The sequence below is a fragment of the Dipodomys spectabilis genome, unplaced genomic scaffold (assembly GCF_019054845.1).
Source record: "Dipodomys spectabilis isolate Male_0828 unplaced genomic scaffold, ASM1905484v1 ptg000240l, whole genome shotgun sequence".
NCBI lineage: Eukaryota > Metazoa > Chordata > Mammalia > Rodentia > Heteromyidae > Dipodomys > Dipodomys spectabilis.
This window is the reverse complement of record NW_024870917.1, coordinates 79,419-219,244: the sequence shown is the minus strand read 5'-3', so window position 1 is coordinate 219,244 and position 139,826 is coordinate 79,419. Positions and strand designations below refer to the sequence as shown.

At 56.3% G+C, this 139,826-nt stretch overlaps 3 protein-coding genes across 4 annotated transcripts in view; 1 reads left to right on the top strand and 2 right to left on the bottom strand.

The window, feature by feature from the left end:
* Positions 1 to 1,110, bottom strand: part of Pard6b (par-6 family cell polarity regulator beta) — an 18,598-nt gene extending 17,488 nt beyond the window's left edge. Inside the window, exon 1 of the mRNA XM_042699298.1 lies at positions 1,008 to 1,110. Within this exon, the coding sequence (XP_042555232.1) occupies positions 1,008 to 1,073 (66 nt within the window). The 5' untranslated portion in view covers positions 1,074 to 1,110. The remainder of the gene's footprint in view (positions 1 to 1,007) is intronic.
* Positions 1,111 to 43,436: 42,326 nt separating this feature from the next.
* On the top strand, positions 43,437 to 88,372 carry Ripor3 (RIPOR family member 3). Its single transcript, XM_042699314.1, is given in 22 exon segments — positions 43,437 to 43,499; positions 46,099 to 46,222; positions 51,003 to 51,149; positions 51,254 to 51,332; positions 52,005 to 52,028; positions 52,522 to 52,575; positions 53,592 to 53,741; positions 53,848 to 53,911; positions 54,149 to 54,192; positions 76,089 to 76,214; positions 76,324 to 76,469; positions 77,278 to 77,407; positions 77,685 to 78,227; positions 82,729 to 82,894; positions 83,036 to 83,169; positions 83,834 to 83,969; positions 84,114 to 84,281; positions 84,711 to 84,872; positions 85,114 to 85,316; positions 86,031 to 86,114; positions 86,962 to 87,052; positions 87,297 to 88,372. Coding segments are annotated over 21 exon segments (2,868 nt in total). The 5' UTR covers positions 43,437 to 43,499; positions 46,099 to 46,106; the 3' UTR covers positions 87,398 to 88,372.
* Positions 88,373 to 89,371: 999 nt separating this feature from the next.
* On the bottom strand, positions 89,372 to 137,454 carry Ptpn1 (protein tyrosine phosphatase non-receptor type 1). 2 transcript variants are annotated; one of them, XM_042699266.1, is made up of 10 exons: positions 137,249 to 137,454; positions 103,672 to 103,762; positions 100,831 to 100,931; positions 98,760 to 98,858; positions 96,251 to 96,388; positions 93,526 to 93,735; positions 93,052 to 93,213; positions 92,685 to 92,899; positions 91,701 to 91,935; positions 89,372 to 91,662 (listed from the first exon to the last, which is right to left on the bottom strand). In XM_042699266.1, the coding sequence occupies exons 1-9, from the start codon at positions 137,309 to 137,311 to the stop codon at positions 91,704 to 91,706; spliced, it is 1,311 nt and encodes a 436-aa protein (XP_042555200.1). In that variant the 5' UTR covers positions 137,312 to 137,454; the 3' UTR covers positions 89,372 to 91,662; positions 91,701 to 91,703. The 2 variants fall into 2 exon arrangements, with proteins under 2 accessions (XP_042555200.1, XP_042555199.1); XM_042699265.1 differs by having other exon boundaries at positions 89,372 to 91,935.
* Positions 137,455 to 139,826: the final 2,372 nt, after the last annotated feature.

Here is a 139,826-nt window from a genome sequence, read left to right as displayed (position 1 = left end):
GTGCTGGGCTACAGGTGGGCACCACCATACCCTGCTTCTGATGCTCAATGTTTTTAAATATCTCTCGCACACACACACAAATCACTTTAGGAATGACAGCTTCTTGGTTAGAGAAACATGCAGAACTTTGCTATCAACCCTAGACAATAACACTATTTTCTCCACCGGCTCTCGGCAGCTTTCCAGGCGATCCTCCAGTCACTCCTCGGTCCCGTCCTGCACCTTCCCAGTTACTTCTCATCAGTGAGCCTCATTATTTCTAAAGTTGATACGATTTTACATTTCTCCTCCCCTGTGGTCCGGCCTTCTCAAGTCTATCTTCAACGTTCCCAGGGCCTGGGCAGTGTCTTCTGATTCCCGTTCTGGAAGGTCTCCTCTCCGCGTTACACTGGGAGAAGCCTCCAGTGCAAGGCTTCGTCGTCTCTCCGCAGCGGCGGACCTGGGCCCGCCAGGGCAACCGCCCCCCCCACCCGGTTCGACTCCGGAGAAGCTTGCAGAAAGTGCTCCTCGCTCCCGTGGCCGCGACCACCTTCGGGAAGAGCTGGGAGGCGTCCCCGGACCGACCCCCGCGCGGCCCCGCGCCCCGGAACTCCGAGCACCCCGAAGTCATCGCCCCCCGGCCGGCCGGCCGCGGGACGCGCGGGCCTCCGGCGGCTCCCCACGGTAAGCCGAGCGCGCTCGCCTTGGAGACGGCGCGCACCCCGAAGTTGGAGCCGGGCGCAGCCCCGGCGGGAGGCAAAGGTAACTTGTAGCCGAGCGCCGAGCTCGGGTGGCGCCCCGCGGCCGGCGGGGAGATCCCCAGGCTTCCGTGCCGCCTCCCGCGGGCGCACTGGGCGCCGGCTCCGCCCCTGAAGCCCGAGCGCGGTCGATCGCTGCGGTGGGTCGGGGTCACCCGGCAGGCGCCCCCGCCGCCCGATCCGGTAAATTCCTCCCGGGACCCCCCGCCCGGCCCGGCCCGGCCCGCGGCGGGCGGCGCCCGCGGCCTCCCCGCCCGCCCGGCCGCGCACCTTGCTCTTCACCTCCATGGTGCCCAGGCAGCCGCTGCTCGCTCCGTGCCGGTGGCCGCGGTTCATGCTGAGCGCGGGGCCGGGCCGCCCCTCCGGAGCGCGGGGCGCGGGCGCGGGCTCGGGGCGCGCCGGGGCCCGGCGCCTCGTCACCGGCACCTGCAGAGGGGCGGCCGCGGCCCGGGCGTCCGCGCAGCGCTGCGCGTGGCCAGCTTCTCCCGCGGCGGGACCGGCGGTCAGACTGGACTGGCGGCGCGACCGGCGGAGTCGCGATTCCCTTCTACTCTCGGGGCCCCGGGGGCGGCGGCGACCGCGGTGGGTGGAGAGGGCGGAGCGGAGGCCACAGGCGCCGCCGCGGCCTCGCTCTCGGCCGCCTCGGGCGCGCCCCCCCCACTCGCCCGCGCGCCCGCGCGCGCGCGAACCCAGGCCGGGCCAGCGCTTGGGCGCGTGCGCGCGCTCACCTGCAACCCCTGAGCAGCCCCGGCCGCTCGCGCTCCGCCCACACCCAATAGGAAGCGCGCACCTGCGCCCGCAGCGCCAACCAATCCTTACACGTCTTGCGTGATGGATGGGCGGGCCGCTTTCGCATAGGCCACGCCCACTAGCACTCGATTGGTGCTGAATTAAGAGGGAGGGGCGGATCACCTGAAGCTTGTGGGCCTTCCGAACTCAGCAGGAGAGCGGAAGGGCGCATGCGCCAGCCTTGGAGTTCCGCCCCGGGAAGGCGGTACGGGGAGGCCTGCCGGAAGCGCGAGCGCACCTGGAGAGAGGCTCGGCCCTGGGGTGCTTTCTGCGCACGCGCGGCACGCCTGGAGCCGTGCCCGACCCGAGGCTCGCTGAGCTTGGCGCGCGCGGGTCTCACGCCCGCTCCGAGGAGGTGCGCGCCCCCGTCCCGCGCGCCCCCGCCCGGCCCAGCCGCGGCGCGCTCCGCGGCCGCTCTTCAGGCTGGGATACCGGCTTTCCCGCCCCTGCGCGGAGAGCCTCGGGCTCGCGCGCGGGCGGGTCGTGTCCGGGGTCCCCGCACCCTCCCCAGGCCGGCCGGCAGGGCGGCGGCCCGAGGCCTCGCCGCGGCGCCACGCCGCCCGGGCCGTGGGCACCGCCGGCCGCCCGCCAGGCTCCTCCGCGCCCTTCAGATTCCTGTCGGACCTGCGTCTTCTCTCCGCGCCGGCCACTCCTGGCCTCTGGTTTGTGTTGGTGACCAGCGTGGCCCTGGCGACGGACGACAGCGAGCCGCCGGGCCGGGAGGCCGCGGCCCGGCCGTGCCCACCGGGGAGCCGGGGCGGGGCCCGGGCCGCCGGCGCCCCACCTCCCGCTGGCCCGCCCCGGAAGCCCCCCCAGGCCGCGGTCACCCCCGCTCTGCTCCCCCGGGCCGTGTGTGGTGCGGGCCCGTCTCTCGGCGGCCCTCGGTTGTCTTTGGGGGTTACCTTTGCCCCCTAGGTTCAAAGGTGAGAGGCCCACCCGCCCCTCCCCCTGGCGGATTCAGTGTGACATCTTCGTGGGCGACTCTAAGGTTTTTCCTGGCTGTTTGGGGGTGGCTGAATAATGAGTACCTTCCCGCCCCCCTGCAGAAAGTACCTGTGTGATTCAAGCTCAGGTGGAAATGCGCGGGGGCTGGCGGGGTAGCTGCAGGCCTGGTGGGTGGGTGCCGCCGTGCAGGCTTATCTGGCACTGTAGGAGCATTTATTTTTATTTTTTTTGCCAGTCCTGGGACTTCAACTCAGGGCCTAGGTGCTGTCCCTGAGCTGCTTTTGCTCAAGGCTAGCGCTCTACCACTTGAGCCACAGCGCCACTTCCGGCTTTTTCTGCTTGTGTGGTGCTGAGGAATCCAACCCAGGGCTTCATGCATGCAAGTTGAGCATTCTACCACTCAGCCACATTCCCAGCCCCTCCAAGTATTTTTTTTTATGTATGTTCTATCAATACTGATCCAATTAGAATTGGAACCAAGACAAGTTTCAAACAGTACCCATCTGCTAGGGACTGGTAGCTCACACCTGTAATCCTAGCTACTTAGCCAAGATCTGAAGAACACAATTCAAAAGCTGCCCAGGCAGACAAAACCTTGAGTCTTACCTCCAGCTTTCCAGCAAAGATCCTGAAATTGAGTGCCAGCCTTGAGCAAAATGCTAAGGGAGAGCACCAGGGCCCTGAATTCGAGCCTCAAGTACCGGCATCAAAATAAATAGATATAGAAATAAAACAACACACATCAGAACAACAATGTCACTGTATATCATCTCCATTCTGGAAAAGTCTGTCATGTTCTTGTGAGACAAGACAGCTGAGACAAAATGACGGCTTAGTGGTATGTGATCAGATTGGCCTCAGGAGCTCCATGAGAAGATCTCTGGGGTTCTCAGCGGTGCCCCAATCTGCACTGATAAACTTGTCACTACCTGGAGGAACCTCCAGTGTCCATCTTCTTTACACTCCACCTGGTTGGCAGGCCTCTTCTCGTCCCAGGCGGGAAAGGGGGGGGGGGGGGGCAGGTCGCCGGGTGGCTGAGCTTTGAGCTTTACAGCTGTGACTGTTATCCACACTCATGTATCAGGTCTCTGAAAGAGGAAGTTCAGGGGTGCCAACGCACCTGCGTGGGCCCTGCATTCCTGGAGGTGTCCTCACATCCTCCCTGCCCTCCCCTTCTTGGGGTGTGGCACCCCTAGTCATAGATTTTCCTTTCCAGAAGAGAGGGGCAGCCCAGAGCTTCCTGGATCTGGTAACACAGACCTGGCGACGTCACTCGGCGCCTGGGTAGTGTACAGGAGGAATGTGGGGAATGACTTGAGGTTGATAAAGGTGTGTGGAGGAGGGAGGGTTCTCCTCCATTCCTGGAGCGGAGTGGCCCAGGGAGACTATTCTCCAAGCTTGATTTCTTGAGAAACATGAAACCTAGACAAACATCATAAAGAGACTTCTGCTTCTGTCTCTTCAGGTGTTTTTGTTTTTTTGTAATTTTAATAGAGTCTTACTCTGTAGCCTACCCTGGCTTCAAACTTACAATTCTGCCTCTGCCTCCCAAGTGCAGGATTACAAGTATGCACACAACACCCAGCCTTGTTTCTTCTGCTTAAAGCCTGACTGACCCTCACCTCATTTCTCTCCATCATCCTTCTTTCCCCACCCCCAAATCCTCTAGCCAAAGCTGCTCAAGACCTACATGTGGACAAGAAAGCTGGTCCCATGGCCTGTGAGAATTAATACCCAGTGGCTTAGAGAGATAAGAAAGGAGACTATCTGACCAGCTGTGTAAATTATAGGTTCCCCAAATCATCAGTCAGGAGCGAGCTATGGGGGAGTGGGGTATAGTACCATAGTCTCACACCCACACACATTGGGCCTCTGACCTTCTCTGCCCTCTGGGAGAAGTTAATGAGGGTTATGCTTTTGCATAACTTTCTGTCTAAGTTCTACAAACAGCTGTTAGCTTCCTTTGAAATCTACCTTATGTGGTGGAGTTTGTAATTTTCCACAATGGGTGGTTTTAATTCACATTTTGTTTAATGATAACTCTGTCTTTCCTTCTTCCTCCAACTCACAGAGAAGGAAAAGAGGTGGCAGAGGTCATAATTTTTTTTTTTCCGGGGAATTTCTCTTGCCAGCTCTTTTTCTTCTTGGTTGCTCAAGTTCTGGTTTTGGTGGAGCTGGTTAATAATTCTTTGAAAAAGGGCTGAAGTGTATGTTTAGGAATCCCAGGCTACTCAGTGAAGCATTTTAAGTCCTTTAGCAGAGGCCAAATTAAATCACGTGGTCTGCTTTCTGGTTAATGGCTTATGAGGCTTTACCCGTTTGTGTGGGGGCTGGGGAAAAAGGCACACTGCTAGAGAAACAGAAATATTTCGGGTAGCATCTAAGGAGCTTCATGCCCATTTAGGTAAAATTTAAAAAAAAACCTTCGAGAGAGGCAGAATGGGCCAGGCATCATGCCTAACTCTTAGCTTTGGCTTGGTGCTAACCTGGCCCTCTCTTGGACTCAGTTTCTCCATCTGTAAAGGCAGGCATGGGATGAGGTCATCTTCCCCCTCCCCGCTTCCAGTGCTCAGCAGTCCCCGGCTCCCAGGGGATCATGGGGGATGAGCTTGTTTCAGCCTCCACCGGATGACCATAAACTGTGGATCCAGGAGCACACAGACAGGCTGCGGTCACCTGCCTAAACGCTCCATCCCAGGAGGTAGTAATGAAGATGAGGATGGCTGCTATTTCCAAGAGACAGCAGGAGCCAGGACCTGGGCTAAGTGCTTTTCCATGGATGAACTTAGCTTTGTTTTAAGTTGCATGGAAAAGCAATGAATCTTGTAACATCAGAAGGGGCTGGTGATTGGAGCTGATAGCTGTTGATTGCAGTTCTCTCTCGCTGGGAGACTAACCCTGTTTTCTTAAGCATGCAGCCTACCCCCCCCCCCCCAGCTGTCCTCCTACATGAAAGAGGTCTCCCTAAGTGCCTAGAAATCCCTTGAGCTGGGGGTGGGGTGGGGCTCAATGGTAGATCAGGACCCTGGGTTCCATCCCCAGTACAACAACAAAAATCTCCCAAACTCAGGACTTGAGCTAAATACCTAACAGTAGACATTCATCTGCCACTCCTATGTGACCTCAGTCAAGTTCTTAACTTCTCTGAGTCTCTGTTAACTCATCTGTACCATGAGACTAATAGGAGCAATACTTGCCTTAATTCATGTACAAAGCCCTGAGGAGGGAGCCCAGCATTGAGTAAGAGCCCCATAAATATTACTCTCAACTGTCATTATTGCTCTCTAATTGTTACCTACTACATAATACCTTCACATAGCTCACTAGTTTATCAATTATTAAGTGCACATGGTTCACTAGTGTATCAATTATTTATTAAGTGCCAAATGTGTCAGCATGTAAATTGAGCTCCTAAGGGAAGAGGAAAGGAAAGAAGCTGATTCCTGCCATCCAGGTCCGCCCAGCGCCCCGCATTGTCCACACACGGGTTGTCCACAGACACTGTGAACAGCCACAGCCAGCAGACCAGCAGAGCACCTGCCCCCACCACACCCCTAAGAGGGAACTACCCAGCGTCTCTAAAAAGGGTGGCTCATCCAGGGTCACCTCTGATCCTATCACCAGCTAGCTGTGGAACCCAGTCTATCTTCATCTCTTTTCTCTCCCCAGGGAGCTTGCGCTAGTGGCTCACGCTTGTAATCCTAGCTACTCAGGAGGCTGAGATCTGAGGATCTCAATTCAATGTCAGCCCAGGCAGAAAAGCCCATGAGACACTTATTTCAGTTAACCATCAAAAAGCCAGAAGTGGAACTATGGTTCAAGTGGTAGAGCACCAGCCTTGAGCCACAAAGCTCAGGGACAATGCCCAGGTCTTGGATTCAAGCCCCAGAACTAGCATTAAAAAAAAGCAGAAAATAGGTATGGTGGCCCACATTGGTCATCCTACCACTGGAGAGACTGAGGCAGGGGATTGACAGTTCAGGGCCAGCCTGCACTACGTAAGACCTGGTTAAAAAAAAAAAAGCCAGATGCCGGTGACTCAGGCCTGTAATCCTAGCTACTCAAAGACTGAGATCGGAGGATCAAGGTTCGAAGCCAGGCCAGGCAGAAAAGTCCACGAGTCTCTTATCTCCAATAAACAACTCAGAAAAAGCCAGAAGTGATGTGGCTTAAGTGGTAGAGCACTAGCCTTGAGCACCAAGAGACTTGGAGACAGAGCTGAGGCCCTGAGTTCAAGCCCCAGGATTGGCAAGAAAAAAAAAGGGATGGCAAGAGTCTGGCATGGTATACCCGTAATCCACCTAGCCTCTGTGGAGACTAGGTGCAGAGAAGGTGGGAAGCAGATCCGAAGGCCCTCAAAGACATGTGCCATATTAATAATACTGAAGTGTGTGTGTAAGATGAGTGTGTGTGTGTGTGTGTGTGTGTATGTGTGTGTAAGCTACTTGCTACTTGAAAGGCTGGGGTTAGAGGATTGCTTGAGCTCAGGTGTTTGGTACAATGGGGGTGGGGGGACATTGTCTCAAAATATAGAAGATAGGTAGATATAGCTAGATAGCTAGATAGATAGAAAGGCAGGCAGGCAGGCAGGCAGACAGTCTGGGAGGGCGGAGGTGGGGCAGTGAGCCCGTTTCTCCAGGCTCTGAGGCAGGGGAAGGCTGGTAGGAGAATGAAGGAGATAAAGTACTCAGGGCCGGTGCCTGGCACGGAGACAGGCTTTCAAGGAAGACCCCAGCTGCTATTTGAAGCTGTTACTCAGCCAAGGCCTGTGCAGAGGCCAGGTAGGAGCTGGAGGGGAGGGCTAACTAGTGAGGGTGTGGGGATGGGAGGGCAGGGGTGGAGTGGGGGTGGGGAGGTCCCTGGCTGGGGCCATTTGAATAGGAAGCAGTGGAGCTGGGGGCAGGCATTCCAGGGAGGGGGAAGGGAGGGGCAGGGGTGGAGGGGAGGAGAGCTGGGGTGGATCTGGGCCTGGTCAGTGCACAGAGTGGGAGCCTCTGTGGAGACTAGGTGCAGAGAAGGTGGGAAGCAGATCCGAAGGTCCTCAAAGACATGTGCCAAATTAATACTGAAGTGTGTGTGTGTGTGTGTGTTTGTAAGACCAAATCTGTGTTCCAATAAGGTCCACTGAGGAGGAGGCAGGCACTGGGCAGCTAATTAATGAAACTTGCAGGGCGGTTTGATTAAATGGCTACATGAGCATGGTGGCTGCCAAAATGGACAGATAGCGGGAGGAATCGGCCCGGGCAGATGTGTGGATGGCCAGTTGTGTGCCAGCCTGGGCCGGCTGCTTGGCCACCCGGGAAAGAAAACTGTTCTCCTAAGAGAGGGCACTGATGGCCAGGTGATCTGAAGAGCCTCCATCTTTAAGGCAGGTGTGTACACACACAAGCACATGCATGTGTGGCAGTGGGGGAGGGTGTGTATCTTCCCAGGCAGACAGTAGAGCCAAGCTTCCAGGCTGGGGAGAATGTTGGTGTCTAAGGAATCAAAGCAAAGCCCAGGGACTGAGTACTTCCTTAGCTGGGCTGGGCCCTCATTGGAGATCTGCACCGTAAAAAAGCAAAAAGAAAACGAAAGCTTGGGCCTGGAGTGGTTTGTTGTTGTTGCCTTGGTTATCTTATTTGTTTCTTCTTTTTGTTGGCAGTTCCTGGGGTTTGTCACCAGGCCTCCCGCTTACTGGGTGAAGGCTCTACCACTGAGCCTCATTCTTCGCCGAGGGCCCCGAGTTCTGAGCGAGGAAGGCAGGCCTCTGCTGGTGGGATTAATGGGCCGAGCGAGGTCGGCAGGATGGGGGTCTGGACTTCTCCCGAGGTGAGCCCGGCACCGGCTCAGCATACACAGAATCACTTTAAGGCCCATGGCATCTGAACCTAGAAGATGAGAGGGACAAGCAGGTGACCCAGGAAGGACACTGGCCAGGACAGAGATCTGCTCAGAGGAAAAGCAAGCTGGAGGCCAGCGGGCAGGCACCCCAGGGGGACTTTGGAGAGCTGGGAACTTTGAGAAATGGCACGGGGACCCAGAGGTTTTCAGCCTCTTTCAGATTTTATCTTAAGGCCAGAGTGTCACCGGGAAAGAATTATTATTAAAGTCCTTATTAAAATGGATGCCTATTTTTTTTCTTTGGGGGTGGGATGGGAGTTGGTCTGGGCCTTGAACTCAGGGCCTGGGTGCTGTCCCTGAGCTGATTTTGCTCAAGGCTAGTGCTCTACCACTTGAGCCACGAAATGCATAGCTTTTGTACCATTCTGAGGCTGGGGCCATCTGCCTGCAAGCTGGTGGCTTCCAAAACAGAAATGTGTTCTGACGTTCCGCAGCCAAGAGGCTGCTATCAGGGTGTTGGCCGGGTTGGGCCTTCCAGGGAAGGGTTGCCCAGGGCCCCTCCCAGCTTCCCCTAGTGACCAGCAAGCCCTGGCATTCCTTGGCTTATGGCTGTGGGGCCTCTCCTCTGTGGCCTCTCCTCCCTCTCCTCCAGCCTCCCCTCGCTTTCTGACGTCCGTGTACTTCTGCACCTGTTTACATAAGGACAGTCATGATTGGATTTAGGGCTTGCCTTAATGATCTAATCAGAATGTGATTATAGCTTGGAGCAGCCCCGAGAGGTGAAGAGGTCCACACCTCCTTTTAGGGAAGCAATTTCCGATCCACCACTAGGACATTTTTTTTTGGGGGGGTCCGGTTGTGGGGCCTGAACTTTGGGCCTGGGCGCTGTCCCTCAGCTCTTCAGCTCAAGGCGAGGGCTCTACCACTTGAGCCACAGCGCCACTTCCGGCTTTTTTTCTTTTCGCTTATATGGTACTGAGGAATCAAACCCAGGGCCTCAGGCGTGCAAGGCAAGCACTCTACTACTGAGCCACCTTCCCAGCCCCCTTTTTAGGACCTTTTTAAAAAATAAAAATGTAACAATAATCACAAGCATTCCATCTCCACAACTACATGGTATCAACACACAGCCTCTTCTTAGGAGGAGGAGGCAGGAAGGCTAGAAGAGGTAAAGGCCTGAAGCTCAGAGGAGGCTGAAGAGGGGGACAGCACAGTAGAAAGTTGGGAGGCAGAGGCTCAGGAGGACTCCCATCCTGGTCTGCCTCTGGTGAAGCAAGCTGGCTTCCTCCACTCAGTTTTCTTATCTGTAAAATGGGACCAGGAGAAGAACTCACTCTTTGGGCTCATCTTGAGGACATAATGAGATACTTGTAAAGTGTTTTGTCACAGTACCTAGGTCAGACAGTAAGCTCTCAAAAAATTGTCACTGGGCTGGCGTGCGGCTTGATGCCCGAGCACTTGCCTAGCTCATGGAGACCTGGGTTTGACTCTCAGCATGGCAGAAAAGAGTAATGGTTATAGTTGGTGCTGTTCAACTGGTAAGAGACAGAACATGGTCAGATAAGAAGCCTTAGAGGAGGGGCTGGGAAGGTGGCTCAATGGTAGAGGGCTTGCCTTGCATGCATGAGGCCCTGGGTTCGATTCCTCAGCACCACAAAAGGAAAAAGCCGGAAGTGGCGCTGTGGCTCAAGTGGTAGAGCGCTAGCCTTGAGCTGAAGAGCTGAGGAACAGCGCCCTCAGGGCCCATGACTGGACCCCCCCCCAAAAAAAAAAGAAGAAGCCTGAGAGGAGAGGAGAGGAGAGGTGCTACTTCTAGAAGTTTCTGGTTTTATTGTTGTTGTTGTTTTGTCAGTTATGGGGCTTGAACTCTGGGCCTGGGCACTGTCCTGAGCTCTTCAGCTCAAGGCTCAGCTCTTCAGCTCTACCACTTGAGCCACAGCACCATTTCTGGTTTTCTGATGGTTTATTGGAGCAAAGAGGGTCACGGCCTTTCCTGCCTAGGCTGGCTCTGAACCATGATCCTCAGATCTCAGCCTCCTGAGTAGCTAGGGTTACAGGCGTGAGCAACTGGCACCGAGCTTATTGTTGAGTTTTTTTTTTTGGTCTTTTTTTTTTTTAATTTAATTTTATTTTATTTGTGAACATACTGTACAGAGGGGTTACAATTACATGGGCAGGATAATGCATACATTTCTTACCAAGCATTGCAGCCTCCTCCTTTGGTTTACCCTTCACATCCCTTCCCAGCCTCCCCCCTCCCCCCCAATCCCAATCCTTCTCCTCCCCCCCCCCCCCCCCCACGTTGTAAAGCTCGTTTTGGACATGACAACTTGTACTTCTCATTGTTGCAACAGGTCCACCTGTATTCTTAAACAACTGGTTTTTCCCCATCTCCTCCACAAGTTATACTGACATCAAATATAGAGAAAGCAGGGGTTATACTGTGGGGGAGGGACATACAAAGCAACAAAGAGATAATCTTATAAATGCGTTAGAAACACATGCATGAAAGAAAAAAACATTAAAATACATATCTAAGTGTTCATTTTCCTGACATCACATTATCTGACCTTTTCCGCTTGACTCATACATATACTAGATATTACAAATATAAGGGAAACCATGGGACCTATGTTTCTTTGGGCCTGGCTTACTTCACTTAATATAATTTTTTCCAAGTCTTTCCATTTCCTAACAAATGGGGCAATGTCATTCTTTCTGATGGAGGCATAGAATTCCATTGTGTATATATACCACATTTTCTTGATCCATTCATCTACTGAGGGGCATCTGGGTTGGTTCCATATCTTAGCTATGGTAAATAATGCTGCAATAAACATAGTTGTGCTGGTAGCTTTAGTGTGGTCTTGTTTGTAAACATTTGGGTAAATGCCCAAAAGTGGGATTGCTGGGTCATAGGGGAGCTCTATGTGGAGTCTTTTGAGGAACCTCCATACTTTCTAAAGTGGTTGAACAAGTTTACATTCCCACCAACAATGAAGTAAGGTTCCTTTCTGTCCACATCCCCTCCAGCATCTGTTGTTGTTAGAGTTTATTGTTGAGTTTTGAGATAGGGTCTCCCTGTGTAGCTCAGAGCTGACCTCAAATTTGAGATCCTTCTCCCTCAGTCTCCTGAGGGCTGGGATGACAGGCATGCCACACCACACCTGGCCTTTTTTTTTTTTTTTCATCATCCCACTTTAACTTTTAAATTTCCCATCTAAAAATTGAAGATGAGAATGAAAAGGGGAAGAGAAACACAAGCACAATAACCTGTTCCACAACCCCATCAGAGACACTTACAGGCTCTGGTGAAGCATCAGCAATGGGTCAGCTAGGATCAAAGGCATTGCGAAGCGCTGTGCTGTGGCTCAACACCTGTAATCTCAACTATCCAAGGGCAGAAAAGTCTTCGAGATTCCATCTCCAGTTAACCAGCAAAAAGCCAGACCAGAAATCTTGTTAAAGTGGTAGAACACCAGCGGCCTTGAGCTCAAGCCCCAGTTTGAGCATAACAACAACAAAAGGGGGCTGGGAAAGTGGCTCAGTATTAGAGCGCTTGACTTGCATGCATGAGGCCCTGGGTTCAATTCCTCAGCACCACATAAGCAGAAAAAGCTGGAAGTAGCACTGTGGCTCAAGTGGTAGAGCGCTAGCCTTGAGCTGAAGAGCTCAGGGACAGTGCCCTGGTCCAGAGTTCAGGCCCCATGACCGACAACAACGGCAACAACAGAAGGCCCAGTGCAGGTTCTACACAGTGGGTGTGGAGGCCAGGAATGGTGAGGGTAGAGGCTGGCCGGATGTAGGGGCTGTCCTGAAGCTGTGCACTCTCCTCCCCTCCTCCTGTCTTCAGCTCTCCTCGTCAGTTCACCTTGGGAGTTCCTAGATTTTGTCCTCAGCATCTCTGGGAAACCCCAGGCCCTGGCAAACCCTGGTTCATCTTCTCCAAAGCCTGTGGTCATAGGACCATTCCCCCCTTGGCTCCCAGATCTGGCAGTGCCAGACGGAGATGCTGGTTTGATTGGCTTGTCCAGCCTCACTCAAGTGGGCCCAGGTGTGGTCTGAGCTCTGGGCCATAGCCCTCACCCTTCCTTCGGCCTCTTTGGGGCCAGGTAGCATTCATTGCAGGACTTAATTGGGGCCCTTCCTCTGTGATTTTTGGCTTATGTGGTGCTGAGGAATCGAACCCAAGGCCTCATGCATGCAAGGCAAGCGCTCTACCACTGAGCCACCTTCCCAGCCCTCTGTGATTTTTGTAAGCAAGAGCAGAAGGTGTACCTGTCCTCCTTCAGCTCTGGGAAAGGGAGTCAAGTTGCAGAGCTTGCTGGCTTCTAGAGACTTCTAGAAAAACAACACCTACCATCTGGGGATCTGCTTTACAGCCCAACTACCAATCAGAATTGCTCCTGGGTTGTTGTTTTTTGTTTGTTTGCTTTTGCTGGTACTGAGGCTTGAACTCAGGGCCTGGCCACTTTGCCTTAGTTTTTTCACTCATGGCTAGTACCCTGCTACTTGAGCTACAGCTCTACTTCTGGGCGTGCCTGTGTGTGTGTGTGTCTGTGTGTGTATGTCTGTGTCTGTGTGTCTGTGTGTCTGTGTGTGTATGTGTGTGTGTCTGTGTGTGCGGTTAATTGGAGGTAAGAGTCTCATGGACTTTCTTGCCTAGCTTGGCTTTGAACTACAATCCTCAGATCTCAGCCTCCTGAGTACCTAGGACTCCAGGTGTGAGCCACTGGTGCCTGGCTCTGGGACTTCTCTATTTTTATTTTTTAAAGGAAAGCTTCCCAAATAAAACTAAGCTGAGACAACTCAGCTAACCCTCTGTTAACAAAACAGAGGCCCAGGGATGGGAGGAGAGTGTAGACATTTAGTGAAATCTTGTTTTCCTCAGGTGACATTTAAGAAGTGAACATATTTGTGAAAGAATTTCAAGGAATGCCAAGTTTATGTAAAATGAACCCAGTGACAACAGTCTTGAGAACAATGGAGCCAGCACTGGTGGCTCTCACTTGTAATCCTAGCTCCTCAGGAGGCTAAGATTTGAGGATCTCGGTATGAAGCCAGCTGGGCAGGAAAATCTGTGAGAAAATGCTTATCTCCCCTTAACCACCAAAAAGCTGGGAGTGGAGTTGTAGCTCAAGTGGTAGAGCGCCAGCCTACCTTGGGAAAAGCCAAGGGACAGTATGAGGCCTTGAGTTCAAGCCCTGGTACTGGCACTTGCCCCTCACCCAAAATAAACAAATAAAAGCACAACAAAGCCAGCAGTAGATGATGCTCAAGACTTGATGATCATGGGGCTGGGAAGTGTCTCAGTGGTAGAGTGCTTGCTTTGCATGCATGAGGCCCTGGGTTCGATTCCTCAGTACCACATAAGCAGAAAAAGCCGGAAGTGGCGCTGTGGCTCAAGTGGTAGAGTGCTAGCCTTGAGCTCAAGAGCTGAGGGACAGTGCCAAGCCCCAGGGCCAACCGAAAAAAAAAAAAAAAAGAAGCCAGGACCCCCAGACAGGAGGTAGCAGCAGGCACCCCCACTGTGGAGCCTGGTCCTGATGGGGTGCAGAGGGGGGTGGAGCCCTCAGCCCTGGGCTCTAGCCTCTGTGAGCCTTTCCCTCAGCTGCACTTCTACCACAGGGGTAGGGCCAACTAAGCAGCCTGGGACTGGCCAGGATCCTTTTGGGTTTTCCTTTGGTCTGATTAGAAAATGACCCTTCCTAACGCTGGTCTGGATTGGCTGGTGCCAGCCTGAGCTGCGTGTTTAGCTCATGTAATCCTGTGTAATCCCTCAGCCTTCCATTACCAATGTGCAATCATTTCCTTTTATTCTTAAATTGACTTACTTTCTAAATTTTAATTTATGTTTCTGCATATGTGGCACTGAGGAATCGAACCCAGGGCCTCATGCATGCCAGGCAAGCACTCTACCGCTGAGCCACCTTCCCAGCCCCTTAACCATTTTCTTAATTCCAGACCCACTTGATTCTGGAAAGGGCCTGGGGAATTTTTGAGATGGAACCTGGTATGTCAGGCAGCCTTCTTCACTGGAGAGGGAGCTTTTTCCCCAAGCAGGCAAACAAGGGCTGAAGAGGAGGGAGGAGGGAGGGAGGGAGGGAGGAGGGAGCGTCTAGCCAGCCTAGAGGCCTCAAGGCTGCCCCAAGGACCGACCTTTTGAGTCCTCAGTGAATCTGGCTCACCTCTCACTTTCCTCGCCCTGAGTCAGAAGTGTTCAAAAGCTCCACTAGTCACAGCCGACCTTAAAATAGACTCCCATGGCCGGCTCCTTCCGTTCCCCGGGGCTGAGGAGGGCGCTCACCTAGACTCCCATGGCCGGCTCCTTCTGTTCCCCGGGGCTGAGGAGGGCGCTCACCTTGGCCTCTGGCGACTCTTCCTATCAGTAGCACTCCAGTGTTTTGTTCTCTTCCTGAGTCAGTGCCGGGCTTGTCCTCAGGGCCCTCGCTCTCACTTCGCTTTTTCTCTCAAGACTAGCACTTGACCCCTTGAGCCACAGCTCCACTTCTGGCTTTTTGGTGGTTCGTTCGAGATCAGAGTCTCTTAGAATCATCTGCTGGAGCTGGCTTTGACCTCAGTTTCCCGAATAGCTAGGATTACAGGTATGAGGCACAGACCCCAGCTGAAGTTTTCTTTCTGTTGCATTATCCAGTTCATTCATTCCTTTAGTGACTGATTCATTCATTCACGGAGCTTCGGAGAAGCTCCCTTCCCACCGTTTGAACGGCTCATGTGCTCTGCATGTTCTTTTTTTTTTTTTTTTTTTTTTGTCGGTCATGGGGCTTGAACTCTGGGCCTGGGCGCTGTCCCTCAGCTCTTCAGCTCAAGGCGAGCGCTCTACCACTGAGCTGCAGCGCCACTTCCAGCTTTTTCTGCTTATGTGGTGCTGAGGAATCGAATCCAGAGCCTCATGCATGCAAGGCAAGCACTCTACCACTGAGCCATCTTCCCAGCCCCATTTAAAGCAATTTTTTCTTGTATAAGAAACTTATTTTTTAGTGTTGAAGATGGAACCAAGGGCCTTTTTTTTTTCTCTCCTTCCCTCCTTCCTTCCTGCCTCTTTCTTTCTTTCTTTCTTTCTTTCTTTCTTTCTTTCTTTCTTTCTGCCAGTCCTGGGGCTTGAACTCAGGGCCTGGGTACTAACCCTCAGCTTCTTTTTGCTCAGGGCTAGCATACTACCACTTGAGCCACAACACCACTTCTGGCTTTTTCTGTTTATGTGATACTGTGAGGATTTAAACCCAGGGCTTCATGCATGCTAGGCAAGCACTCTACCACTGAGCCACCTTCCCAGCCAGAACCCAGGGCCTTGTGCATGCCAGGCAAGCGACCTGCCTCTGAGTTATATACCAGCCCTCAATTCTTTTTTTTTTTTTTTTTTGTCCGGTTGTGGGGCCTGAACTCTGGGCCTGGCACTGTCCCTCAGCCCTTCAGCTCAAGGCTAGTGCTCTACCACTTGAGCCACAGCGCTACTTCCGGCTTTTTTCTTTTTGCTTATGTGGTGCTGAGGAATCGAACCCAGGGCCTCAGGCATGCAAGGCAAGCAATCTACCACTGAGCCACCTTCCCAGCCCCCAGCCCTCAATTCTTGGAGACAGCACTTTGCTAGGAAATTCAGACTGGACTTGAACTCTCCATCCTCCTGCCTCAGCCTCCAGAGCTCTGAGAGCTCACCACATCCAATGTATATACAAATAAACTCTTTTGCATGTGTGGGGGGAGGGGGTACCCTTCACTCTTCCTCTATGTCTTGCTTATTTGTTTGTTTGTTTAGGCAATATGAGGATTTAAACTCAGGACCTTGCATTTGCTAGGTGCTTTACCACTTGAACCATGCCTCTGGCCCTCTTCAAGGTCTTTCATTTCACATATACAAACAGCAATGGATTCATATCATGTGTAATTTTTTTTGACAAGTCTTCTTTTTGGGTAGTAATGTTTTTGTTGTTGTCGTTTTGGACAATCATGGGGCTTGAACTCAGGTCCTGGGTGCAGACCCTGAGCTCTTTTACTCAAGGCTAGCACTCCACCACTTTTAGCCTTAGTGCCATTTCCAGTGTTTTGGTGGTTAATTGGACATTAGAATCTCATAGCCTTTCCTGCCTGGACTAGCTTTGAACCCTGATCCTCAGATCTCATCCTCCTAAGTAGCTAGGCATGAACCACCAGTGTCCAGCTTTTGGTAGTAATGCTGTTTGAACTCAGGGCCTGGTGCATGGTATGCAGGTTCTTTACCACTGAGTTGCGCCCCTCACTGGTCTTTCTTATTACACTTAGCAGTATTTCATGGTGATGCTTGCTCTTTTTCCTGGCTAGTTTTCTGAGGGAAAGGTGTATCATCATCAGGCAGTCCTGGGTGGTGGGCAGTGGGGTTCTTTTTTTTTGGGGGGGGGGTCCAGTCATGGGGCCTGAACTCTGGGCCTGGGCGCTGTCCCTCAGCTCTTCAGCTCAAGGCTAGCACTCTACCACTTGAGCCACAGCGCCACTTCCGGCTTTTTTCTTATGTGGTGCTGAGGAATCGAACCCAGGGCCTCGAGCATGCAAGGCAAGTGCTCTACCACTGAGCCACTTTCCCAGCCCCAGTGGGGTTCTTATTACTTCTAGCGCTGCAGTGATCATCCTGTGTGTGATCAGGGTACGTATGTGTATGTATCTCTAGGACAGACTTCAAGAAGTCAGTGAGTGTGCATCTTCTCAATTGTATATGTCTCTCCAGGTTAGCCTCTTGAGAGACAACAGTTATCATCAGTAGATTTGTAGTTGTTCTTCTTTCGTCTTGAGAAAGAGCCTCATAAGTAGCCCAGGCTGATCTCAGATTCACTATGTAACCTGGACTGGCCTCCAACTTCCTTCCTCTTACCTCAGCCTCTAAATGCTGGGAGCACGGACATGAAGCCCACCTTCTGATTTCCAGTGTTTTATCAACCTTGTGTGTGTGTGTGTGTGTGTGTGTGTGTGTGTGTGTGTGTGTGTGTGGCTTGAAGTAGCTGTGTCGACATCAAGTGTAAACTGTCCATCAGATTGTGTCCCAAGTCCCACGCCGTGTCGCTTTGCCTCTCGGTGGGGTGAGTACTATGTGAGGTGTGAGCTCTGACCTTAGCTTTGCTTTGATGCTGAGATTTGGGGTTAGGCATTCAGCCTCTGGGCTTCAGTTTCCCCATCCTAGAAACTGTAATGGTGCCCAGAGCAGAGGTGAAGAGAGGCCCTGCTGTGGAGGAGGGCTGGTCTTTCCCCTTCCTCTTTCTCTGTGGATCTGGGGGTGGGGGATGGGGAGATGTTTGCTGTGGGCCCAACAGGGGGCGCTGTCTGAGCTGGATGCAGGCGTCAGGAGCGAGTGGTACTGATTCATCCCCAGATTCCTTGGGGTGGAATTTCTCTTATCACGGCTTCAGATAAAGTTGTTGCACATGAGGTCACTTGGGGACAAGTGTCCACAGTCCCAAATTCCCCAGCCAGGCCCACACCATCATGGCCCGCAACACCGGCCCCAGGGGTGGGGGGGGCGGGCTTCTGACTTTGTAGTGCCTCCCCCCCAGACCATCCAGGTGACAGCTTTAGTTGGGACCATCTCCCTCAGTCTTGTTCTAGACTCCCCTAGCCATCCCTCTCAATACCCGACACCCCCCTTTCCCTGCACTCACTCAGCAGCACCCCTGGGTGGGACTTGGGAGCTCCCACAATGGCTAGCCCCAGCCCCCATGGGTCCCGCCGTGTGCCCCAACCCTTGACCTCTGCTGCTTGTGCACTGTGTGTGTGTGTGTGTGTGTGTGTGTGTGTGTGTGAACCTTCGCAGCCTAATGTCCCCAGCTGGGAGGTCTTGGGGGGCAGATGCTATTATTAGGCCCCCTCAGAGGAGGAAACCCAGGGCCAGCACTGCTCAAGGCCACTTATCCGGGAGTGGTGGCCGTCCCAGCATCCCCTGGGGAGATGTTTGAAGTGTTGCATGGAATTTTGTCCAAGTATGAGGCTGGCTTCTCTTTCAGAAAGCTCAGTGGAGCCGGGAGCCATCTTCTTGCTCTGCATTACATGTTTCCACCCCTGGGACTGTCACTAACAAGTTTCCCCCTGGGAGGAACGGGGGAGGGACCTCTGGTGGCACAGGTCGGAGGCCATGTGGCTGCGCATGCCGCCCCGAGCGCTGACCCCGCCCGCCCGCCACAGCTGCCTTATAACAAGGGGGAGGCGCAGCTCTTCACCCCTGACTTTGCTCTGAGCAACAAATACCAAAGCCAGACACTCTTTGTTGAATGGTTATTTCACTGTGTTTGCATTCCAGTTGTGAAGAAATCATCATTTCTTTTCTGAAGTGCATGAAAAGCATGTACTCGGGGCTGGGGTGTAGCTCAGTGACAAAGTCGTGCCCAGAGAATGCAGCGTCCTGGTGTGATGCCCAGGCCACAAAAGAAAAAGGCACTCAAATCCAGGTGTAGGCCATGCCTGGAAACCTAGCATTTGGGAGGCCCAGGCAGGAGGAGGAGATGTTGAGGACACCCAGGCTCCGGACCGCAGGGGTCACGGGTCTGTCCCAAGACCAAAGCCAGTGTCAAACTTTGACGTTCCAATGGAACGCTTGAAACAAACCCCTAGGGGCCGCTGGGTTCCAGAAGAGAAAGCACGAGTTTATTGACCATGAAATGAAGTCTCTCCCTGCAAGAAGTGTCCGGGACTCCGTGAGGTCTCTTCTGCCAAACAGATCTGCGAGGACAGAGAGCTATAACTTCACATCTGGTCCTTCCTCCTGCCCCCGCCACACTCCAGGCCCACAGTGGGCTGGGGGGCTCCGTTCCCACCCCAAGCTTCCAGAGCCCTCCAGGGTAGCGCTCTTATCTTATCAAACCTCAGTGGACCCAGGCACTTATCTCCAAGTGCCCTCCTCCCAAATTCCTCTTCCACCCCAGGGCAAGCCCTGGCTGCACCTCTGCTTGCCTTTGTGGTAACCCATCCCCAGCCCAGTCTCCACAGTGGCCCTTCTAAAGGAAATCCTACTGTACCACCCAGGGCCTACAACCATCACTGGCTCCCCAGGAGTGTGACATTGAAGATTAAACGTTACTGATGGGTCAGACCAGGCCGCATGGCCCTGCCATCTCTGCAGAGACAGCTTTGTTTCCTGAGAGAGAATTCACCTAACACACATTTACTTTTTTTTTTTTTTTTTTTAGAGACAGGGTCTGGTTGGAATTTGAGTTTTTCCTGCTTTGGCCTACTGAGTGAAGGATTACAGGCATGCACCAACGCACCCAGCTACACAGTATAATACTCAGTAGCCTTTCCTTTTCCTTCCTTCTTTCTTTCTTTCTTCCTTCCTTCCTTTCTCTTTCTCTCTTTCTTTCTCTCCTTTTTTTGTCAGTGGTAGGGCTTGAACTCAGGGCCTGGGCACTGTCTCTCTGTTTTGCTCAAGGTTAGCACTCTACCACTTGGAGTCACAGCTCCACTTCCAATTTTCTGGTGATTAATTGGAGATAAGAATCTCACAGCCAGGCGCTGGTGACTCATGCCTGTCATCCTAGCTACTCAGGAGGCTGAGATTTGAGGATCGCGGTTCAAAGCCAGCCCGGGCAGGAAAGACCGTGAAACTCCTATCTCCAATAAAACCACCAGAAAACCGGAAGTGGCGCTGTAGCTCAAGTGGTAGAGCGCTTGCCTTGAGCTGAAGAGCTGAGGGACAGGGCCCAGGCCCAGAGTTCAAGCCCCACTACCGACCAAAAAAAAAACAAAAAACAAAGAATCTCACAAATTTTCTTGCCTGGGCTGGCTTTGAACTACAATCCTCAGATTTCAGCCTCTTGAGCAGCTAGGATTATAGGTGTGAGCCAGTGGCACCTAGAATTTTTTTTTTTTGGGGGGGGGTCCAGTCCTGGGGCCTGAACTCTGGGCCTGGGCGCTGTCCCTCAGCCCTTCAGCTCAAGGCTAGCGCTCTACCACTTGATCCACAGCACCACTTCTGGCTTTTTATCTTTTTGCTTATGTGGTGCTGAGGAATCGAACCCAGGACCTCAGGCATGCAAGACAAGTACTCTACCACTGAGCCACATTCCCAGCTAGAATTTTTTTTTTTAAAGGAGGGGATTGCAGGCATGCCCCAGGAGACCTGGCTTGTCCTCATGTTTCTGCACCAACTTGCGTTTTCATTTCCTTTGGGCACGTGCATGGGTGCTACGCCCATCCATCCCCACCAGCAGCGCCAGAGCCATCCTCCCAGGGACTTCACGCCGCAGCGCACAGCTGGGCCCCTGCCCTTCCAGCCTCTGTGCATTCTCACGCAGGCCTGCTTGCTCCTCTCTGCTCGCAAAGAGGGGACTGACTTGATGATCCTGTGGGTCCTGAAATGTATAAATCCTGTAACCGTCCTACCTCTAAGGTCAAAGCAGGAATGTGTCATTCTCAAGTCAAACAACAGAGAAGGATGACTAGAAGGTTGGTGATATTTGAACACTAGGAGTCCTAACAAGGGAGTCAGATGATGAGCTCACAGATACAACCACCACACAGTGGCAGCTAGGACCGCCACACAGGTGACAGGCACAACCACCACTCAGGGCCAGGCATAATTGCCACACAGGTGACCGTTACAGCCACCCAGCAGGGGACAGGTACAGTCACCATGCAGGTGACAGCTATAGGTGAGGGCTTCACATGTTGTGTAGCCGCCCGGGTGCTATTAGGTTGCTCTACGAATAGCAGACAGCACAGCACGCGTGTCTGAGTGTGTGTTCACATGCACGTGTGCTCTGCTACTAGCCTTGAACTCAAGGCCTTGAGCTCTTGCTTAGCTTTTTTGGCTCTTCACCAAGTGAGCCGTGTCCCCACTTCCGGCTTTTTACAGGGTAATTAGAGGTAAGAGTCTCAGACTTTTCTGCCCAGGCTGGTCTCTCGAACCACCATGCTCAGGTCTGACTGGCTAGGATTGCAGGCAGAGTCACGGGCGCTGGCCAGCCTAGAACCCCCCCCTCCCCTCACTTTGCCCTCTCTGCCAGGCCTCTCCTCTGTGACTCACCGCTCGGGGCCTGTAGCGTGGTCACGTGGCAGTGTGGCCTGCGGTTGTCCGCACAGCCCTGGCGGCACCTTACGGCCTTCCACCCCATTGAGGAGCCCCTGCCTTTCTGCTTTCTGCTCCAGCGTCCGAGCCCCATGGGTCTCGGGCTGGGAGGGCTGGATGTGTGACATACCTGTCATTTCACTCCCAGCCCTGCACCTGTGGCCTCCTATGCAAACATTGTCTGAATGAGGGATCTTATCGGAGCGCCATCTCCTTTCCCTTCTCGGGGAGTAGAAGTCAGGGCCACCCCGCCATGGAGCCCACCCTGCCCCACGGAAGGCGTTCCTCTTCGTCCTCCCTGTGGCCTGGGCGCTCCTAGAGGACAATTCCTCATCCGGGGTGGGGGAGGGGGGAGGGTCCCCAGTGCCAGGGCAGGTCTGTCTCATTGGTGAAGAACAATGGTCAAACACAGAAGGAAACTGGTGGCTCACACCTGTCAGCTACTCAGGAGGCTGAGATCTGAGGATTGCAGTTCGAAGCCAGCCTAAGCAGGAAAATCTGTAAGATGCTTACCTCCAACTAACCACAAAAGCCAGAAGTGGAGCTGTGGCTCAAGTGGTAACATACCACCCTTGAGTGAAAAAGCTAAGGGATAGCACCCAGGCCCTGAGTTCAAGTCCTAGTACAGGCACCAAAAAACAAAACGACAACAACAAAACCCAGCATGAATGAATAATAGCAAAATGGCAGTGAGACCATATGTCCCAGGAGTGAGCTCAGGACAGACAGGACACACTTGGCTGGCAGGGGACACCATTCTCGCCGGAGGGGTGGCACCCGGGTTCTCATGGCTGTGAGGCCCTGGCAAGTCATGGCGTCCACTGTGCTAACCATGACTTCTGCTTTGCTTTGCTGTGGGGGAACCATGCCAGAGCGTATGGCTTAAGGCAAGCGGCCGGGGCCCCTCGGGGTGCTGTGTGCCAGCGTCGGTGTCGTTTGCAAGGCTCCTGCGACTCTCCACCCTCACTGCGCGGCCTGGCCTCACAGCTGCCCTCCGCAGCTCTTCCTCTCTGAGTGCTCTGGCGCAGCTTCTACCTGAGTGATTCCAGGAGGCTTGAAAATAAAGGCAGAAAGTGGAAGCTGAGGCCCAGGCTCCAAAGCTGAGTCCCCGCTGCCCCTCCTGACTCCCACACCCCACTCTCTGGGGGTGGGAGGTCACGTTCAGCCCTGTGGGAAGGCCAGGATGAATGGTGTGGCAGAGGGAGCCACAGCTCCACTTCCAGCTTGTGTTTGTTAATTGGGGATAGAGACTCATGGGTTTTTCTGCCCAGGCTGCTGTTGGACTCCAATCCTCCGATCTCAGCCACCTGAATGGCTAGGATTACAGGTGTAAGCTCCTGGGGCTGGCTTATTTTTTTGCCAGTCCTCCTGGGGCTTGAACTCAGGGAGTGGGCACTGTCCCTGAGCTTCTTCTACTCAGGACTAGCGTTCTATCACTTGAGCCACAGTGTCACTTCTAGCTTTTTCTGTGTATGTGGTACTAAGGAATTGAACCCAGGGCTTCATGCATGCTAGGCAAGCGCTCTACCACTGAGCCACCTTCCCAGCCCAGGCTTCTTTTATGGCTACTTATCTTGTTTCTCTCCCAACTCGCCTGCAAGGGGCACTTGGGGCAGTTGTGTAGGTCTGACCTCGAGGCACCTGAGATGGTTCCGGCTGTGGTTCTTGAGCAGGACTGGTCGCGTGAAAGCCTGGGCTCTGTCCGGGCCTGGGGATGCATTCCTGTCATCCCAGCACTCCAGGGACTGAGGGGGGAGGATTGTGAATTCAAAGCCAGCCTGGGCTGCATAGCAAGATCCTGTCTCAGTAGAAAAACAAGGGCAGAGCGCATGCGTGGAGTGGGAGAGCGTGTGTCTAGCCCACCAGACCCTGGGTGTCGGGAAGAAAATGAAAAATTGGTCAGTGTCCGTTCTACCCCGTAGAACCTGGGAGAGAACTTTCACCTTCCTGTGCCTCAGTTTCTCCCTCATTTCATGAGGGCGCCTAATGCCTAGAGGGATTGGGAGGATGTAGGGGGTGCTGTTAATACAACCACCTCGAGCACCTGCACCTGTAAATGTCAGGGACTAAATGGAGCAGGCACAGAGTGAGGAAAGCTGGGAGTGTTTGTGTCACTAATCTTCCAGGTTTCTCTGCAGGGTGCATGTGAAGTAGCCTAAGGTAGCCTAAGGAAGAATCTTCTAGAACATCGTCCTGAGCAGCGCTGGTGTAAAACCTCCTACACACACTGGATCTCATTCTAGCTCTAGGATGAGGGATTTGTACTTTTCTTTTTTCTTGTTTTTGTCGGTCATGGGGCTTGAACTCTGGGCCTAGGTGCTGTCCCTCAGCTCCTCAGCTCAAGGCCAGCAGGCTACCATGTGAGCCACAGCACCCCTTCCGGTTTTCTGGTGCTTCACTGGAGATAAGAGTCTCACGGACCTTCCTTCCCGGTCTGGCTTTGAACCACGATCCTCAGATCTCAGCCTCCTGAGTAGCTAGGATGACAGGCGTGAGCCACAGGCACTGGCCTATTTGTACTTTTAATATAAATTATAAAGCTAAAGACATGCAGGTTTGTTTCCCCCAAAGCAAATTCCGACCAGCTTCAAACCCAGCCAAGCCAAATAAATTGTGCACTACAGCACACTGTGATGGGTGTCGTGCAAACCCTGGGTTGTGCAGACAGCTTTGAAGCCCCCCCCACCCCGCGCCTCCCCCCCAGGAGCGCTCACAGCACCTGGCTTCACTTTAGGCTGTGCATATTTGCAGCGTTTACTAGAAATTTGTGGCACAGAAAGGCATGGCATGTGTGCGTGCGCGTGTGTGCACACGTGCGTGTGTGCACAGTGTGCACACATGCAGAAGGCGCTCATCACACTGGGTAGGAGACATGGTTGGGGGTGTGGTCACAAAGCAAGAAATAAAGCAGAAACCCTGAACTCAAGGGGAAATCTGGGAATTCCTCAGCTGGAGTGGGAGTCATTTGGGGAATGCGAGGATTGCTTTGATTCTGGTCTTTGCAAGGAAATGACAGTCACCGCAGGGGGGGAGGGGGGTTAGGGGGAGGGGGGGGCAGGGTCCTCCGGGACATGCTCTGGGCACTCACGTGTGTGAGCTGTTTACTTTCATGGACTTGCTCACTGCAGCACGTGACCCTGCGGGGGTGAGGGGTGCAGGCATCTCGGGGGGCAGGCCTGGGCTTGCTAAGCCCCCACCCCCGTGCTGATAAGACTCCAGGGTTCCAGGATTTCATTCCTCTGTAGAACCAACATTTGTTTATGGGTCCTGGCCAGAGGCTCTGGCCTAGCACAGGTTTCCCTCCTCTACACCCCCTGTCCCGTGCCTGGACCCCTGGTGTGGGGGGGAGAGGGGTCTGGAAGCAGACTTCAGCTTGTGAGAAGATGCGTGGGGATGGTGGGTTGGGACACTATCTCCAGGACTCTTCTTTTTTTTTGTTTTTTGCCAGTCATGGGGCCTGAACTCTGGGTCTGGGCCCTGTCCCTCAGCTCTTCAGCTCAGGGCTAGTGCTCTACCACTGGAGCCACAGCGCCACTTCCGGCTTTTTCTGTTTATGTGGTGCTGAGGAATCGAACCCAGGGCCTCATGCTTGCAAGGCATGCACTCTACCGCTGAGCCACCTTCCCAGCCCCTCTCCAGGACTCTTCTGTGTGAATCAGACACAGGACTTTCAGGACCCACTCTGCCCCTCCCCGCTCCTCCAGCGCCATCTTGTCCTCTGTCTGGATGGCAGAACTCCTGGTAGAGTGGGTGTGGTGCTGAGGGACCTGAGAGGTCCCAAGGGCTCTCCCAGGTGGCCCTGCTACTTGCTAGGGTCCAGATACAGACATATCGGTGACAACTTTGGCTTATGGGGGCCATTCACTTATATATATATAGCGCCAGTACTGGAGCTTGAACTCAGGGCCTGGGCGCTGTCCCTGAGCTTTTTTGCTCCAGGTGAGCGTTCTACCATTTTGAACTACAGCTTCACTTTTGGTTTTCCTGTGGATCATTGGAGACAAGAGTCTCACTGACTTTCCTGCTCTGGCTGGCTTTGAACCGTGATCCTCAGCATTCAGCCTCCTGAGTAACCTGAGCCACGGCACCCAGCTGCCACCCACCACCCACGTGCTTCCCATTGGCGTGGGCTGGCTCGCTTCTCCCCAGCTTCTTCACTGAGGTAAACGTCAAGCCTCGGGGAATGTCAAATGAATATACAAAAATCCTCCACACCTGGATGCCCCTAGGGCTGCCACATGGCCTTCCTGCCCTGCTCTCCTTGTAGGCATTTGTGCATGGGTTTTTCTGGGCTCACTTTAAATCTATGTAAATAAGGCAGGAGTGAGGCTTAGTGGTCGAGTGCTTGGCCAGCATGTGCTCACCTGGCTCCATCTCAGAAACACAAAGTAAATACATAATTAATTAATTAATTTTTTGTCGGTCGTGGGGTCTGAACTCTGGGCCTGGGCGCTGTCCCTCAGCTCTTCAGCCTCAAGGCTAGCGCTCTACCACTTGAGCCACAGCGCCACTTCCGGCTTGTTTCTTTTTGTTTATGTGGTGCTGAGGAATCGAACCCAGGGCCTCATGCATGCAAGGCAAGCGCTCTATCACTGAGCCACCTTCCCAGCCCTCCCATTTAAAAATGTTAAGAAACTGAAAATAGCCAGGCACTGGTGGTTCATGCCTGTAATCCTAGCTACTCAGGAGACTGAAATCTAAGGATCACAGTTCAAAGCCAGCCTGGGCAGGAAAGTCTATGAGACTCTTATCTCCAATAAACCACTCAGAAAACCAGAAGTGGTGCTGTGGCTCAAGTGGTAGAGCACTCACCTTGAGCTGAAGAGCTGAGGGACAGTGCCCAGGCCCAGAGCTCCAAGCCCCACGACTGACCAAAAAAAAAAAAAAGAAAGAAAGAAAAAGAAATTAAAAACAGTAATGGAGGGGCTGGGAAGGTGGCTCAGTGGTAGAGCGCTTGCCTTGCATGCCTGAGGTCCTGGGTTCGATTCCTCAGCACCACATAAGTAAAAAGAAAAAAGCCAGAAGTGGCGTTGTGGCTCAAGTGGTAGAGCACTAGCCTGAGCTGAAGAGCTGAGGGACAGCGCCCAGGCCCAGAGTTCAGGCCCCAGAACCAGACCCCCCCCCAAAAAAAAAACCAAACCAGTAATGGAACGCTGGTGGCTTGTGGTGGTAATCCTAGCTACTGAGGAGGCTGAGATCTGAGGATAGGGGTTTGAAGCCAGCCAGGGCAGTAAAGTCTGAGAGACTCTTCTCTCCAATTAACTAGCAAAAAGCTGGAAGTAGAGGTGTAATTCAATTGGTAGAGCACCAACCTTGAGGAAGAAAGCTAAGCAAGAACATGGAGCTGGTGAGTTAAGGCCTGTGAGTTCAAGCCCTAGAACCAGCACAAAAACAAAAGAAGGAAGGAAGGAAGGAAGAAAGAAAAGAAGAAATAGGAGAGCGAGCGTCCCTCCCAAACCCTGCTCCCTGTGGCAGGAGGCTGGCCAGACGCTGTTGGCAGTGGACAGCAGGTGGCCGGAGCCTGGGGCCGCCGAAGCCAGCGCTAGGCAGATGTTAAGGATTGACCAGCCCCGTGTGTGGTGACCCAGCCCCTCTAGAAAGTGCCAGGTAGAATGACTTCTGCCCTGGAAGGCTCAGGGCCCTGGCACCACCATGCATGCCCCCTGCCTTCGTGTGGCCGCCACCCCTGGCAGCCCCCTGTGACCAGCCCTGTGGCCTAGCTCTGTGCGTCCTTGTGTGGATGGGGGACCCAGAGTCTCACAGGCTGGACTTCCCTGTGCCCTGGGGTGGGGCGGGGCAGCCCCTGCAGGGCTCCGGCCACCCTGGCTGGTTGCAGGACAGGACAGCACAGCGCCCCCTGGAGGATTTCCAGGGCAGCACCTCAGCTGGACCCAGGGCTGGAGGCACAAACTGGCCTTTCAACAGCCGGGGCCTGACCTTGGAGCCTGTCTGCATGCAAATGTCCTGTGTGTGTTACACGCTGGAGCGGATGGTGTGGCCTGAGACTGCATCATGGCTGTGAGCTTAGTGCTTTCCCATGTGTGTGCCGCCCACCCCTCCACCAGGGTGACCTGCCTCTCTCCCGCCCTCCGTGGCTGGCTCTCGACAGCTCACCGTGGCTCACCTGGGGGCGGGGGACGGTCACAGCCAGAGTTTCTGGTTCATTCTAAGGGCTTCGGTGGGTTTCTGACCTCTCTTGGTGGGCTTCTCTGAATCCATTGAAGGAGGAGACTAAGAGCCTGGCACAAAGGGTGCAGTGTGCTCCCAGAGAAGAACGCTGGCAGGCAGGCCATAGACAGAGCCCTGGAATCCCAGAAATGCAGCTGGGGCAGGTAAGGGGGCAGCCCCAGCCCTGGCCCAGCCCCAACTGTCAGCCTGGTGGTTGGTGTATACCTTCTTTCTGGCTTTCCACGTGTTCCATCTTGGATTTCGTGTGTGTGTGTGTGTGTGTGTGTGTGTGTGTGTGACATACTTAGGAGTATCTTGGCCAGGTGCAGTGGTTCACACCTGTAGTCCCAGCTACTTGAGAGATGGATACAGGGATGGATATTGAGCCTAGGACTTTGGGGCCAGCTTGGCCTACATAGCAAAACCCTGTCTCTAAAAATAAAATATTAGTATAGAATAGTATTAAGCACAGGGTCATAGCAAATGTATGATTCTTTTTTTTTTTTTTTGGTCGGCCATGGGGCTTGAACTCTGGGCCTGGGCGCTGTCCCTCAGCTCTTCAGCTCAAGGTGAGCGCTCTACCATTTGAGCTACAGCGCCACTTCCGGTTTTCTGGTGGTTTATTGGAGATAGGAGTCTCACGGTCTCTCGTGCCCGGGCTGGCTTTGAACTGAGATCCTCAGATCTCAGCCTCCTGAGTAGCTAGGATGACAGGCGTGAGCCACCAGCGCCCGGCTGTATGAGTCTTTTTGCTCACTGTTGATTAGAAATTTGTTAGCCAGGCACTGGAGGCTCACATCTGTAAACCTCGTTGCTCAGAAGGCTGAGATCTGAGGATCGCAATTTGAAGCCAGTAGGACCCTGAGATAATGAGGGGGTTTAAAAAATACAGTCACCGTGGGCGTCAGTGGCTCACGCCTGTTATCCCAGCTACTCCTCAAGAGGCTGAGATGTGAGGATCACAGTCTGAAGGAAAGTCCCAGGGGCTCTTATCTCTGATTAACCAGCAAAAGCCCAAAGTGGAGCTGTGGCTCAAGTGGTAGAGCCCCAGCCCTGAGTGAAAAAGCTGAGCGTGAGGCCCTGAGTTCAAGTGGCAGCAGTGGCACACACAGTCAAGAGGCCTGACCAGCCTCTGGAAGGAGTGGAGCTGTGGAGGAGAGGAGGTGGAGGGAGGTTCAGGGTAGGCTCCAGTGAAGGAGGAGGAGCAGGGGTGGGGCCTGGGGGGAGGGGGTCTAGGGGAGCAGGCCTGTTCTGAGAAAGCAGGGGTGTTCTGGGGAGCAGGTGTTCTGGGGAGCAGGGGGTTCTGGGGAAGCAGGGGGTTCTGGGGGAGCAGGGTGTTCTGGGGAGCAGGTGTTCTTCAGGAGCAGAGGTTCTAGGGAGCAGAGGTGTTCTGGGGGAGCAGGGGTTCTAGGGGCAGGGGTTCTGGGGAGCAGGGGGTTCTGGGGAAGCAGGGGGTTCTGGGGGAGCAGAGGTGTTCTGGGGAGCAGGGTGTTCTGGGGAGCAGGTGTTCTTCAGGAGCAGAGGTTCTAGGGAGCAGAGGTGTTCTGGGGGAGCAGGGGGGTTCTGGGGGAGCAGGGGGTTCAGGGAGCAGGGGTTCTGGGGGCAGTGGCTCTGGTGGGCAGGGATTTGGGAGACAAGGGGTTCTGGGGGGCAGTGGTTCTGGTGGGCAGGGGTTTGGGAGACAAGGGGTTCTGGGGGGCAGGGGCTCTGGTGGGCAGGAGGTTTGGGGGGCAGGGGTTCTGGGGGGCAAGGGTGGGGGGACAGGGGCTCTGGGGGATGGGGGGCAGGGGGTAGGGGAGCAGGGGCCCTAGGGGACAGGAGGTTCGGGGTTCAGGGGGCAGAGGTAGGGGCAGGGGTGGGGTGCAGGGGTGGGTGCAGGGGTGCAGGGGTGGGGTGCAGGGGTGGGGGGCAGGGGTGGGGGTAGGGGTGGGAGGCAGGGGGGCAGGGGTGGGGTGCAGGGTTGGGAGTGTAGGGGGTGCAGGGGTGGGGGTGTAGAGGGTGCAGGGGTGGGGGGTAGGGGTGGGATGCAGGGTGCAGGGGTGGGGTGCAGGGTGCAGGGGTGGGGGTGCAGGAGGTGCAGGGGTGGGGTGCAGGGGTTGGGGTGCAGGGGGTGCAGGGGTGGGGGTAGGGGTGGGGTGCAAAGGGCAGGGGTGGGGTGCAGGGGGTTCAGGGGTGGGGGTAGGGGTGGGGTGCAGGGGGCAGGGGTGGGGTGCAGGGGTGGGGGTGTAGGGGGTGCAGGGGGTGCAGGGATGGGGGGCAGGGGTGGGAGTAGGGGTGGGGGTAGGGGTGGGGGAACAGGGGGCAGGGGTGGGGGGGTGTAGAGGGTTGCAGGGGGTGCAGGGGTGGGGTGTAGGGGTGTAGGGGGTGCAGGGGTGGGGGGCAGGGGTGGGGTCCAGGGGTGGGGTGTAGGGGTGGGGTGCAGGGGGGCAGGGGTGGGGTGTAGGGGTGGGGTGCAGGGGTAGGGGTGCAGGGGGGCAGGGGTGGGGTGTAGGGGGTGCAGGGGTGGGGGGCAGGGATGGGGTTCAGGGGTGGGGTGTAGGGGTGGGGTGCAGGGGTAGGGGTGCAGGGGGGCAGGGGTGGGGTGTAGGGGGGCAGGGGTGGGGTTCAGGGGTGGGGTGTAGGGGTGGGGGGCAGGGGGGCCGTCCGCTCGTGATTAGCGCAGCCGCCCCGAGGGAGCGGCCAGGCCGAGGCTGACGGCGGCCGACGGCGCTCAGCCCCGAGGCCGGGCGCGGGCCCAGGGCGGGAGGCGGGGCCGGGGCGGCTCAGGCTGCGGCGCGGTGGCCGCGACCCGCAATCGGCGGGTCCAGAGCCGGGCGGCATCCGGGGCGGGTGGCCGGCCCCGCCGGCTTCCGGGAGCCCGGGCCCTGCGGCCGCCTGCGCCCCGCCGCGGGCGATAAGGCGGCGGCGCTGTCGGAGCCGCGGGCGGGAGGAGGCTCTGCCGGCGCCGCGTCTGGCCGCCGGGGGCCGGGCCGCCAGGGCCGGAGCCGCTGCGTCCGTCCGGGCCCGAGCAGCCGGCCGGCCGGGAATCCACCTTCGCCGGGTGAGTGCTTGAGGTCGGGGGTCCTGCTGAGTCTGGGACACGAGTGTGTGCACCATGTGAGTGCTGGTGTGCATCGCCGGGTGTGCACCGTGAGTGCTGGTGTGCATCGCCGGCTGTGCACTGTGAGTGCTGGTGTGCATCGCCGGGTGTGCACCGTGTGAGTGCTGGTGTGCATCGCCGGGTGTGCACCGTGAGTGCTGGTGTGCATCACCGTGTGTGCACTGTGAGTGCTGGTGTGCATCGCCGGGTGTGCACGGTGTGTGCTTGTGTGCACTGCCAGGTGTGCGTCATGCATCTTGTGTGTGTGTGCCATGTGGGCACTGTGTGTGCTCATGTGCATTACATGTGCACACACATGTGCACCATGTGGGTCCGTGTGTGTGCAGGGGTCTGTCCCTCTGCACATTCCACTGGGAGCTCCCAGCAGGCGCGGCCAGGTGGCGTGGCACACTCTTGCTGTGTGTCCTAGCCAGCTGGTCTCCCTCTCTGAGTTTCTGTGTATCCCCAAACTGCTGAGATGGGGGATTTTGTTGTTGTTGTTGTCGTTTTTCTTTTTGAGACAGGGTCTTCACAGCTGGGGCTGGCCTGGGACGTCTCCTGAGTGCCGGGATTTACCAGGCCCAACTTAACTAGGTGGTGTGTGTGTGTGTGTGTGTGTGTGTGTGTGTGTGTGTGTGTGTGTGTGTGACACACACACCTGTACTGGGAATTGAACTCAGGGCTTCGTGCTCTTGCTTGCTTTTTCTCCGAAGGCTGGCTCTCTACCGCATGCACCCTGGCTCCGCTTCTGGTGTTTTGGTGGTTACTTGGAGTGTGAGCCTGTAAGCTTTTGTGTTCAAGCCATGATCTTCAGGTCTCAGCCTTCTGGGAAGTGAGGATTGCAGGTGTGTGCCACTGATGCCTGGCATTCCAGATGATTTTAGCTGCGCTGTGCATCTGCTCTGTGCAGGCAGACATGGTGTTGGGTGTTTGGTTTTTGTTGTTTTTGTTTGTTTCTGTTTTTATTTTTTATTTTTGTTGGTCGTGGAGCTTGAACTCTGGGCCTGGGCGCTGTCCCTCAGCTCTTCAGCTCAAGGCAAGTGCTCTACCACTTGAGCCACAGCACCACTTCTGGTTTTCTGGGTGGTTCATTGGAGAAGAGAGTCTCATGAACTTTCTTGCCCGGGCTGGCTTTGAACCTCGATCCTCAGAGCTCCACCTCCTGAGTAGCTGGGCTGGCAGGCGTGAGCCGCCTGCGCCCGGCTCATCTGTGGCTCTGTTGGGTGTTTTTGAAGCCCAGCTCAGGGAAGCCGGCGGCCCGCTGTGGCGTGGGCTTTGTCACAGAACTCACCGCCCACCCACGAGTCTGTTCTGTGCTCCTGGCCCTGAGGTTGTTCCAGGGTGAAGGTGCGGTGGACGGGGCGCGGGTGGCGGGCAGGAGACGGCAGGGGCAGCAGCTGCCCGTCAGGCTGGTGTGACCGCGAGGCGGGGGGGGGGGGGCACAGTCCCCAGCAGGCTTTGTTCCCATCTTGTGTTGTGCTGTTGTTTCGAATCATTCCTGGCCTGCTCAGCCCCACTGGACGCAACCCAACTGTGAGACACGCACAGCGCTGTCCCCACGCCTGCTGTGGGTGACGTGGGCGCCACCCCACCCAGGACACCCTGGGCAGCCGCTGCAGGGCTGGGGGGGGCGAGGAGCCAGGCGCCCGCCCAGAGGGGGCAGCCCCCCCCCCCCCCCCCCCCCGCAGCCAGATGTGGAGGCCGGCAGCCAGATGTGGCCGTCTGTCACTTCCCGTGGAAAGTTCCGCCCTCAGCAGCTCCAGAGAGACCCAGGCCTCCCTCCTCTTCCGGGATTGGCTCAGAACACCCCCGCCCCCGTCCACCCCTCCTCCCCTCATCCCCCCACACCCCCCTCCCCCGTGCACCCCCCTCCACCCCAGCCCCTGTGTGGTCCCAAGGCCCCTGCTCAGCGGCCCTGGGTGGGGAAGGCCTAGCCCAGCTCCCGCCCGCGTTTTCCCTCCTTCCTGCCTCAGTTTCCTCTCATGTTTAAGGCAACTTTGTAACTCTGGGGTTTGATGACTCTGGTTGAAGAGAACTTCTGCTCAAAACTAGAGGGGTGGGCAGTGCCCAGGAATTCTTCAGGCTGGTTGGGGCGCTGGGGTGCTGGGGCGCAGGTGGGCTTGGGGCTGAGGCTGCTGCTGGTGGTGGCAGGCCACCCGTGTCAGGAGGAGGGGGACAGTGAAGCACGGGGGTCCCACACCTCGGCTCCGTGGGAGGAGCCTGACCCGGATGTATGCTGGACGCAGCACCCCACTTGCTTTGGGGATACCACGTGCACACAGGGCCCAGTTCTTTCTCAGGAGCTCCTGGGGTGTCTCATGTGCACCCACACACTGGTCTGCCCTGTCCCCCCCTCCAACCCCCCCCCCAGCATCTGAGCTCCATGCCGGGGACTTGGAAGGCTGAGCTCCGCCTCTGAACCCCCCTGCTGCCACCTGCCTCAGTGTCCCCTGGGCTGCTGGGGGTGGGGGGGGCACTCACAGGATGGAGGTTGTTGGGCTGCGCGATTTGGACGGGGGTGGATTGTTCCATTGATTTGAGAAAGGGAGCGAGGAAGAGTTCCTGGCGGAGAGCAAGTGTAAAACCCCAGGGTGCGTTCCCGCCTCAGGTGAATTGTGGCTGTCCTCAGCTGGAGTGAAGGTGCAGCCCGCGTGCCCTCCCCTTACTCCCTAAGGGACCCCGGCCAACATCCCTTCACTGAGCCACAGGGTGGCCACACAGGCAGGTGCTGGGCCAAAAGTCCCCAAAAATATTCTGTGCAAGGAGCTGATCTAGGAAGCCTACCAGCAAAAGGGCAGTGCAATGTTATTATTATTATTATTATTATTAGTGTGCTCTGGACTAGCACTGAACCACTTGATCTATGTCTCTAGCACAGCTTTTGGTTGGTTATTTTGGAGATGGAGTCTTGAGGACTTTTCTGCCTGGGGTTAGCCTCAAACCATGATCCTCTAGTCCTCAGCCTCCTAAGCAGTTAGGATTGTAGGCTTAGGCTATCAGCACACAACTCTTATGTATTTAAGACATGACCTTGCTGTGTAGCCTAGGCTGGTCTCAAACTTGAGTTCCTCAGACCTCAGCCTCTAGAGTGTTGCGATTACAGCCATATACCACCAGGCCAGGCTACATAAATGGTCTTATTTGTAAAATACACATCCTTTACCTGGATACGATGTGCTATACACCCACCAAGGGAACTCGGACCCCCGGAGCAGCTGCACTCAGGGCCTTGGGCCTCGGTCCCTGTACTTCCTGCCTTCACTTCAACTGGACAGGTGGCCAAATGCCCCTGTGCTCAAGCGGAAGTGGAGATGTGCACCATGCCCGTGTCCACTGTGTCGTGTCCACGGCCGCGTCCCAGGAGCGGCGGCTGCCTGTCTCTCCACCCGTCTGGGTCTTGCTGTGTGATTCCTCCTCCAGCCCCAGGGAAGTTCCCACAGTTGTCTATCTGGGGCTCCCCTTGGAGCCCAGAGTCCGTGGCTGGTGGAGCAGGAGAGGAAAACGTTCCTGGCGCCCAGTTCCGCCCTGTGCGCATCTGGGCAGCCGAGGAGCTGACGGGCGGTGCGGGGAGGCCGGGCCTCCTCTCTCTCTGTCTCCCTCCCAGTCCTGGGGCTTGGACCCAAGACTTGGGCACAGTCCCTTAACTTTTCCACTCAAGCCCGGCACACTACCCTTTGAACCACAGCTCCACTTCTGGGTTTTTGGTGGTTAATGGGATAGAAACGTCTCACGGACTTTTCTGCCCAGGCTGGCTTTGAACGGCGATCCTCAGATCTCCGCCTCTTGAGTAGCCAGGATGACAGGCGTGAGCCCCAGGCTAAGCCTTTCTAAGCCTTTCTCCGGGTTCCCCCCCTGGACGTGTCCCTGGGGTGCGCTGCCTGGGGAAAGCCTCCCTGGAGCCGAGGAAGGGCGGGGGGGGGGGGGTCCGCATCCACGGGACCCAGCCAGCGTGGACAAACCTTGGCAGCCCCTACCCAGCGCCAGTGGGGCCTAGGAGAGGACTGGTGCCGGGCAACAGGAAGCCCGGTGTCCACTGGGGCGAATGTCCAGTCGGCCATCGACCTCTGACCGTCAGTGACTGCCCGGTTGAGCCGTGAACAGCACAGACTGCCCTTGGGGTCCCCATTTCCCAGGTGTGGTGCCCGGAACTGTCGTTCTCGACCATGACACTTTCTTCCCACCAGCTCAGCGTAGGGAGAAAGGAGTGCCGCCCTGCCCCCACCACCCCATCACCGGATGCGGTGACGCAAAGGCCCTGGGGCTGGCTTTCCTCGCCCAGCCTCCTGCAGGGCCAGGAGTGGTGGCCTGCCACGGGCTATCCCTGTGCTCTAGATGGAGGCTACAGGAGCTTCTGCTACCGGAGCCTTTGTTCCTAGGCCTCAGTTTCCCTGTGTGTAAGGGATGGGCGTGGTTTCTAGGCCACCACGGGGATGCAGGGATTAAGTGAGTCCTAGCCTTGCCCTTCAGGCTCCGCAGCGGCTGTTGGTTTTCATTCATCCACCAGGGACCCAGTCCCCGCGGCCCTGCCCGGGGGACGGTTCCAATCTTCACAAATGAGGCTGCGCCGAGCAGGCGCTCAGGTGCGGGCCCCGAGCCCCACGGCCGCCCTGGCCTGGGCGGATGGGATCCCTGGCCCGGCGCAGGGATGGCCTGCGGAGGAGGCTGAGAGCTGAGGGCTGAGGTTTGAGGCCAGCTGGGGCAGTAAAGTCCATGAGATATCCCAGCTCCAAAAGAAGCCGCAACACCTGGGCTGGTGGAGCAGGCCACGCGTGGGGGCCTGCATGCAGACATGGACGCCGGCAGAACCGAACAAGGAAAACGGGAGCCCTGCTTTCCTGAGATTCAGCAACATCCTCAACAGGTGGTGGCGAATTGGGTGTTTTTGTCGGTCCCGGGACTTGAACTCTGGGCCTGGGCGCTGTCCCTCAGCTCTTCAGCTCAAGGCGAGTGCTCTACCACTTGAGCCACAGCGCCACTTCCGGCTTTCTCTGCTTATGTGGTGCTGAGGAATCGAACCCAGGGCCTCATGCATGCAAGGCAAGCGCTCAACCACTGAGCCACCTTCCCAGGCTTCCTTCCCTCCCTCCCTCCCTCCCTCCCTCTCTCTCTCTCTCTTTCTCTCTCTCTTTCTTTCTCTCTATCTCTTTCTTTCTCTCTCTCTCTCTCTCTTTCTTTTCGAGACAAGGTCTGTTTATGAAGCCTCAGCTGGCCTCAGACTCAGGATCCTCCTGCCCTTTGTTGCAGGGATTACAGGCATGTGCTCTGATCCTGGTCCAGTTGCTGGCTCATCGTTGGTGTTAACTGCAAATCTTTCCGCGCCGTGCGTGTGTGGTTGGTGCTCAGTCAGGGGATGGATGGACAGGGCTGGGCATACCACGATGGAGCTGGCGTGGGGGGCAGGGGGGACCCCTGTCTTGCAGTGTTGGCCGCTGGGCACTACAGGAAGGGTGGAGGGGTGGGTCGTTTGTGGCTTGCGTGGCTGACTTCAGTGAGGCGTGGAGCGGGCGCTGGCGCCGCATCGCATGCCCAGCAGGAGCCAGGCTGGCCGCCCCACTCGGCCCCCTGGCCCCCTGGGCCCCGCCCCAGCAGGAACCAGATGGCATCCTGTCTGGCCGTCGCCCGTGCACGCTGTGATGGGGCAGGGTGAAGAACCTCGGACGAACAGCCGCTTCCTGCCAGACCCTGGGACCCCGCAGGGCGGCGGGGAAGCTTCCAGGCTCTGCGCTTGGCCTCCTCCTCTCTCACCCGCCTCAGCAGCAGTGCTGGAGACTCAGAGCAGAGAGCAGGTCACCAAATTCCCACAGTGCACTCGGGGTAACCCCAGAAGCAGCCCCCCCGCATGCTTTTATTTTAGGAGGCTGTTCCTGGCCTTGAATTCACAGCCTAGGTGCTGTCCCTCAGCTCTTCAGCTCAAGGCCAGTGCTCTACCACTTGAACCACGGCACCACGTCCAGTTTTCTGGTGGTTTATTGGAGATAAGAGTCTCATGGTGGGTTGGGAAGGTGGCTCAGTGGTAGAGCGCTTGGCTTGCATGCATGAGGTCCTGGGTTCGATTCCTCAGCACCACATAAGCAAAAAGAAAAAAGCCGGAAGTGGCGCTGTGGCTCAAGTGGTAGAGCGCTCGCCTTGAGCTGAAGAGCTGAGGGACAGCGCCCAGGCCCAGAGTTCAGGCCCCATGATCAGAAAAAAAAAAGGAAGAAAGAAAAAAAAAAGAGTCTCATGGACTTTCTGCCTGGGCTGGCTTTGAACTGTGATCCTCAGATCTCAGCCTCCTGAGTAGCTAGCAGGACAGGTGTGAGCCACCGGGGGCCCCACTTTGCTTTGTTTTTTGGGTGCTGGATTGCACCCCGGGGCCTCGTGCGTGCTAGGCCTGGGCTCCCCCCGAGCTGCGCCCCAGGCCCCAGGGAAGGCATGCATGACTGTCCCCCCCTTTCCTCTGTGGGGCCTCTGGCCTCATCTGATGACCAGAGCAGCTGCGCGGGCCTGGGACAGGCTGCGGCCTGCCCTCCTCCGCGCACGCGCACTCAGCCTCCAGAGCCTCCGAGGGAACGGAGCGGCAAATGCACGCACATCACTGATGACAGAGCCATCTGGAGCAGGAGAGGCGGGGCAGACAGCCCCCCACGCAGAGCCCCCCACGCAGAGCTCCAGGGGAGGGATGTGGGGGTGGGGCCCACACGGGGCCCCAAGCCCAGCACCTCCACTTCCTGAGACCTTTCGCCCCAGCGAGACTCAGTTTCCCCAGCCTGTCCTGGGAGGACGGTTCATCCTGTTGTCTGACCACAGATGAGCTTCCTGAGACTCAGAGAAACAGAAGCCATGTCCCTGCCCCTGCCCAGCCTCCCCACTGAAGGTCCATCCCCCCCCCCCCCAGGCTCCTGGCCTGCCCTTGGGCCTTGACCTTCAGAAAGGTCAGCCAGGAGTGCTACTGAGGCTCTGCCTGGACACAGGCCCCGCCCACCCCATGCTCTTTCCAGAAAGGAGGAACTTGTCTCTGGGGAGGTTGCAGGGACGCTGCTTGGGACCTCAGCTCTCCCGAGCTTTGGGTCCTGTGGCTCAGACATCTATTCCAACAAGTTCAGGTTGGAAAGGGATGCTGTAGAGCTATACTGACTTTTTTGGTTCTTTTTTTTGCTATTAAAGAAAATTTAAACCCAGAAAACCCACTGTAGTTCACTGGAAGAAAGATTCCGTTCATGTAACTAAAGGCGGGGTGGGTGTCAGGTAAAGGTTGATCCAGCTAATTGACTCTTCTTGGGATCTAGAGTCCCAGTGAAGGATTTAGCTTCTTCTACACATATCCGTGGACCCCTAGAATGGCCACTCAGACCCCAGATGTTGAGCCTTCCAGTTCTAGCATACACGCCAAGTGAATCCCCCGGGACCTTGCAATCTGCATTCCTGACGGAGGGAAGTCCCTCCTCTCCTGGGCTGGTGGTTCGGTCACCGCTGGCCAGGTCTGCGGGTCACCTGCCACAGGGGCCTGGCGCCAGGGGGAGTGTGCGGCTCAGCCAGCCAGTCCCCGGCAGCCAGTCCCCGGCAGCCCTGTAATTTCCCCTGGGCCTGGAGACCACCCAAAGAAGCTTGTTCTGTGTCTAATTTGGGGACAACTGCAGGTCTGGCTCTGGATCATCTTTGAGAGGGTGTGTTTCCGGGTCACTCCTTTCAGACTTGGGGTCCAGGAAGCGGCTGTCATCAGTGTGGCTGAGAAATCGGTGGACAGCATGTGTCCAGTGTCAACGGGGAGCTCAGACCTGCCAGCAGTGGCCCGGGCGGTGAACCCTGCCTTCTTGCGTGGCGCACACCAGGAACTCGTTTGGTAAACACTGTGCTCACCTGTGTCATCATCTGGGCTGGAAGAACTTGTTTGGCCAAAATTAGAACAAGAAGGTCAGAGGATAAATTTAGAGCTGACCTCTGGGCCTGCAGGGCGAGGGTTCCACTTGGCACCGCACGCTGCTTCGCCCTCCTGCCACCTTGAACCGGGGCCACAGAACTTCACAGCCCACCGTCGAAAGCCCGCTCTGCCCCGCGCGGTGCTACTCTCTCGAGAGTTTGACCTCTCTGAGCTCCAGCTTATTATCTTCCAAGGAGGGGGGAGAGGGCTGTAGTAATAACATCCACCCAATGGAGAGGTCCTCACCATTAAGATTTGGGGGGGGGCTGGGAAGGTGGCTCAGTGGTAGAGCGCTTGCCTTGCATGCATGAGGCCCTGAGTTCGATTCCTAAGCACCACATAAGCAGAAAAAGCCAGAAGTTGCACTGTGGCTCAAGTGGTAGAGCGCTAGCCTTGAGCTGAAGGGCTGAAGGACAGCGCCTAGGCCCAGAGTTCAGGCCCCACGACCAGCAAAAAAAAAAAAAAAAAAAAAATTTGGGTGGGGATGGTATTGGGGTTTGAACACAGGACCTTATGTTCAGTAGGCAGGTGCTCTACCACTTGGGCCATGTCCCCAGCCCTTTCTTGCCTTTTTTTCCCCCCTGAAAAGTCTCATGTTTTTGCCTGGGGCCAGCCTCACCCTTTGGTACTTCTTTCTTTCTAGCTTTTTTTTTTTTTTTTGTCAGTTGTGGGGCTTGAACTCTGGGCCTGGGCGCTGTCCCTCAGCTCTTCAGCTCAAAGTGAGTGCTCTACCACTTGAGCCACAGTGCCACTTCCAGTTTTCTGGTGGTTCATTGGAGATGAGAGTTTCATGGGTGTTCCTGCTTGGGCTGGTTTTGAACCGCGATCCTCAGATCTCAGCCTCCTGCGTAGCTAGGATTACAGGCATGAGCCGGCTTTGGTATTTCTTAACAGTTCTACATAGCTGGGACCACAGGCACGTGACCATGTCCAGCTTACTGATTGAGCTGAGATCTCAATTGTGTTTTTGCCTGCTGGCCTCAAACTTTGATCCTCCCACTCTTTGCCTCCTGAGCAGAGAGGTTTACAGGTGTGTGCCATTGCACTTGGCAAGATCTCTCTCTCTCTCTCTCTCTCTCTCCTCTTCCTCCTCCTCTTCCTCCTCCTTCTTTTTCTTTTCAATATGTAGCCCAAGCTGACCTCCAGCTTGTGAACCTCTTGCCTCAAATTCAGGAGTCCTGGGATTTCGGGCTCCTGGATGGCTGGCCCTGATTGTTTTTTACTTTCTTATTTTGTCTGTAAGAGACAGGCAAAAAGCAATGCATTAGGGAGGAAAGACAGGCAAGCAGCAATGGCATCTCTGGAGATGAACACGCAGGTTTTGTGGTTGTACCACAGAGATAGTGCTGGTCCGCTTTCTCCGTGGCTGGCAGGCAGTGTGTCTGGCTGTGTCTTTGGCTGATTGCTGTCTAATGGGAATATGGGCTGTGGAGCCAGACGCGTGCACGCACACGCACACTCACACAGATCGGAGAGACAAAGCCAGCAGTAGCCAAAACACTGCTGGATCCCTGCAGACGGCTCATGGGCGCCGCTTTCCAAAGAGCGAAGTTCAGGGAAGTAAATATTTTTCCTGTAGGAGAGCTTAAAACCCCCAATTCAGTCCAGACCCGCTCGGCGCGGCCGGCGTCAGCTGCCCATCTTGATGCACTTAGGGTTGCTGGGGAGCGTGGGCGTGGCGTGTGTGTGTGTGTGTGTGTGCGTGTGTGTGTGTGTGTGTGTGTGTGTGTGTGTGGCTGTTTCTCCACACTTGGCTGGGGGCCCGGGGCCTGGGCCCAGAGCAAGACGAGGAGCTTGTGCCTGAGGGTTGCTTTCCCCAAACTGTCTGAGTCCCCCAAGACATTTGGTGATCTTTGTCTAATAATCTCCACCACTTCATTACACGGAAAAGCACCAGGAATGGAGAAGCCAGCCTTCCCCCACCACAGGTTCAGCAATGCCTGGTGGAGAAAATCTGCAGGAAAGCCTTAGGGTTGGAGCCGGGCGCTGGTGCTCAGGCCTGTAATCCCAGCTACTCAGGAGCTGAGGATCATGGTTCAAAGGCAGCCCAGCCTGGAAAGTCCGTGAGATTCTTTTCTCCAATAAACCACCAAAGATGCTGGGAGTGGAGCTGTGGCTCCAGTGGTAGAGCACCAGGCTAGAGCTGCGGGTATCGGCCCAAAGTTCATCTGCTGCCCGGGACCCCTGTGTGGGGGGTGGAGGATGTCTGGCTGGGGCCTCTGGGTGGTGACCCGGTTTGAGGGAGGGTGGAGGCCGCCTGAAGGACTCTCTGTCACACAGGTCTCACGCATACGCCCTGGAGCGGGCCTTCCCAGGCTGACCGTGCTGACCTGACTCTGACCTTCCAGCCCCAGGACAGTGGGAAACAAGCACCAGCTGCTCACAGGCCACCCGGCTCAGAGCAGCACCGGCTGAGGACCGGGTGGTGGTGTGGGAGGCTGGCGGGCAAGGGGTTGGGGTGTGGAGGCTGTGGGTGGGAGGCCTGGGTGCGGAGGCTGTTGGGGCTGGAAGTCTGTGGTTCTCTATCCCCATTTCCTGGTGACGGGAGCAGAGCTCGGCTCAGCCTGCGTCTGGCCGTCAGCCGGCCGGGGCTAGGGGCCCAGAGGCTCCGCTCCGCGTCCAAGGCTCTCGGCGTCCATGGTAGCCCCTGCCTCTGTTAGAGATCTCCGGCCTCATTACCGTGCTTAGAACGGGAGCTGTTGGCCTCCAGCCTGCATGGCCCCGGGGAGCCCTTCCCTAAGAGCCCGCCACGCAAGTGGGGAGCCGTGACTACAGGAATCACCACCAGGCCTGGTTTGTTTGTCTACCTCACGAAGCAAGAAAGACAGGCTTAGGATCGGAGCCCAGTGGGCCGCGTGGTGGCCTGCGGGACGCACTTGGAGCTGCCACTGTGACCCCTTAACATGAGCCTAAGATCCAGTGCTTATCTCTGTCTTTCTGGGAGCCACCTGCTCCAGCGCTTTGATTCATAAGAATGGTGTGGGGAGCTCTCAGCCCTGCAAACCCATCTGCGGTGCTCGGGAGATGAAAGCTGGTGGCAGGCACGTCCCGGTGTCTGCCCAGAATGCCTGGCCACACGCTGGAGATGCCAGGCCTGCCTCCCAGACCCGCTGTTTATTTCGGGGTACTTGGGAAGCACAGTCCCTGGGGCCTGGCTCAGGTGGAGAAGGGAGCCCCCCCTCTTGGCTGGGCTGGTGGGGCTGGTAGAGCAGGGCTGCCGTACTGCGAGCGGCCAGCAGGGGTCTCCCAGTAGCAATGGGAAGCGGGGCTGGAGTGCGTTGCAGTGGACCCTTTGGGTTCCAGAAGGTTCTATATACAGAGTCCTTGGGAAGGAGTTGTGCTCTCCTTAGGACATGCGATCACCGCCAGACGGGTGATCCAGTCCTGGGGATGGGACAGGAAGGGACCCCTGCGGCCCCCACCGACGGGGCCCGGGCTCTGGAGCAGTCTCTGTGTACATACGGGCACCGGGAGGAAAGGGAAAACTGGGGCCGGCTTCTCTCTTCAGTAAACTGTTTACCTCGGGGCCAGAGCGCTTCCGGATGCAGCCGCCACGTGCGGCAGGCCCCTGAGGGCTGGGGGGCTGGACCTGCTGGAGTCGGTGGCACACACGTCCTGGTGGCACACGTGTCTGTATGTCCTGCTGACACACATGTCTGTATGTCCTGGTGGCACACATGTCTGTATGTCCTGCTGGCACGCATGTCTATGTCCTGCTGGCACGCATGTCCTGGTGGCACCCACGCCCTGGCAGACGGGTTGCATTCCTAGCACCCACCTTCCCAGCTTGGGTGCAGTGTCCTGGGGCCCACGATGCTGTCTGGGGACAGTGCTGGGCAGGCCGCGGGCAGGGTACGTCCTCCCGTCCTCCTGTCTCAGCTGAGGCTGCACATGCCAGGGCTGTGTGTGGGGAAACTCCCGAGTCTCCTCCACCCCGTGGCTGCGGGGCAGCGTTCCCCGGACAGTGGCTGAGTTTGTAGACTTCAACCCGCGGTGCTGGGGTTTGAACTCAGGGCCTCATGTTTGCCAGGCAGGTGCTCCAGTCCTCTTGGTTTTATGTTTTCAGTTGGGTCTTCCCGTTTGCCTGGGGCTGGTTCCAGCCGATCATCCTGGGGCAGCTGGGATTACAGGGTGCGCCACCACACCCCTCCCTCCTCTGCCCCCTTCAGTTTGTGGCAGGACAAGCCGCTTCCCCAGGGGCTGAAGTCACCTGCTGGGCCGGGGCCTGGCCTCTCCCACAGGGACCTCACCCCCCCCCCCAGCCGACAGCTTCCCTAGCAGCAGGAGGGAGGCACCACACGGGAGAGACACCCCAGCATTCATTCCCCCTCAGCCCACATCATTCATTCCCGCTCAGCCCACATCATTCACCTGCTCATCCCATGGTGGCAAATGGTGGACAGGGTGGAGACAGCCAGCCCTGGAGAGGAGTTTCTGGGCTGGAGGCTCCTGGTGCCAGGTCCAAGGGCAGGGCTTCAGCAGGGCCCACGGGGGACCCCAGCAGGGGTGAGGGCAGCGGAGGTTGGGGGGAGGGGGCAAAGGGGGAAGGGGGCAGGGGAGGGCAGCACGCCCCATCTAGCTGCTGGTAAAATGCAGATTTCTTCCCTTCAGTCCCCCTCAGGTACAGACAGGCTAGTTCTAGAACCTTCTGCCAGGGACGCCTGTTTCTCTTCTAAACACTCCCGTGTCCCGCCTGGGCTATTTTGCCATTTCCTTTCTTCCTCAACCGCAGCAGTTATTTTGGCGGCTGGGGTGAGCGCCCGAGGCCGTGGCTGGGGTGAGCGCCCGAGGCCGTGGCTGGGGTGAGCGCCCGAGGCCGTGGCCGGCGCTGGCCGAGGGGCTCGGGCGGCCGCGCCCGCAGCCCACGCGCTAAATTTAGCCGATCCCTCCACGCGAGGGGAAATTGCAGGTTCCCTGTGGGCGGCGGCTGCGACAGCCCAGATTGCAGGGCGGGGGCCGAGGCCAGAGCCAGGCGGCCGCCGGGGCGCCAGGCACGGAGCGGCATCCTGCTCCCCGCAGGTTTGTGAACCCCGGGATGCCCTGTCCTGCTCTGCCCCCAGCGCCCTGGGCACCGCCCGAGGGTCCCCTGCCGAGTTGCTGTCCTCACAAGAAACCCTCAGGTCGCACGGACACGCGGGCCCTCTGCTGACCCCTTGGGGTCCGGCCCGGAGCCAGCCGGCTCCTGATGGGGACAGGGCTGCCAGTGCGGCCCCCAGGGACCTGATGCCCTGCGTCCAGTTTCGTGAGTTCCCCCCCCCCCCCCGCAAGCCTGCTGCAGTCTTGGGCCCCTGCACCTGGGTGGGTGCCCAGAACGCCTGGGGAGAGGTGGGTACAGCCCAGCTGTATTCGAGCCCAGCTGGGTTCGAGCCCCAGCTCTGGCCTCTCAGTGACCTTGGAAGAGCCACCTGGCCTCTGCCGCGGCGCGTGCGTGCGTGTGTGTGTGTGTGTTGGTTGTGGGGCTTGAACTCTGGGCCTGGGCGCTGTCCCTCAGCTCTTCAGCTCAAGGCGAGCGCTCTACCAGTTGAGCTACAGCGCCACTTCCGGTTTTCTGGTGGTTTATTGGAGATAGGAGTCTCACAGACTTTCCTGCCCAGGCTGGCTTTGAACCGCGATCCTCAGCCTCCTGAGTAGCTGGGATGACCAGCGTGAGCTATGTGCACCCGGCTTAGCGGCTTAGCCTCTGTTTCTTTATCTGGGGATGGGGCACAGACACAGCCTGGCTCCGGTGGGGGGAGCAGGGGACCCCCATCCCTCGTCCCGCCCCCCAACTGTTGCTTGGCAGGCTCTGCCCCGCCCCCTCATTTGCATGTGGCCACTTCCTCTGCGTGGGGAGCGGGTGGTTGTCCCCCAAACCCAGTGGAGAGGCTTCTTCCCCCATATGGCTGCGATCCTTCCAGCAGGCCTGGGTCTGCCGCAGCCCTGGCTCCCAGCACTGTGGCTCCTGGGCGCCCAGCGGATGTCCATGTCCGGGGCAGGAACGGGGGGGGGGGTGCTGGAGCCCTGGCAGACACCTCTGGCTCCTCTGCCCTCCCCCAGCAGCCTCAGAGGGACCAGGACCCCAGGGGAGGTGGGGACCCTGGGGCATGGTAGGGTGGCCAACTCAACGGCTGCCCTGGACCTAGCGCTGGACAGCCCCGCCCAGCCCCCCTCCTGCCACCCCCACCCCAACCCCTCCCATTCCCTCCTGCTCCCCCACCCCCCCAAACCCTCAGGCTCCCTCCCACCCCTTCCCACTTCCCTCCAGGCCCCTCTGATTCCCTCCCCTCCCTCCTGCCCCCACCCCTACCCCCTGTTACCCCTCACCCCAGCCCCTTCCTGCCCCCTCCAGACCTTCCCAGTCCCCCAACCCCTCCCACCCCACCCCAGCCCCCACCCTGCCACCCCACCCCCTACAGCCCCGCTCATCCAGGTGCTAAAACCCTGAGGCTGGGCTCTGCTGAGCAGGGTGGCTGCCAGGGGTCTGGGTCCTCGGTGGCTGGCACCACACCGGGGACACCAGACGACACCAGACAGAGAAGGCAGTGCCGAGGCTGGCACCGGGTGCACCAGCCCCACGCCCGCTCTGCGGCCTCCCCGGGGCCCTGGGCAGATCCCGGTGCCTCTTCAAGCCTCAGTTTCCCCATCTGTGGAGTGAGGTCATCGGCAGCTCCTGCTGGAGGCGGCGTGACCTCGAGGGAGCTGATGTGGGGGGCCACACAGACCCGGCTCATTAGTGGGGTAACCCACGCCTCCCCTCCCCCGCGCCCCGCCTGCCGGGGCTCAGCGCACCCCTCCTTCCCGGGCCAGGCTCCGTGCTGCCCAGCCAGCTCCAGCCAGCTCCCGCGCGTCCTTGCACACCCAGGGCCTCGGTGCCTTGTGTCCTGGCCGCCTGTGGCCTCCAGAGGAGGCTTTTCTGAGTCCTCAGATGGCCACGGGGACCATGGAGGCCCGGAGCCATCCAGGGCCCGGCCGGGATGAGCCCCGCTCCGCTCTGCCGTCCTCCCTCTCGTTCCTCTCTAAGCTCCGTGCAGGGCCTGTGGCTGGTGGGGGGGACGGGATGGGGTGGAGGGGGGGGCGGCCCTGGGAGGCGTGTGGCAGATTGCTGAGGTGCAGTTGGCTCTGAGCCCCAGCAGGGGGCAGCACTGAGCACCGGGCCACTGCCCCAGCGCGGAGACAGCAGGAGGGGGGTCCGCTGAGGGCCGGCGGCCCGGGGCAGGGCTGTCCCAGAACCCGGAGGGGAGGGCTGAGTCTGTGGCTGTGGACGTGGTTGTGGCCGCAGCAGGCTGCTGCTGCTGCTGCTGCTGCTGCTGCTGCTGCTGCTGCTGCTGCTGCTGCTTGTGGGTCTGGTCTGGGCATTTCCCACCTGGAGATGGTTTGGAAAAAGGTGGCCAGGGTTTGGGTCAAAGATGGGACCCACGGCCTTGGTGCTGTGATGCCAGCCGCCCGTGAGCTGGGTTCGCCAGCCATAGCCACTCAGGCCCCTGGGGACAGTGATGCCTGACCGGCCCTGGAGCCGCAGCTCCTTTGGGCCTCTGGGCCTTTGCAGGTGCTGCTCCCACCGCCCCTCCCCTTCCCACCCCTCCTTGGTCCTTTGTCCCGTCCCCGCTGGCCGCAGGCTGACCCTCTCCTTCCCTTGCAGGTGCCAGCATGTCGGTGAGGCTGCGGTTCCTGTCGCCCGGGGACTCGGGGACGGTGGTCTACGGCACCGTGAGCCGCAGCTGCTCCTTTGCCGGCTTCGGTGGCACCCAGAGTCGGAGGAGCTCGTGAGTGTTGTGGGCCGGGGCGGGAGTGGGGCCATCGGGCAAGGGTTCGGGTCCTCAGTGCTGCGGTCACCTTAGGACTGGCTCAGGGAGGGCGTGCGTGCACGTGTGTGTGTGTGGGGGGGTGTGTATGCATACGCACACACCGTGACAAATATAATTTCCTAGAGACCTGAAAAGTTGTCATTTAAAACGCACCAGGGGGGCTGGGAAGGTAGCTCAGTGGTAGAGCGCTTGCCTTGCATTGCCTGAGGCCCTGGGTTTGATTCCTCAGCACCACATAAGCAAAAAGAAAAAAGCCGGAAGTGGCGCTGTGGCTCAAGTGGTAGAGCGCTAGCCTTGAGCTGAAGAGCTGAGGGACAGCGCCCAGGCCCAGAGTTCAGGCTCCACCACTGACAAAAATAAATAATAAATAAATAAAATATACCAGAGCCGGGCACCGGTGGCTCTCACCTGTCATCCTAGCTACTCAGGAGGCTGAGATCAGAGGATCACAGTTTGAAGGCAGTCTGGGCGGGAAAGTCCCTGAGACCCTCATCTTGAATTAACTATCAAAAAGTGGGAATCTGAGCTGTGGTTCAAGTGGCAGAGCACTAGCCTTGAGTCAAAAAACTCAGAGATAGAGCCCAAGCCCAGAGTTCAAGCTCTAGGATCAGCACACATTAAAAATAAATAAGCCGGGCTGGGAAGGTGGCTCAGTGGTAGAGCGCTTGCCTTGCATGCATGAGGCCCTGGGTTCAATTCCTCAGCCCCATATAAGCAGAAAAAGCCAGAAGTGGCGCTGTGGCTCCAGTGGTAGAGCGCTCATTTTGAGCTGAAGAACTGAAGGACAGCAAGGCCCAGAGTTCAGGCCCCATGACCAGCAAAAAATTAATAATAATAAATTAAATAAATAAACAAGCCAGGTGCCGGTGCAGAAGTGGCACTGTGGCTCAAAGTGGTTGAGTGAAAAGCTCAGATATAGTGCCCAGGCCCTGAGTTCAAGACGAACACGCACGCACACACACACACACACACACACACACACACACTACACCAGAAGACCTGGCAGAGCACAGCAGGCTCCTGTGGCAGATGAGACGCAGGCTCAGAGGCTGATCTAGCGCAAGCGCACACCAAGGCTGACCTAGCGCCAGTGCGCACCGCGCAGCGTCTGGGTCACATCTCCATGGGGGCCCGAGGGCGTGGGTCCTGTTCTCTTCCGTCTTCATGACTGTGAGCCTTGGCTCCCTCCTCCCCCAGTTGTGGGGCTTGAACTCTGGGCCTGGCGCTGTCCCTCAGCTCTTCAGCTCAAGGCTGGTGCTCTACCACTTGAGCCACAGCATCACATCTGGTTTTCTAGTGGTTTATTGGAGATAAGTGTCTCATGGACTTTCCTGCCCGGGCTGGCTTTGAACAGCGATCCTCAGATCTCAGCCTCCTGAGTAGCTGGCTCAGTGGCCACCAAGAGTCCCCTCTTGGGAGGCACCAAGTCCATGGGCAGGAGATTCGCTGCTGCTACAGGGGCCCAGCCTGCTACACCCAGGTTCCGGTGCCTCACGCCGGGCACCTTGCACGTCCCTGGGGGTGCGCCCGTCAGCCAGCAGGCCTGGTGTGGGGAACAAGGAACCAACAACCACCAGGACCATGCATGCTGGGCAGGACCTAGAGCAGGCGGGGAGGGTGGCTGCGCTCCCGGGTGGCTTCACCGGGCAGGAGCTCGAGTCAGCCAAGACCTGAGGGAACAGAAGAGCAGATGGTGGAGATGGGGGCGAGGGAGAACAGCAGGAACAGCAGGTGCAAAGGTCCTGGGGCAGGGGTTGGCAGTGAGGGACAGATGTGTGGCTGGCGTGTGGGGCCAGATAGGGAGGAGGGCGCTGCGGGCCTCGGGGAAGAGGGGAGGTGTTCTCGTGTGGGAAGCCACCAAAGGCGGAAGCAGAAACCCCAGAGAGCTCTGACTGGAGTGATGGGCAGTTACAGGAAGTTCAGCTCATGTCAGCCTCCTTCCTTGCTTCCGGCCTGAGAAGACTTCAGCCAAGATAAAGCGATAGGAAAGTTTATTAGGAAGGAAATACGGAGGGGGGGGGGGGAGGTGATGAGGACCCCGGAGAGAACTTCTCCGTGCAGGCACGTGCCGGCCAGGCCACGTCATATCTACTGGCATCCCGGAGGCCGCCGCGCCCCGTCCCGGCCTGCCCAGTCCCCACCCACACGGCCCCGGGCGGCCCAGTGCTCGCATCCACAGAGGGGAGGCCGCCGTGTGCCCGGCCGCCTGCCACGCGCTGGCCCCGGGGCCATCGCTGCCCCCTGCCCACCTGGTCCAGGGTACAGCCCCACTGCACTGAGGATGGCGCATTGGTGGCGGGCTGGGTCCAGAAGGTGAGTGAGGGCTGGCGGATGGGGCGGGGGTAGGGTAAATGACCTGACCCCTCACCCCGATGTGGACTTGCCCCCCAGTAGCTGGCCGATCCTATACTGGTCTCTTTTTTATACAGATGAGCACACTGAGGCTCAGAGAGGCTCAGTAACTTCCCCGAGGTCACACAGCCTGCCAGACCCCAGGTCTGCTCTGCAGCCTGCGCTGTGGTACTTCCGTGGCCTCCCCCCCCCCCCCCGTGGCTGATGCCACTGCTCCTTCTCACCCTCGGTTGGCTTGTAGCCCCTAGAATGCTGGCAGGTATACAGTAGGCGCTCAGTAATGTCTGTCCATGAATGACTAAATGACAGCTCCAGGATGCTCAGCCTTTCACAGATGAGGCCCTCAGGAGTCCTGGGACTGGGGTCGCAGCGGGTCTGCTGGTTCCCGGAACAGTACACGCCAGCCCCAGTGTGTGGAGGCCCCGAGGGTCTGTGGGAGCCGAGTGTGGGGCTGGGCGGCGATGGGCCGGGGCGTGGACGGCCAGTCGTGGCAGCAGTAAACAGCATGCTGTGTCTGTGTGGAATGCACAGCATCTGGCCCAGCTGGAAACACAGCCTGGCTTCCAGCAGCTGCCGGGGACCCGGGCGGGGAGCTCCGTCCTGCTGGTCCAGGGCCAGGCTCTCTGGACCTCCTGACCTCCGCCTCCCCTGAGCCAGTGCGGGGCCACCACACGTGCTGTGGGACAAGGCCCCGGAGCTCAGGCTCTTGGTGATCCCAGGGACCGGGTCTTGTGAGGGGTCCTGGAAACCCAGAGCCAAGTCTCTGGTGCTCTCTGGTGATCACTGGTGGTCTCTGGTGATCTCTAGTGGTCTCTGGTGGTCTCTAGTGGTCACTGGTGGTTTCTGGCAGTCTCTAGTGATCTCTGGTGATCTCTAGTGGTCTTCAGTGGTCTTTGGTGGTCTCTGGTGATCTCTGGTGGTCTCTGGTGATCTCTGGTGGTCTGATAGCCTCTGGTGATCCCTGGTGATCTCTGGTGATCTGTGGTGGTATCTGGTGGTATCTGATGGTCTCTGGTGGTCTTGGTGGTCTCTGGTGATTTCTGGTGGTCTTTGGTGATCTCTGGTGGTCTCTGGTGATCGCTGGTAGTCTCTGGTGATTTTTGGTGATCTCTGGTGATTTCTGGTAATCTCTGGTGGTCTCTGGTAGCCACTGGTAATCTTTGGTGGTCTTGGTGGTCTCTGGTGATCTCTGGTGGTCTCTGGTGGTCTTGGTGGTCTCTGGTAATCTTTGGTGGTCTCTGGTGATCTCTGGTGATCTTGGTGGTCTCGTGGTCTCTGGTGGTCTTGGTGGTTTCTGGTGATCTCTGGTGGTCACTGGTAATCTCTGGTGAGAGTCTTGGTGGTCTCTGGTGATCTCTGGTGACCTCTGGTGGTCTCTGGTGATCTCTGGTGACCTCTGGTGGTCTCTGGTAGCCACTGGTGATCTCTGGTGGTCTCTGATGTTTTCTGGTGATCTCTGGTGGTCTCTGGTAGCCACTGGTGATCTCTGGTGGTCTCTGATGGTTTCTGGTGGTCTCCGGTGGTCTTGGTGGTCTCTGGTGATCTCTGGTGGTCTCTGGTGGTCTCTGGTAGCCACTGGTGATCTCTGGTGGTCTCTGATGGTTTCTGGTGATCTCTGGTGGTCTTGGTGATCTCTGGTGGTCTTGGTGGTCTCCGGTGGTCTTGGTGGTCTCTGGTGATCTCTGGAGGTCTCATGATCGCTGGTGGCTGCTGGTGGTCGCTGTTAGGAGAATGAGGCAGAGACAGGGCCTTAAAGTGTCACCTGGGCTGACCTTTATCTGGGTTTGGGCGGTCTGCTGCCTCAGCCTCACGCATTGCTAAGGCTCCAGGTCCCCAGGCCAGGAAGAGTGAAATAGTTGTAGCCCATGCCTGAGGAGAGAGAGAGTGTGTGTGTGTGTGTGTGTGTGTGTGTGTGTGAAATGTGTGCATAGGTGTGAGCATGGAGCTTCAGCAGCTCACCTCCCCCATGAGTATCAAGCAGAACTGGGGGCCCTGCACCAGAGGGGAGTCCAGGTGCTACTAACACAGGAAGGGGGTGGATGCTGGGCGGTGCCATCTGCATGAACCACAGGGCTATGACTTGGCCTCTCCTGCAGCTTTGCCGAGGCATTTAGGCACGCTGCTTGCTCATTTCTTCCCGTACGCTCCTTTTTCATCCCCGGTATTTGTTGCTCTCGTAGTCTTCAGAGCCAGGCCTGTCGTGGATAGACAGGAGGCTGAGCGCCAGAGGCTCAGCCTTCTCATGACCCCACAGCAGAGAGGTGCTGGGGGGGGCGCCGTCCCCCAACTCCCTGGGACCCTGGCCACTGTTCCCGAAGTGCCTGGGCCTGGGCGGGCTTCATCCAGGCCCTGCACTGACCCCAGGCCGCCCTGTCCCTTGTCACAGGAAGTCCACCAGCCGGAACTCCGTGAGATCGCGCATGCTCACACGGTCCTCCAAGGTGTACGGCACGCTGCGCCGGGGTGCGGCCGGCCCGGATCCCCGGCCCCAGCAGGTGAAAAGGATCTTCGAGGCTCTGAAGAGAGGCCTCAGGTGGGCAAGGAAGCCCAGTGGGTGGAGGGCTGGGGCATGGTGATGGTCAGCTGGGCAGCGGTCGCCCGCCGGACCTCCAGCCTCTGTCCTCTCGCCGTCCCCAGGGAGCACCTGTGTGTGCAGCAGGCCGAGCTGGACGCGCTGTGCGGCCGCCACGGGGACACCCGGAGGAACTCCAGGCTGGTGAGACCCAGAGCCAGGCCGCCCCACCCCAGAGCCAGGCCGCCCCACCCCAGAGCCAGGCCTCCCCACCCCAGAGCCAGGCCGCCCCCACCCCAGAGCCAGGCCGCACCGGGCGTGCGTTAGGATCTCAGAACTCCAGGCTCACGGGAAAGGGGGACCCAGCTTCATGCTGGCCCTGCTGTGTTTTATTTTATTTTTGTCGGTCATGGGGCCTGAACTCTGGGCCTGGGCGCTGTCCCTCAGCTCTTCAGCTCAAGGCTAGCGCTCTACCACTAGAGCCACAGCACCACTTCTGGCTTTTTCTGCTTATGTGGTGCTGAGGAATCGAACCCAGGGCCTCATGCATGCAAGGCAAGCACTCTACCACCGAGCCACCTTCCCAGCCCAGACCCTGAGCTTTTTTGATCAACGCTAGTGCTTCACCACTTAAGCCGCAGCTCCATTTCCAGCTTTTTGCTAGAAAGTCTCATGGACTTTGCTGCCCGGCTGGCTTTGAACTACGATCCTCAGATCTCAGCCTCCTGAGTAGCTAGGATGACAGGTGTGAGCTGCTGGCCTGGTCCTGGACACAGGCTTCTTGTCCTCTGGGTTCAGGTGCCCTGGGATGAAGACTTGGGCCTGGGAGGGCATCTGGACTCTGACTCGTCTTCCTTTCCCCTGTCCTACCCGCAGGCTTTCTATTACGACCTGGACAAGGTAAGCAGCGCTCCTGCACTGCGCGTCAGGCAGGCGCATGCGCGGGGCCTGCAGGGAGGAGCCTGGCTGCCCGCCCCCCTCCGGCCTGAGTGGAATGCTGTGTTCCATCTTTGCATGGAATATTGGCTTCCTTCTCATGTTGGGTAGGGAAACTGAGGCTCTCTCCAGGCCGGTGGGCCTAGTTGTCCTTGCTAGGGTCCAGCAGAGGGCACCAGGGTCTGGCAGGGGCCCAGGCTTTTTTATTTGGTTGGTCGTGGGGCTTGAACTCTGGGCCTGGGAGCTGTCCCTCAGCTCTTCAGCTCAAGGCTAGTGCTCTACCACTTGAGCCACAGCTTTTATTTTATTTATTTTTTATTTTATTTTTGCTTATGTGGTGCTGAGGAATCGAACCCAGGGCCTCATGCATGCAAGGCGAGCGCTCTACCACTGAGCCACCTTCCCAGCCCCAGGCATTTTTTTTTTTTTAAAGCATCTTTTCTTTTCCTGGGAGCAGCAGACGCGCTCGGTGGAGAGGTACATCCGGAAGATGGAGTTCTACATCAGCAAGGTGAGCGGCTGTGGGGTCATGTGTGGGGGTCACAGGGCATGGGGGTCACGGGACCTGGGGCTGGTGGAGGAGGGGCTGCCGTGGACTCTCAGCCCTGGGCCGGTGGAAGGCAGCAGGGGCTCAGCCCTGAGGGTGTGAGGGCCGAGGAGGGGTGGGCGTGGGACGGCTAGGCCCAGCGCCCCCCTGTGGCACAGATGGGAAGTGGAGGCCCACAGCACAGTGTTTCCCATACCACACAGTGGCCTGTTCAGCTTGACTAAGGCCTGCAGTCCCTTCACAACTGTCTGCCCGGCACTCCCTGGGAGGCGCATGCGCAAGTGTTACCAGTTAAAAATTAACCCAGCCTCCCCACACAGGTGGCTCACGCCTGTCATCCTAGCTACTCAGGAGGCTGAGATCTGAGGATCGCGGTTCGAAGACTTTTATCTCCAATTAACCACTCAAAAGCCTGAAGTGGCGCTGTGACTCAGAGTGGTAGAATATTAGCCTTGAGCCGGAGAGCTCGGGGACAGCGCCCAGGCCCTGAGTTCAAGCCCCACAACCAACCCACACCCCTAAAAAAAAAAAAAATTAAACAAAGCTAAGCACTGGTGGCTCACAGCTGTCATCCTAACTACTCAGGAGGCCGAGATCTGAGGACTGTGAGCAGGAAAGTCCATGAGACTGTTATTTCCAAATAACAACAAAAACGGAAGTGGATGTGTGGTTCAAGGGGCAGAGTGCTAGGCTTCAGCAACATAGTCAAGCAAGAGTGTCAGGCTCTGAGTTCAAGCCCTGGTACTGGGGGAGGAAAGCAGCCCTGAGGGAGGGGGGTGACACATTCGTGCGTGTTTATTGTGGGCTGGGCGGCACTGGGTCCTGGGCAGGCAGCGGCCCGTCGCTGCGGGTGCACGCTCACGGTGCACGCTCACCGTGCCCGGGATGAGACCCGGGCAGCTGCTGGGCAGCCGGGCTGGGGGGCGGCCTGCGGGCACTGTGGCCACCCTGTGGGACGGTGCCATGGCCTGTGCCCGCAGGTGGACGAGCTCTACGAGGGCTACTGCATCCAGCAGCGCCTGCGGGACGGCGCCTCCAACATGCAGCGGGCCTTCTCCTGCGGCCCCCTGAGCCGCGCGTCCCGGGACAGCCTGCAGGAGCTGGGCCGCAGCTTGCTGGAGTGCACCGAGGTGTGCGCCCCCCAGACCTCCCTCCCTCCGGGGGCCAGGGCGGGGGGCCCTGGGTCCCAGACAGGCCAGGCTGGCTGGCTCCTGAACCACCCATGGGGCTTTGCAGGACATGTGGCTCATCGAGGCGGCCCTGGAGGTCCACCTGGGTGAGTTTGTCGTCCGGATGAAAGGTAAGGGCTGTGCGCTGCGAGCTGAGGGGTTCAGGCGGGCTGGATAGTACAACCCCAGGCTCCAGGGCAGCCCTGGCGGGGTCCCCATGTGACTGTGTGCGCCGTGAGTGTCCAGCTGTGCGCAGGGCACCCTCCCGCCCGTCCCCCTCCCTGGTGACAGCTGTCCTCTCCAGACTGCCAGGCTCACCGGCGGGATCCCAAGAGCCTCTGGCCAGGAACTCCTGTTTCTCTCTCTAGGCTTGGTGGGCTACGCGCGCCTCTGTCCTGGAGACCAGTATGAGGTAGGGCAGCACAGGAGCGGGCCTGGGATCCCAGCCAGCCAGGGAGGGAGGCGGTGCTGGGAATCAGGGCCCAGTGGAGGTGCAGTGAGGTGCAGTGAAGGGAGGACACTGAGGGGCAGTGAGGACACTGAGGGGCAGTGAGGACACTGAGGGGCAGTGAGGACTCTGAGGTGCAGTGAGGGGAGGGCACTGAGGTGCAGTGAGGACACTGAGGGGCAGTGAGGGGAGGGCACTGAGGTGCAGTGAGGACACTGAGGGGCAGTGAGGACTCTGAGGTGCAGTGAGGACACTGAGGGGCAGTGAGGACACTGAGGTGCAGTGAGGACACTGAGGTGCAGTGAGGACACTGAGGTGCAGTGAGGGCACTGAGGGCAGTGAGGACTCTGAGGTGCAGTGAGGACACTGAGGGGCAGTGAGGACTCTGAGGTGCAGTGAGGGCACTGAGGTGCAGTGAGGACACTGAGGTGCAGTGAGGACTCTGAGGGGCAGTGAGGACTCTGAGGGGCAGTGAGGACACTGAGGGGCAGTGAGGACACTGAGGTGCAGTGAGGACTCTGAGGGGCAGTGAGGACTCTGAGGTGCAGTGAGGACACTGAGGTGCAGTGAGGACTCTGAGGGGCAGTGAGGACACTGAGGTGCAGTGAGGACACTGAGGGGCAGTGAGGACTCTGAGGTGCAGTGAGGACACTGAGGTGCAGTGAGGACTCTGAGGGGCAGTGAGGACACTGAGGTGCAGTGAGGACACTGAGGGCAGTGAGGACACTGAGGTGCAGTGAGGACACTGAGGTGCAGTGAGGACACTGAGGGCAGTGAGGACACTGAGGGCAGTGAGGACACTGAGGTGCAGTGAGGACACTGAGGGCAGTGAGGACACTGAGGGCAGTGAGGACACTGAGGGCAGTGAGGACACTGAGGTGCAGTGAGGACTCTGAGGTGCAGTGAGGACACTGAGGGGCAGTGAGGACACTGAGGGGCAGTGAGGACACTGAGGGCAGTGAGGACACTGAGGGCAGTGAGGACACTGAGGTGCAGTGAGGACTCTGAGGTGCAGTGAGGACACTGAGGTGCAGTGAGGACTCTGAGGGGCAGTGAGGACACTGAGGGGCAGTGAGGACACTGAGGGCAGTGAGGACACTGAGGGCAGTGAGGACACTGAGGTGCAGTGAGGACTCTGAGGTGCAGTGAGGACACTGAGGGGCAGTGAGGACTCTGAGGTGCAGTAAGGACACTGAGGGGCAGTGAGGACTCTGAGGTGCAGTGAGGACTCTGAGGTGCAGTGAGGACTCTGAGGTGCAGTGAGGACTCTGAGGTGCAGTAAGGACACTGAGGTGCAGTGAGGGCACTGAGGGGCAGTGAGGGAGACACTGAGGGGCAGTGAGGACACTGAGGGGCAGTGAGGACACTGAGGTGCAGTGAGGACACTGAGCTGCAGTGAGGACACTGAGGGGCAGTGAGGACACTGAGGGGCAGTGAGGACACTGAGGTGCAGTGAGGACACTGAGGGGCAGTGAGGACACTGAGGGGCAGTGAGGGCACTGAGGGCAGTGAGGACACTGAGGGGCAGTGAGGGCACTGAGGGGCAGTGAGGGCACTGAGGTGCAGTGAGGACACTGAGGGGCAGTGAGGACACTGAGGGGCAGTGAGGGAGGCACTGAGGGGCAGTGAGGACACTGAGGTGCAGTGAGGACTCTGAGGTGCAGTGAGGACACTGAGCTGCAGTGAGGACACTGAGGTGCAGTGAGGACACTGAGGGGCAGTGAGGACACTGAGGTGCAGTGAGGACACTGAGGTGCAGTGAGGACACTGAGGGGCAGTGAGGACACTGAGGTGCAGTGAGGACACTGAGGGGCAGTGAGGACACTGAGGTGCAGTGAGGGCACTGAGGGCAGTGAGGACACTGAGGGGCAGTGAGGACACTGAGGGGCAGTGAGGACTCTGAGGTGCAGTGAGGACACTGAGGGGCAGTGAGGACACTGAGGGGCAGTGAGGACTCTGAGGTGCAGTGAGGACACTGAGGGGCAGTGAGGACACTGAGGGGCAGTGAGGGCACTGAGGGGCAGTGAGGGCACTGAGGGCAGTGAGGACACTGAGGGGCAGTGAGGGCACTGAGGGGCAGTGAGGGCACTGAGGTGCAGTGAGGACACTGAGGGGCAGTGAGGACACTGAGGGGCAGTGAGGGAGGCACTGAGGGGCAGTGAGGACACTGAGGTGCAGTGAGGACTCTGAGGTGCAGTGAGGACACTGAGCTGCAGTGAGGACACTGAGGTGCAGTGAGGACACTGAGGGGCAGTGAGGACACTGAGGTGCAGTGAGGACACTGAGGTGCAGTGAGGACACTGAGGGGCAGTGAGGACACTGAGGTGCAGTGAGGACACTGAGGGGCAGTGAGGACACTGAGGTGCAGTGAGGGCACTGAGGGCAGTGAGGACACTGAGGGGCAGTGAGGACACTGAGGGGCAGTGAGGACTCTGAGGTGCAGTGAGGACACTGAGGGGCAGTGAGGACACTGAGGGGCAGTGAGGACTCTGAGGTGCAGTGAGGACACTGAGGGGCAGTGAGGACACTGAGGGGCAGTGAGGGCACTGAGGTGCAGTGAGGACACTGAGGGGCAGTGAGGACACTGAGGGGCAGTGAGGACACTGAGCTGCAGTGAGGACACTGAGGGGCAGTGAGGACATTGAGGTGCAGTGAGGACACTGAGCTGCAGTGAGGACACTGAGCTGCAGTGAGGACACTGAGGGGCAGTGAGGACACTGAGGTGCAGTGAGGACATTGAGGTGCAGTGAGGACACTGAGCTGCAGTGAGGACACTGAGCTGCAGTGAGGACACTGAGGGGCAGTGAGGACACTGAGGGGCAGTGAGGACACTGAGCTGCAGTGAGGGCACTGAGGGGCAGTGAGGGACACTGAGGTACAGTGAGGACACTGAGGGGCAGTGAGGACACTGAGCTGCAGTGAGGACACTGAGCTGCAGTGAGGACACTGAGGGGCAGTGAGGGCACTGAGGGGCAGTGAGGACACTGAGGTGCAGTGAGGGCACTGAGGGGCAGTGAGGGGAGACACTGAGCTGCAGTGAGGGCACTGAGTGGCAGTGAGGACACTGAGGGGCAGTGAGGACACTGAGGTGCAGTGAGGGCACTGAGGGGCAGTGAGGACTCTGAGGTGCAGTGAGGACACTGAGGGGCAGTGAGGACACTGAGGTGCAGTGAGGACTCTGAGGGGCAGTGAGGACTCTGAAGGGCAGTGAGGACTCTGAGGTGCAGTGAGGACACTGAGGTGCAGTGAGGACACTGAGTGGCAGTGAGGACACTGAGGGGCAGTGAGGGGAGGACACTGAGGTGCAGTGAGGACACTGAGGGGCAGTGAGGACACTGAGGTGCAGTGAGGACTCTGAGGTGCAGTGAGGACTCTGAGGTGCAGTGAGGACTCTGAGGTGCAGTGAGGACACTGAGGTGCAGTGAGGACATTGAGGTGCAGTGAGGACACTGAGGGGCAGTGAGGACACTGAGGGGCAGTGAGGACACTGAAGGGCAGTGAGGACACTGAGGGGCAGTGAGGGGAGGACACTGAGGTGCAGTGAGGACACTGAGGGGCAGTGAGGACACTGAGGTGCAGTGAGGACTCTGAGGGGCAGTGAGGGCACTGAGGGGCAGTGAGGACTCTGAGGTGCAGTGAGGACTCTGAGGTGCAGTGAGGACACTGAGGTGCAGTGAGGACTCTGAGGGGCAGTGAGGGACTCTGAGGTGCAGTGAGGACACTGAGGTGCAGTGAGGACACTGAGGTGCAGTGAGGACACTGAGGGGCAGTGAGGACACTGAGGGGCAGTGAGGACTCTGAGGGGCAGTGAGGACTCTGAGGTGCAGTGAGGACACTGAGGTGCAGTGAGGACACTGAGGTGCAGTGAGGACACTGAGGTGCAGTGAGGACTCTGAGGGGTAGTGAGGACACTGAGGTGCAGTGAGGACACTGAGGTGCAGTGAGGACACTGAGGGGCAGTGAGGACACTGAGGGGCAGTGAGGGCACTGAGGGGCAGTGAGGACACTGAGGTGCAGTGAGGACACTGAGGGGCAGTGAGGACACTGAGGGGCAGTGAGGACTCTGAGGTGCAGTGAGGACACTGAGGTGCAGTGAGGACTCTGAGGGGTAGTGAGGACACTGAGGTGCAGTGAGGACACTGAGGTGCAGTGAGGACACTGAGGTGCAGTGAGGGCACTGAGGTGCAGTGAGGGCACTGAGGTGCAGTGAGGACACTGAGGGGCAGTGAGGGCACTGAGGGGCAGTGAGGACACTGAGGGGCAGTGAAGACTCTGAGGTGCAGTGAGGACTCTGAGGGGCAGTGAGGACACTGAGGGGCAGTGAGGACTCTGAGGTGCAGTGAGGGAGGTACTGAGGGGCAGTGAGGACACTGAGGTGCAGTGAGGACACTGAGGGGCAGTGAGGACACTGAGGGGCAGTGAGGACTCTGAGGGGCAGTGAGGACACTGAGGGGCAGTGAGGACACTGAGGGGCAGTGAGGACACTGAGGTGCAGTGAGGACTCTGAGGGGCAGTGAGGACTCTGAGGTGCAGTGAGGACACTGAGGGGCAGTGAGGACACTGAGGGGCAGTGAGGACACTGAGGTGCAGTGAGGACACTGAGGGGCAGTGAGGACACTGAGGTGCAGTGAGGACACTGAGGAGCAGTGAGGACACTGAGGTGCAGTGAGGACACTGAGGGGCAGTGAGGACACTGAGGGGCAGTGAGGACACTGAGGGGCAGTGAGGACACTGAGGTGCAGTGAGGACACTGAGGGGCAGTGAGGACACTGAGCTGCAGTGAGGACACTGAGGGGCAGTGAGGACACTGAGCTGCAGTGAGGACACTGTGGGGCAGTGAGGACACTGAGCTGCAGTGAGGACTCTGAGGTGCAGTGAGGACTCTGAGGGGCAGTGAGGGCACTGAGGTGCAGTGAGGACACTGAGGTGCAGTGAGGACACTGAGGGGCAGTGAGGACACTGAGGGGCAGTGAGGACTCTGAGGGGCAGTGAGGACACTGAGGGGCAGTGAGGGACTCTGAGGTGCAGTGAGGACACTGAGGTGCAGTGAGGACATTGAGGTGCAGTGAGGACACTGAGGTGCAGTGAGGACACTGAGGTGCAGTGAGGACACTGAGGGGCAGTGAGGACACTGAGGGGCAGTGAGGACTCTGAGGGGCAGTGAGGACACTGAGGGGCAGTGAGGGACTCTGAGGGGCAGTGAGGACTCTGAGGTGCAGTGAGGACACTGAGGTGCAGTGAGGACTCTGAGGGGCAGTGAGGACACTGAGGGGCAGTGAGGACACTGAGGGGCAGTGAGGGACTCTGAGGGGCAGTGAGGACACTGAGGTGCAGTGAGGGCACTGAGGTGCAGTGAGGGCACTGAGGTGCAGTGAGGGCACTGAGGGGCAGTGAGGACTCTGAGGTGCAGTGAGGACACTGAGGGGCAGTGAGGACTCTGAGGGGCAGTGAGGACACTGAGGGGCAGTGAGGGACTCTGAGGGGCAGTGAGGACACTGAGGTGCAGTGAGGACACTGAGGTGCAGTGAGGACACTGAGGTGCAGTGAGGGGAGACACTGAGGTGCAGTGAGGACACTGAGGGGCAGTGAGGACACTGAGGTGCAGTGAGGACACTGAGGTGCAGTGAGGACACTGAGGTGCAGTGTGGACACTGAGGTGCAGTGAGGACACTGAGGGGCAGTGAGGACACTGAGGGGCAGTGAGGACACTGAGGTGCAGTGAGGACACTGAGGTGCAGTGAGGACTCTGAGGTGCAGTGAGGACACTGAGGGGCAGTGAGGACACTGAGGTGCAGTGAGGACACTGAGGGCCAGTGAGGACACTGAGGGGCAGTGAGGACACTGAGGGGCAGTGAGGACACTGAGGTGCAGTGAGGACACTGAGGTGCAGTGAGGACTCTGAGGTGCAGTGAGGACACTGAGGTGCAGTGAGGACACTGAGGTGCAGTGAGGACACTGAGGTGCAGTGAGGACTCTGAGGTGCAGTGAGGACACTGAGGGGCAGTGAGGACACTGAGGGGCAGTGAGGACACTGAAGGGCAGTGAGGACACTGAGGGGCAGTGAGGACACTGAGGGGCAGTGAGGGGAGGACACTGAGGTGCAGTGAGGACACTGAGGTGCAGTGAGGACACTGAGGGGCAGTGAGGACACTGAGGGGCAGTGAGGACACTGAGGTGCAGTGAGGACACTGAGGGGCAGTGAGGACACTGAGGTGCAGTGAGGACACTGAGGGGCAGTGAGGACACTGAGGGGCAGTGAGGACACTGAAGGGCAGTGAGGGCACTGAGGGGCAGTGAGGGGAGGACACTGAGGTGCAGTGAGGACACTGAGGGGCAGTGAGGACACTGAGGTGCAGTGAGGACACTGAGGGGCAGTGAGGACACTGAGGTGCAGTGAGGACACTGAGGGGCAGTGAGGACACTGAGGGGCAGTGAGGACACTGAAGGGCAGTGAGGACACTGAGGGGCAGTGAGGGGAGGACACTGAGGTGCAGTGAGGACACTGAGGGGCAGTGAGGACACTGAGGTGCAGTGAGGACTCTGAGGGGCAGTGAGGACACTGAGGTGCAGTGAGGACACTGAGGGGCAGTGAGGACACTGAGGGGCAGTGAGGACACTGAAGGGCAGTGAGGACACTGAGGGGCAGTGAGGGGAGGACACTGAGGTGCAGTGAGGACACTGAGGGGCAGTGAGGACACTGAGGGGCAGTGAGGACTCTGAGGGGCAGTGAGGACACTGAGGTGCAGTGAGGACACTGAGGGGCAGTGAGGACACTGAGGGGCAGTGAGGACACTGAGGGGCAGTGAGGACACTGAAGGGCAGTGAGGGCACTGAGGGGCAGTGAGGGGAGGACACTGAGGTGCAGTGAGGACACTGAGGGGTAGTGAGGACACTGAGGTGCAGTGAGGACATTGAGGTGCAGTGAGGACACTGAGGTGCAGTGAGGACATTGAGGTGCAGTGAGGACACTGAGGGGCAGTGAGGACACAGAGGGGCAGTGAGGACACTGAAGGGCAGTGAGGACACTGAGGGGCAGTGAGGGGAGGACACTGAGGTGCAGTGAGGACACTGAGGGGCAGTGAGGACACTGAGGGGCAGTGAGGGCACTGAGGGGCAGTGAGGACACTGAGGTGCAGTGAGGACACTGAGGGGCAGTGAGGGCACTGAGGGGCAGTGAGGGCACTGAGCTGCAGTGAGGACTCTGAGGGGCAGTGAGGACTCTGAGGGGCAGTGAGGACTCTGAGGTGCAGTGAGGACACTGAGGTGCAGTGAGGACACTGAGGGGCAGTGAGGACACTGAGGGGCAGTGAGGACACTGAGGGGCAGTGAGGGCACTGAGGTGCAGTGAGGGCACTGAGGTGCAGTGAGGGGAGGACACTGAGGGGCAGTGAGGACACTGAGGTGCAGTGAGGACACTGAGGGGCAGTGAGGACACTGAGGGGCAGTGAGGACACTGAGGGGCAGTGAGGACACTGAGGGGCAGTGAGGACACTGAAGGGCAGTGAGGGCACTGAGGGGCAGTGAGGGGAGGACACTGAGGTGCAGTGAGGACACTGAGGGGCAGTGAGGACACTGAGGTGCAGTGAGGACACTGAGGTGCAGTGAGGGCACTGAGGGGCAGTGAGGACACTGAGGGGCAGTGAGGACACTGAGGGGCAGTGAGCACACTGAGGGGCAGTGAGGACACTGAGGGGCAGTGAGGACACTGAGGGGCAGTGAGGACACTGAAGGGCAGTGAGCGCACTGAGGTGCAGTGAGGGGAGGACACTGAGGTGCAGTGAGGACATTGAGGTGCAGTGAGGACACTGAGGTGCAGTGAGGACACTGAGGGGCAGTGAGGACACTGAGGGGCAGTGAGGACACTGAGGGGCAGTGAGGACACTGAGGGGCAGTGAGGACACTGAGGGGCAGTGAGGACACTGAGGTGCAGTGAGGACACTGAGGTGCAGTGAGGACACTGAGGGGCAGTGAGGACACTGAGGTGCAGTGAGGACAGTGAGGGGCAGTGAGGACACTGAGGGGCAGTGAGCACACTGAGGTGCAGTGAGGACACTGAGGGGCAGTGAGGGGAGGACACTGAGGTGCAGTGAGGACATTGAGGTGCAGTGAGGACTCTAAGGTGCAGTGAGGACACTGAGGTGCAGTGAGGACACTGAGGGGCAGTGAGGACACTGAGGGGCAGTGAGGACACTGAGTGGCAGTGAGGGGAGGACACTGAGGTGCAGTGAGGACACTGAGGGGCAGTGAGGACACTGAGGGGCAGTGAGGACACTGAGGGGCAGTGAGGGGAGGACACTGAGGTGCAGTGAGGACACTGAGGTGCAGTGAGGACTATGAGGGGCAGTGAGGACTCTGAGGTGCAGTGAGGACACTGAGGGGCAGTGAGGACACTGAGGGGCAGTGAGGACACTGAGGGGCAGTGAGGACACTGAGGGGCAGTGAGGGGAGGACACTGAGGTGCAGTGAGGACACTGAGGCGCAGTGAGGACACTGAGGGGCACTGAGGACACTGAGGGGCAGTGAGGACACTGAGGTGCAGTGAGGACACTGAGGTGCAGTGAGGACACTGAGGGGCAGTGAGGACACTGAGGGGCAGTGAGGACACTGAGGTGCAGTGAGGACACTGAGGGGCAGTGAGGACACTGAGGGGCAGTGAGGACACTGAAGGGCAGTGAGGGCACTGAGGGGCAGTGAGGGGAGCACACTGAGGTGCAGTGAGGACACTGAGGGGCAGTGAGGACACTGAGGTGCAGTGAGGACATTGAGGTGCAGTGAGGACACTGAGGTGCAGTGAGGACACTGAGGGGCAGTGAGGACACTGAGGGGCAGTGAGGACTCTGAGGGGCAGTGTGGACTCTGAGGTGCAGTGAGGACACTGAGGGGCAGTGAGGACACTGAGGGGCAGTGAGGACACTGAGGTGCAGTGAGGACACTGAGGTGCAGTGAGGTCACTGAGCTGCAGTGAGGACACTGAGGTGCAGTGAGGGGAGACACTGAGGTGCAGTGAGGACACTGAGGGTCAGTGAGGACACTGAGGTGCAGTGAGGACACTGAGGGGCAGTGAGGACACTGAGGGGCAGTGAGGACACTGAGGTGCAGTGAGGACACTGAGCTTCAGTGAGGACACTGAGGGGCAGTGAGGACACTGAGGTGCAGTGAGGACACTGAGGTGTAGTGAGGACACTGAGGTGTAGTGAGGACTCTGAGGGGCAGTGAGGGCACTGAGGGGCAGTGAGGACTCTGAGGGGCAGTGAGGACTCTGAGCTGCAGTGAGGACACTGAGGGGCAGTGAGGACACTGAGGTGCAGTGAGGACACTGAGGTGCAGTGAGGACACTGAGGTGTAGTGAGGGCACTGAGGTGCAGTGAGGACACTGAGGTGTAGTGAGGACTCTGAGGGGCAGTGAGGACACTGAGGTGCAGTGAGGACACTGAGGTGCAGTGAGTACTCTGAGGGGCAGTGAGGGCACTGAGGTGCAGTGAGGACACTGAGGTGCAGTGAGGACACTGAGGGGCAGTGAGGACACAGGGGCAGTGAGGACTCTGAGGGGCAGTGAGGACTCTGAGGGGCAGTGAGGACACTGAGGGGCAGTGAGGGACTCTGAGGTGCAGTGAGGACACTGAGGTGCAGTGAGGACATTGAGGTGCAGTGAGGACACTAAGGTGCAGTGAGGACACTGAGGTGCAGTGAGGACACTGAGGTGCAGTGAGAACACTGAGGGGCAGTGAGGACACTGAGGGGCAGTGAGGACACTGAGGTGCAGTGAGGACTCTGAGGGGAAGTGAGGACACTGAGGGGCAGTGAGGACACTGAGGGGCAGTGAGGGACTCTGAGGGGCAGTGAGGACTCTGAGGTGCAGTGTGGGCACTGAGGTGCAGTGAGGACACTGAGGGGCAGTGAGGACTCTGAGGGGCTGTGAGGACACTGAGGGGCAGTGAGGACACTGAGGGGCAGTGAGGACACTGAGGTGCAGTGAGGACACTGAGGTGCAGTGAGGGGAGACACTGAGGTGCAGTGAGGACACTGAGGTGCAGTGAGGACACTGAGGGGCAGTGAGGACACTGAGGGGCAGTGAGGACACTGAAGGGCAGTGAAGGCACTGAGGGGCAGTGAGGGGAGGACACTGAGGTGCAGTGAGGACACTGAGGGGCAGTGAGGACACTGAGGTGCAGTGAGGACACTGAGGTGCAGTGAGGACACTGAGGGGCAGTGAGGACACTGAGGGGCAGTGAGGACTCTGAGGTGCAGTGAGGACACTGAGCTGCAGTGAGGACTCTGAGGTGCAGTGAGGACACTGAGGGGCAGTGAGGACACTGAGGTGCAGTGAGGACACTGAGGGGCAGTGAGGGACTCTGAGGGGCAGTGAGGGCACTGAGGTGCAGTGAGGACACTGAGGTGCAGTGAGGACACTGAGGGGCAGTGAGGACTCTGAGGGGCAGTGAGGACACTGAGGGGCAGTGAGGACTCTGAGGTGCAGTGAGGACACTGAGCTGCAGTGAGGACTCTGAGGTGCAGTGAGGACACTGAGCTGCAGTGAGGGGAGACTCTGAGGTGCAGTGAGGACACTGAGGTGCAGTGAGGACACTGAGGGGCAGTGAGGACACTGAGGGGCAGTGAGGACACTGAGGCTCAGTGAGGACACTGAGGGGCAGTGAGGACACTGAAGGGCAGTGAGGACACTGAGGGGCAGTGAGGGGAGGACACTGAGGGGCAGTGAGGGACTCTGAGGGGCAGTGAGGGCACTGAGGTGCAGTGAGGACACTGAGGTGCAGTGAGGACACTGAGGGGCAGTGAGGACTCTGAGGGGCAGTGAGGACACTGAGGTGCAGTGAGGACACTGAGGGGCAGTGAGGACACTGAGGGGCAGTGAGGACACTGAGGGGCAGTGAGGACACTGAAGGGCAGTGAGGGCACTGAGGGGCAGTGAGGGGAGGACACTGAGGTGCAGTGAGGACACTGAGGGGTAGTGAGGACACTGAGGTGCAGTGAGGACATTGAGGTGCAGTGAGGACACTGAGGTGCAGTGAGGACATTGAGGTGCAGTGAGGACACTGAGGGGCAGTGAGGACACAGAGGGGCAGTGAGGACACTGAAGGGCAGTGAGGACACTGAGGGGCAGTGAGGGGAGGACACTGAGGTGCAGTGAGGACACTGAGGGGCAGTGAGGACACTGAGGGGCAGTGAGGGCACTGAGGGGCAGTGAGGACACTGAGGTGCAGTGAGGACACTGAGGGGCAGTGAGGGCACTGAGGGGCAGTGAGGGCACTGAGCTGCAGTGAGGACTCTGAGGGGCAGTGAGGACTCTGAGGGGCAGTGAGGACTCTGAGGTGCAGTGAGGACACTGAGGTGCAGTGAGGACACTGAGGGGCAGTGAGGACACTGAGGGGCAGTGAGGACACTGAGGGGCAGTGAGGGCACTGAGGTGCAGTGAGGGCACTGAGGTGCAGTGAGGGGAGGACACTGAGGGGCAGTGAGGACACTGAGGTGCAGTGAGGACACTGAGGGGCAGTGAGGACACTGAGGGGCAGTGAGGACACTGAGGGGCAGTGAGGACACTGAGGGGCAGTGAGGGGAGGACACTGAGGTGCAGTGAGGACACTGAGGTGCAGTGAGGACACTGAGGGGCAGTGAGGACACTGAGGGGCAGTGAGGACACTGAGGGGCAGTGAGGACACTGAAGGGCAGTGAGGGCACTGAGGGGCAGTGAGGGGAGGACACTGAGGTGCAGTGAGGACACTGAGGGGCAGTGAGGACACTGAGGTGCAGTGAGGACACTGAGGTGCAGTGAGGGCACTGAGGGGCAGTGAGGACACTGAGGGGCAGTGAGGACACTGAGGGGCAGTGAGCACACTGAGGGGCAGTGAGGACACTGAGGGGCAGTGAGGACACTGAGGGGCAGTGAGGACACTGAGGGGCAGTGAGGACACTGAAGGGCAGTGAGGGCACTGAGGTGCAGTGAGGGGAGGACACTGAGGTGCAGTGAGGACATTGAGGTGCAGTGAGGACACTGAGGTGCAGTGAGGACACTGAGGGGCAGTGAGGACACTGAGGGGCAGTGAGGACACTGAGGTGCAGTGAGGACACTGAGGGGCAGTGAGGACACTGAGGGGCAGTGAGGACACTGAGGTGCAGTGAGGACATTGAGGTGCAGTGAGGACACTGAGGTGCAGTGAGGACACTGAGGGGCAGTGAGGACACTGAGGTGCAGTGAGGACAGTGAGGGGCAGTGAGGACACTGAGGGGCAGTGAGCACACTGAGGTGCAGTGAGGACACTGAGGGGCAGTGAGGGGAGGACACTGAGGTGCAGTGAGGACATTGAGGTGCAGTGAGGACTCTAAGGTGCAGTGAGGACACTGAGGTGCAGTGAGGACACTGAGGGGCAGTGAGGACACTGAGGGGCAGTGAGGACACTGAGTGGCAGTGAGGGGAGGACACTGAGGTGCAGTGAGGACACTGAGGGGCAGTGAGGACACTGAGGGGCAGTGAGGACACTGAGGGGCAGTGAGGGGAGGACACTGAGGTGCAGTGAGGACACTGAGGTGCAGTGAGGACTATGAGGGGCAGTGAGGACTCTGAGGTGCAGTGAGGACACTGAGGGGCAGTGAGGACACTGAGGGGCAGTGAGGACACTGAGGGGCAGTGAGGACACTGAGTGGCAGTGAGGGGAGGACACTGAGGTGCAGTGAGGACACTGAGGCGCAGTGAGGACACTGAGGGGCACTGAGGACACTGAGGGGCAGTGAGGACACTGAGGTGCAGTGAGGACACTGAGGTGCAGTGAGGACACTGAGGGGCAGTGAGGACACTGAGGGGCAGTGAGGACACTGAGGTGCAGTGAGGACACTGAGGGGCAGTGAGGACACTGAGGGGCAGTGAGGACACTGAAGGGCAGTGAGGGCACTGAGGGGCAGTGAGGGGAGCACACTGAGGTGCAGTGAGGACACTGAGGGGCAGTGAGGACACTGAGGTGCAGTGAGGACATTGAGGTGCAGTGAGGACACTGAGGTGCAGTGAGGACACTGAGGGGCAGTGAGGACACTGAGGGGCAGTGAGGACTCTGAGGGGCAGTGTGGACTCTGAGGTGCAGTGAGGACACTGAGGGGCAGTGAGGACACTGAGGGGCAGTGAGGACACTGAGGTGCAGTGAGGACACTGAGGTGCAGTGAGGTCACTGAGCTGCAGTGAGGACACTGAGGTGCAGTGAGGGGAGACACTGAGGTGCAGTGAGGACACTGAGGGTCAGTGAGGACACTGAGGTGCAGTGAGGACACTGAGGGGCAGTGAGGACACTGAGGGGCAGTGAGGACACTGAGGTGCAGTGAGGACACTGAGCTTCAGTGAGGACACTGAGGGGCAGTGAGGACACTGAGGTGCAGTGAGGACACTGAGGTGTAGTGAGGACACTGAGGTGTAGTGAGGACTCTGAGGGGCAGTGAGGGCACTGAGGGGCAGTGAGGACTCTGAGGGGCAGTGAGGACTCTGAGCTGCAGTGAGGACACTGAGGGGCAGTGAGGACACTGAGGTGCAGTGAGGACACTGAGGTGCAGTGAGGACACTGAGGTGTAGTGAGGGCACTGAGGTGCAGTGAGGACACTGAGGTGTAGTGAGGACTCTGAGGGGCAGTGAGGACACTGAGGTGCAGTGAGGACACTGAGGTGCAGTGAGTACTCTGAGGGGCAGTGAGGGCACTGAGGTGCAGTGAGGACACTGAGGTGCAGTGAGGACACTGAGGGGCAGTGAGGACACAGGGGCAGTGAGGACTCTGAGGGGCAGTGAGGACTCTGAGGGGCAGTGAGGACACTGAGGGGCAGTGAGGGACTCTGAGGTGCAGTGAGGACACTGAGGTGCAGTGAGGACATTGAGGTGCAGTGAGGACACTGAGGTGCAGTGAGGACACTGAGGTGCAGTGAGGACACTGAGGTGCAGTGAGAACACTGAGGGGCAGTGAGGACACTGAGGGGCAGTGAGGACACTGAGGTGCAGTGAGGACTCTGAGGGGAAGTGAGGACACTGAGGGGCAGTGAGGACACTGAGGGGCAGTGAGGGACTCTGAGGGGCAGTGAGGACTCTGAGGTGCAGTGTGGGCACTGAGGTGCAGTGAGGACACTGAGGGGCAGTGAGGACTCTGAGGGGCTGTGAGGACACTGAGGGGCAGTGAGAACACTGAGGGGCAGTGAGGACACTGAGGTGCAGTGAGGACACTGAGGTGCAGTGAGGGGAGACACTGAGGTGCAGTGAGGACACTGAGGTGCAGTGAGGACACTGAGGGGCAGTGAGGACACTGAGGTGCAGTGAGGACCCTGAGGTGCAGTGAGGACACTGAGGGGCAGTGAGGACACTGAGGGGCAGTGAGGACACTGAGGTGCAGTGAGGACACTGAGGGGCAGTGAGGACACTGAGGGGCAGTGAGGACACTGAAGGGCAGTGAAGGCACTGAGGGGCAGTGAGGGGAGGACACTGAGGTGCAGTGAGGACACTGAGGTGCAGTGAGGACACTGAGGGGCAGTGAGGACACTGAGGTGCAGTGAGGACAGTGAGGGGCAGTGAGGACACTGAGGGGCAGTGAGGGGAGAACACTGAGGTGCAGTGAGGACTCTGAGGTGCAGTGAGGACACTGAGGGGCAGTGAGGACACTGAGGTGCAGTGAGGACACTGAGGGGCAGTGAGGACACTGAGGCTCAGTGAGGACACTGAGGGGCAGTGAGGACACTGAAGGGCAGTGAGGACACTGAGGGGCAGTGAGGGGAGGACACTGAGGTGCAGTGAGGACACTGAGGTGCAGTGAGGACACTGAGGTGCAGTGAGGACTCTGAGGGGCAGTGAGGACACTGAGGGGCAGTGAGGACTCTGAGGTGCAGTGAGGACTCTGAGGGGCAGTGAGGACACTGAGGTGCAGTGAGGACTCTGAGGTGCAGTGAGGACACTGAGGTGCAGTGAGGACACTGAGGGGCAGTGAGGGACTCTGAGGGGCAGTGAGGGCACTGAGGTGCAGTGAGGACACTGAGGGGCAGTGAGGACACTGAGGGGCAGTGAGGACACTGAGGGGCAGTGAGGGCACTGAGGTGCAGTGAGGACACTGAGGGGCAGTGAGGACTCTGAGGGGCAGTGAGGACACTGAGGTGCAGTGAGGACACTGAGGGGCAGTGAGGACACTGAGGGGCAGTGAGGACACTGAGGGGCAGTGAGGACACTGAAGGGCAGTGAGGGCACTGAGGGGCAGTGAGGGGAGGACACTGAGGTGCAGTGAGGACACTGAGGTGCAGTGAGGACATTGAGGTGCAGTGAGGACACTGAGGTGCAGTGAGGACACTGAGGGGCAGTGAGGACACTGAGGGGCAGTGAGGACACTGAGGGGCAGTGAGGACATTGAGGTGCAGTGAGGACACTGAGGTGCAGTGAGGACACTGAGGGGCAGTGAGGACACTGAGGTGCAGTGAGGACACTGAGGGGTAGTGAGGACACTGAGGTGCAGTGAGGACACTGAGGTGCAGTGAGGACACTGAGGTGCAGTGAGGACATTGAGGTGCAGTGAGGACACTGAGGGGCAGTGAGGACACTGAGGGGCAGTGAGGACACTGAAGGGCAGTGAGGACACTGAGGGGCAGTGAAGGGAGGACACTGAGGTGCAGTGAGGACACTGAGGGGCAGTGAGGACACTGAGGTGCAGTGAGGACTCTGAGGGGCAGTGAGGACACTGAGGGGCAGTGAGGACACTGAGGGGCAGTGAGGACTCTGAGGTGCAGTGAGGACACTGAGGTGCAGTGAGGACACTGAGCTGCAGTGAGGACTCTGAGGTGCAGTGAGGACACTGAGGGGCAGTGAGGACACTGAGGTGCAGTGAGGACACTGAGGGGCAGTGAGGGACTCTGAGGGGCAGTGAGGGCACTGAGGTGCAGTGAGGACACTGAGGTGCAGTGAGGACACTGAGGGGCAGTGAGGACTCTGAGGGGCAGTGAGGACACTGAGGGGCAGTGAGGACTCTGAGGTGCAGTGAGGACACTGAGCTGCAGTGAGGACTCTGAGGTGCAGTGAGGACACTGAGCTGCAGTGAGGGGAGACTCTGAGGTGCAGTGAGGACACTGAGGTGCAGTGAGGACACTGAGGGGCAGTGAGGACACTGAGGGGCAGTGAGGACACTGAGGGGCAGTGAGGACTCTGAGGTGCAGTGAGGACACTGAGCTGCAGTGAGGACTCTGAGGTGCAGTGAGGACACTGAGCTGCAGTGAGGGGAGACTCTGAGGTGCAGTGAGGACACTGAGGTGCAGTGAGGACACTGAGGGGCAGTGAGGACACTGAGGGGCAGTGAGGACACTGAGGGGCAGTGAGGGCACTGAGCTGCAGTGAGGATTCTGAGGGGCAGTGAGGACTCTGAGGGGCAGTGAGGACTCTGAGGTGCAGTGAGGACACTGAGGGGCAGTGAGGGCAATGAGGGGCAGTGAGGGGAGACACTGAGGTGCAGTGAGGACACTGAGGGGCAGTGAGGACACTGAGGGGCAGTGAGGACTCTGAGGTGCAGTGAGGACACTGAGGGGCAGTGAGGGCACTGAGGGGCAGTGAGGACACTGAGCGGCAGTGAGGGCACTGAGGGGCAGTGAGGGCACTGAGGGGCAGTGAGGACTCTGAGGTGCAGTGAGGACACTGAGGGGCAGTGAGGACACTGAGGTGCAGTGAGGACACTGAGCTGCAGTGAGGGCACTGAGGGGCAGTGAGGGCACTGAGGGGCAGTGAGGACTCTGAGGGGCAGTGAGGACACTGAGGGGCAGTGAGGACACTGAGCTGCAGTGAGGGCACTGAGGGGCAGTGAGGGCACTGAGGGGCAGTGAGGACACTGAGGTGCAGTGAGGACACTGAGGGGCAGTGAGGGCACTGAGGGGCAGTGAGGGCACTGAGGGGCCGTGAGGACACTGAGTGGCAGTGAGGACTCTGAGGTGCAGTGAGGACACTGAGGTGCAGTGAGGACACTGAGGTGCAGTGAGGGGAGGACACTGAGGGGCAGTGAGGGCACTGAGGGGCAGTGAGGACTCTGAGGTGCAGTGAGGACACTGAGGTGCAGTGTGGACTCTGAGGTGCAGTGAGGACACTGAGGGGCAGTGAGGGCACTGGGGTGCAGTGAGGACACTGAGGTGCAGTGAGGGCACTGAGGGGCAGTGAGGGCACTGAGGGGCAGTGAGGACTCTGAGGTGCAGTGAGGACACTGAGGTGCAGTGAGGGGAGGACACTGAGGGGCAGTGAGGGCACTGAGGGGCAGTGAGGACTCTGAGGTGTAGTGAGGACACTGAGGGGCAGTGAGGACTCTGAGGTGCAGTGAGGACACTGAGGTGCAGTGAGGACACTGAGGTGCAGTGAGGGGAGGACACTGAGGGGCAGTGAGGGCACTGAGGGGCAGTGAGGGCACTGAGGGGCAGTGAGGACTCTGAGGGGCAGTGAGGACACTGAGGGGCAGTGAGGACTCTGAGGTGCAGTGAGGACACTGAGCTGCAGTGAGGACTCTGAGGTGCAGTGAGGACACTGAGCTGCAGTGAGGGGAGACTCTGAGGTGCAGTGAGGACACTGAGGTGCAGTGAGGACACTGAGGGGCAGTGAGGACACTGAGGGGCAGTGAGGACACTGAGGGGCAGTGAGGACTCTGAGGTGCAGTGAGGACACTGAGGGGCAGTGAGGGCACTGAGGGGCAGTGAGGACACTGAGCGGCAGTGAGGGCACTGAGGGGCAGTGAGGGCACTGAGGGGCAGTGAGGACTCTGAGGTGCAGTGAGGACACTGAGGGGCAGTGAGGACACTGAGGTGCAGTGAGGACACTGAGCTGCAGTGAGGGCACTGAGGGGCAGTGAGGGCACTGAGGGGCAGTGAGGACTCTGAGGGGCAGTGAGGACACTGAGGGGCAGTGAGGACACTGAGCTGCAGTGCGGGCACTGAGGGGCAGTGAGGGCACTGAGGGGCAGTGAGGACACTGAGGTGCAGTGAGGACACTGAGGGGCAGTGAGGGCACTGAGGGGCAGTGAGGACACTGAGGTGCAGTGAGGACACTGAGGGGCAGTGAGGACTCTGAGGGGCAGTGAGGACACTGAGGGGCAGTGAGGACTCAGGTGCAGTGAGGACACTGAGCTGCAGTGAGGACTCTGAGGTGCAGTGAGGACACTGAGCTGCAGTGAGGGGAGACTCTGAGGTGCAGTGAGGACACTGAGGTGCAGTGAGGACACTGAGGGGCAGTGAGGACACTGAGGGGCAGTGAGGACACTGAGGGGCAGTGAGGGCACTGAGCTGCAGTGAGGACTCTGAGGGGCAGTGAGGACTCTGAGGGGCAGTGAGGACTCTGAGGTGCAGTGAGGACACTGAGGGGCAGTGAGGGCAATGAGGGGCAGTGAGGGGAGACACTGAGGTGCAGTGAGGACACTGAGGGGCAGTGAGGACACTGAGGGGCAGTGAGGACTCTGAGGTGCAGTGAGGACACTGAGGGGCAGTGAGGGCACTGAGGGGCAGTGAGGACACTGAGCGGCAGTGAGGGCACTGAGGGGCAGTGAGGGCACTGAGGGGCAGTGAGGACTCTGAGGTGCAGTGAGGACACTGAGGGGCAGTGAGGACACTGAGGTGCAGTGAGGGCACTGAGCTGCAGTGAGGGCACTGAGGGGCAGTGAGGGCACTGAGGGGCAGTGAGGACTCTGAGGGGCAGTGAGGACACTGAGGGGCAGTGAGGACACTGAGCTGCAGTGAGGGCACTGAGGGGCAGTGAGGGCACTGAGGGGCAGTGAGGACACTGAGGTGCAGTGAGGACACTGAGGGGCAGTGAGGGCACTGAGGGGCAGTGAGGGCACTGAGGGGCCGTGAGGACACTGAGTGGCAGTGAGGACTCTGAGGTGCAGTGAGGACACTGAGGTGCAGTGAGGACACTGAGGTGCAGTTAGGGGAGGACACTGAGGGGCAGTGAGGGCACTGAGGGGCAGTGAGGACTCTGAGGTGCAGTGAGGACACTGAGGTGCAGTGTGGACTCTGAGGTGCAGTGAGGACACTGAGGGGCAGTGAGGGCACTGGGGTGCAGTGAGGACACTGAGGTGCAGTGAGGGCACTGAGGGGCAGTGAGGGCACTGAGGGGCAGTGAGGACTCTGAGGTGCAGTGAGGACACTGAGGTGCAGTGAGGGGAGGACACTGAGGGGCAGTGAGGGCACTGAGGGGCAGTGAGGACTCTGAGGTGTAGTGAGGACACTGAGGGGCAGTGAGGACTCTGAGGTGCAGTGAGGACACTGAGGTGCAGTGAGGACACTGAGGTGCAGTGAGGGGAGGACACTGAGGGGCAGTGAGGGCACTGAGGGGCAGTGAGGGCACTGAGGGGCAGTGAGGACTCTGAGGGGCAGTGAGGACACTGAGGGGCAGTGAGGACACTGAGGGGCAGTGAGGACACTGAGCTGCAGTGAGGGCACTGAGGGGCAGTGAGGGCACTGAGGGGCAGTGAGGACACTGAGGGGCAGTGAGGACTCTGAGGTGCAGTGAGGACACTGAGCTGCAGTGAGGACTCTGAGGTGCAGTGAGGACACTGAGCTGCAGTGAGGGGAGACTCTGAGGTGCAGTGAGGACACTGAGGTGCAGTGAGGACACTGAGGGGCAGTGAGGACACTGAGGGGCAGTGAGGGCACTGAGCTGCAGTGAGGACTCTGAGGGGCAGTGAGGACTCAGGGGCAGTGAGGACTCTGAGGTGCAGTGAGGACACTGAGGTGCAGTGAGGACACTGAGGGGCAGTGAGGACACTGAGGGGCAGTGAGGGCACTGAGGGGCAGTGAGGGCACTGAGGGGCAGTGAGGGCACTGAGCGGCAGTGAGGGCACTGAGGGGCAGTGAGGACACTGCGGGGCAGTGAGGACTCTGAGGGGCAGTGAGGACTCTGAGGGGCAGTGAGGACTCTGAGGGGCAGTGAGGGCAATGAGGGGCAGTGAGGGGAGACACTGAGGTGCAGTGAGGACACTGAGGGGCAGTGAGGACACTGAGGGGCAGTGAGGACTCTGAGGTGCAGTGAGGACACTGAGGGGCAGTGAGGGCACTGAGGGGCAGTGAGGACACTGAGCGGCAGTGAGGGCACTGAGGGGCAGTGAGGGCACTGAGGGGCAGTGAGGACTCTGAGGTGCAGTGAGGACTCTGAGGTGCAGTGAGGACACTGAGGTGCAGTGAGGGCACTGAGGGGCGGTGAGGACTCTGAGGTGCAGTGAGGACACTGAGGTGCAGTGAGGACACTGAGGTGCAGTGAGGACACTGAGGGGCAGTGAGGACACTGAGGGGCAGTGAGGACACTGAGGGGCAGTGAGGGCACTGAGGGGCAGTGAGGGCACTGAGCGGCAGTGAGGGCACTGAGGGGCAGTGAGGACACTGCGGGGCAGTGAGGACTCTGAGGGGCAGTGAGGACTCTGAGGGGCAGTGAGGACTCTGAGGGGCAGTGAGGGCAATGAGGGGCAGTGAGGGGAGACACTGAGGTGCAGTGAGGACACTGAGGGGCAGTGAGGACACTGAGGGGCAGTGAGGACTCTGAGGTGCAGTGAGGACACTGAGGGGCAGTGAGGGCACTGAGGGGCAGTGAGGACACTGAGCGGCAGTGAGGACACTGAGGGGCAGTGAGGACTCTGAGGTGCAGTGAGGACACTGAGGGGCAGTGAGGGCACTGAGGGGCAGTGAGGACACTGAGCGGCAGTGAGGGCACTGAGGGGCAGTGAGGGCACTGAGGGGCAGTGAGGACTCTGAGGTGCAGTGAGGACTCTGAGGTGCAGTGAGGACACTGAGGTGCAGTGAGGACACTGAGCTGCAGTGAGGGCACTGAGGGGCAGTGAGGACACTGAGGTGCAGTGAGGACACTGAGGGGCAGTGAGGACACTGAGGTGCAGTGAGGGGAGGACACTGAGGGGCAGTGAGGGCACTGAGGGGCAGTGAGGACTCTGAGGTGCAGTGAGGACACTGAGGTGCAGTGTGGACTCTGAGGTGCAGTGAGGACACTGAGGGGCAGTGAGGGCACTGGGGTGCAGTGAGGACACTGAGGTGCAGTGAGGGCACTGAGGGGCAGTGAGGGCACTGAGGGGCAGTGAGGACTCTGAGGTGCAGTGAGGACACTGAGGTGCAGTGAGGGGAGGACACTGAGGGGCAGTGAGGGCACTGAGGGGCAGTGAGGACTCTGAGGTGTAGTGAGGACACTGAGGGGCAGTGAGGACTCTGAGGTGCAGTGAGGACACTGAGGTGCAGTGAGGACACTGAGGTGCAGTGAGGGGAGGACACTGAGGGGCAGTGAGGGCACTGAGGGGCAGTGAGGACTCTGAGGTGCAGTGAGGACACTGAGGTGCAGTGTGGACTCTGAGGTGCAGTGAGGACACTGAGAGGCAGTGAGGGCACTGGGCTGCAGTGAGGACACTGAGGTGCAGTGAGGGCACTGAGGGGCAGTGTGGACTCTGAGGTGCAGTGTGGACTCTGAGGTGTAGTGAGGACACTGAGGTGCAGTGAGGACACTGAGGCGCAGTGAGGACACTGAGGGGCAGTGAGGACACTGGGGTGCAGTGAGGGCACTGAGGTGCAGTGAGGACACTGAGGGGCAGTGAGGACACTGAGCTGCAGTGAGGGGAGGACACTGAGGGGCAGTGAGGGCACTGAGGTGCAGTGAGGGGAGGACACTGAGGGGCAGTGAGGGGTGGACACTGAGGTGCAGTGAGGACTCTGAGGGGCAGTGAGGACTCTGAGGGGCAGTGAGGACACTGAGGTGCAGTGAGGACACTGAGGTGCAGTGAGGACACTGAGGGGCAGTGAGGACACTGAGGGGCAGTGAGGGGGGTCCCAGACAGGCAGCCTGAGTGACCCCCTTAAGCTGACCCAGTGTGCCTGCTGGGCACTGCCCGCAGGTGCTCATGCGTCTGGGCCGCCAGCGCTGGAAGCTGAAGGGCCGGATCGAGTCGGATGACAGCCAGACCTGGGACGAGGAGGAGAAGGCCTTTGTGCCCATGGTGCATGAGAGCCTGGACATTAAGGTGGGGGCGGGGCCTGCGCCAGAGCCTGGGGGTTAGGGTCTGGCGGGGCAGGCGCGTGGGGCCAGGCACCCCTGCCCGCTCAGAGTCCACCCTCACCCCCCACCCCCAGGTGACAGAGCAGCGGGGCCTGAGCTCCCTGGCGGTGGGCGCTGTGTCCTGTGACACGGCCGACTTCTTCACGACCCGGCCGCAGGTCATTGTGGTGGACATCACTGAGCTGGGCACCGTCAAGCTGCAGCTGGAGGTGTTGTGGAAGTGAGTGGGTCCCGCCCCCTTTTGCTCCACCCCCAAGCATGCGCGGAGGGTTCTGGCCTTGCGGGACCCATGCTGGCCGTTGCCCAGAGCCCCTGCAGCGTGTGGGACAGCAGGCGGCCCGTGCTGTCCAGCCCTGGCTGGCCCTGCCGGCCACCAGAGCCCACGCAGGCGCCCCAGGTCCCCCAGCTACAGCCAGGTCTCGTGAGCCTTGTAGCCCTAGGCTGGCTGCGACCTTGGGGAGGGTGGCACTGGGTTCCAGCTCCTGTGTGAGGCCGCCCGGGCACACCAGGCCAGCCAAGCCCCCAGCATCGGTTGTGGATGTGTTACGGCTCAGGGTCGGAGCTGGGTGCGAATTCAGTTCTATCCATTCACATTCCTTGTCCTGGAGCTGTTCCTCCCACTCCCAGCAGAGTGGAAAGAAAACTTCATGTGAAGAATTCAGCAGGGGCCAGGGGCCTGTCATCCTAGCTACTCAGGAGGCTGAGATCTGAGGATCACGGTTCAAAGCCAGCCCTAGCAGGAAAGTCCGTGAGACCCTTATCTCTAATAAACCACTAGAACACCGGAAGTGGTGCTGTGGCTCAAGTGGTAGAGCACTTGCCTTGAGCTGAAGAGCTGAGGGACAGTGCCCAGGCCCAGAGTTCAAGCCCCATGACCAACAACAACAAAAAAGAATTCAGCAGAGCCCTTTGTTTCCGAGTTTTTGGACACAGCAGCTGGGAACCACAACCCCCCTGGGCCCACCTGTGCCCTGCAGTGCCCGTGGCTCCCCGGTTCTAGGGACCAAGGCCAGTTGTCTCGTTTGCAGCCCCTTCAGCTCAGAGGGCACCTTGGTGTCGCCCAGCTCCGTGGGCAAGTATTCTCTGGGCAGCAGGAAGGGCTCGGTGTACAGCTGGACGCCCCCAAGCACCCCCAGCTTCCGGGAAAGATACTACCTGGTGAGCCCCTGGGGCCAGGGACACAATGGTCCCAGGGGGGCAGGAGGTGGGGTCAGCCTCCCTTGGGGTCCCCTGGGGCGCTTCTGGTGCAGTTTCCCCTCCCCAGTTCAAGCCCTCGGGGTTCAGGGCACAGGTGGCATGGGAGCTGGGGGGAGGACAGGTAGAGGGGCGGGGCCCGGGGACGCCCGCCTCCCTCGTGGGCTGGGGCTTGCAGGGCGGGGCTCTCCGGCCCGGGTGGCTGGTGAGGCGCTCGGGTCCCACACCCCTCTTTCTACAGCCACTGGCGCTGCTGGGCACACCCCGGACCACCTCCGTCTTCAGCCCCCTGTCCAACGGTGGCCTCCGGGGCCCGGGCCTGCGCAGCCAGAGCCAGGAGCCACTGGAGATGGACTCCTTCAGCTCCGAGGACCCCCGAGAGGAGGCCCCCACGTCGGCGTCCACCTTGGACGTGGGCTTCCTGCCCTCGGGCATCAGCCCTGCCCCCTCCGTGGAGGAGGCCGGGGCCGCCCCCCTGCCCCTGGGCCTGCTGCCCGAGCTGGCCGGCCCGCCCCGGGGCCCCGGCCTGCGGCGGCCTGGCTGGAGCAAGCCGGGGGTGGACGGCCGCCCCCCCCCGCCCCGGGGCCTCCGGTTCCACAGCCCCGGCCTCCCACCAAGCCAGAAGGGGCAGGAGGAAGAAGACGGGGACCGAGAGGACAGGCCCGCAGGGGCCCCCGCAAGACCCCTGAAGGAGGTGCTGGAGCTGCTGCGGTCCACGGGCCCCGCGCAGCCGCAGCTCCGCGAGCTGGAGTACCAGGTCCTGGGCTTCAGGGACCGGCTGAAGGTACGCGAGGCCCACGCGGGGTGGCCCTGCCCGGCTCAGGGGCCCGTGGTGGGGTACAGGCTCGCCCAGGCCCAGCCTGGGGTGGGGGCATCTCCCTCCAGGCCTCAGTTTCTTCATCTGTCAAGGGGGGGGTAACAGTCCTCACGAGGCTGGGACGAGGACGGCGAGGGGAGACAGGGCTTGCAGGGGGTACCTTCCTGCACATCGGCCCAGAACCTGGTTCTATCTAGAACCTTCTACCTGGGTGGCTGGGCTGCCGCTTGGCGGTTAACAACCCACACTTGGGAGCAGAGCTGGCTCCATGGAAGACCCCAGCCACCTGGCAAACTCACCCCCACCCAGAACCTTCTCTCCCACGCAGCTCATGCTGGGGCTGCTGTCCACGGGAGGCATGGGGGGCGAGCGGCTCCCGCCAGCCTGACGGGCAGATTATTCTACCTTTCTATTACACAAGCCAACTAGACACCAAATAAAACATGTTACACGTGCGCCTACTTACACATGAATCAATTCCAGAAGTCCCCAAACTGCTCAACAGCCATCTTCAGCGATTGTTTCTGTTTTATTCCTAACTTTACTTCAATATGAAAAACCAGCACAGGTGAGAGGAAGTTTTGTGCCTCCTTTTAAAAAAATTTTTGTCAGTCGTGGGGCCTGAACTCTGGGCCTGGGCGCTGTCCCTCAGCTCTTCAGCTCAAGGCGAGCGCTCTGCCACTTGAGCCACAGCGCCACTTCTGGTTTTCTGGTAGTTTATTGGAGATAAGAGTCTCACGGACTTTCCTGCCCGGGCTGGCTTTGAACTGCGATCCTCAGACCTCAGCCTCCTGAGGAGCTGGGATGACAGGCGGGAGCCACCAGCACCCGGCTCTGTGCCTCCTTTTATTTCATTTATGTTCACAGTGGAGCCAAGTGCCGATGGCTCACACCTGCAATTCTAGCTACACAGGAGGCTGAGATCTGAGGATCTGAAGTCAGCCCGGGCGGAAAAGTCCATGGGAGTCATCTCCAATTAACCCCCATCTCCCAAAAGCCAGAAGTAAAGCTGTGGCTCAAGTGGTAGAGTGGCTAGCCTTTAGTGAAAAGCTCAGGGACAGCGTCCAGGCTCAGAGTTCAAGCCCAGGACTTCAAATGTCCGTATCTTCTCAGTCATTTAAACTGTGTATGTATTATAAATGTGTATACATATACCACTTATTTTTTGTCTGTCATGGGACTTGAACTTGGGGCCTGGGTGCTGTTCCTGAGCTCTTTTACTCAAGGCTAAGGCTCTACCACTTCCAGTTTTCTGGTGATTAATTGGACATGAGCCTGATGCACTTTTCTGCCTGGCTGGCTCTGAACCTTGAGCCGCAGATCTCAACCCCCTAAGTAGCTGGGATTACAGGCGTGAGCCCTGAAGCCCTGCTCTGTGCTACAGTCTTCTTAAAGGACTTGCATGGGGCTGGGAAGGTGGCTCAGTGGTAGAGCGCTTGCCTTGCATGCCAGAGGCCCTGGGTTCGATTCCTCAGCACCACATAAGCAAAAAGAAAAATGCCAGAAGTGGCGCTGTGGTTCAAGTGGTAGAGCGCTAGCCTTGAGCTGAAGAGCTGAGGGACAGCACCCAGGCCCAGAGTTCAGGCCCCACAACCAGACCCCTCCCCCCCCCAAAAAAAAAGGACTTGCGTGACTCTCTAGGCAATGCCTCAGCAGGCAAAGGCCCTGCCGCTTGTGCTTTGAAAGCCACTGCAGGGTTGACGCGTCAGCGTGTGCCTAGCTTCTGTTCCATAGCTGTATTCTGAAAAGTCCCTCCACTTGACATGCAAGTCCTGACACTGCAGTCTTAAGTAGCTCTGAAGAACTTCTCTTCTTTGGCCAACCAAGTGAGAACACTAAGAATTGTGAGTCCTGGTTTGACTTTGGCTTCCTTGCAAGCACAAGCACTCTACCCTCACCCTTTCTCCTGCCCCCCTCCCTCCTTTTTTGTCAGTCATAGGGCTTGAACTCGGCCTGGGCTCTCTCCTCAGCTCTTCAGCTCAAGGCGAGTGCTCTACCACTTGAGCTACAGCACCACTTCCGGTTTTCTAGTGTTTTATTGGAGATAAGAGTCTCACAGACTTTCCTGCCCTGGCTGGCTTTGAACCGTGATCCTCAGATCTCAGCCTCCTGAGTAGCTAGGGTGACAGGCCTAAGCCACCAGTGCCTGGCTTCTCTACATTTTTTTTGCATTCATTGTTTGGATAAGGACTCTTGCACTTTTGTCTGGAATTATCCTCAGACCTCAATCATCCTATCTAATGCTTCTCCACAGCTGGGACTACAGACATGAACTGCCTTGCCCTGTTGGGTAGCTGAGATGTAGTCTTACTTATTCCCCTAGGCTAGTTTTGAACTGAGATCCTCTTGAGCTCAGCCTCCTGAGCTTGGATTACTGGATGAGCCACTATGCCTTGCTTAGTATGACTTTCTAAACAGAAGTTACTCAGGAATTTATATACTTTATTTTTTTTAAAGAGACAGCGTATCACATTTATGATCTTTCTGCCTCGGTCTCCTCCGTGCTGGGATTACAGGCATGTGTGACCACGTCCAGCTAGTTGCACACATTTGGCTATGCAGAGGTGTGTGCGAAGCCCACGGGCATGCATAGGCATGTGTGCACACACGGCCCTCGCTCTTCCTGGCTTTTCTGCATGCTGGAATTCCACCGCTGGCTGTTTGTCACGCAGCGCTCCAGTCACTTCTGCAGTAGCAAAAGCTCGGATGGCAGCCTTCGTGCACAGCCCTGTCTTCTTGCTTCGTGCATCTGCAATTGAGTGTCCAGTTCACGGCCTCTCGGGTCATATGTTTGTGTCTTTTGCACATCCCTGTGTACAGAGCCGGCAGGCACGCATGCATCCCAGCTGAGCGCTATGGGCCCTGAGCTCAAGGGCCATGCACATAAAGCTGTCTTTAAATAAAACTTGCACAAAGGCTTGATGGTGACGAACTCCTGAAAACACTGTGACCTGGCATCTGCCGGCCTATGACCCAGTGTCCCTGGGAGGTTGCATAGCTCAGTGTTGGAGTGACCACAGAATGTACTAGAATTGAAGCAAGGGCTTCCACGCCTGTGCTGCACACAGCCCCCAGCCAGCCTTGCTCTCCAGTTGCTCAGGGTTTTCTCTGCAGGCTCGTGTTAGGACCACGTTTGGCCGTGAGCAGCCTCTGCTTGGTTGGGCCTTGGGCGTGGTTTGTGGAGGACAAGTCCTGGGTGGGCTGGGCTGAGAGGGCCTGAGATGCGGCCCTGGAGCCAGCTCAGGCACAGAGAAGACTCTCTGGAGCCAGGTGCCAGTGGCTAATGCCTGTAATCCCAGCAACTCAGGAGGCTGAGATCTGAGAATCGTGAGCAGAAGCCAGCCCGGGCAGCAAAGTCTGTAAGATTCTGCTCTATAATTAACCAGTTAAAAGCCAGAAGTGGAGGAGTGGCTCAAAGGATTAGTCTCAGCCTTGAGAGAAAAGGCTAAGGAAGAGCACAAGGCCCTAAGTTCAAGCTCTAGAAGTACGTGTGCATGCAAGAGTGCGTGCGTGCGCGCGTGCACTCACACACACATATGCACACAGTCTCTAGCGAGGGGGCTGCCACTGGGAGGAGCCCCCAATACTTGGGCAGCAGCAGCCTCTTCTGCCATGGTTCCCTGGAGAGGAGATTGGGCTCCTGGGCACCCCTTGGCCTCCAGCGTGAGTAGTGGGCCAGCCTTCACCTCATATAAAATAGATGGAAGTCACTGTTAAAAACTGGATGGGAAGGGGAGGGAGGGCTGGGAAGGTGGCTCAGTGGTAGAGTGCTTGCTTTGCATGCATGAGGCCCTGGGTTCGATTCCTCAGCACCACATAAACAAAAAGGAAAAAGCTGGAAGTGGTGCTGTAGCTCAAGTGGTAGAGTGCTAGCCTTGAGCTGAAGAGCTGAGGGACAGCGCCCAGGCCCAGAGTTTAGGCCCACAACTGACAAAACATAAAACAAAAAAAAGACGGGCTGGGAAGGTGGCTCAGTGGTAGAGCGCTTGCCTTGCATGCATGAGGCCCTGGCTTTGATTCCTCAGCACCACATACATAGAAAAAGCTGGAAGTGGCACTATGGTTCAAGTGGTGGAGCGCTAGCCTTGAGCACAGAGAGGCTCAGGGACAGCGCGCAGACACTGAGTTCAAGCCCCACGACCAACCAAAAGTAGAAGAAAAAAAAAGTCTCAGGGACTTTCCTGCCTGGGCTGGCTTTGAACCGCGATCCTCAGATCTCAGCCTCCTGAGTAGCTAGGATGACAGGCGTGAGCCACCGGCACCCGGCCCCTGGTTATTCTTGCACTAGCTTGCACGCGGGCCTGTGCCCACGGGTGGGGTGTCTGGCGTGGGCCGGGCTCCCCAGCCCCCCACCTTGCGGGGAGTTCCGGACCTCAGCGGCCCTGCCCGGTGGCCGGCGCACCCCGCATGCACCCGTGGGCCGGCCGTGGGCGCGGCGGGCAGCCCTCAGCTGCGGCCTTGTCCACAGCCCTGGGCCGCGCGGCGGGCCTCGGCCGAGAGCCTGATGGACTGCATCCTCCAGAGCTTCGCCTTCCTGCAGGCCCACCTGGCCCCGGAGGAGCTGGCGCTCTTCGCGGGCGCCCAGGGCGCCGGGTGAGTGCGCGCCGCCCTCCGGACCCCGCGCCCCGCGCCCCGGGGAGCCCTGCGGGCGCAGCTGGGCTCCTCCACCCGTGGGAGCCGCGGGGTGCAGCCCCCGGCCAGGCTCTCTGCTGGCGCCCCGCCCGCAGGCAGCGCGCTGAGAAAGGCCACCCTTCTGCTCAGGACGGGCCCGCCCTCTCCCGCATCGCTCAGCACGTCGGGGGAGCTCACTGCCGGGGACCCCGAGCTGGATGGGGAGCTCACGGCCGGGGACCCCGAGCTCGACGTGCTTCTCACCGTCCACCTCCACGTCTGCAAGGCCCTGTTGCAGGTGGCTGGGTGGGGGCGGGGCCGCGGCGGTGGGCGGGGCTGAGGCGATGGGCGGGGCCGCGGCGATGGGCAGGGCTGCGGTAGGGGCGGGGCTGAGGCGGTGGGCGGGGCCGCGGCGGCGGGCAAGGCTGCGGTAGGGGCGGGGCTGAGGCGGTGGGCGGGGCCGCGGCAGTGGGCAGGGCTGCGGTAGGGGCGGGGCGGTGGGCGGGGCCGGGCGGACCTGGGCGCTGGCTGTGCTACAAAGGTAGTGGACATTTGGTGCAGGCTGCCTTGGTCCACCTCTGGGCTGATGACCTTGAAGTCCCCCTGTGGGAGGTGCAGGTGCAGGCCAGGTCTGGGTGAGGGGTCATGTGACTTTGTGTACCCCCCCCCCCCCCCTCGGCTGCTGTGTTCATTTGTAGATGCCGGAACCTCAGCCCAAACGGGCTCAACCAAAAGGAGAATGTAGTGGCTCGACGGGCTTCAGGTCCGGCCGTGCCCAGGGGTTCAAATGCCATCCCATCCACTCTCACCCTTCTCTGGCTCTGCTTTTAATGTCCTCCTGGGAACTGAGCCCCTTCTGATGGGAAAGTGGCCCCTGGCGGCCTCCCCCCGGCCTCGAGGGCCCGGCCTGGCTGTCCCCGAGGGCGTTCCCTGGTAACCGGGGCGCCCTGGGCTCCTTCCAGAAACTCGCCTCCCCTAACTTGTCGGCACTGGTCCACGACTACCTTCTGGAAGAAGCGGAGCAGCAGAGGCAGGTCCTGGAGGTGCTTGCTGACCTTGACTTTGAGAAGGTCGGCAAGGCCATGAGTGTGGAAGAGAGTAAGTCGCTGCGCACGGGCCGGGCGGTGAACGCCCAGAGCTTTCCTTCCCCACTAGGATGGGGCTCATAGGAAGGAGCCTGTCCCGGGCTGTGGTGTGGTGGCTGGTTCTCACCCAGCCTCAGGCTTCTGAATCTGCTCTCAGTCATCCCGCAGGCCTGGTGCCGGAAGGACTGGTTGCTGCTGTGGCGGGGCTGCACGCAGCCTGGCCATGTGCTGTCCTGCCCGGCTCTCACGCTCCTGAGCCAGCTCAAGAAGACCGTCCTGCCCCGAGTGCGCGTGCGCGGAAAGTACCCGGGACAGCTGGAGATAGGTGCGACCCCGCCCATCCCACGCAGGGCAGGCCCGGGGCACAGGGACGGTAGTCTTGCTGTCCCCGTGTCAGGGCCCGCAGTGCCCGGCCGGGCCCCCAAATGCCCAGAAGTGCCAACTCCAGAGACACAGTCCCCGCCCCCTGCCTGAGCCTTAAAAGGGTCAGGGATGCCAGGAGGGGTGCAGGCAGTGGGCACTGTGCCATCCGGGTCCTGAAATGCTGGCTGCACTCTTTCCAGGGGCCAGCCGCAGCAGTTTCCTCTGTGGGGCGGGGGCAGCTCTCAGCGCTGGCCACGTCCAGCGTGGCAGACACACAGCCTGTGTGTGTCCGGCAGCCCGGTGGCCAGGCCACGGGGTTGCTGTTAGAAAGCCTTCTCCACTCAGCGGCTGGATGAGGACTCAGTTTCCCCTTCTGGCTCGCTTGGGCCAGTGTGCCACAGGCTCTTGGAGCAGGTGGTCAGCTGCAGTGGGCTGCTGCCCACGGCCGGCCTCCCGGAGGAGTGCACAATCACTTGGTTCCAGTTCCACAGCTACCTGCGGAGGCAGCGTGTCTCCGAGCTGGACAAGCACCTGGCCCAGCTCACCAAGGAAGGTAGGGGCCAGGCAGGGGTTCGGGAGCTGCTCAGCGCCATGCTCTGGTGACTTGGACATTGTGTCTAGCTGTGGGTAGAGTGGGGGGAGGGGACTAGTGGGGGAGGGGAAGGGGTGGTTTTCAAAAGCACCGTGATCAGGGCTGGGGGGCAGCGGGTACTGGCTGCCAGCCTGGAGGGACCACCCTTGGGGACCCTGCCTGCCCCACCCACAGCCTGCCCCCCCCCCCCGCTGTCCTGCAGTGGTGCTGGTGGAGGAGCTGCGCTGGGCAGGGCAGGCCCGGGCCCTCCGGAAGCTGCAGGGCAAGCGGCTGGGCCGGCTCCAGCCCCTGCCCCAGACCCTGCGCGCCTGGGCCCTGCTGCAGCTGGACGGGCGCCCAAAGCTGTGCCGGGCGGCCAGGGCACGCCTGGCCGGGGCCGCCGCCAACAGAAGCTTCCGGGAAAAGGTGATGGGGCACCAGGGCACAGACGCCCAAGGCAGGGGCCAGGGCAGCATCCACGGAGGTTGGGGCCTAGGGACGGGATTGGATCTGGCTTGAAGTGCCAGGCCACTCTGAGTGCCACACAACCACAGTGGCTGCTGTGACGTCATTGAGATGTCACCTGCACGGTATCTCGAGTTCTCTTGGTCCCGTTAACTTTGTGTGTGCTGGTCCCAGGGCTTGAACTCAGGGCCTGGGCACTGTCCTGACCTTTTTGCTCAAGGATAGTACTCTATCACTTGAGCCACAGCCTCACTTTGGCCTTTTTGAGTGGTTTAGAGATGAGTCTTGTAGACTTTTCTGCCCAGGCTGGCTTTGAGCCATGGCAGCACTCATTCACTGGGTTTAATCTGCTCTAAACCCAGTGGGCTGGCTCCTTGGCCACAACAGGCAGCAGAGCCTGCGGGGGGGGGGGGGAGGGGTAACCCCAGACCCAGGGGTCTCCAGCCTCATTGCCAGCTGTTCTTTGGGGCCTTAGACTTGGTGTGGAGGCTGAACACACATTAGACAGCCGCATACCACACCCACATGCCACGCAAGGCACTTTTAAGTTATACAGAGCACGGTTCCCCTCCCTGCTTATGCCTAGAGGATGCAGACTGGAGACCCCCCCCCCATGCCCTCTGCCCTCTCTCACGCCCTTCCTTTCCCCTCCCTACCCCTCCCCTCCCCTCCCAGGCTCTGATCTTCTACACCAATGCCCTGGCTGACAGAGACCCGAAGCTCCAGCAGGCTGCGTGTGTGGCGCTCCAGCAGCTCAGGGTGAGTCCCAGCGTCCTGGCTGAGTGGAGGGAGCGATCCTGGGGCTGACACTAAGGCATGGACGTCAGGTTGCTAGCGGCCCTGCCAGCCTAACTGCAAAGGCGGTGAGTGGCTTGTGCGGTGAAGGGCCAAGGAGCGGGGGCCTTCCGAGTGCTTGCAAGTATTCCCGGCAAAAGTAAAAAAAAAAAGTAAAGTGAGCCCCTGGAACCACGCCCACCGGGCACTGGGCCGAGCGCAGGCTGGTGTTTTGGCTCATGTCCTTTTTGCTAGTGGAGAGTGTGGGCATTTAAACCTATGATGGCATTGGGCAGTTTAACAAGTGAACACAAGGAACGGGGTTGTGCAGGCACCTGGGGCCCAGTGTGACCTCATTTTATGACACGTGAGCAACCAGCCATTATCCCCCACCCTTCCTGCTCCCCAATGACCCCATCAGCGCTGTGCACAAAGCATGGGCCTCTGACCTATGCCCGTACAGGACCTGACCCTCTGCTCCCCCCACCTGCACACCCCGATGTGAGGGGCTGCCTGCCTCCACCCCCCCCCCCCCCACTGGCAGTTTACTCCAAAACATCACCACGGCTGCTGCACAGATCGTAGGCGGCCTGCCTCTGACGGATGTCCAGCCACGCGGGGCCAGCAGAGGGCGCTGCGGGGCGCGAGAGCTGCGGCCAGGAGGGCGGGGTCAATGCCAGGAGCCTGCGGGGGGGGGGGGGGGGGGGACAGGGGGTGCAGAGGGCTCATTCTCCCCTTGCCGTGACCCCAGTGCTTGGAAGGCTGACGCAGAAGCCAGCCTGGGCTCAAAAGAAGACAAAATGCCCCCAGCAGACCTGTCCTCTTCCCACAGGGCACGGAGAGTGTGGATCAGATTGCCAGCCTGTGCCAGTCAGACCTGGAGGCCGTACGAGCAGCGGCGCGGGAAGCCACGCTGTCCTTCGGTGAGGGAGGGGTTCGGGATTCCCAGGGGGAAGCGCGCGGGGACTCGTGGGAGGGGGCTTTGCAACGCGCCTGCCCGTGGTGCCGCCTGGCCACAGCTGGCCACAGCTGTCACAGGCAGCTGCCCAGGTGTGGGGCCAGGCTGGGTGGAGGTCCCCTGGCGCTCGAGCAGCGGGGCCACACTAGGGTCCGGCGGAGCAGGACACGGTGGTGGGGACGTCCAGTAATGTCAGCTTTCTGTGTCAGGAGAGAAAGGGCGCTGGGCTTTCGAGAAGATGGACAAGCTCCGCTCACTGCAGGGAGGACTCTGCAACCAGGAGGCCGAGGTGGAGATCACGGTCTTTTAAAGGTCTTGGCTGGTGTGGCTTCCTTGCCGCCATCCGGTCTCCACCCAGGGCCTGGTCAGGGTAGCTGGCTGGTAGCAAGTCCCAGGGCACGAATGGAGCTTTTTGTGGAGCAGGAAAAGGGGTGCCCACGGTGCCTCCGAAGTAGCTGGCTTCAGCAAGTCCTGGATGCTTTTGCCTCTCTGCATGTGTGTGGCTTGCCAGGTGCCAGGGCCAGGCTGGTGGAGATCTGCATAAAGACGCCAAGGCAGAGCATGTGGAGCACCAGCCTTCCTGCATGCCACGGCTCGGGGCTGCCTGCTTGTATTAAGCCGGGCCGGGCCCGCCGGCCACCCCCAGTCTACGATGCTTCGGTGGCTCGAGTGGCTTCAACAGCAGCCAACTGTCCCCTTGGAGAGCCGGGGTGGGGGTGTGAAGCCAAGGTCCTGGGGTCTGTACAAGCCACACTGCAGCCAGGCTATGGCCCAAACGCCAGTGAAGTGTGACGGCAGCGCGAAGATGGAAGACATGACAAGGACGAGGGGCCTGGGCTTCGCAGGCGGGGACCGGCTTGATTCTGGCGCCTTTGAACACACAGGCCAACACCGCCGCCACATGGCTGAGGCTGGCTAAAGAAACCCAGGGCTCCAAGAGCCAGCACTGGTTTGCAAGACTTTGCCAGAGCGTAGCTTTTTCTTGCCTTCTATTTATTTATTGGCAGTACCAGGGATTGAATGGTCCGGGGCCCGGTGCTTGCTGGGCGGGCTCTCTAGCACTCAGGCTACCTCACGCCAGACTGTAGCTTTAAAGAAACACCATTCCCAGTAAATGTATTTTTTTAATGATAAAGCCATGTCATGTCCCGCAGCGTCTGTTCACCATGCGGAGCCAGCCTGGGCTGGGATGGCTGCTCCCCATGGCGTGGCTGAGCTTTGCAACATTTTCATTTTTCTGCTTCTATGTGCCATGTACTGTGTTCTGCTTTAATATTTATTTGCTTTGTTCTATGGCCTATGTTCTGAAATTTCCATTAAAAGCAATTTTCACAGATACTTTGTTTTGCCTCAAGTGCAGAAAATGCGGGGGGAGTGGGGGGCTGTCTGGTGCTGTCCCAGGACTGGCTGTGTGCGCCAGGCTCCCAGCCTCTCCCGGGGGTGTCTGGCAAGTGGCCTCTGCCTCACAGCATATCTACCCCGTGTCAGAAGCCGGTTCTCCACACTGGTGGTTCTCCTCTTGTTCCTCGCTTAGATGCCAGTTTGCATGGGACACCTGTCAGGACCAGGTGGGTACGGGCTGCCACCTGTGTCTGCTGGGCGCTGTGGCCACAGTGAGACTGCGTGCAAAGCAGGAGTGACTCCAAAACAGGAAGTGAATAGAATCACTTTGGAGCCAATGGCTCACACCTGTCATCTCATCCTAGCTATTCGGGAAACTGAGATTTAAGGACTGCAGTTCAAAGCCAGCCCAAGCAGGGAAGTCCATGAGACTCTTTAATCTCCAATTGAAATACCACAAAAGCTGGAAGTGGAGCTGTGGCTTAAGTGGTAGAGCACTAGCCCTGAACACAAAAGCTCAGGGACAGTACTGATACCCTGAGTTCAAGTCCTAGGACTGGCACGTGCACACGCGCGCGCGCACACACACACACACACACAAATGTGTGCACACATCCACACAAATCACTTTGAAGGATGTACAGTGAATTCTGTACACAGAAGTACAACAGTTTTTGTGCTCACTTTCGTTTCTGATCAGGGGTACTACACCATGTCTGGTGGGTGACAGGTTAGGAGAATTGTTTGTCCGGCAGCTTCCCTGAGCCCGAGCCCCGGCAGGGCGCCAAGGGGCAGGGCAGAGGCCGGCTGCGGCGGTGAGCTCCTGGGCCCTGTGTGTCGGGGGGTGGGGGGTGGGGGTGGGTGGGGTGGGGGGGTGGGGCACGCAGATTACAGACCCGCCCGACTCAGCTCCACAGCGGAAGAAGTGGAGGCACCAAGTCTGTGTTCTTTAGAAAAAAATTTATTGTTGCAACTAAAATGCAAACCCATCGTTTACATGGCGAGTTGGGAACCTGTACAAGCGACGGTTCCGTGAGGTCACAGAAGAACCTGAGCCACCCCACCCGGCATGCACCCCGTCCACACCCACCTGGAAACACCTGGCTGTTTGTAAAGTTTATGTCTGTAAAACGGTTTATCCCCGGCCGCTGGAAGAGGCAAGGCCTGATGAGTAACTACCGAGGAAGGCAGCTAGCGGAGCAGCCCGCTCCCTCCCTTCCACGGGTGGATGGGCTGCCGGACACGCGCACAGAGCCTCCGCGCGGCCTGGGCTCTGCGGGGACAGCCCCGCTCCCCAGGGTCGCTCTGGACGGCTTCTCCCATGGGAAAGGCAAAACGTGAAATGCTGGCGAGAGCAGGTGCAGCTGGGAGCCGCGGCCGCCGTGCTGTCAGGCAGCCAGTGGCGAGCACCGTCGGTCCCCGCGGGCCGGGGCAGAGATGGCAGTGGCTGGCAGGCTGGCACCAGGCGCTTCCTGCGGCCGCCTGGCGTCCAACCTGCTCAGCTCCAGAAGGCGTGGATGTGGAAGAGGATGCTGGGACCCGAGTGGGGGTCCTGCTTCTGTCCAAGAGCGTAGGTGTGAGCAAGGCTGGCCACACCCGTGGAATGTCTTGAGTGTCCGTAGAGCCGGGCCAGGCCTCGCCGGAAGTCACCGGAGTGTCACGCCAGGACTCAGGCCCGTGTCATGGCTCATGGGTGAAGGATGGCTCCTTAAGCGGCGGCGCAGGGCCACAGCCACATAATGGGCCACATAAGGGGCCGTGCCAGGGCTCAGCAGGAAGCAGGAGTCAGCGCTCGTTCCGCACCCGGCACGGGGCCAGGCCGGGCCACGCCTCGTGTGCATTCGAGAACTAGCTTCCAGCAGCTAACCGAGACCAGGACACAGCCCCCGGACGGCACACACCGTGCCCAGTCCCCGCGTGCCAGATCCACGAGACCACGGCGCCACCTGAGGATTTCATTACCGTACTGCAAAAAGCCCTGGCGCAAAAACGCCTCAGTACTTCCAAAAACGCTAGTGCGGTACGGATGCCTTTGGGGGGAACATTAAAAATAAATACAGAGCGGACAGGTTTACAGCACGCAGGCTGCGGGGGGCTAGGGGGGGGTGCTGGCTGCCACCCACTTGGGGCGTGCCACCGCAGCAGCACTCGGTGTGGGGAGCCCCAAGACTGGAGCGGCCGCATGCCTCTGCGCCCTCCTCACAGAGTGAAGGATTTGGTACTGAAAGAGGAGGAGGGGAAGACGTGGGGGACGCAATTGGGGGGAGCACAAGCACCCTTCCAGGCTCTCTGCTCCCTGCACCGGCTGGCAGCCGCACCTGCCATGCAGGCCGCCAGCACAGGTATCTGCAGGGCAGAGGCGGGCAGGGCAGTAGGGGCCGAGGTGGGCAGTAGAGGGTCAGGCTGAACCCGAACGTGGCCACGCCCCAGAGCCACAGCGCAAGAGCAACACTAACCTCCACAGTGAGAGGGGCTTCGTGGTTTGCATTTTTAAACAGTAACCGCCACCTGCAAACACTGCCCCTAAGAGAAAAAGTCTGCGTCTCCATGCCCTCCGAGACCCTCTCCTCCGTGAGGGAGAGCAGGGCGCGTTCTGCTGCGGCGGCTGCCGGGAGGGAGGTGCACGTGCACTGGGGACAGCAGCGCAGAGGCCGGCTCCCCTTCTCAGCGGGGGAGAGCGGGGGAGAGCAGCGGGGAGGCGCGTGCACGGGCGGGGGAAGGGGCCTCCTCTCCGAGGGAGCAGACATTCATCAAGTTTGGGATTCTTTCCCGGGAATCAAATACAAATCTGGCTACACCACCTCCCGTACGAGAAAGTCGTAAGTGCCTAGTCTTCAGAAATTAAAAAAAAGCTGTTTATATATATATATATGTATATATATACACACACACACATACATATATATATATAAAGGTTAAAAACAACAATGTGTTGTAATTCTGCATTTTTTCCCAAAGACAAACCAAAATAAAAGGAAAAAAAAAGTTTAAGAGAGAGACAGAGAGGGAGAAACAGACAGACAGACGTATTTGGCATTTTCTCTACTTACTCCTGAATAGGTTAAGGCCCTGAGATTAGACTCTTATATTCTTAGGACCACAGGGCTCCTTGACCCCAGTGCAGAGTCCTCCGTTCTCGGGGTAGCCCTTCCGCTGCTGCGGACTTTTGAACTTGCAACCTGTTTCTTCTGAGACTGGCTCAGATGCTCCACAGAACCAAATCCCACCACCGGGCTGTGCCGGTGCCTCGTGCACACGCGCCGGCCACACACCGGTCAGTGAAAACACACCCTGTAGCAGAGGTACGCGCCCGCTGTGAGGACCGTGGCCATGCACATGTGGACCAGGAAGGGCTTCCAGGGAGTTGGTGCGTGGCCTGGTGGCCGCTGCTCTGCATCCTCCTCCTCGTGGGGTGGAGACAGCTCTGTCTTGGCAGGGAAGGCTGCCTGGGGGCCTCTCGGCCCGCCGCCCGCAATCCGCTTTCTAACTTCAGTGTCTTGCCGTGTGCTGCAGGACGAGGGGTGGAGGGTTACTCACCTGGGGAACATGGACGCCAAGGACACTCTCATCATTGAAGAATGCTGGGAACAACAGGTCGCGACGGTACCTCGGGCAGTACCTATGCAGGGCAGGCCCCAGGAGCCTGGGTGGTTGGCTGCCATGAGGACCAGTCCGGTCGAGGTGCTGGTGGGCACGGTGTGCGCCTGGCTCTCAGTGCAGCAAACACCCAGCCATCTCAAGTTTCTGACCTACAAAGGCTGCCACAGGCACTCAGCTACCTCCCTGGCTTCTGCTCGCAGCCTGAGAACTGCCCTCTAGAACAGAAGGCCCGGGACAGGGCTCGCTGCTACCCACGACGCGCCAGCCACCTCCCGTGGCTGCCTTCCCTGACCACCGCCACTCCTACAGAGCACCCCGAGCTCGCCTTTCCCAACACCATGGTCTACACCATAGATCATGGGGCATCAATGGGCACTCAATTCGTGCCAGGAAGCAAAATGAAATTTAATCAGGAGTGCATGAAAAGTTTCCTGTGGGGACTGAAGTACGCCGTCAGGAGGACTGTGGATGGGCATTGTCATGGCGGGCAGCCAGGCTGAGCCCGATTCCAGCCATCACCACAAGGTGGCGATAGAACCCACCAGGTTGGGAGCGCCACTTGCCAAGGGGAGGCTGTGCCATAGTTTCTCAGTGCCAGCGTGTTTCTGGAATGGAACATCATTTCCCTTTGCCTCAAGGAGCCCCTCGTGCATTACCTGTCCAAGCTGTAGGGGGCGTTTAAGAGGGTGCTGGCTTCTTCCTTGCTGGGCCTGTCCTCCTCCATCTCACCCTTTACCCACTGCTGGGTAGCAAAGAACTCCTTGCATTTCCCATTGTGTGGTTCCAGGATTCGTTTAGGGGGCCGGGGGGGTGGGGGCACGTGCTCGGGCGGGGGGTCCAGGTCCTCATGGGAGAGCTCCTTCCACTGATCCTGGGAAGAGAAGGGCAAGGCCATGAGTGGACAGTACTGACCAGCATGGACGTAGGGCTCAGTGGCCAGACGCTCGCCTAGCCAGCCCGCCTGGGATTCCACCACACCACCCTGAGAATCGCTGCAGCGGACTGAAGCAGGGCGGCGCAAACCTGCACCGAGGCGTCTCCCATGATGAACTTGGCGCCTTCGATCACGGCCAGGTAGGAGAAGCGCAGCTGGTCGGCCGTCTGGATCAGGCCCATCCGGAACTTCCTCATTTCCAGCAGCACTTGCTTGATGTCCACTGAGGATGGCTCCTTCCTTTTGTCCATCTGGAAGCAGAGAGTGGATGTGTTCAGCTGGCGCAACTCTCCGGCAGAGACTTACCACCCAGGAAAACCAGTGCTGCAGGCAGGAAGCCTGGAAACCTAAGAGACGCAGCCCAACTGGCCCCTCGGCACCCAGGGCTGGGGGGCTGCGAACCAGCGCAAGGGGGCTGTGACTATGGATCCCCGTTAACCCGGGGACGGTGCTGGGCCTAAGGCGGATGGGGGGCAGGGCAGCAAGGTCAAGGCCACGTGTCTCCTGAGGAGCAGCCTGGCTGCAGGGTGGGGCCGCTGCACGCCCACCCCTCCCCCACTCACCAGCAAGAGGCATGTGTCGGCCAGGCAGAAGGTTCCCGACCTGCCGATGCCAGCACTGCAGTGCACCACCACCGGGCCGTGCTCGGGGTTCAGAGACCCCGACTCCCGGACTTTGAAAAGAAAGTTCAGGAAAGATGCTGGCGATTCGGGGACTCCAAAGTCAGGCCATGTGGTGTAGTGGAAATGTAAGATCTCTCGAGTCTCTCGCGTCTGGAAGAGAAAAATAGGAATGAGGGACGAGAACCATCTGTGCAGTCCACTGCTTCCCCACGCAGGCCTGCACGCGAGGGGCCCCGCCGGGTGACTGCGGGCTCACACTCCCCACACCCAGGCACAGGCTGCGCCAGGTGCCAGGCAAGTGCCCGACGTGAGTGTGCAGCTGCTTCCGTCTCGACCTCCCGGTGGCCCCGCGCGCTCTCCACCTCTCACACGCAGCGCCTCGCGGGTCATGACGACCCCCAGTGCCACCCACAGGATCCCCAGAGGAAGGAAGGGACTGCACTGGGTCACTCAGGCTGCAAGACCACTGGGACTTCTCACAGGAAAGCCGTCTCTGAGGTGGGGCTGCACGTGGAGCTCAGCACACAGGAGGCCCTGGCGACACTGCCTGCCTCCAGGGCCCACACCGCGCTTGCGGTTTCCAGCGAGCCGAGGCTGCCGGAGCCCAGTCAGGGGTGCAGGACCCCTGTCCTAAGTGCAGAGTGCTGCGTCCACTCTGCCCCCTCCTCCACCTTCCCAGAAACCCATACGGTGCACATGGAGAGCAAGGCCCCAAGGTGCTGGGAGGACGGAGCCCCAGGCCTGCCCTGTCCTCCCTGCAGTGCAGCCCAAAATGCCGTGCTGTAAGCCACCGGCCTGCTTACAAACCAGCTGCCCCTCTGTCTACCAAGTGCCTGCCACGGTGCTGGGCCCAGGCACCGCCCATCTCACAGAAGAATCGCTAACCCGGGCCTGTTGGACATGCCCAGCTTCGCGCAGAGACCTCATCTGCAGCGTGGAGAGCAGTCCCTCTCTTCTTACTACAAAAGGACTCCACAGAACTGGGAAGACAAGGGAGAATGCTGGGAAGACAAGGGAGAATGCTGTGACCATTTTCCTGGGGGGCAGGGAAGAAAGTAGTGGAAACAGATTTTAAAGACTGGAAATGAAGAAAGGACAAACTCCAGTCTTCTTTCAAGACCTGAAAGAGCCCTTGCAGCCTCCTGAGCCTGGCCTCATTCACAAAGCCTCTGCGAGAGGCCCAAGCATCAGTAGTCATCATAGCTGAGAAAGACCTTTAATGACTAAGTTACTGGGGCAATCAGACCCCTACGAGTGGCCAGGTGTGGGGGTACACATTTTAATCCCAGCACTTGTTGAGGCCAAGGCAGTAACATTGTTGAGTACTAGGCCAGTGTGAGCTGCACAGTCAGACCTGTCTTAGAAGCAACCAACAATGGGCTGGGAATGTGGCCAAATGGTAGAGTGCTTGCCTCGATGCATAAAGTCCTGGGTTCAATTCCTAGTACCACATATACAGAAAAAGCTGGAAGTGGTGCTGTGGCTCAAGTGGTAGAGTACTAGCTTTGAGCAAAAGAAGTTCAGGGACAGTGGCCAGCCTGAGTTCAAGTGCCAGGACTGGCAAACAAAACAACAAAACAAAAAGCCAGCCAGGGCAGCAAAGTCCGTGAGACTCTTATCTCCAACTAACCACCAGAAAACCGGAAGTGGCACTGTGGCTTAAGTGGTAGAGTGCTCACCTTGAACTGAAGAGCACAGGGACAGCACCCAAACCCAGAGTTCAAGCCCCACAACTGACAAAACAAACAAAAAAACAACCAACAAAAACCTCTCAGAGCTTCTGGTGCTTGCTTTGCCTAGCCACAATGATCTCGTGCCGTGAATCCTGTTTCCCCCAGCAGGCAGTGGGCAGTCAGGCAGCTGGAAAGGCTCCTTCCCGCTGGGTGCTGGGTGCTCACACCTGTAAATCCCAGCTATTCAGGAGGCTGAGACCTGAGGATCACTGTTCGAGGCCAGTCTGGGCAGGAAACTAATCTCCAGGAAACTACTCAGAAAAAGCCAGAAGTGGTGCTGTGGCTCACATGGTAGGGATAGTGCCCAGGCCCAGAGTTCAAGCCCAGGACCGGAAAAAAAGGGCTCATCCTGGCTGTCCCCTTCCTGCCAGGCCTCTGTGGGCCCTGCTAAGGCCATGCAGCACCGCCTGGCAGGGTGCAGCAGCCCCGGCACCCCCACACTCCCACAGACAGGTTTCTGGACTGCTCCCGCTGCCTCTCCCCGTGTGGACTCTGAGGCCCCTGTGAGCCCCAGTCTGACTGAAGAGGAAATGGAGACACTGCAGGTGAAGGCCCGGCTCCGGCGGCGGCCCCTGTGCCTCTTGTGGCGCCATGGGTGGGCACAGGCCCTGTCTCTTCGCTGTCACTAATGTGTCGCGAATGTCCACAGAGCAAATAACCCCAGGACACTGGAGACCGTGGGGAGACAGCGCATCTTCAGGTGGAGACCCCGGACCACAGGCCAGGAAGGCCATGTGTTCCGTCAGCATTTACCTTCAGGGACCTGTTCGGTTCCCCCATGCATGGGGAGGGGTGGGGGGAAGAGGATCATTTCCAGGTGAGAACAGGTGTTCTCAGGCTCAGTTAGCACCCAGACCTCTCTTCTCTTGGGCAGGATCGTTGCAACAGGTAACACCCCAGGCCCCAGGGCAGGGAAGGACCCCCGCACTCACTGTCAGGTTTTCCAACTCTAACTGGCGGACCGTGTAGTATGACTTGATGTCTTCAGAGATCAATGTCAATTTCAAATTCGTGTCATCAAAGATCATCTCTTTTTCTTCCTTCTGCGGCCAGTACTGGGCACATTTTAACTAGAAGAGGAAAGAAGTTTGGTTACTGGGCAAGAAACTGTTGTGCTGAGACAGTGGTGAGCACTGCATGAACTGAGGCCGCAGTCCCCCTGTCCTGTCTGCTGCAGAGACGACAGAGGTCAGACCTTCCACCCAGCCTAGCCTGCCAGCTACATGGCACAGGGCTTGCCCCTGGCCAGAGGCTCATGTGGCCTCTTCCTTCACTGCCAAGCCGACTGAGCTTTACCCCCAAGGAAGCCCACAGGCAAGGGAGAAGGGGCTGGATGGATGAGGGAGCCTTTACAAAGGCTGAGGGACGCAAAGGATGCCGGGAACTCTGACCTGCTCAGAGGTGGCTGGGAGGAGCAGGCTCACCCTCCCATCCTGGTTTAGTTTAACTCCTCAAAACATATCTGTGGTAGGTTTTTTATAAGTTCAGAATCTACTCGATTATCTCGACTTAATGGTGATCATTAAGATTTTCTTTGAAACAAACAAACCCAAAGATTTGGTTCATTTGAAGTTTAAACAGGGACAGTGAACTCCAATTTGGGGGCATGCTTTCCTCTGCTCATAGATGGCTATCCAGACAAAGATGGTGGTGGCCAGGAAGCGCTGCTGGAGTCGGAGGGAGAGGGACTGACAACATGCCCCGACAGAGGAGACCAAAGAGGTTTAAGGTTCTCCCCAAGCCAGGCTCCAGTGGCTCCCACCTATAATCCTAGCTACCCAGGAGGCTGAGATCTGAGGATCAAGGTTCAAAGCCAGCCTGGGTAGTAAAGTCCATGAGACGCTGATCTCCAATTAACCACCAATACAAATCCTGAAGCAGAGCTGTGGATCAAGTTGTTAAGAGTACTAACCTTGAGCACAAAAGCATCTAGGCCCTGAGTTCAAGCTCTAGGAATGGCACACATGAAAAAAGATTTTCCCTAACAAGGGGCATGGCTCAAGTGATAGAGCACCTGTCTGCCTAGCAAGTATTGAGATCCTGTGTTCAAATCCTGCTACTACCAAAAAAGGGCAGATGAGCTGTTCAAGCCCTCCCCAGGGAGCACTAACTTCTAGAAGTCCAAAGAAGTTTGACCACCTTCCGTGACCCAGGGACAACCAGACCACATGTCCATCCACCAACTAGGGTTTAACTAGGCATCTATAGGAACAAGCTCTGCTCTGTTGCTGCCTATACGAATTTTTGTTTTAAACACAGAAAATGTAAGAAAGAAAGGGCAGGAGATTACCACTTTCAGTTCCCCACTGCAAAGAGCCCAGCTCTTCCTGGAAAGCAGCCTGCCATTGGGACCTAACCAGGGCCTTGTTTGATTGGCACAGCCAATGTTGCCTGGTCCCCAACAGTTGTTTCTGCCACTAAGACAGATGCTAGCACATCCTGGGAGCTTTCCAAACAGCCAGAGCATCTGAAGAAGAGCCCACGGGAGTTGCCCCATAGCTCTCTGACAGAGAACTGGTCTTCTCCCAATGACCAACCAACTCAGGGAACCAAGAGAAGAGTCCGAGAGGGAAGTGTGGGCCCAGGCTCCCATCTGCGTCTGTGTAAGTCTAAGTGTAAGGGTAAGAAGCCTGGGTCGCGCTCTAGGTCAAGCTAAGCTCCCCAGCTCACTCCCACCTGGACAACAGCACCAGCCTAGCCAACAGGTCCAGAGTCAACTTAAAGAGCAAGCCAGTGAAGATCGGGGCATTTGGCTGACCCTGTCTGCAGAGCTGGCTTCTGGGAAGTGCAAGGCCCGGCAAGGTAATGGTTAGTGTGCATCCTGCCCTGTGTACAAAGAGGGGACGGGGAGCCCCACACATTTATGGGAGCTGCAGGCAGGCTTTCCCACAGGCTGTGGGGACAGTTTGCTGGGAGATGAGCGGGGACACTGCCAGCCCTTCTGTGGGTGACAATGTTGATGCAGAGTTGAAAACGCAGGTCCCACAGCGCACATGGCCCTCACACCCACTCACACATAGAGGAAGGCAGACTAGGACACTGCCACCTCTCACGATAAATGGCAACAGATCCAAGCAGCCGTGGCTCCCTGGGGAAAGTGCCACGCCAACCTGCGGCTCCTCATGGTCGGCCTTGGGTGGGACAACCAGAAGGTTCTGCAGAGCAACGGTGCCCAAGTCCATGGCACGGGGGCTGTGGGGAGAAGCAGGTGAGGAGGAGACAGCTGACGTCTGGGAGGCCTGGCTAGGGCCAAGACCAAGTCTATTTTTCTCTCCTTTTTCACATAATCTGCTTGCTTATAACAAGTGTATCTATGTTCTGCTTCATTCCATTTTTAAAACCAAAGCTATCCCGCACAGGGAGGATAAAGCGAGGAAGAGGAGGAAGGCTGGGCGCGATGGTGGCTTCTGGATGGGCAAACGGACGGCCCAGCAGACTTACCGACCCTTTCTCCATCACGCGGTTCAGCATGACCACGCCCCTGCTCTTCTGCTCCCACACCATCTCCCAGAAGTGCCCACACGTGTTCGGCAGAGGGCCCTGCAAACACAAGATGCCCCGTGACGTGGGAGACATGGGTGGTGAGTGGATGCCAGTGCCCCCAGTGCTCACCGGCTCATGCCGCAAGTGGTGGCTGAGATGGCACAGGACCCACCCCATTCTGCACAGTGGGCAGCTGCTGTCAAGCCGTCTGACCTTCTGGCATGCAGCAAAGGTCCCTTTCACCACATACGGAAGATGCTCCCTCCCAGCCTGCGCCAGCCACTGAGGGGCTCCACCCACTCTTAGCTGAGGACAGAATGTGGGACAGAACCACCAAGTATATATAGGTGACAGGCAGTGTGGACAGAGACCAGCCTCGAAGACCACATCCCATCAGGACACCACTGCGTGAAAACGAGCTACGTCCACCTTGAGAAGGGCAGGCATGGTCCAGGAGGACAGCCAGCACCGTTTTCCCAGGCACCCACGAGTTCGATTGCAGCCTTTGCCCGGAGACAAGGGATCTACGAGACGTGGTTCACAGGCTGTCCTGGGGCTTGGTGCCCTGGTCTCAGGGTTGGTGAGCGCACCACCTAGTGGTGGGTGCTCTGAAGCCAGAGCCTGGCGCTGACCTGGGCTATCAGCACTGCCTGGGAGGAGTGGGGCTGTCACTGTGCCTCTTGTTCAAGGGCCCCCATCTCCAGATCCTACCCCCACACAGCTCTCGGCAGCCTCATGCTCTCCTCTGAGCCCGCCCTCCTCACCCAACAGGTGCCTTCCAGCCTGAGCCACCACGTGCCTGATCTGTCCTCGGCTAACAGAAGGGCAGCTCCTGGCAAGGAATAGTCCTCAGCACCTGGCTGGCCACCGGGCCTTTGCCCAACTCCACTGGCTGGCCCTCCACATGCAGCTCTCTGTACACCACCCTAGTTAGATGGGTCTGAGAGATGGGAGATCTGAAGGGGCAGAGTCCCAGCTTAGCAGCCCCCACCTTAGAAAATGGACCCAATGCCACAGGTTCCAAGTAATGAGGTGGTGGGAGGAAGAAGAGGGCTGAGTAGGAAGAGCGAGGGGGTGAGGAAGAGCCACGAGAGCTTCCATGGGAATTTCTCCATGCTGTTGCCTTTGGCATTAAAAACCAAAGTCGAATAGCTGAAAGAAGTCAGTAGGAACTTGGGGTTCCTACAAAGATCCACCCTCGGGAGGTTCCTTCCGTATCAACCCCAGCAGTCAGGCCCTGGAGGCCAGCCCAGCACAGCCCGCACCCTACACCAACGCTCCTCTGCCCCACAGACCCAACGCAGTGCCACCCATGGGAGCCTCCAGGCTGATTTGGGCCACGGTGGAGAAGCCCAAAGTGGTGTGGGGCTCACAGGACGCACTTGGCCACCACCTGTGATCAAGCCAGGTAGGCACTGAGAGGCTGGGGGAGACGGGAAATCCACATGGTGACCAAAGAGAAAGGTGACAGCGAACTTTGGGCACAGGTGAAGACTGGAGAGAACAGATGAAAAGGAAGCCTTCCGTCCTCCCCCTCCAAGTGTCGTGGCCTCTCTGTGACAAGCCACTTCCATGGCCTTTCCCAGAGGTGCCGAGAAACACCGGCACACGGGTGACTCCCTGCGCGTTCCTGTACTCTAGTGAGCACGGAATGAGCTCAGGGCAAGACTGACTGGCTTTCTTCCAGAGATGTCCAGCCTCTGCTGACCTGTCCATCAGCCGTAGGAGTGCTGGATGGCAAACCTCAAATCCCCAACAGGTGCGGGCCGTCCTCTGGCCCTGGCTCTGTTGTCCTGGCCAACAGACCACTGGCAATTTCGTCCAGGTTTTCTTATACTTCCTTTCTCAGCAACCCATTTCACATGCCCCAGAAACAGTGCCAGTGCCACCAAACTGAGTGTCTTGAAGAAGGTTTTCCTGCTTTCTGTGGCACTCTCTGGCAAATGAAAAACCACACTCTAAAGGCGTGGGCAGCAGCATCCTGAAATTCAGGTTGCCATTGAAGACATAGCTCGGGCTGTCGGTGTACCTGGGTGAGAATGTAACTCCTCTGGGCTTCCTCCATGGTGATCAAGCTGGCATTGATGTAGTCATTATCTTCCTGATGAAGCCTGATCCGACTGTGGTCAACTGAAAGGCAAAGCAGACTCAGGTTAGTGCTGGAGGGTCAGTGTCCACACTGGCACAGTCACAACTTGAAGACCTGGCACTGTCCCTGAGCTCTTCAGCTCAAGGTGAGTGCTCTACCACTTGAGCCATAGTGCCACTTCTGGTATTCTGATGGTTAGTTGGAGATAAAAGTCTCATGGAGTTTCCTGCTCGGGCTGGCTTTGAACTGTGATTCTCAGATCTCAGCCTCCTGAGTAGCTAGGATGACAGGCGTGAGCTACTGGCACCTGGCTCAACTTGAAGTCCTTTAAACAAGTTTTTGAAATTTTTGAAGTTCAAGTATAATGAACTTGGATGACGCTAAACCTTTCATATCTCATTATCAAAACAATTGGAGAGGAGACAAGCACAATGGTGTATGCTTATAATCCCAGCACCTGAGAAGATAAGGCTGAAGCTTTAGAATTCCAGGGCAGCCTGAACCACAGAGTAAGACCCTGCCTCAAAAAAAAAAACAAACAAATGAGCCGGGTGCTGGTGGCTCACATCTGTAATCCTAGCTTCTCAGGAGGCTGAGATCTGAGGATCACCATTCAAAGTCAACCCGGGCAGAAAAGTTGGTGAGACTCTTACATTCAATAAACCACTAGAAAACTGGAAGTGGCGCTGTGGCTCAAGAGGTAGCCTTTCTTTGAGCTGAAGAGCTAAGGGACAGTGCCCAAGCCCAGAATTAAAGCCCCATGACCAACAAAAAACAACAAATGAACAAGCCAGGTGCCAGTGGCTCATGCCTGTAATCCTTGCCACTCAGGAGGGTGAGATCTGAGGATCATGGTTCGAAACTGCCCAGGCTGGAAAGCCTGTGAGACTCTTATCTTTATTCAACACCAAAAAAGCCAGAAGTGGAGCTGTGGCTCGAGTGGTAGAGTGCTAGCCTTGAGTACAAAAGCTCAAGGACCACACTCAGGCCCTGAGTTCAAGCCCAGGAGAGGCATATACCCACAAATCAAGACAAAACCCCAAAGAACAAAAGACATTTAAAAGATTTTAACTGGAAATGAAACAGTCCCAAGCCCAAAACACTGAAGGCATACAAGTTTAGAAGTTCTGCCCCAGGTTACTAAAGAACAACAACAAAAAAACTAAAACCCAAATATCCATCCCCCAACTCTCCCCCACACTCCTGCCAAATCATTACTTTGCCTCAAGCAGTGTCACCCAGAGCCATTTTCTTGTCCTACTGGGTGGCAAGAGCAGGCGGTTCCTTCTATTTCTGGCCCAGTCCAGGGGACGTGGGATTCAGTGACTCCTTTACACAGCATCTTGCATGAGAGCCACAGGAAAAGGAGACGTTACTGGGCTGTGTGCTATGTGGCCGAGCTTCGGTGTAGAACAGCCTTCCTCATCACAGAGGTTAGAGGGAAGGGAGACACTCAGGAGATGTGGGGTGGCCAGTCCTGTGTGCTGAGCAGGTCAAGTGGCCCTGGACGAGCCTGGGAAAGCCCTACGGGTAGGGGAGGCATGCTCGGAGGGAGTGGCGGCTGCGCAGAGCCCTGCTCTGTGGAGGACGAGGGCCAGCACTGTTAGGGTCACCCCCAGCCCCGAGAGCTGGGCAGCAGGCCACCGCCAACCCAGGTGTCCTTCCTGCTCTGCCACAGCCCCCACAGCAAGTCACTTTTCTGCTGGAGAGCACGAGCGGCGGGGGAACGGGTGAGAGAAAGGAGTCAAACATGGCGAGGGAACACTGCTGTGCCCTCACCCACTCCTGAGTGTGGAAAGGGTGAACAGTGGCTGTCCTGTCACACTCGCCAGCTGCCAGGACAGAACTCCACAGCAGAGCTGCTGCTATTTTAAACAATGGGCAAGGGAGAGGCCGCAGCCTAGAGTGCCAGAGCAAGAGCACCGGGTGCCAGGCATGAGCCAGTGTCCCCGAGGCCCTGGCGGGGTACTGAAGATGGCCCGGCGGCCATATTCACCGCCACTCACACCTGAGTGAGACCCCAGGCTAGGCAGCTTGTGACAGGCTGAGTGCGACTTGTTTTACTGCCAATCAGAAAGGGGCATAATGTGCCGCAGTGATGCAGGGCTGAGGTGCACCAGGCACCGGGCTGAGAGGCACAAACTCTGCACCAATTCCAGGCCCATTCCTCAGTGTTCCCAGGAACGGGAGCGACTGTCTGAGAGGCATCAGCTGCCGCGAGCCCTTGCAGACGGACAATGTCTACAGGTCCTGCAGGGGTCTGCCAGGCCTCTGAGGCCTGCCAGGCCTGGCGATGTCCAGCCCCGAACTCAGCCCCCGAGTTCCCCGCTTCCCACAAACCCTAACCTGTCCGGCTACTTCTTTTCAAGGCACTGGCAGAGAACCAATCTCTGGGAAGACAGCTGTGAGAATGAAGGGTGGGGAAGAGAACCGGCAGAAGTGGGGGGCAGTGGGCGCCCACCACGTTCGGCACAATTCTGCTGCTGAGTCACCGGGGGAAAGGCTGTGTACGCGGCCGCCGCACTCTGCTTCAGCTGTGGGAGAATGACTCATCACACAACAGCCCAAGCTAAACACAAGTGCTTTCAACTTCGCAGAATTTTCCAGAAACTGAAACCTTCCCCCTTCCAGAGTGGTGGAGAATGAACCATTACTCTAAGTGGCCAGTGCCCTTCTGACGTGTGACAGCAGTGACTAATCTCCACAAGAGTCTGGCCCGCGGGCCGAAGGAGGCCGGGCAAGGCCCGGGCTGAGGAAGGGGCTGCGAGCGCGGGTACTCACAGGGGCTCACGTCCCGGTACCGGTTCCGGTTTTTGTTCTTGGGAAGCTTCGCCACTCTGCACGGGAAGTCACTGGCTTCGTGACGGATGTCCTACAAAAAAGGATAAAGAGTTCTCTTTTGAAATCTCTGGCACCAAGAACTCATCCAGACACGTCACAGACTCCCGCCCTGTGCGAGGCACAGAGAGCTAAAAGACACCAAATTGGCCTGGCCGGCGGGGCGGGAAGAGCAAGGCGCTCGATGAGGCACACAGGCTGTCTCGGGAGGAAAGCAGAAGGGACTAGTCACAGACTCAGCGGGAAGTGGTGGGGGGCTGAAAACTACCAGTAGGAAGAAGGGGGCAGGAGCACTAGAACAACAAAGCCATGGGGGCTGCAGAGCCCCACAGGATGCCAAGAACAGCGGGTGGCGTGGGAGGACGACAGACGGCTGGAGGACATGGGTGGGCAGGCCAGATCTTGAGCCTAGAATGCCAGGGCTGGGAGTTCCAACGGGAACCTTCTGTACAGGGACACTGATGCCAACAACCATTGGGAGAAGGCAAATCAAGCCACCGCCCCTGGATCAGCAGCAGAAGCCCCGCTGCCTCCCGAAGCAGGAGGCCAGGAGGCTGGGCGGCTGAGTGGGCGTGCTCCTGCAGCACTGCTTCCCCACACCACCGACCTCAGAAACAGGCTGTTCTGTCAGTGCCACATGACAAGCACACGCAGCAACGTGCACACACAACAACGCCACGAAGCAGTTCCTCCAACACCCGGTGACAGTCCTAAGCTTTATATGATTAAAAAAGAAAGAGAAGCTGGGCACTGGTGGCTCACGCCTGTAATCCTACCTACACGAGGCTGAGATCTGAGGATCACAGTTCAAAGCCAGTCCAGGCAGGAAAGTCTGTGAGACTCTTATCTCCAATTAACTGCCAGAAAACCAGAAGTGGTGCTGTGGCTCAAAGTGGTAGAACTCTAGACTTGAGCTGAAGAACTCAGGAACAGTGCCCAGACCCAGAGTTCAAGCCCCATGACCAACAAAAAAGCCAAGCCAAGCCAAGCCAAGAGTTGGTGGCTCCATACCTGTAATCCTAGCTAATCAGGAGACTAAGGTCTGAGGATCATGGTTCAAAGCCAGAGCCAGCCTAAACAGGAACATCCATGAGACTCTTATCTCCAATTTACCACCAAAAAGCCAGAGGTGGAGCTGTTGTTCAAGTGTTAGAGCTAGCCTTGAGCAGGAAAAAACTAAGAGACAGCACCCAGGCCTTGAGTTCAAGTGGTAGTACTGGCACAAAAATGGAAGAGGAAGGAAGGAAGGAAGGAAGGAAGGAAGGAAGGAAGGAAGGAAGGAAGGAAGGAAGGAAGGAAGGAAGGAAGGAAGGAAGGAAGGAAGGAAGGAAGGAAGGAAGGAAGGAAGGAAGGAAAAAAGGAAAGAAAAAAGGAAGGAAAAAAGGGAGAAACGAAGGAAAGAAAAAAGGAAGGAAAAAAGGGAGAAAAGAAGGAAGGAAGAAAAGAGGCAGGCAGGCAGGCAAACTGGCCCCCGGGGAGAGCAGAAGAGGGCAATGGAAACAGTTCTGGAAGCTGGAAATCAGATGACTCAGTTGGCCAGAGAAAGCAGCACAACTGTAAACTACAGTGGGAAAAGCCCAGAGTCCACCAAGAAGCTGGAAGTGGAGCTGTGGTTCAAGTGGGAAAGCACTAGCTTTGAGCAGAAAAATTATAAAACAGTACTCAGGCCTTGCATTTGAGCCCTGGTACTCAAGTAATAATAATAATTATTATTATAATAATAATGCCACTGAGACTAATATATAAATATACAAAATTTACAAATAAACATAAAACTACAATATGTGTGTGTGTATTTCTTGTAGCATGAACACTTAACTCAGGACTCAAGAGCCCTGTGCTTCTAAACAAGGGCTCTACCATGTTAGCCACACCCCCCTCCCATCCCAGCTTTCTCTTGATCAGTCTCTGTATGGTATAACTTTATCCCTTTACCTTTCTCTACCTATATTTGTGTGTGTGTGTGTGTGTGTGTGTGCGCGCGCGTGCATATGCACACCAGTCCTGGGGCTTGAACTTAAGGCCAGGGTGCTATCCCTGAGCTTCCCTCCCCACCCCTCAAATCTAGTACTCTACCATTTGAGCCACAGCTCTATTTCAAACTTTTCTGGTAGTTATTTGGAGATGAGTCTCATAGACTTTCCTGCCCAAGCTGGCATCAAACTCTGAAACTCAGATCTCAACCTCCTGACTAGCTAGGATTACAGCACCCAGCCATATCCTCATTTTTAAAGCACAATTCTTGTAGTCAGCATATAGTTAGGTTATGTTTTTAAATCTACTCTGGCAAATGTCTTCCTTAAATGCTAGTATGTGTGGACCATAAATATTTGGTGATGATGTACCTGATGGTTTTTCATTCTAATTTGCTTAGTTTATGGAAATGGGTGAATCAGCAGTTTTAGTTTTCTCTGAAGATCTAGACAGCACTCCTCCAACATTTTGGAGGGAACTCAAATTCCACCAATTTGGCCTGCTTTAGCATTGTCCACATTCTTTTCCTCCTTGTGGGTCTTCAAGTTCCAGGAGTGCTTTCTTCCGTAGTGCCTGACCTGCTAATGATCCCAGAAGTGCAATTTTCCTTTTGGGTCATGTTTTTTCTTCTGGGGAACTTTTGGTTATCTTCCACTTACTTCTCATTGGGTCTTACTGTCCTTCACACATCCCAAGTTATTTACGCTGGTGCTGTAAGATCCTTGTTTGTCACTTATAGGTTTGCTTCTCTTGTCTGGGTCTTCTCTGGCTGAGACTCCCACACATGTCAGCATGCTGGCCATTTCCACTGCCTGGTCCAATTATCCCCAAGGTGTTTTTCTCATGGTTTCTGTGAACTTGGGTGGACTCTGGCAGTTGGGCTGCTTCCATTAGCTGATCTTTATCCAGGTTCAAGGAGCCTCACTCTAAGGAGTACACTGCCAAAAAGGTGATCCCTTTGGAGCCTTCGGAAGTGCTCTCTGTGCAGAGCGCTCACTGGTGAAGGTATGCTGGGCACGCTGTAGCCATTTCAGCCTCTTTGAGTTCCTATGTCTGCCTCCCAAACCCAGGAGTCTGCCAGGCAGGAAGTTAGTCAGGGGCTCACCTTAAGTCCTTTCCGTCTACTACTCAGGTGATACCTCTAATAGCTCCATAATTTACTGTTAGTCACTAAGCAAAACTTCCACTTCAGACTCTGTGCCAAGCACTGTTCTTTACACTGGATTTGGGGGCTGGCTATAACGAACAGGGAAAAATACCTTCCTTCATGGAATTTAGCTTCTCTAAAGGAAAAAGACAAAGCCAATCATGTGTCAAGTGGTACTAAACTACAAAACAGAAAATGACAGGAAAGGGCAGATTATTCTAAGCAGGCTGGCCACAAGAGGCCTCGCTCGCAGTCAAGTGGCATTGGAGTGGAGACCTACAGGAGGCCAGAAGGAGAGCAGGGACATCTGGGGAGTGTGCCAGGCAGAAGAGCGTCTGGCGTGCCTGAGGGACAGCAACAGCGCCACTGCGGCTGGAGTGGGGCAGGAGGGGTGGAGAGGGAGAGCTGCGGAGTGGGGCAGGAGGGGTGGAGAGAGCGCTGCGAGGGGACAGAAACAATCCTCAGCATTTGGCTTTAGTATGAGGGTTTCAGAGCTCAGAGCCAGGAGCCCTTCTCGGCTGCTGCATGCAGGGAGATTGCCAGTGTGGTGTAGAGGATGCAGTGAGAAGCTGGTGCCGAGACGTGGCAGAGGTGGTGAGAAGGGGTGAATCCCTGGCGATGGTAGGAAGCAGGCATGCCCCGAGGGCAGTGATCATGATGTCAGGATTAGCAGTCCCAAGATGGTGTATGGCAGAGTCCTTGACTAGCAACCCTCTAACACGTGTACACGTACGTACACACACACACACACACACACACACACACTCTGAGGGCTGGCAGCACCTATATAGGTCAAGGTCACTAACGGAATTAGAAGAGAGAAAATGCCATTCTATACCCCAAAAGTTTACACATTTATAGCAAGTTAAATTTTTAGATTCCAGGACAGTATCAAAGATACTGCTGGGCCTGGCAAGTACATCATCCTAGGTTCAATCTCCAGTACCACCCCCACCCACCCCCTCAAAAAAAGAAAAACCAACTAGACCATTGTGCTGTTAAGCTGATCAAGGATAAAACAACACTTCTCATCTACCCAGTGTATGAACTTCCTATAGAGAAAACAGTAAAATAAAGGCCTTGAACTGATGAGACAATTCAGAGCCAGAAAGATATAATAACCTGCCATGGAAACGGGGTCTAGAAGGCCCCCACAAACAAGAGCCAGGAGCATGCCACGAGGGATATGCCCAATCAGAAACCTTGCATAGGAAATTAAACCAGCCAACAATCAATAGCATATTCTTTGCTTCCTCTGTCCCCTGGCCCCTTCAAGAGCCTACTTGCTCTTCTTGGTGTAGATTTCAGAAACGTGATAGACTAATAATACAACCCTGGCAAACAACAGGCCTGGCACTCACAGGTAAATGGATCCGGTTCCGTTGTGTATTTATATAGGCATCGGACACCCTAAGAGATCCAAATCAGCTGTCTTCTGATTTTCAGGAGAGAAAAAAAGGCAAGTTTTTCCAAAGTTATGATTTACCTGGGCTAGAAAGAGTCATCAACACTTGATCAAGTTTAAACAAAGCATCTCTTGGGCTAGGGATCTTGAGAGGCAAGAAAACCTGCAACGGCCCAAGACCTGAAGAATGCCTCCCAGGGAGTGCACTAGAGCCTCATGAATTAGCTTTTGTATTTACTTACATCTCCCAAGTCCAATTAGGCAGAAAGTCAAACATGGGTCAAAGCTGGCATTTTTCTTTTCTTTTGTGGCTTTTGAGACAGGGTCTTGCTCTAAAGCCCAGGCTGGCTTCAAACTCCTGCTTCTGCCTCCCAAATGCTCAGGCTGTAGACATGTACCACCACCCCTGGATGTGAGATCGTAGTTCTCTTGAAACTGTCTCATGTTTTTATTTCACTAACCAAAACACCATTACCAGCTCTACTGTGCTTCTCTCCACTTCCACAACGAGGCGGCTGTCTGTGTAAACAGTGTGCATTAAGGAGCAGAGGAGATTCCCGTCAGCAGACAGCAGTCAGATCATCAGGCGCTGGGTCACAGCCCAGGGCTGCAGCAGGCACTCGGTAACTGCTGGCTGAGTGAACGGAAGGCTCAGCGCTACTCCGAGTAGTGTCTTCGGCCGCTCATGAACATGCTCAGGGCAGTGCTAAGCTCCTGGGAAGGGAGGGCAGAGACAATGCCAGATGGATGCTATTTCTACTATTACAAAATAGAATGTCTTGGAATTTCTGTTTTGCTTCTGCAAAACAGCCTCCTGACAACAGAATACTGAAATAGCTACTAAAACCTGAGCCCACAAAGCAGAAAAGGTAGCAGATGTGGTATTTACACCCATTCTAGAGGCTGAAGTGGGAGGATCCTGGGGCCAGCCCGGGCTACCCAGTGAAATAAGACAAAACCCTAAACGCCAACCAAACATTAAAACTGAATAAAAAAGAAAAACTAACCCTAGCAATCAGAAGGAAAAATACCAGTGTAAAGGCAGAGAGCTACTTTTCAGCAGCTCGGGTAGGAGTGTGCTGTCCTAAGTGCACAGGAAGGGTCCTCCAGTGGCATTTGGCACCTACTGCTCCGCCCCAAGGCCCCTCCCCAAAGGGTAGCTAAGGGGATTGGCTCGGGGAAGCTACCCGTTCTCAGAAACGGGGAGGTAGAGCCACCTGCAGGGAAATGCGGAAGTAGAACAGAGCAGCGACTTAAAGAAAGCAGGTGAGCTAGCAGAGGGGCATGCCACAGCAAGCCTGAAAGAGGACACAAACAGAAATGGGGACTCGCCCCGCGTTCTACACACCAGACCTCAAAGTGACATGTGCTGAATAAGCTTTGTTACTCACGAATCTCATTGTCACGGAGCACACAACATCTCACTATAGCAGAGTAAACTCTAAGAACTACACAACTGACTAGAGCTCAGCTGTCTTGCAAATGAAAAGCAAGACGTATTCTTTACATCCACAAATTAGTGGGCCAACATAATTTACTACAAACACCTTAGGAAAGAACTGAGGATGTCTTTAAATGACAGCTGCATGGCTCAGGATTTGATCCTCAGCACCACAGGACACACCGTAGGGAAATGTTTTCAGTTTACGTATATTCTATAATTAACACGAATTGGTACTAAGCACAGTTTTACGTTTTTGTTTGTTTGCGGGGGGAACTGGGGTTTGAATTCGGAGCCTTTCACGAGCTTGGCAAGCGCTCCACCACTGCGCCTCGCTTCCAGTCCTTCTCCGTACTGGGTATGTTGAGATGGAGTCTTGTTCTTTTTTTTGGGGGGGGGAGAGTGGGATGTCAGTCATGGGAGCTGAACTCTAAGCCTGGGCACTGTCTCTTAGCTCTTCAGCTCAAAGCAAGCACTCTACCATTTGAGCCACAGCGCCACTTTTGGTTTTCTGGTGGTTAACTGGAGATAAGAGTGTCATGGACTTTCCTACCCAGGCTGGCTTTGAACCGTGATCCTCAGATCTCAGCTTCCTGGGTAGCTAGGATTACAGGTGTGAGCCACCAGCGCCAGCAAGTCTTGCTCTTTGTCCAGACTGGCACCTAAACTGAGATCCACTGAGTCTAGGCTTCTCGCAGTTGTTGGAATGGCAAGTATGTGCCATGACCATCTTCTTCTACTGAGGAAGGGGAATCGTGGACTCTGCTGAAGCTAGCTAGTGCCCAAAAGCTTCCTGATCTTAGCCTCTCAAAGTAGTGAGAATTACAACAGGTATAAACCATGGGCACCTGGTCATTTGTTTTAAATAATAAATAAAAGGCACAAAATTAAGCTGATCAATACCAAGCCAATTTTGATTTAGAAATTAAAATGATGTCTATGTACTGAGTAAAAACAGATGCTAAGAAGTCACGAAGCCTGGAAGACCCACAGGGTGGCTGGCAGAGATGGCAGGGAGAAGGAAGACAAGGGCCAATGGTCGGCATATAAAGGCAGTCTGGTGAGCCAGCACTGGCACTGGCCAGAGCTCTAGAAGCTGCTGGGTATCTCCAACAGGGCCTGGGACACAGCTTAAAGAAATGGAGTTACAAATCACTAACAACAACTACCCACACAGGGAAAACTACATGACCAAAACAAGTTAGCTTCCCCCACAAACCAGGGGATGAGGGCAGGAATGGGAGCAGGGACGCCCTCCACAAGGCTGTGAAGGGAACGTTTGGTGGAGACAGCAAGCCAAGTCACACTGATGTGCTGTGCACACCCTCCACTCTAAACAAATGACACTGGTCAGTTACATCCAGAGAAAAGCATGGAGCACAGCTAGACTCCAAACCAGAATGAGAAGAACGAAAAAGAAAGGCTTCCTAGAACCAAAATGGCCTGCGAGGGAAGCAGTGTTCCAAGCACAGAGGGGGCCAGCTCTAGACAAGAAGAGTGGCAGATCGACTGCACCAGGAAGCCGCTGTGTCAGGGACTTAAGGAGGACTGCACTTCATACCAGGAACAAGTGAAGGAACCATGTGTAAAAAAGCTGTCAAGAGTAAACACAAGAAGAAATGAACCCGAACAAGGAAACGGGAGATAGAACAGAACAAATGGGAAACTTAGAAGTAAATGTGATCATCATGGAAATTCTTCCAAAAAACCCAACAGACAGCAGAACTCTAGATGGAGCAAAAGATTAGAAAATTCAGTGCCTAGGGAGGCATAACCCCAGCTGCAGTAGAGAGCTGGAGAGATAAGGAGAAATGTGAGGGAGGATAGCCCGCCTACAGCCAACCAACACAAGAGTTGTATAGAGACTTGCCAGGGACTGGAGGGAGGGGGGTGGATACAGGGAGGGGCAGAGATGAGAGGGAAGGGTGCAGGGGAGGAGTTAAGCTGCAGACTGAAGGTGAAAAGCACGAGGCCACACAGCAAATCACACTCCTGTCTGGAAGCTGAACAGAGCTGCATCCCTGTCGCTTAATTTCAAAAAGTTCTCAGGTTATCCAGCCCATTCAAAAAGCAAATATAAAAAAGGGACCACCGTCTCGAGTGTTGACCCTGAGTCCTTTTCAAGAACAAAGCCACATTTTGTGCATGAGTGCGTGGCTATTTTTGATTCTCAAGGTCTGATGTACTTTCAGAACTGGAAATTATCTCCCAGCTGCACTGAAGAGTTGGTCTGGAGTTGGAGCGCCTACTTTGAAAGCAACGCTGCTATTAATGGGAGCACATTGATAAGTGGTCTATACTGAAAACTTTAATGCACAAAAAAATGGATTTATGCCTTAAACTAGAATTTAGAATCAGCCTTCCGAATGTCTGCAGTAAGCAGCTTGGTATTGCTGACACAGAGAATTAGAATTGCTCACAAAGAGGTAGAAAAACTGCTTTTTAGTGGCACTGTAGCTTAAGTGATAGAGCGCTCGCCTTGAGCTGAAGAGCTGAGGGACAGCGCCCAGGCCCAGAGTTCAAGCCCCACAACTGACCAAAAAAAACCCAAAAACAAAAAAACTGCTTTTTTAAGTGTCACTGACTTTACACCGTTATTTTTACAGACTTTGAACCTTATTTTCACAATAGTTTTCTGTTCAATGTCACCCCCTGGGTAGAATAGAAAGAACAAGCCTTCCAGTAAGCAACGTCAATCAAATGGCTGGAAGCAGCTGGACTTTTCCTGTAAGCTCAGTGCAGTCTAAACAATCAAAGCTCCTTTCGCTTTGCTTTGTTACCTTCTGTCTTCAGGCCCTGTGAAGAAGCCAGTGGGACAGCTGACCAACAGCAGCTGGCAGCCAGCAAAGCTGTAGCTGTCCTCCCAGGAGGGCTCTGCCAGCCCCACCCCTCCCCTCCTCCACGCCCAGCCCAGGTGCCCAGGTGCCTGTGTGGCAGTGTGCTCTCGGGTATCTGGGTATCTCCACCGCCCCGACAAAACTCCTGCAATGCTCTGGAGCATAATTTACAAATGTGAATGGGAAGAAACCAGATTCAGAAGGAAAACAACTTCAGTGAAGAATTCCTCCAGTACTCTGCGAGTGACAGGAGATCTGTTAGCTAAACCCAGGACCACAGACCAAATGAGTCCATGCAGGACTTTCCCACCCATCATGTACTTTCCCAACACCATTTGAAGGAACAAAGAACAAGACCTGACCAATGCATGCCCCGGAGCACTGAAGTGAGAGTTCTGTGAGACCACAGAAGTAAAATGACAGGTTGGGGAGGGAGGAAGCAGGTATGGCTTTCCAAAGACTCTGAATATGAAGCAAGGTTTTAGATTCGGCAGCAACAGCTACCAGCTAGCTACACGGCAGCAGTCAGGATTGAGTGGAGGAGACACCAGGCCCTGAGCTGGGCTGGCGCAAGCGGCCCCACAGCCAAGGCTGCAGAAGACCAACAGTGAAACCGAGCAGCTTGTCCAGGGCAAACAGCAGGGGTGGTCACTTGCACAGGCAGAGAGAATGGCTCAAAGGCCACGGCCTCTCTAGTCCTGGCCTCTCTCTTCCTGTTTTTTCCTGGGGAATAAATGAAGGCTTCTAGTACTAAACATTCCTAAAATACAGGCACCAGGCTGTACCCAAAAACCTTTACATACCCCCTAATATGAGCAATTTAAGGGTAACTTTGGCCTACACACAGACTCATCTTTTTTAGAAGCTCATCTATGAGCAATATGGAACTCTACTAAAGTTAGTTTAGGACACTGGGGATAAACAGTGGTATGAAGTCAGGAGACAATCTCTGAGGCAGTTTGAAGAGGGAAAGCTTCTTTTTCTTTTCCTCCTTCTCCTCCTCCCTCCTTCTCCTCCCCCCTCCTCCTCCTCCTCCCTCCTCCTCCTCCTCTTCTTCTCCTTCTCCTTCTTTTGCCAGTCCTGGGGCTTGAACTCAGGGTTTGGGTGCTGTCCCTAAGCCTCCTTGTGCTCAAGGCTAGTATTCTACCATTTGAGCCATAGAGCCACTTCAGCTTTTTCCGAGTGGTTTATTAGAGATAAGAGTCTCACAGACTTTTCTGCTGGCTTCGAACTGCAACCCTCAGATCTTGGCCTTCTGAGTCACTAGGATGACAGGTGTGAGCCACCAGCACCCGGCAGTGAGAGCTTCTTGACAAAAACTCAAGTCATGAGTTTAATGCCCCTGCTTGCCACCCGAGCCTTGTTAGATCTCCTTGTGGGGTTACAGGGCAGCAGCCACACTACGAGTCCACTCTGAGTGAGTCAAGCAGTACTCAACTACCTGGAACGCCAACTCACAAAAGCATTTCTAAATACAGTCAAGTGTAATACTGTTATAAAAATGATGTTGAGCTGGGAAGGTGGCTCAGTGGTAGAGCGCTTGCCTTGCATGCATGAGGCCCTGGGTTCGATTCCTCAGCACCACATAAGAAAAAAAAAAATGATGTTGACTGGTGGCATTTGTCACTTCTGTCCTAATATCTGCCCATCATGTCCCTGCCACCAGACCCTTTGGTGGGTCTCAGGAGGTGCACCCCCCCCCTGCTTTCCATAGGGTAACACCTACACAGACACCACCCACCACAGTGTACTTCCGTGTTTCAAGCGCCCCCTTCCCTGGCCCCGCCTCCCCATCCCTCCCCGCCTCAGGCTCCTGGCAGCCATAGCCAAGTTTTACAGGAAGGCACACCAATGGCGGAACATAGCAGACTGTCCAGCTTTTTCTTTTTCAGTCGTGGGGCTTGAACTCAGGGCCAGGATATTGTTCCCTGAGCTATTTTGCTCAAGGCTAGCACTCTACCACTTTGAGCCATAGCTCCACCTCTGGCTTTCTGGTGGTTAATTGGAAAGAAGAGTCTCATGGAGGTTCCTGCCTAGGCTGACACGGAACCAAGATCCTCAGATCTCAGCCTCCAGAGTAGCTAGTATTATAGGCATGAGCTACTGGCATCTCATTTCTTTTCTTAATAATATACACTGTTCCTTAATGGGCGCTGGGCCAAGTCCTTTAATGATAATAAATACTGCAAGTATCTTAACTATCACTGTGCAACAAACTACTCTACAACACAGTGACACACAACATCTGACCCACGGTAGGCCACGGCTTTGCAGTGTGGCCATCTGGGCTAGGGGAGCTCGGGTGGCTTGCAGCTGAGAGGTGGGGTGGGGAGGGGTCCGCTGTGGCTCAGTGTTGGCACACATGGGTGCTCCTGGTTGGCAAGGCTTAGGGTGTCACCCGTGGCCAGTGAGTTAGCACGAGCTTGTTCCCAAGGGGGCACTGGAGCTCTCCAGAGGATCAAGAGGGCCAGTGGCAGCACTCATGTACTCTGTCAGGATTCCTCTACGCCATAACCACCTCCTGTCCCTGGCCATGAGGAAAGAGACTGTGTGCAGGCTGGTGGTCATCACACCCAGGAGTGTGGGCGGCCTGGGGAGCGGGTCTGTGACTTCTGCAAACAACCTGAGGAGGAGTTCATTAAATGCAGCTCACCTCCTCAAGCTTTTCCTTCACCGTTAGTTTTTCAGAAACTCTGCCTATTATTGCAAGTTCATGCTCTTAAATTATCTTCTGGAAATTCATCTCAAGGCGAAAAAAAAGTTTTTTTTATACTTAAATCCACCCCTTTCTCCCCTCCCTCCCCCCCCCCCCAACCCCACCCCACACTAGGCCTCCTAGTCTCCCAAGTGCTGTGATTACAGGTGGGAAGCACCATACCTGGCTTAATCTTATATCTTATTTTGCCTCACAATGATGCTAATAAAAGAATTCAAGCAATAATATATATATATTTTTTTTTTCTTCAGTACTGGGGTTTGAACTCAGGGCTTCAGATGCTAATCCCCTTTCAAGGAGACTCTCTACCACCTGAATCATACCTCCAGGCCTTTTTTGCTTTATCAATTTATTACAGGATGGCTTCAGACAATGATTCTCCTAGCTCTACCTCCTGAGAAGTTGGATAACAGAGGTGTGCCATCATGACCAGCCTGTATCTGTCTGCCCTTCTAGCAGCTCCTCATGTATACAATGTAACTTGGCTGACAAACACTCTGTCTGCTGGACAATGTGTATACAATCATCCAAAGTTGCCACAATTTGTCTCTCTCTGACCTTTGCCTTCTAATCATTTGACATATTAGGTTAGTCTTCACTCAGCCTTATGTATATTTTAAAGACATCAACTGCCAAAGAATACTTTTTCAACTTGTTCACACAATTAAAAAGTTCCATGTATGGGAAACTAAAGGTAGGAAGGCAGATAATCACAAAACTGTCATTGGAGCAATAACAACAGAACCTTCCTGGCTAGCGCAAGGCCTCTGGTTCAAACTCCAGTGCCACCACCACCATCAAAAGACAATAAAGATAAACAAAAACAGATTATGCAGCCTAAGTTTACTCTTTGCAACTAGCAAATTAAAGATCAAAAAGAATGAAAGGTTAAAAATTAGGAACTATTCTAGCCAGGTGTGGTAGCACCTGACTGAAGAGGTTAAGACAGGATGATTGAGAGTTCAAGGCCAGGCTGTCCTACTTTGAGAAACCCTATGTCCAAGAAAATAAGCATCATCCTTCTTCCTTAAGGAAAATATTCCATTCATACCCAATACTTATCTGGCATACATTGTGATTTAACTTGAAGAGATGAATACATTAAAGAAATACATTTTCTATACTATGGAGGCCAACAGTAAACCTCGGCTAATAACATGATCAATTTGTGAAGGCAGAGTGGAGCCAAATTCTTCCTTAAGAGGGCTTGCTCAATATCTCAATGCCCCAAGTTAAATTAGACAGGAACCAGAATCCACACACACACTGCCAGATTCAGCCAGGGTTGGAACTATTACATAAATAACTTAAGCCTTCAAGTAGCTGATGTGGAGTAACTGCCTTTGAAAATATTATGCAATTTGCTACATACTTTTCCTACAAAGTTCAAGAAACAAGGACCTGCAAACCCTGGAAGGAAGAGAGACATTTAACAACACATTACCTCAGCTTATCTGTGGATCTAAGGTGGGAACACCAAAGCATGCTTAGGGTACCTTTAAGAATCAAGACCATGGGGCTGGGAAGGTGGCTCAGTGGTAGAGTGCTTGCCTTGCATGCCTGAGGCCCTGGGTTCGATTCCTCAGCACCACATAAGCAAAAAAGAAAAAAAGCTGGAAGTGGCTCAGTGGTAGAGCGCTCGCCTTGAGCTGAGGGACAGCGCCCAGGCCAGAGTTCAGGCCCCACGACCGACCCCCCCCCAAATAAAAAAAAAAATCAAGGCCAGGAGCTGTCGCTGCTCTTGACGTTGCCTCTCAGGACAGGCTAAGGTTGACGGGCAGCGGTTACATCATGGTCTCTGCTGTCAGGGAGCTTGCTCTAGAGGGGAGACCAGGTGGCTTCAAAAACAGGCTGCAGTGTAGCAGGCGAGGTCAGAGGGAAGAAGCGAAAGATGTCCAATTAGCTAGTGAAGTCCCAAGTTCCGAGGAACCCACGTAGCTAGAAGGAAAAGATCACGCGCCTGTCCATGCAGACTCTGGCTGGCATGAATGGCTGTGTCCGAGCTGTTTCCCCCAGCCTGTCCTGATCCTACTGCTCAAAAGGCAAGCTCAGCAACGAGGGCCACTCTCCAATGTGTGCAGGCTCACAGCCTGCCACCTGGCTCACTCTCAAAGCTCTCCATGTTACACAAAAGGCAAGCTGGCACCACACACTACCGTCATCCCCGGCTATATCATGGTTCACTTATTGTGGCTTCACTGTGTCAAGGGGTTTTCTTTTTTTGGGGTAGGGGGTGGGGACTGGGGATTGAACCTAGAACCTCAAGTATGCTAGGCAAGCATGCTACCACTGAGCTACATCCCCATATTAAAAGTTAAAAAAAAAAAAAGTAAGTAGTGATCCCTCATCCATCACAGGGGTTATGTTTCAGAGACCCCTGTGACAGGTGAAAATCCACGAAGTAGCAGTAAGTGAACCAAGGGACAACTACCTAACACTGCTATCATGAGGATTTTCACCTATCGCGTGGTCTCTGGAACCTAACTCCCATGATAGGAGAGGGATCACTGTAGTGACCTGCAATGCAGGAAGAAGGATGATACTTTTGTTTTCCCTATGATTCAGGGTCTCTGTATGTAGGACAGGCTGTCCTTGAACTCCCAATCCTCCTGTCTTACCCTCTTCAGGGCTGGGATTACAGTCATAGCTACCACATCTGGCTAGAAAATTCCTGGCCTGACTCCTAGGGGAGCACAAGGTATAGGCTAAGCTTCTTGCCTCCACTCAACAGGGCAGAGAAGGCTGTGAAGAAGAGGGGGCGAGTGAGCCCCGCTGTACCCTAAAGGCGCGGGCATGGCAGGCAGCACGATTCCTGCAGTGGGGGCTCAGTGAGCATGGCAGAAGATCAGGGAAGCGGTAGAGCTGGATGATGAAACAGCAAACACTAACTGCAGAAGACACTGGCAATAACCGAAGCCACTCAGAATGGACGCAGACTCTGCCAGAGGCTGCACATCTCTTCAGTGATGACTAGGTTTTCCTGCTGTGGGAGTCAGGGAGCTGCTGGCCGGGAGTGGGCAGAGGACCATTCCTGGAAGAACGTGCCTCTCCCTTCACTTTTCCCGCAGGCAGCACACCTCCTGACAGGGCACATTCCTGGAGAAGGCCACATGCCACTGGACATGGAAGGCGGCAAGGTCCACAACTGGACATAGGGAGACTCCTCCAGGGTGCCCTGAGACACGCTGACCAGCCAGCACTAGTAGAGCTCACAGCAGTCCAGTGTGCCCAGCTCTGCAGAGAACACTGCTCAGGCACCTGTGGTGAGCACCATCTCATTTACTCCTCGGCCTAGAAGAGCCACACCCACACCACACCGATGGCAGCCCAGGCTGGGCCCTGGATGCACCTGCTGGTGGAGGGGGTGACAATGGCCTAGGCCCTGGACACTAGCATATTGTCTTTATCCTTGAGTCCAAACTAGCAGTGGTGCCCTTCTGATCCCTACCTCCATGTGTGCACATGCATGTGTGTATGTGTGTGTGTACACGTGTGTGTAAAAGGTTAAGTCTGGGCAACACATGGCAGGTAGCCTGTAGGGGTTTACTATGCTGATCTGGCTTTTAAACGTGTAGGATGATACAATCAGACCGTGCTCCTGAGGGCTCAGCGTGGCTGTGTGATTCCAGGCACGTGGCAGAGACTGTGGCAGTGGGAATTCCCAAAGTTTGAGCAATACAGGCCCCAGCCCCGCTGGGCCTTTCAGACCAGAAGCTGAATGCTAAGCTAGAGAAGCCATGTGCTGGGACAGAAGAGGAAGGAACAGGCTGAGATAAAGGCAAGGGATTGGAGGAAGGGCCGGGACACAGCCTTCAGAAAGTGCAAGGTCATTTATAAACTCATTTTGCAAAGGGGGAGCTCAAGGCCCAGGCTAGAAAACCCATCCCACCTCTTCCTTCCTAAAGCCAGGGGAAGCCTGGGGCCTTGAACAACCACAGACAAGGAGTGGCTGAGTTCCACTGCGTCTAATTAGGAGCAAAAAGGAGGAAAAATCCCATTTCTTTAGAAAACAATGACAAACTCGTGAAAGTAAAGGGAAAGGTTGAGGAATGGAGTGACAGAAGCTGCAAAAGGACATAAATCTGAAGGAGAGGTCAAAGAAATAGTGACTGGACAGGCCGGAAGGCTGCTGTCACCTGTGATCCTAGCACTCAGGAGGTGGAGGCCGGCAGGCCGCCCCGACTACATAGCAACCTTGCCTCAGGAGGAAAAAAAAACCAAAAAGATTTAAAAATAGGTGCAAGGAATCTGAAACCATAAACATGAACTGAGGGGTAGGATCATGGTTCAAGTGGTAGAGCGCCAGCCTAGCAAGAGTAAGACTTTGAGTTTAAAACCCTAAGAAGGAAGTGGCGCTGTGGCTCAAGTGGTAGAGCGCTTGCCTTGAGCTGAAGAGCTGAGGGATAGCGCCCAGGCCCAGAGTTCAGGTCCCACGACCGGACCCAATAAATAAATAAATAAATAAATACCCTAGAAATCACCAAGACAAGTTTTTGGAACATAGAACAACCTTGTTGCTGGATGTTGTCCACAGCCTCTGAGAATATTTCCAACCAGACAAGGGGTGGGTGACATGGGGGGGGGGGGGGGGCAGGTCCTTCTAGCTAATTTCACAGGGGTGTAGAACTAGGAAATACTAGAAAATACAGACATTCTTTATACCAGAGGGTTTCATCACTATAAAAATCCTTCTGGAAATAGCATGTCCACATACCAGGACCAAGTCTGCAAGGGCGTCCTCTACACTTCTGTCCAAACACAGGAAACCCAGGGAGTGCTCCCCACACGCACAGCCCAGCTGTTGTGCACCAGCCACCTGCCCCGCCCCATACACCTGCTCTGGTGCTTTCTAGACTGTTTTCCAGGCAAATGTAATACTCTTGTCTCTCCCTATAGTTTAGGAACACTTCCATTTTCTTAGCTTATCATTTTAACTAGAACCTCCAAAACCATGTTCAATAAAAGCAGAGTTAACAAGAATGGCCTCCACGTCTGACAGGCAGGTTGCTATCAGAGGCCCCCTCTCCCTGCGGGTACTAAGCTGGCATTGTGAAGGCTAGCTAGAGCTCAGGGACATTTTCCCTGAGGAGAGCTGAAATCCACTAACAACTAAGACAGAAAGCGGACCCTCCCTGCACCTACCTGGCCTTTCCTCTCAGGCCCCCTCCCTGGTGTGGACAGCGTCCTTGGCAGATTCATCTCCAGACACTTTCTGGTGAAGAGCTTTCAGCTGACCCCCAGCTCTGTCGTCCTGCAAGACTTCTTGCCTTTGCACTCTCCTGTTGAAGCCTTGGGGACATTTTCTGATTGTAAAGGGAAGGCAAAGAGAAGGATTGTGTTCCTGGCCACCAGAGGCATCAATGTGAAATCAAGGGGGCTGGGAAGGTGGCTCAGTGGTAGAGCGCCTGCCTTGCATACATGAGGCCCTGGGTTTGATTCCTTAGCACCACATAAACAGAAAAAGCCAGAAGTGGTGCTGTGGCTCAAGTGGTAGAGTGCTCACCTTGAGCTGAAGAGCTGAGGGACAGCGCCCAGGCCCAGAGTTCAAGCCCCACGACCAAACAAACAAAAAACAAAAACGAAACTTCCACTGTCCTTAGGCAGCAGTACTTGAGGAATACTGAACTGAGGAGTGGCTGGCTGTGTGCTGCCAGCCTCCCGCAGAGCTCTGGCACCTTCCTTTCCTGGGTGAAGCAGGGGGCAGGGATGGGCCTTTGCAGACAAGAAGAGGCAGTTGTCAAGCCGGGGATGAGGCACTGAGTGACCAGCAGGAGCCTGCCCAGCTCTCCTGCACCACCACTCTAACTCAAGCAAACAGCAGCTTCCAAGGCAGCAGCTGGGGCCTGCCCACAACGCCTGCAGTGCCTGCTGCACCTGCAGTGCCCACAGGAGGTGTCTGCAGCATCTCAGGCTGAGGGAAAAGGAGCTCATGGACCATGGCTGAGCTCTCCACAGGCCATCCCACGTCCCCCTGCTGAAGCTGACAGTCCCCATCCTAACACACACACACAGCGTGCAGCACAGACAGATCCATCTGCCCCAAGTCCTCCCGGCCGCACTCCTGCCTCTGGGAGGTGGCAGAGATGGTCTTAGCACATTAGAGGCCTCCTGGCTGTGCATCTGATTTTCAGGTACCCAACAGCATCAAGAGAAGCAATGTGAACCCCAAGTGCTGGCGTCTTCTGCGACCTGACCCTCTGTGGAGGCCAGGGCCCAGGAGAGGCCTGCATCCACCACCACCCCACCCGCCACTCTCCACCCCCACCGGGCTCCCTCCAGCACCACCCACATGGAGAAACCCTGGCACCATGGTGACTTTTGGAAACTCCGTGGGACACTGAAAAAACCCAGTTTATTTCACAAACAGGACACTGCTGGATGGGTGTTCAATCACAGACTAGGCCAAAAGCCTGTTCTATAGAAAAGGAACACCTCAGGCTTATGCCAGGGAACCACGGAAGAAAGCAAAGTAAAGGTGGTCCTGGAGACAGAGGGCCCAAAGAGTCCCCAGGTCACTGTCACTGCTCTCCAGCCCAGATAGCAAGTCCGTGAGATTCTTAGTTCCAATTAACCACCAGAAATCAGGAGTGGTACTGTGGCTCAAAGTGGTAGAGTGTTAGTCTTGAGCAAAAGAGCTCAGGGACAGTACCCAAGCCATGAGTTCAAGCCCGATGACCACCACCACCACCACCAACAACAACAACAAAAAAGCAAATTTTAAAAGTAGCTCCATGGAAATGGATCGAGCTAGAAGGAATCATGTTGAGTGAGGTAAGCCAAGAGCAAAGAGACAAACGGTACATGGTCTCCCCGGTAAGTGGATGCTAAATCCAAAATGTTAGGTGATACGACAAAATTAACAGGACTTAAGAAACAAAGAACTCCCACTCATTTGGTCGAACCACTACTAAATATCCCCATCCTGCTGATCACATGTATGGTGGATAGTGTACACTGTTATATGTTATAGACTGTGATAGACAATTTACTCCAGGAAAGTTAGAATGAACTTGTGACTTTAAATGAGCATCATTATTCCACAATACTGTGAAATTTGGGAAATTATGTAATCACTTAACCACAATTTAAAAAAAAAAAAAGAACCTCGGGGAAGGTAGGGAGGGAAGGGATGGTAGGGGGAAAACAATGGAGGGTGTAACAATGCTCAATAGGAAGTGTACTCATTACCTTGCTCATGTATCTGTAACCCTCTGTATAGTATCTTTACAATAAAAAATTTAAAAAATAAAAGTAGCCCCATGAACACAGCCTGCTTTCTTTTATGGCCTACTGCAGTTTTGTTTCTTGGCTGCAAATTAACATCTCTCCAGCTACGCTTGCCTCTCTCACCCATGGGAGTGAAGGCTGCTGCAGCCAAGCAGAACAGATGACACTGGGTGGGGGTCTATGTGTCCACCCATCACACTGCTCCCAGCTGGCCTGAGAAGCCCATGCCACTTGATGACAAAAAGCACCGCACACTGGGGAATCAACTACTTCCACACAAAAATGCCAGTTAAGACAAACCTACAAAACCCAATGTCCAAAGCAGGGAGAAGCAATCCACCCCTAAATCTCCCTTCCTGGCAAGAACAGACACAACACACCCTCCAGCTCTAAGCCACGGAGCCAAGAAGCATGCCCAGACAAGAAGAAGGTATTCAGGGTTATTTGTATGCCTTCCCTTCTCCACTGAAGAACACGTTCATTTCCTAGGACTAGAAGATGGAGGCAAAGTTGAGAACAGCAGCAACAAGAGTCAACTGCAGGCTGAGTCAAGGATAAAGAGGTAAAACTCCAAATGGAAATACTTTACCTGGCTGGAATTTCTGCTAGGAACTTTCTGGTAGATCAAAGTCCTAGCCAGGTGTAAGTAGATCACACCTGTAATCCGAATTACTCAGGATGCTGAGATTTGAGAATCTGGTTCAAAGCTGGTCGCAAATGACAAATCCAAGAAGCTCTAATCCCCAATTAATCAATTAAGCTGCAGTGGAGGTGTGACTCAAGTAGTAAGAGCACCAGGCTTAAATAAAAAAGCCAAGAGAGAAAGAGAGCAAGGTCCTTAGTTCAAGTCCCAGTACCAGAATTTGCATGCGCACAAATACTCACCCAAGACCAAAATCTCAGGAAATTCCAAACAAATGACTCCAAAGGCAAATTACTTAGGGAAAAATGAGCTAACTCTGGAGATCAAGCACACTCCTACTCTCATCCAGCTCTGGTTCAGAGGACCAGCCAATCAACCACAAAATCATATGCTGCTAGAGCAATGCTTCCTGTCAGCATTGCTCAGCTCAGCTTCCAAACCCGTGAAGTCTGCATGAAGGAGACTGACTACCCATCACCACTGGCTCTCGTACTTGGCTGGCACCCGGCGTGCAGACCGAGAAGCCTCGGGGAAAGTGCCAGGGCCTGCGCATGGTGGGGAGGCAAAGCCAAGTGACCGAGCCACAGCCCACAGGAATCAACATGGCCAGGAAAACCCATGGACATGAATGAAGCCCAGGGACATGCAAGGCAGGGTCAGAGGACATCAGGAGCTACACAGCCCCTCCCCCACCTGCAGAAAGCACTAGTTCTCTCACTGGGGGACAGGTTACACCCAGGAACTTAATAGAAAGAGTAAGAGAAAACTATGCTGAATAAATGGTAGGTCAGTAACCCATAATTCACACAATACCACAAACTCACAACTCCCTACTAACCACTCACTATTAACAAGTGTCCAATCCATGACCCTGTCAGATAACACCGCAAGAACTACTTCCTAGAAGTCTTCTGTTTTCTGCGTCAGGCCCTGCAAAACTGAACAGAACCACCCAGCAGCACCAGACAAGTGAAATGACCGGCTGGCACAAAAAGATGAAAATCACTGGAAACAAAGGACTTGAAACTCTGGACAGGGGTAGAGGTTCACACTTACAATCCCAGCAACTTGGGATATAGAGATCTAGAGGACTGCAGATGGAGTCCAGCCCATGGAATTAATGAGAGCCCCATCCCAATCAACAAGTAGCCATGGTGGTCCACACCTGCAATCCCAACTACATGGGAGGCTGGAGATAGGAAGATCATTGTCTGGGTCACCTGGGCCCAAAAAGGGATGAGGGTTTGCCTCAAGCAAGAAGTCTTGCCTGGTAAGCAAGAAGTCTTAGTTTGAACCCCATTACTGCCAAACAAAAGAAAGACATGACAGAGTTGCTATAAGGAAGAAACAGGAATTACAGAACAGGTCTAAATGTAGTCCCGTCAAAGAGAAGATTGCCCTGAGTGAGAAGTGGAATAAAGGAGGTTCCAGGGAGGGGAAGCCCTATCAGGCTCCTGGGGACAGCACAGCCACCAACTCCCAAGAGAAGAAAGCTGAGGAGCACCTGGGAGGGGCCAGCTCTCAATGGGAGGCCACTACTGCTCCCTGGGCCAATGCATGCCAGACGACCTGACCAAAGGCACGGAAGAGACACCGGGGTCAACCCTGAGGACCTCCTCACCCAGGCCCAGAACACACAGACGATGCCCAGACAATGTCCAGAACACACAGACAATGCCAGACCTAGGGCAGCAGGATGGATAAAGGAGAGGGAAGGAAAGAGTTCCTGGAACCAGAGAAGAAGATACCAGACTTGGGAGGGCAGATGTAACAAGGTGCAGAGTGGCTGACACTCACCATCACATGCATGCACACATACACGCATGCACACATACACGCACGCGTACACACACACACACACGCATGCACGCACACATCCTCAGTGGCTGACAGTCACACCCCACATACATCCTGGCTAATAGTCACCCAGCATGCATGGGAGACCTTCCTTCCCAAGACTGTCTAGGTTTGAGAACAAGAACATTGGCCAGACCTCAGAGCCAGCAGCATCTCTATGCCATGACTGGGGAGAGTGAAGGTCACTGGAGGAGCAGGGACTAAATCCCAACATGGCACTTGAGTGGGGTGAGGCTGCAGGGTCTCAGCAGCCCGGGCTTCCAGGAGGAGCCAGTCGGAAAGGCCAGGGATGGTGAAGGCAGGTCTGGAGGCCCAGGGTGCAGGTGAGTCGTAACGGAGACGCTGCACCGCCCCCGTGCCTCAGGCTGTCCCCTCAGTGACAGAGAAAAAATCCCAGAGGGGAACCAGAAGATGAAACCCACAAGACCACCCCTGTCCTTGGTCGAGGTGCTGCTTACCCTGCTGTGGCCTTTCCCTTTTGCATCTCCACGTGAGGCTCAATGATGACTACTGGGGGATGGGTTTGTTTGGTTTTGCGACAGAATCTCCTATGTAGCCTAGGCTGGCCTCAAACTTGTGATCCTCCTGCCTCCACCTCCTGAGTGCTGGGATTATAGGGAGGCATCGCCATGCCCAGTTCAACACTTTTTATTAACTAAGTAGGCTGGGAAGATAACTTGCAGTAAAGGGCTGACCTAGAGTATGTTCCATCCCTAGCACCAGAGAGAAAGAGCAAGAAAAGGAGGGAGGGTGGGCGGGCAAACAAACAAACTATTCCTACATATAAAATTTAGGGCTAGACTTTTCTTTTTCTTTTTTTTTTGTTGGGTATGGTGGATCACAACTGTAATCCTAGCCATTTGGGGGGCAGGGATCAGGACCCAGTGTTGGGTCCTTTTGAGGGGGGGAAGGGGGTGCAGGGGGGAAGCTAGTGTCTCACAATGGAAACAACCATCTTTATGACTTGCTCTAATTTGTCCTGATAACAGATGTTTAAGGACAGAAGAAAGAGCTCAGCATACAACTAACAAGCACTTTTGTTGCTAAACAGGGATGGAAAGAGCCTCAACACCAAAGCTTCTCTGTAGCCTAAATGTTTGCTTTCTTCATACTGTCAGAGAGACTAAGTAGACAAACCATCTAATCATGAGCTCAGCCCACGATGAATGCAGTCATTCCTAAGAAAGCCACCAAGCCCCGTCATTAACAGCACTGCTTCCGGGGGAGCTCAGCAAGTGAACTTAGGCAAATCACTTTTGATAAACTCCCACGGTATGACCAGATTCACTCTAATTGTCATCAAAAATAGCTCATGGAAACAGGCTGAACATGGGACCAACACATAATCATACTCAGTTGCCCAAGGTGGGAAAATCTGAGGTGGTAACTCAACTTCCTCAAAACAGGAGAGGGCACTAGGGAGGGCAGGAGGGAGAGTGACCCGCATGGCGGGTGCCCTTGTCTGGACCTTCACAGTCAAAAGTGCTCCCTCCCGCCGGGCGCCGGTGGCTCACGCCTGTAATCCTAGCTACTAAGGAGGTTGAGATCTGAGAATCGCGGTTCAAAGCCAGCCCGGGCAGGAAAGACCATGAGACTCCTATCTCCAATAAACCACTAGAAAACCGGAAGTGGCGCTGTAGCTCAAGTGGTAGAGCACTCGCCTTGAGCTGAAGAGCTGAGGGACAGCGCCCAGGCCCAGAGTTCAAGCCCCATGACCGACAAAAAAAAAAAAAGTGCTCCCTCCCTTCAGCAACCAGCCCTTACCCCTGCTCTCAGGGCAGTACACAACCACACACAAAGCTAGGCATCAGGTTAGTTCTAGCACTGATGTTCAAGTTCAAGAGAAAGGCCACCCTGGAGTGGGGATTCTGACGTCAATTTTCCCCACCGCCAGGTGTGAGTCCCAGAGAGCATGGCTACAACCCACAGAAGGGAGCCACGCCCTTAGTTTAGCAGACTAGTGCCACAGGGCTCAATACAAGGTGACTCTATGTAAGAAACCAGAAACCCAAATCTGCATGCCACCTCTCCACTGTGTGAACCAAGTAAAACATGAGTGTCAGCAGCTACCACATAGGTAAGAGGTTAGAAAACTGGAGGAGGTGAGCCAAGCTGCGAGAGGAGGTAAGCCAAGCTGAGAGACAAACCACATATGTTTCTCTCCTAGGCAGAAGCTCTCACCAGGAGGTGATAAATCATACAGGACTCTAGTATCCACACACAGTGAGACCAACGGCCGATACTTCTAGGGGAGGAGCACAAAAGCACAATGCCTATGTGCCTCTGATCATACAAAGTAATATTTATCGAGATTAAAATAAAAAAAGAAAATTGGACAAAGGTCAAAACTACCAAGTACCTTTTCATATGTGCTAACAGGTGAGGCCAGGTGAGGCCGTCTCCTCCCTGCATCACTGGGAAGTAAAGCCATGCTGGCTCACAGGTCTCATCCTCTGCCACTCAAGGACCCGCAGCAGTCACAGCCACTGGGACTCCAGGCCACCCACAGCCCCGGTTGGGGGGAGGCGAGCGGGGGGGGGGGGGGGGGGAAGCAGGGTAGAAAATAGAGACAGCTTGGAAGCCAGGCTTAGATCCAGGCAGACTAGCATCTACTTAAGGAAAAGGCTTTGTCTATCACAGGTGGGCTGAGGAAGGGCTTCTATCTCCAGCAACAAAACCTTGCAGTGCTGCCCATAATCTTTTTTTTTTTTTGCCAGTCCTGGGGCTTGAACTCAGGGCCTGGGTACTGTCCCTAAGCTTTATCACTCAAAGTTGGCGCTCTACCACTTGAGCCATAGCTCCAGCTCCACCTCCAGCTTTTTGGTCATTAACTGGAGGTAAGAGTCCAATAGACTTTCCTGCCTGGGCTGGCTTCAGATTGCAACCCTCAGGGGCTGGGAAGGTGGCTCAGTGGTAGAGTGCTTGCCTTGCATGCCTGAGGCCCTGGGTTCGATTCCTCAGCACCACATAAGCAAAAAGAAAAAAGCCGGAAGTGGCACTGTGGCTCAAGTGGTAGAGCACTAGCCTTGAGCTGAAGAGCTGAGGGACAGCGCCCAGGCCCAGAGTTCAGGCCCCATGACCGGACCCAAAAAAGCAAACAAACAGATTGCAACCCTCAGTTCTCTGCTTCCTGAGTAGCACCAGCACCTGGCATCTCCTATGCCTTTTAAGCTGAGCTTACCCTTCAGCAAAAGCTCCAGACCTGGATAGAAAAACTTAATTTACTTGCTGGAAAAGGTGAGGCACTATGGAGCAAAAGGATCCATGATTTTAACGCAATGCCATCACCTTCCAAACTGTCCAACCTTCAAAGAATTGAGAAAAGATTGAAGCATAACCATCAAATGCAGAGTATAGATTACGATCTACCTTCTAAATGTTGTCATTCTAGAAAGCATGTTTTAGTGGCAAAGGATGCAAAGCTAGCAGGGAACTGCCCTAAAATTAACTCACGCCACAAATAACTCAACATACTTAGCACTTCCGTGTGATCAGCCTACAAGACCAGACATTAAAGGCATTTACCAAACTGAAGGTAGATGCCAGCCCAGTCCTTTCACTCCAGTGCCCCTTCTTCCCTCCACAGAGGCGCTGGCACATAAACATGCTCAGGATGCCACTGGTTAACCAGGGGACAAGTACAAGGAAGGCACCAGAGCCAGTCTCACCATAGACAGAACTGCACAGTCCACACAGCTCTTCTGCTGTTAGAAGAGCAGCCACCTCCGCACACGGCAGAGGAAATTTTCAAGCTGGCCACACCCATCTCCAGCTGTGGCCACACTGACAGCTCAGGAAATGCCAGGCTTCTCCCTCAAACCCAAGTGGGCTTCCATCTTCCATTGCCTACTTCAGAAAGCCACGTCTTCCAGCAAACAAAGTCTGTTGGGGAAGACCAGTTTTCTTGGTCTCTGTCAAGGAGAACAAGTTGTGAAAGGAGGCTGAGTGGAAAGTGGGCGTTTGTGGAAAAGGTACGAGGTTTGGTCCAGCTCAGCCTCACACCATTCAGGATTACCTGTTGGTAAATGTTCTCCCAAGTTTTGTGATCTGTTTGGGGAAAACTTAAGCTCCTATGGGAAGAGAGCAATGGTTAGGGAAGAGAACAGACCCAGGCCCTGCAACTGCTCACATCAGGTGGTGAGCTGCTCAAGCTCCCAAAGCATTCTAGTGAGCAGGCAGAGCAGGCTGGCAAAGAAGGAAAAGTAGTAGGCCTGGTTGGGTATGTTTAGTGTGAGCAGGCTCAACAAAACTCTGCTAAAGGCACTCAAATTTCTAGGATTTATACACACTGCCAGAAGTGCAGAATGAGTATGTAAAAATGCTTAGGAAATGGGAGTTATGAAGAATAGAAAGGGCCCGTGAGCACCCAGCAACGGAGGCTGGTGGTGTGCTCCATAGAGGACCTGCCTAGTAAGTGCCCAGCCAGCCGAGTCCAGACAGACAGACAGACAGACACACACACACACACACACACACAAAAGGGGGGAGTGGAATTCAAGTTTTTCAACAGAGATGTAGACTAGATAACAATTAAGTGCCTAAACCAGCTGGTACCACAGAGGAGTGCTCAAGCAATTGGGAGCTGGGTGCAATCCCAGCTACACAGGAGGCAGAGGCAGGAAGATCAGCCCGAGAAAGTTAACAAGACACTGTCTCAAAAAAACAAAACAAAACAAAACCCAAAATATAAACAACATGGTTAGCAGTGTGGCTCAAGTGGTAGCCAGCTTGCAGGAGGCCCTGGGCTCAACCCCCAGCACAAATGAAAAGGGAGGACGTGGCTGTCAACCTGGGTAGGCTGAATGCCCACTTCACGGACCCTGGCCACAGGGGGCTGTGCCCAGGCCATGGACAACATGTGGTAAAGCTTCTAATTCAAGGTGTTGTTCAGATACTGTGCAGATCAGAGCAAAACAATAGAGCAAAGTAACAATGATCACAGCGTAAGAGGAAGTACCCTCCCCATAAAAGACCCCTGGGTGGATGCCTTCTCAGAAGCCTCAGGGTCTGGGCAAAGTTTAGCCATACAAAAACTCAGAACTCAGAGAAAGGCAAACTAAGCCATGACTGTCCACATAGTGGAGCAGGACAAAACTACCAGGGATCTGCTCAGTGGTACGTGTTCAGCCGTCAGGGGAGCTCACACCCAAGTCACTGTATTACGCAGATGGTTGCCCTGTTTGTTCTGAGGGAAGTTCCATTCAGACATGATTTCACCCTTAGAGGTTTTTATATAAGTCATGTTTTAAGAGCACGCCAACGATGTGGAATAATTATCTGATACTCGCTTTCCTGTAAACAATCCCACAACAACATACTCCTTGAGTAACCAGAACCCATGAGAATAAAAACAGCGAGCTGTTTGCCGGAAGTTGCTGTGAGGATTTTCAATAACTCTTCCATAGGAAGAGAAGAGCCAGGAGATCCATTACACAGAGCTCCTACCTCTCCCTCAGCGGGAACCACCCTGTCGTTTTGCAAACCGTCTTCTGGCTTCACACTCTTTGGGAATTGTGCGGCTCTCCCACAAAAGCCACCAAGAGCCCAGGGTTTGCCTTCATTTTTAAAGAAAGCTACATCTTAGAAGTTTTCTACATGAGGGCTGGGAAGGTAGCTCAGTGGTAGAGCGCTTGCTTTGCATACATGAGGCCCTGGGTTCGATTCCTCAGCACCACATAAGCAAAAAGAAAAAAGCCGGAAAGTGGCGCTGTGGCTCAAGTGGTAGAGCGCTAGCCTTGAGCTGAAGAGCTGAAGGACAGCGCCCAGGCCCAGAGTTCAGGCCCCACGACCAGACATAAAAAAAAAAAAAAGAAAGAAATTTTCTACATGAGCCCACCTGGACCTGGAAACAGGTTTCCCAGAGGAAATGTTCTCTCTCCACTCACCACAGGTAAGCACTCACAACTAAGCATCACACCCACATACATACACACACACCTGTCACATCTGTACTGTTTTGTCCTTAGTGTGACAAATCAGTTTTCGTCATGCACAATGCACATTTGCGCTTTCTGGGAAGGACAGGCAGCAGTAGGTGATGCCACACAAGGCAGAGCGCCGTGTCTGCCGCTGGGGTCCCCAGCACTTCCTCCCAAGCACAGCAGTGTGTAAAGCGGCACCTTATTCAAATAAAGAGGCCACATAGAGGTTTCTCTCTAAAATCACAGCATAAAGAGCAGCTAGTCTTCATGAATACCACTCAGCTGAACCTTCCGTGAATTCTCAAGAATCAGTTCCTCTCTCGTTATAAGAAAACCACCCAATCATGAGAGGACTGCAAGGGGGCCAGGCAGCCGGACTCCCCAGCTGCGAGCCCCGCTTCCTCAGTGGTCCACACCCCTTGGGAAAAACACCAAGTCCTGGGCTGCTAACCCCACCAGCAAGCCCCCATGATGTCCCATTGTACCTGCCTGCCCTTGACAAGATCGAGGGACCACTACAGCTTTTACAAGGATTATTTCAGAAACACTCAATGCTCTTTTGAGTACATTAGGGACTTTTATTATTTTCATTCGTGGTAAGCTGGGCCAAGACCATTTTTACCAAAGAGGATGAGCCAGAAAGAAGACAGGAAGGGACCCAGGTGGCATTGAGCGCTACAGCTGAGACTACAACTCATACCAGTCACCAAGGACATTAGGAAGAAAGGTTACAGCCTTCTCTTGGCCCTAAGGTGGTCTGATCAAAGGGTTTGAAAAAAAAAAGAAGAAAGAAGAAAGAAAACATACCTTTCCTTACTATAGTCTGAAAAGCTCAGACTCTGTGAGGGTTTACTTTATGGGGAAGTGTGTTCTATGTCCCACAATTAGAATATTCTAAGAAACAGCTCCTCACAAGGGCCCAATGGAAGGCCTGTGCGGACAAGTGGGGTGTGCTGAGGCCTCTGGCAGTCCTGGTTCCTGAGCCGGTCCCACACCAAGTGCAAACCTCCTGTTACATCTCAAAAGGATGCGGTGAGTCTGTGGGCCCAATCTCCAGCCTCTCTTCTCAGGCCACACACACAACCCCAGTGGAACAGAGCCCAAATGCAGCATTTTCCTTCCAGCTTCCTCCATGGCTGGCCCTACTTCTACAAGAGGACTTGGGACCCAGTCTCATACAGCTACACAACTGGGCTAGCCAAGCATGACAACGGAGTCAGTGCCAACGCTTGTGGAACTGTATGATGAACAGGACAGATGGCACAGGTGACCTGGGGCAGCAGGGGCCCCAGCCAGATCCAGGATAAAAACACACAGCAGCAGCTAGAAGGAGCAGGACTTTGGTTGTCTGGAAGGCAGACACGGGGCTCAGAGCAGAACCCCCTGAGCTCCACACACTGGAACAGGAAGGTACAAGCTGTGCCGAGGCACCGCCTTGACCGATAAGACTGAGCCCAGAGCCCAGCCCTTTCCCCACCTCTCCCAGGGCTGGCTGGCTGGGGCTGCAGGGGAAAAGGCGACTGCACCTTGGCTGCTGTGCATTATGATTCGTGGGAGTGTCAGGCTCCATCTGTTTTCAAGCCAGAGCTATGGTGACCATGAGAGGAGTGACCCATGGAGGGGACGTGGGAGAGGGCTGAGGGCCCGACTAACTGGACAGTTCTAGTCACTTTTGCAGGGCCAGCTACAAACTGGAATGGAGGCCAGTGACCCACCCAGGAATGTGGGAGAGAGAACTGAGAGCTCTCCAAGGTTCCCAGCATTCCCGGACACTCAAAACACGCCATGGCATGGCTGGTGCCAGACTACCTCACCTGGGAGACAAAGACCAGGTAGGTTCCAGGTTTCCCGGCACGGGCAACATCAGCCTATTTTCCAGTATTAGCTGTTACCAGGAACAAATTAATATAAACACTGCAGGGGAAAATGCCAAATTGTACAAAATACATATGCACTCATATGGGTCTTTGAAAAGGATCCATGACTAAAAGAATGGCACAGAACAAACACTGCCAAAAGGATTCCACAACCAAAGCCATCAGAAGAGACAATCTAAAAAATGAGAGAGCCAGGTGGCCTGGCATAGGCCTGTAATCCTACCACTGGGAGAGGTGAAGGCAGCTTAAGTTCAAGGACGGCTTGGGCTGCAAAAGAGACCCTGCCTCAAAAAACCATGAACTGAGGACGGAGCTCGGCTAGGGATGGATATGCAAGGCCCTGGGCTCCATCCCCAGTACGACGGGGTGGGGGTGGAGGGTGGAAGTAGGGGGAGCAGTATTTCTGTAGTTCATAATCTGAAAAACCTCTCCAGGAAGTTTCATATCCACTTTTATCCTTATAGCAGTACAAATTCAATTAATTACACCATTCAATACCAAGTATTCTGTATAGGTTTTGAAGAGTTCTTTAAACTGAAATGCTAAATGGCATTGAGAGGAAGGTAATGGGATCATTTACCCATTTTCCATTACTCCCCGCTAACTTCAGCACCACCTGACAGGATTCACTTCCTCCCAAAGCACATACATACGCAGCAGAGTTCTTCCTTGCACAGATTCAACTTGTGCTCCCAGACAATCACAGAGGTCTTACACCATTTCCCAAGTGGCGACCAGACACCTAAAATTAGTTCACACAAAGAAGCAGGGCTGAACTAGAGCATGGTAGGCTACAGGGTCACACACGATGACTAGAACGCCCCAATCTCCATGGCATTTCCGCTTGTCTTTTTGTTGTTGTTGTTTTTAATTGAAGTGAGTCATAATATATAGATCTTTCTCCTCTGCATAAAATCCAGGGTTTTTTTTTTTCCTCCAAAGACACTGGTGTTTAAATAAACATTATTGGAAGCTTTTACTATTTGTCTTCTTGGAATGTAGTCTATATAGCAGCAGGAAATTTTAGTGCATTGTAACTACGCTGCAAGATGGTTTTAAACCCAGTCAGACACTAGACTGCATTTCACAATGAAGCTAGCTATAAAAGCAAATGCCAGCCGGAAGCATGGCCCATTTTACAAAGCCTGCCTGTAACCTGGACTAAACCTTGCCTCCCAGTCTCAGCTACTGGGGGTATCTCCTTCACTCTGATAGACAGTCAAGTCATTCACATTGAAAAAGGTGGCCTGTGACAAAAAAAACCAACAACAACAAAAAAAACCAACAACAAAAAGCCAAACAAAACAAAGAATCTAGAGACAGAAGGCAGCGCACCTGTGAGGCAATAGCCCCCGGCAGCTCAGGCCATCGGTGCTCACTTGCACCTCTCTGGGCACCTGCCTCTTGCTCACCAGCCCTTTTCCTCTACAGGCTCTCTTAGGACACAAGGCCAACTTCAACATGAGGCTCACTGACCTCAAACCAGACAATCTTACATCACTTACATACTAAAAACGATTTGAAAGCTGTCCACATATGCTGACAAAGCTGGCTTTTTATAGAGCCGGCTGTGTATTAGACCAACCCTACTTAGAAGCTTTACAGATTAAAAGCATGGCCACACTCACTTTATCAAACCCAGCCAGGAAAGATCTTTGCCTGAAACATTTGTTTTCTAAGCTGCCAGTTGTCAGCCCTCAAAATGTCCACTTGGCCCTTTGTTCTTTTCCCATTTGTTCCAAGTCTGTGCACCTTTTGTTCTAATTAGAGAAGTCAGAACGAGAAATGATTACACGGCACAGATGATGTGTAGTATTGTATTTGCAGCAGACAAAATGACTTTGTCTAAATCTGTCCCCATTTCGATGTGCTATATTAACTTGCTAAACTTCCATTTTCTGCCAGTAGTAAACACATTTCTTTTAATTCTTGAAAAACAAATAATGAGTTTTGGTAAATTACACACACAGTGGAAAAGTAGCTAACTTCAGCTCACTCAGGGTCATTTTAAGTTGTTTAAATGGCACAATGGTAAGATTAAAAAGCCAGTTTTAAGTTTAGAAAAGAGAAGAGTAAGCCAGACATGGCTCCCACCTGTGACCCTAGCTACTGATCTGAGGATCACAGTTCAAAGCTAGCCCCGGGCATGAAAGTCCACGAGACTCTTATCTTTAATAAACCACAAAAAAAAACCCGAAAGTAGCCCTGTGGCTCAAGCGGCAGAGTGCTCACCTTGAGCTGAAGAGCTCAGGGACATCACCCAGGCCCAGAGTCCAAGCCCCACAACCAACAAAAAAAAAAAAAAGAAAGAAAGAAAGAAAGAAAGAAACCACTTCAAGGAAAGTAGCAGTCCATTAAGCAGGTGGAGAAATCTTTTTTTTTTTTTTTTGGGTCCGGTCGTGGGGCCTGAACTCTGGGCCTGGGTGCTGTCTCTCAGCTCTTCAACTCAAGGGTAGTGCTCTACCACTTGAGCCACAGCGCCACTTCTGGCTTTTTTCTTTATGCTTATGTGGTGCTGAGGAATCGAACCCAGGGCCTCAGGCATGCAAGGCAAGCGCTCTACCACTGAGCCACCTTCCCAGCCCCGCAGCTGGAGAAATCTTAACATCTTGATGTTTAAATGGAGAGATTAAAGGATAATCAGGAAAATTAATTAAAGTTCAACCTGGCCCAGGCCACTAGCATTCTGAACAGTTACGGTTGAGTGTCAGGTCAGACCACTCTGACCAGAAGCTCTAAGAAACTCCAATCAAACAAACCTTCTCTGTGTCATAAACTTATTGTGATCGGCTAATTTCATGTAAAGATGCTCTGTGTTCTATCATATTGTTTGCTACTGGATACAGAAAATGTGTTCCTTTATTTCCAGTCACTGGTGGACTTCATTTGATGCTGGTCATGGAATACGAACATTACAGCGGCATTCGTCACGCTTATACGGATGAGTCTGTCAGAAGCTTATCTACCCAACAGCCAAGTGGAAAGAATCCTGACAAAGAGACTTGAAATCAAGGCCGCCAAGAAAAGGCTTTTGTTAGGCCAGCACACCAAAAAACTGCATAAACTATTTTTTCCCCTTGAAAAAAATTTCAAAATAGATTTCAATACTAAAGCAAATGGATCTCATAGTTTTCCTTTGGAGTCTAAAAGCTGGAAACAGAATAAACTGTCCTCTTCCTTGACACATGTAGCAAAACCTATTTTTACAGGGCTTGTTGAAGATACCAAACAAGTGTGGTTTTGGCTAATCCTCACACCCCCGCAATGACATTTAATCAGGAGCACACATTTTCTTTAGAAGCTTGTGGAAGACCTCTTGGTGTTCTTAATCTGATGTTTTAAACAAGTGAAAAATTCTACCTTCCTAGCTATTTATTCGTACCACAACCCACCCCTTGATGAGACAAGATCAATCTCAGCGCTGGTAGAAGATGCCCAATTCAGAGAAGATTAGCCGTGAAGGTTCCCTGCACCTGGCCTGAAACAGGAGCAGGTGGACCAAGAGGGGTGAGTGCTGCAGGCCCCTGGCTGGAAGGCTAGCTAGCCTGTCACTCCGGCCCGAGGCTCGCCCTCCCTCCCTTCACACAGCAGAGGGGTGGCGCCGTAGGGGGAGGAGGCTGTCACCCTCCACCTTCTAGGATGCTATTCTGTTTACCGCACCTTCTCCCACCCCGAATTATGTGCGTCTGTGTCAGTCCTATTCTGTCCCAAGCTCTGCGGGAGAGGGGGTCCCGCTTGCCTCCTTCAACGAAGGCCACCTCCAGCGCCTAAGCACGGAATCGCTGACCAGCTCAAACCAATAAATGAATGAACAGGAAGGGGGAAGGGGACTGTCATCCTGGGGCCTCGACGCACACCGAGCCGGGGGAGAGGAAACGTGATGGCGGTGGGGGGAGCCTTTCCCCCGGGAGACAAAGGAAGAGAGTCTGGGGTGGTCCTGTCCAGAAAAGGAAGTCGTGGGGGCGTTCAATCAACCTGGGGGACAAAGGGTGGACGGCAGGGGGCGGGGCCGGGAGCTGGGACTCCTCCGGGCTGCAGAGGTCACCGAGGCTGGAGGGTACCGGGATGTGGGGCTGAGGGGGTGCGGGGTCCGGAGGGCACTGGGGAGCGGGACCCAGGGGGTGCGGGGCCCAGAGGGCGCCCTGGGGACTCATCTAAGAGGTGCGGGGCTCGGGGTCGGAAGACACCGGGAAGTGGGGCGCAAAGGGGTGCGGGGCCCGGGGTCGGATGGCACCGGGAAGTGGGGCGCAAAGGGATGCGGGCCCCGGAGGCGATGCGGAGGGGAGCGGGTGCTCAAAGAGGTGCGGGGCCCCGGCGGGGGACAAAGACGGCGGCGGCCGGCGCCGCGGAGGGCTCGAGTCCCCCGCCGGAGCGCCGAGGCGGAGGGCGCGACCCGAGGGAGAACGGGCCGGGCCTGAGGAGCAGGAAGGAGGCAGCGGCCTAGGCGAGGGCCCGCGCGGCCCGGCGCTCCGTACCTGGTAAATGGCCGCCCAGCTCCCGGCCTTGTCGATCTGCTCGAACTCCTTCTCCATCTCCATGGCGGACCAGTGCGGCAACTGCGCTCCTCCTCGACCCTACCCGCTGTCGGCCGCTCTAGGCCGCGTCGCGCTCCCGAGCCCCGAGGCCCACCGTCAGCCTCAACTCCCGCCGCTACCGCCGCCCTCGCCGCAGCCGCCGGCGCCGCCGCCGCTTCTTCATGTCAACCCGGCAGCCGGAAGTGCGCACCCCGCCCGCCGCAGGCCCCGCCCCAGATACGGGAGAGCCAATCAGCGCTCGAGGATCTTAAGAAGCACTTCCGCGGGGCGGAGCCGGGGGTGGGGCTGAAGGGAAACGGTCTCGGCCCCGCGAGACGTCTGGCTGCGCGCGCGTTCCTCGGCCCCCTAAGGGAGGGGGGGCGGGAACCCGCGCGCGGGCGTGGCGCGCGCTGTTGCCTAGGCGACCCCGAGTGCCCACCCTCCGCGCCGGGGCGCGCTCGCGCCGCGCGCCGCAGAGTTCAACCCGGACCGGAGAAGTTGAGTCGGGGCGAATGAGAGGACTGGGCAGGCAGCGCCGAGGCCCCGCGCCGGGCTCCGGCTGGGCAGCAGGCCCACGCCGTCCCGCAGGTCGGGAGAGTTTCCCGGGCACCGGGGTGCCGTGTCACAGTCACCTGGGGATGCGCGGGGTGAGGCGGTCTGGACACCTCCGAAGGCCCCGGCGGCCCGGCGTCCATCTGCTCCCCACCGGCATCCCCAGCCAACTGCACTTCCGGTGATCTTGCAGCTCCCGTGGGGAGGAAGGTGAGACTGCCCTGCTCCGTCCCCGAGTTCCGTGCAGACCACGGCCGAGCGCGCCCCGCAGCCCAGGCCTGCGCCCCCTTCCCCCCTGGCCGCGACCCCCCCCCCCCCATGCCCGCGAAGGCCAGCCCTCTCCTCCGGCGTGGCCCCGCGGAGAGGACTGGAAGCTGGCGACCTCAGAGAGCTTCCTTCCAACCACGCCGTCCGGGACCAGACTCCAGGCGTCCAGTGAGTGCCTCGAGAGGACCTGGGCAGGCGACGGCTGGTCGCGCTGTCTCTGTTTTCTCCTTAGTAGGAGGAGATGATAATCGTGCCCCGCTGAGGAGAACATGAGCTCACCCACACCTTAGTGCCCTCAACCAGAGGCCGAGGACCTGAGATCTTACTGAATAAGTACAATTGGTTTGACAGGCAAATGTTGCATGGGGGAATGATCAGATGTGGCCTCTTGTGGGGAAGATCTTGGGTGACTCCAGCCTTAATTTATGCCTGATGCTGTGGCTCATGCTTGTAACCCTAGCTACCCTGAAGGCTAAGATCTGAGGATCAAAGCTCAAAGCCAGCCTGGGCAAAGACTCTTATCTCCAATGAACCACCAAAAAGCCTGAAGCAGAGCTGTGGCTCAAGTGGTAGAGAGCTAAGAGACAGCACCCAGGCCCTGAGTGAAAGCTCCTTCTTTGCTAGAAAACTCTGAGAGCGGGAAGAAAGCTTGACATCTGCACTTGCATTTTGCACCTGTCTCCTTTGCCCTGAGTCTCTTTCCTGCAATTGCCCTGAGGTCCAAGACGGACAGGACCACAATGAGCAACTTCAGCCACCTGTAAGGAATAGCAGAGCCCTGGGGACAGACGGCTCTCCAAGGAGGGACAATTTCCTGTAATTACAAGGCTACGCCTGCAGCAAAAGTCATCCCAGGGAACCAGATTGCTTCTCACAAGCAAGAGAAGAACCTGGGAAACCCCTGAAAGAGCCAGCACTGAGATCCAGTCAAGCAGGCCTCGCTTTACCAGGATTGCTCAATTGTGCCACTTCCCTTCCCCTCCCTGTATTTACACCTAAAGCTCATGTCAGTACCAGAGATAGGCTTCGATGGATGGTCTCTCCATCTTCCCTCCTCTCTCTGCCCCTCACCACTCCTGGTGGGCCACTGGCGAGGCCTGATATGTTGGAAGTCCTTGAGTGGGGCCTCTGGCCTAGGCTAGGACTCCCACTTCCAAAACATCATTAAAATATTAATCCTGAATAAAATACCTAATCTCAGGTGCCCATACACCTGTACTCAGCATATAGAATGTTTTTGCCCTGTCCTGGAGAAAACCTCCAAGACCATCCCCACCTTCCTAGAATAAAACTGAATTCCTAATCCCAACTCCCAAACCCACTTGACCCACCCCTACCTGCTCCCGCTGCCTAGCTTACACAAACTGTGTCCTTCACCTACACTTCTCCATTTTCCACCTCAGGACCTTTGCACCAGCTGGTCCCCACCCCCCCTCCAGTGATTCACTCTACCAGAAGATCTCCTTGCCTCTCCTGTCTCAGGCCAGGTGTCACCTCCCCAGGCAGGTTCCATGTAAAACAGCTCTAGCTCTTTCTCTCCCACAGCCCTTGCCACTTGTATCATAGCACTGAACTCTATGTACACATGCATGGATGTGTATACCTGTGCATTAGATACATACACACACATACTCACACATAGTGCTAGTACTAGAGCTTGAACTCGGGGCTTTGCTTTCTTGCTTGGCTTCTCCCTATCCCAAGGCTGGCACTCCACCAC

Coding starts and splice junctions, on each gene's coding strand:
- Ptpn1 (XM_042699265.1), bottom strand. CDS start 137,311: ATGGAGATGGAGAAGGAGTTCGAGCAGATCGACAAGGCCGGGAGCTGG. Junction 98,859..100,830: donor GGAGTTACATTCTCACCCAG/GTACACCGACAG, acceptor TTGTGTTTGCAG/GGCCCTCTGCCGAACACGTG. Junction 96,389..98,759: donor GCGTGATGGAGAAAGGGTCG/GTAAGTCTGCTG, acceptor TTCCTCTTCTAG/TTAAAATGTGCCCAGTACTG.